Raw genomic sequence first — 141201 nt, forward strand, 5'->3', positions numbered from 1 at the left:
GTAAAACTTGTATAATTTGTCATTGTTTGATTGGGTTTTGTCCTTATTTGGGTTTCATAAACCTATGGAGTCTTATGACATTGCTTGGGGCATGTCCCTTGTAATCTGTAAAATTTCTTTTAATGCATCTTATTTACCCATAAAAAAAAGTTTATAATTAAAGTTTTATGCAATGTATTATTACAAGTGAGAAATTGATCCCATGCATGATGCGATTGGATTGCGTTGGATTACCATGAGAATGGAGAGGAATTTATTGTGCTTTAGAATTTGCTCAGAATGGAAATTTAGGTTTCCATCTCCCACTCGGGAATTCAAAATTTTAGGAAATATCATAAAAGTTACGTTAGATTTCATGTGCATAATGTGAGACATTTACGAAACTCAATAATTTACTTAGATCATGTGCCTCGAACTCAGCAGTTGAGATAAATGGAATCCCAACTTATGAGTTTTTATCATTTTCGAATTAAGGTTGAGTTTCAATAATTCAAGACCGCTAGACTAGGAAACTAGAAATTTCACTTTGTAATATAAACTGCTCGGGAGCCCACCCAATACACATGATATAGTCCTAGACAAGCATATCTAATTTTAACAGCCACCCGTGAGATACACACGGATTGGTCGGATCGTAGATGCATTAAAATATATAATCATCTATTAAAAACACATATGAGATTCACTTCACATCTAACACTCCACATTAAATGAGATCTTTTGAGGGTGTCGAGCATTATTTTTCTTGTGTGATCTTCATTGCAGCTCATAAACTCTCTTCAAGGAACCAAACACATCAATATCCAAATCTGATTAAAGCTGTGAGGGCTGGTCCTCTACAGTGGTAATTGTTTGTCCATAGATGAGTTGTCACACTCTTGGCCAAGTATCTTGGCTCCAAGCTTTCCTTCTTTGTATTCAAACACAAAAGACTCGAGTTTTTTACCAATATAGTACCCTGCATAAAAATAAATCCCAATATAACTCCCATTGTAAAATTATTACCTATATAGCTCTTAATGCCAGTCAAACTGACATGATTAGTAGTATTTTTTTACAATCACGCTAGTCAAACTGGCGTGATTGTTTTTCGACTAGTCACGCCAACGGTGTTGGCGTGACTAGTGTAATTTTATGGTCACGCCCACCGAGTGTAAATTTGTTCAATCATGTCGACTTAGTGGGCGTGACCATATAATTTGTTTAATGAACATATAATTTTGTAAGTTTGTTGCAACTGTAAAAAAAAGTGAAAAATGCATCCCAACAATACAAAACCAAAAAAATATAAAATAACCATAACAATCAAGAACCCATCAAATACTATCCATAACAAGCCTGAACCCATCAAATACAAAGCAAAAAAAAAAATATAATTTCTAACGATGCCAGCATCCTTATAACATACTGATATCATATGGTCTTGTGCCTAGTCCAAGTGGCGGGAGTAGTAGATGTACCGGCATCATCCTGTGTCAGCTTGGAAGAATGCATTGTAAAGTCATGTGCACGAGAAACTCGACCTCGTCTTTGAGATGGACCTCCTGGATACCTATGACCATGTTGGGGCGTAGCTTCCACATCAGTACCTATAACCTCCTCAATTCGATGTTCCTCACTGACCTCTTCTAGAATGTCGTGGTAATTCCCCAACCAATTACTTGTAATTACAGAAGTAGATTCATTAAATGCATCACGCAATGCACCTACAGCTCTTCTTGCTCCTGCTAAAGCCAAAGCAGCCTACATAAAAGATTTGACATGTCAATATAATTTAATTAATATAAGTAAATATGAGACTTTGTTAATAATTACCACTTGTCGTAAACTATTCCCATGAGGCGCATACTCCAAATTTGCTTCCCGTCGTACAGTTGAAGGAGCACTAATCACCCATCGTGTGATCAACAAATACCATTTCATATAGTCATCAAGGCTAGTGCGAGGGAATCGCTCCTGTGCAATATGAGTAAGGCTATCATCCCAATATGCTAACCATATCGCGTTCTGGACAGTCCAATCCATATTGCCTCGACCTCTCCTATTCATATCATGTAAATTTTCGTTCATATCCACTAGACTCGGTACATGCTGAGAAATACCAAATTGTCTCATAACTCAATCAGGGAAATGGAACTCCACTATTTCAAAGCAAATTAACGGCACCACAGCTCTCCAAATTCTACTTCCGTCAATGCATACTATGGGTGAATCTGTCAATCTGGCCACTGTATTTGGCATCCACTGGACCTGATTTTGTTCTTGTTGATCGAGCTCATCTCTAGCAAACACAAGGACTTGCCTTGGACTTCTTCTATATGTCCGATTTCCACGTCAACCATAAAACCCAAACATTAAAACAATTCAATATAAGTATAAGGATAGTTGTTGTGTATATATATATAGATTTATAATATATATTATATATACATATCATAATGAATATATGTATGTATTTACATTACCTGGGACCAAGTGGAAGGGGCGGTTAGTCCAGACCTCCCTCAGGTGGAGCCAAAGTCCGCATATGTGGTCGACATACGTGTAGCCTCTCTCACGACCATAGCTATGAAAAATGTATGTCAATAAATAATAAACTGAAATCTTTACATTATATAACTGTCTTCAACTATATATATATTTATTAATGTTACCTGAAGTAATAGGCCACGTCCACCTATCGTACGAGCACTGCTCATACATCCTTTGCACAGGTTGCGATATAAGTATGTCAGTACTGCTCCTCCCCTACTATACGAGCTAGTCTCTTGAAGGTTAGCCAAAAGAGGTAGAAAAAGTAGTAGTATCCTACATCCGTAGTGGCCGGGAATAATATGCTTCCAAACATTGCTAATATATATGCCCTGGCATACTGTTGCAATACCTCCATAGGGGCATTATCGCCTGGAGGATTATGTTCACCAAAGTGCACCGTTAACCATGTCAATGATAAACTGGCATCATCCCTCTCCTCACTAAGTGCGAATCTACCAAGCAAACGCACCATAACATCATCCCAATCATATATAGCGCTCCCAGTGACAGCTGGTCCATCGATCCTCAAACCCAATAAAACAACAATACCCTCAATTGTAATTGTCATCTCATCGACACGAAAGTGGAATGTGTGAGTCTCGCTCCTCCATCGCTAACCTAGCACAGTCAGAAGGCCATTATCAAGTTTAATGTTTCCAATTTAAGTGATACCGTAGAATCCAGCCTGTATAACATATTGCCTCACACGTCCATCCAAACGCCATAACACATGTTGCCTAAATCTTATAGGAAATCCTGTATCCTGTTGGAATAATAAAGTAGTTGACGACAATGTCAACTTGTACAAATTAATTAAATATTGACAAATCTTTGCATACCTGTCTACGCCACACGACATCAGAATGGTGGTTTTCTTGCATATAAAGAACTGATCTATCATTCAATCCAGGCCGGACCTCCCTCGTATCGCGGACAACGAGAATCCTTGCATGCCTCCATAATCCTCCACCCCATGTCTGGGTCATACGTCAACTCCTTGAACCTACACCAACAAATAAGTTAGTATTACAATAATCTTTAACAAAAATTAATAAAATTCCGATAAGATTTAACAAAAAATAACAAAATATCGAAAAACCTAAATTTAGTTACTTTGTCTCGTCGATTTGTCAAATTTTTTGTTATGTCTTCTTTGACCACATACGCTGCACTTATTTGTAGAGCGACTTTCTCTCGCATCCATCTCATTCGTAAGCCTAGTTCACTTTGAAAGACCTTTAGATGATCTGCGTCTTTCGGGATCTGCCACTATCAAAGGTCCATTGTACTCAGTCCAACTTGTCTCATTGAGTATCAGATTAAAAATTGTTCCATACGTGCGTTCATATGACCTAATTATGAAATATGACTCCATAAATTGACCCCAATCAATTTTCAATGATGAACAATAGGACAGTACGTGTGAACATGGAAAATGGTATAGATTCCACATATCTCAAGAACAAGATTGATCTTCACATTGTTCTCCAAGACTTACTACAACACGCCTTTCCCCACGTTGATTGTTGTCTGCACCCCGTGTTCTAGTAGTTACCTAAAATGTGGGAGGATTATGATTGAACATCTGAACATGTTGTCCCGTCGATTTTTTAGTCTCACGACTAATGTATCCATAAACTTTTGGTGGCCATTCGATACCTAGCAATCTCAAGTGTTCTGCATCGAACCTCCTTTTAACAAAATATTTGTTACACCTGTAAAATGTTAGTTGGACAAGTGTTGTAATAGGCAAAAATCTCCCACCCTATAATACACTATTGAAGATCTCTGACAAATTCATAATCATGTTACCGTATCTATGCCCATCATCATACGATAAACTCCACTTTTCTTTTCTGACACCATCCAAATAATTCCATGCATCAATGTTCAACTCTTTTACACGATTCATCCAGAAATCAAATTTTCTCTTAGATGATTCGTTTGTCATTGTATTAACTGCCTTCTTCAAGTCTTTATCTTTAAATTTGTCATTGAAATTACTAACAAAATGTTTCGAACAGTACATATGATATGCAAAGGGTTCGGGCCAAAAATCATGAATTGCTGCCAAAATACCGACATGTCGATCAGACGACACACAAATTCCTCGTCTATCTGTAACATAAGAACAAATGCATACTATGAACCATCCTCAATTATCAGCACTTTCTTCATCAACAATTGCAAAACATAAAGGAAATATACCATTGTCTGCATCAAAAGCAACCGTGATCAACAACTTCCCTCTGTATTTCCCATGCAAATGAGTATCGTCAATACTAATTAATGGATGACAAAATTGAAACCCAATAATAGACGGTCTGAATACCCAAAAGACACGACCAAATGTCGCCCGTCCATTAACAAGGTCCTTATAATTTATATTGACAACCGACCCTGGATTAGAAATCTGTAATGCATTCAAAAACCTAGGGAGCATATTGTATGAATCTTCAAATGTCCCAAACAATTTCTCCATAACCTTTTGTTTTGCCTTCCAAGCCTTTTGTACGACACTGGGTAGTGTAATTGAGAGCTAGCAAAGGCCTAAATTACTGCTATATTCATCCTCAAGTCTGCTTTCACAATAGATATCACTTCATCTGTAATATACTCTGAATCCAACTGGCGATGACACTGCTGCAACGACGTATTTGTGCATGTATGCCGACCTTTCATTACTATTATCATCCATATATTCAATTTTTCTTTCTTAGCAGCTCGAATACCATTTGCAAACTGGCTCTGTCACACATCTTAACTGGACAACTCCTGCATTTGAGCGTTGTGTCTTGTATTGGTAATAATTTTTAATATGCCACATCTTCACAGCGCGAATAAATTCTTTCTTGTTTTCAAAGACTTCATTTACCTCCAACGTATCAAATGTATCATGGTACTGACTATCCCAATTTCTACATACCGCATCAGTTGCTTGGCTAGCATCGCCAAATTCAGGCACCATCTCCGCTATATTAAGGTACTCATCTTCATTGTCAACAATGGAATCAATATTGACCCTAACATTACCATCATCCTCATCATCATCATCACTATCATCAGACTCAATTTCATGTTCTTCTTCAACCAATTTTGAGTCGTTATTGGCAATTGCTTGCTTAAAGTGATTGTTGTCTTCGTTACGACACATTTCAAGGATTAGATTCAAGTTGACGATGCTCGTTGATATGAACTACCAACAGCTGTTTGCGAATAATCAACCCATGGATTCGATGGATTATAATTTTGTTCATTCTCATCAAGATCATGCAATCCGCTTGTTCGATTTCCATACCAAGGTGACGTCATTGTCACCTTCAATCAACATAAATTGTGTAAATTATTATTAATAAATCAGTATTTAATATAATATTAACCTAATAATATATGTTCGGTCACCTAAATCAAGACTAAACTTAAGCTAAATCAACAAAAAAACCATGAATTTCAACACACAACAACAATATCATGCGTGTTTTGCCATTTCAACAAGTCAAGAAACCAAAAATCAACCAAGAAAACAACTACCTTACTCCGGGCTGAGTGCGGTTGGGTAACCTGCTTCGGCCTGCTGAAGTTGGCTCTCCTCACACAAGAGACGAACGGCGCCGCTGTTCTGGTGGAGGTTTGCTCCAACGAAGGGTTTGCGGCGGCGGCACAGGATGGTTTTTGGAGATGGAGATGGGTTTCGAGGTTTCGGGCAGGTGAGAGTGACAGATGGGTTTGGCTTTTAGTGAATGTGTGGTTCAAAATCGTTTGGTAAAAAGGTTATCTTTTTACTAGTCATGTCATTCCTAACGGCGGCACTAAATACTCACACCATTAGAAACGGCATCACTTGTTCATTCACAATTAGCCACGCCATCACAGACAGCGTGACTAATCAATTTCTACTAATCACGCCATCCGTGACGGCGTGATTATTTCATATATACTAGTCACGCCAACGGTGTTGGCGTAACTGGCAGAAAAACAATCGCACCAGTTTGACTGGCGTTAAGAGTTATATAGGTAATAATTTTACAATGGGAGTTATATTGAGATTTATTTTTATTCAGGGTGCTATATTGGTCAAAACCTCCAAAGGACTCCCTCTTTGTAAGAGTCAGCTCCAAGGCACCTTTCCAACTCATTTTCAATCCTCAATATCATGAAATACACGGCCAACACTGATTCCAGGCACAAAGCTTTCATATTTGCACAATTTTTGACACACACTGGTGTTGGCCTTTGATGGAATTGGTTTTTGGGCTGAAGCTTGGGCCTTAGAAGAAGAAGCTAATGGATTCAAACTGTCCAGCATAGGCCCGGACCATGACATCCTGTAAGTGTACATAACTACATATAGTCATATACTGTTTTGTAACATAAGAACGGCAAGGCCGCAACTACTAACCTATGGTGTGCACTCCATCAATTTATGGACCTATGCATTAGCTGGCAAATTGAAGTGTACATTTAACCTAAAAGATAAATGACAATCATCATATTTTTTTGAGCCTAAGTACAAATAGCCACAATTCATGAACAACAAATTTGTACGGGCTCGCGCTTAAGAGTGGACAATATTTTCAACGAATTTGGCTTGGGAATTTCAACATGATATCGGAGCAAAGTCTCGATCCACTTGGATAGACTTCTACATGTCAGCTTATTGGGCCTGACATAACTCAGCTCACAAGTGCAGGGGAGTGTCAAGACTAAAAATTTCATATCGTTATGATATAATCCAGTTGAGTAGTTTATAAGCAAAGCTCGGGGTAGAAGTTTTGAAATGGCAGCTAAACTTTCATGAATGAATCAATTTACCCCCTGAACTTCATTTAAGATCAATTTAACCCCTCAATTTTTGGTGCCATGTCAAAAAAACTACGACATTAGCTAAAATAGATGAAAATTTTGTGCAGACGCTAACAAACTACAGTCTTGAAAGTTGAGGGACTAAAATGATCCTAAATGAAGTTTAGGGGGTAAATTGATCTATTCATTAAAGTTTAGGGGTAATTTCAAAATTTCTCCCCAAAGCCCAACTCCTCCCACGCTGGAGACACATTTTTTGAGCGTAAGTACTAATGCATGTTTGGTAAAGCATTGGATTGAGCGGTTCCGCTATGCAACCTGTTGCCATCCAATGCCTCATTAAACACTCCAGAGGGACCAACGGAACCGCTGGCTAGCATTTCACAAGCTCTAAAATAGAGTTTCAAGTTTTCAATTTTCGTTAAATCACGTTAAATTAAACAAGGACTGTTTCAAGTTTAAAGTGTTCTACAAGGACGGTTTCAAGTTTTCTATTGTCTGCTATACCGACTTGGACTCTTGTTACATTAAACAAATTCAAATCTTAGACCATAAGAGATCAAACAAATATCATCATACGTATATTTAAGCATCATCACCTTTAACCTTTAGACATTATTCTTAGTATTAAGGTTGTCAAACTTCATGTGAACTTTAAGTTGTCAAGAGTCGATTCTAATGACTTGTCTTTCCTATCATTCAAAACACTACGAATAGTCACTTCCACAAACTGCCCTGTTTTCCCAATTCAATCACTGCCATCAACAATTTGAACAAACATAGAACAAATCATCCTTTTATTATGATTTAAATATATATATATTACAAGCCATACAGTATCAATCTTTAACTACAAACAAAGAACAAAAAGAATTCTATCTCCAAAATTCAATCACCCAATAGAGATTAATTGGCGGCACATTCTGCAGGAAGTCCTTGTGGAAATCGCTTAGTATCTGTGCAGTAATTGTAAATCATGTAATTCTGTTGTACCCATTTAAGCCCACCCTGTTTTGTTTCATCTAGTTCTTCAGATAACCAACCAGAGTTAGACCCAGAATTGCAAGAAGATTTACCATTGGACCAAACACAAGCATCAGCCTTAAAGTTTCTGTAAGAAGCAGTGAAGGGAGCTTTAGACCAGTCTGTCTTAACAAGTCCTCCTCTTGTTGCCCAATCATCAGCATTCCACAGACTGGAATGAATTCTCATAGCTTGATTCTTCGGGTACGCGACACCGATAGACTCCATGTTCTTAAACTCTCTAATTGGAGTACCATCTACAGAGAATATGATGCGCTGTGGATTCCAGAGAAGAGAGTAGGTGTGGAAATCAGCAGTCGGGTCGAACCAGAGATAGAATTGTTGCTCTCTGTTACCTTTCCCCTGGCTAAAAACATTTGTGTGAAGAATATAAGGATCACCACTAAGGTTGCCCAGGAACTCAAAGTCTATTTCATCCCAAGCCGACTCATCCGAGCGTAACTGCACCAAAGATTGATTGTTAAGCACAAGTGAGTTTGATGTTAACAAAGAAGTTTTTATTGGAACGGTGAAGTTGACTGTATAATTCCTTGTAAATGCGGAAGTCGTAAGTTCAACTCCCACGTTCAATTTCGACGTTATTTTCTTGAATTGGCATTGGAGGAATTTTTACGAAAAAAAGAGTTTGGTTTTAATTGTTGTAAGAATTGAAACTTACGTAGTATGCGGTGACGGTGCCAGCAGAGTTGCCCGGTACAAGCTTGAGTTGCATATCTATTTTGCCAAATAAATACTCATTCTTGGACTCGAACCCTGAACCCGACGCCTTGTCTAGCGAGAGGGTCAAGAGCTCACCACTGTTAAGCACCTTACCGCGCCCGTCACCCCAGGTGATGTCAAAATCTTGGTAAAAACTACCCGAAGCCAACACAAAAATGCTTGCCAATACAAATGCTACAAATTTTGAAGAACCCATGATTGTCAAGTGAGGGAAAACTTAATGCTTGACTAGTATTGATGAGATTAGAGTGAGGATGGTAGTATTTATATGGAGGAAGTAAGGCAGGTATGTGTGTGTGATGTGAAGGTTCCATTCATTTGCATTTGGCAATTTGGATTTGGTAGGAAAAGAAATGAGCTGGAGATAGCTGGGTAGCACATATATGTATTGATGAGATGGGTCCAATACAATATTCAGGGTCATTGGTCCATTGATTACACACGTTTTTGATAACACAACAACTATGAAGATCCAAGGTTGCTTCTAACTAGTGAAGAAAAGTTCCACCACTTGTTACTTGAAAGAAGACCTGTTTGTGCTTACTACTTGCTGCCACAGTATTTAGTATTGAGTATTTACAGTTGCAATTCTTGCTTTCCAGTTTGTCCACAGCTTTGATGTCATTTTATTTTACTTTTGTTCTATAAAGAGTGGTTGGAGTGATGGGGTCCACTCTTCCAGCTGCTCTACGTACGATTAATCAATTTCGTTCTTTAATTAAAAGAATTTCATGGTCATGCTCTCTTTTATTTTATTTTAATTTTTTTTCATTTGTAGGGAAAGTATAGGATTTATTTTCGTGGATTTTTTTATTTGTTTGGTGATGTAAAAAAATCATCAGAAAAATAAAATGAACAAAAAAATATCCAACTATTTATACAGGTATTTGGACGCAATGCACATGTAATTTTTTTTTATAAAATTTAAATTTACGAATTATATTTATATGAAATTACCTTAATATCTATCTACTTTTTACACCCATATTGTTTTCTTAATACAAGTAAGTTGAATTAAACTTTGTAATCCTAATTCTTTTGATTAAATTTATTATAATGTTCAGAGATCACGGTATATGAAACCATTGAAAATAAATGGTTGAATTATCATGCAGATGGAGTCTTAATACCATCAAAAAATATAAAACAATAGTAAAACATGGTAGATGATTCCATCCAAGCTTAGATCAAAACAAAATCAGTTTCAGATCCTAGAAAGAAAAAAACATAAGAATTTCAAACTCGTAATTTGAATCCTCCTGAATTTTCATAAGGAAGCTTCTCTGTAGCTATCCTCAAGTAAGGAAGCTTCTCTGTAACTCTTCCCTTGTCACGTGCTGTGCTGACTCAGCGTAAGATTTTTATCGACCAACAGATGAAATTCTGAAAATCATAACAGGGCTTCCGCACTCACATTTTTGTAGAGTTGTGGTGATTGACAATTACACAGAAGATAGTTTTGATTCAAAAAGGATTGTTATATTAGTATTCTCTACCCCCCATTTTTATTAGGAAAAAAAATAATAACTAAAAACTTAAAAAGTCACTACAATTAAGAGTAAATTATACTTCTATAAAAACAAGTTTGTGTTTTCCTTGTTTTGCTCTTGTTTGTTGTATTTCTCAGGTCATCTATTCCGATGCCCTGCTGTTTTCGTTGTTTGATACTTGAATATATTGTTGTTTATAAAAAAAAGAAGGGGTTATTTTCAATTTGGTCGCTTAAATTTCCTTTTATTTTCTTTTTCCCAAATTGCTTACTCAAATTTCTAAAAAATGAAATTAAATTATTCCGTCAATCGTTGTTAATTTAATCAGTTTTTTTTTTTTTACAGTTGTTATGTTAATTAACTAAGGCTAATGTAATAAGAAGATGGTACGTACCCTTGAAGCTGTAGCCATTGGCATTGGTGATCCCACCGAGTAGCATAGGTTTGGGCTTCAAATTTTTGACACACACTGGTGTTGGGCTTTAATGGAATTGGTTTTTGGGCTCAGACATTCGGCTTAGAATAATAAGCTAATGGATTCATACTGTCCAGCACAGGCCCGGACCATGATTCTGTACACATACTGTTTTGTAACATTGGAGCCCGCAAGGCTGCAATAAAATAAAAAAAAAAAAAAAGCAACTATGGGTGGCAAAACGGTCTAGATGACCAAATCCCGGGTCCAAATACAAATTTTTTATTCCGATTAAAATCGGATACGGGTCCAAACAAATAAATCTTGTCTGATTTACTTATTCGAACCCTAACCCAGATTAAATTATTGTCCTTGTCCGGATCTAAATCAATCTGAGTTTGGTCAATAAGGGTTAGAGTCCGAACACGTAAATGCGTGTTGTTGTTTGACCCAAAATCGACTCCGAAGTGATTTTTTGTCACCCTTACAACTACTAATCTTTAGGTGTACACTTGATAAATGCATGGACCTATGCAAATAGGTGCAAATGGAAGTGTAAATTTAATTTTAAAGATCAATGACAATCATATCATCCTATAATTGAAGGATCCCCTATCTATATGGATAATATACATCCCAGTTGACCGGGTCTAATTCTAATTGTTTAGTAAAGCAAAGATATTCGCGAGACGGTTCATCCTATTCATGACTAAGAAGTATGGGATTCTCTTTTGAAAAGAATAGACTGTTGTAGAGTGGCTACCGCTTCTTTAGTATCAAATGAAGGGGACTCTATCATCACTAATATTTAGTATTAAAATTAATCCATTAATGGAATAAGATTGATGTTCGTGTAATATGGTGTCATCTGCGAGTGTGTTAGGACTTATGTCCCACATCGGTTAAAAACCAGGCAAAGTGCCTGTATATAGAAGCAAACCCTCTCTCCCCTTAATAGGCCTTTTAGGGGGAGGCCCAAGGGGGCCCAGATTTATTACATGGTATCGGAGCAGGTGTGCGCTCGTCCCCGATAATAAGTCCACTCGTTGGGCCTTGGGCTTTGATACCCAGTACACGAGTGCGGGGGAGTGTTAGGACTTATGTCCCACATCGGTTAAAAACCAGGCAAAGTGCCTGTATATAGAAGCAAACCCTCTCTCCCCTTAATAGGCTTTTTAGGGGGAGGCCCAAGGGGGCCAGATTTATTACAGAGTGTCCGGTGATGACCATTTTTAGTTGTTTTTTTACCATAAAATCTCACGTGTCATGTATGTGTAATACGGTTTGCCACATGTGCAGATTCCGGTAACTTTTTGCCGGAAAGTTGGGCAAAAACAAGAAATTTTATACTTCAAGGATAGGATTGAGAAAAACAGGATACTTCAAGGGCATTTTATATGATTTAGCCTATATATATATATATATATATATATATATATATATATATATAATACAGGACATATATAGCATCAATATGTAACTACAAACAAAGGGCAAAAGAATTCTATCTCCAAAATTTAATAACCCAATAGATGTTAATTGGCAGCACATTCTGCAGGGAGTCCTTGTGGAAATCGCTTGGTATCTGTGCAGTAATTGTAAATCATGTAATTCTGTTGTACCCATTTAAGCCCACCCTGTTTTGTTTCATCTAGTTCTTCAGATAACCAACCAGAGTTAGAACCAGAATTGCAAGAAGATTTACCATTGGACCAAACACAAGCATCAGCCTTGAAGTTTCTGTAAGAAGCAGTGAAGGGAGCTTTAGACCAGTCTGTCTTAACAAGTCCTCCTCTTGTTGCCCAATCATCAGCATTCCACAGACTGGAATGAATCCTCATAGGTTGATTTTTCGGGTACGCGACACCGATGGACTCCATGTTCTTGAACTCTCTAATTGGAGTACCATCTACAGAGAATATGATGCGCTGTGGATTCCAGAGAAGAGAGTAGGTGTGGAAATCAGCAGTTGGGTCGAACCAGAGATAGAATTGCTGCTCTCTGTTACCTTTCCCCTGGCTAAAAACATTTGTGTGAAGAATATAAGGATCACCACTAAGGTTGCCCAGGAACTCAAAGTCTATTTCATCCCAAGCCGACTCGTCCGAGCGTAACTGCACCAAAGATTGATTGGTAAGCACAAGTGAGTTTGATGTTAACAAAGAAGTTTTTGATGTTATTTTCTTGCATGGGCATCGGAGGAATTTTTACCAAAAAAAAAAGGAGTTTGTTTTTAATTGTAAGAATTGAAACTTACGTAGTATGCGGTGACAGTGCCAGCAGAGTTGCCGGGCACGAGCTTGAGCTGCATATCGATTTTGCCGAATAAGTACTCATTCTTGGACTCGAACCCCGAACCCATTGCCTTGTCTAACGAGAGGGTCAGGAGCTCGCCGTTGTTAAGCACCTTACCACGCCCGTCACCCCAGGTGATGTCAAAATCTTGGTAAAAACTACCCGAAGCCAACACAAAAATGCTTGCCAATACAAATGCTACAAATTTTGAAGAACCCATGATTGTCAAGTGAGGGAAACTTAATGCTTGACTAGTATTGATGAGATTAGAGTGGCTGTGATAGTATTTATATAGAGGAAGTAAGGCAGGAATGTGTATGTGATGTGAAGGTTCCATTCATTGGCATTTTTGGCAATTTGGAATTGGTAGGAAAAAGAAAAGAGCTGGAGATAGCTGGGTGGCACATATATGTATTGATGATATCATGGGCCCAATATTTAGTGTCAATGGCCGCCTGAATCTGTCCATTGATAACACATGCTTTTTGATACACAACAACTGGGAAGCTCCAAGGTTCCACCACTTGTTGCTTGTAAGGCCTTTTTGTGCTTGCTTTCACAGTATTTTACAGTTCTCTCTTTAGTCTTTCCAGTTTTTGTCCACAGCTTTGATGTCATTATACTTTTGTCCTATACAGAGTGGTTGGAGCGATGGGGTACAATCTTCCAGCTGCTCGATTTGGTTCTTTTAATTTATAGAATCTCATGGGCCATGCATATGTCCTTTTCACATGAACTGGACACAGAAGGATTTGCCAGATTTTTATTTTCGTATGTACGGAACGTATATGATTTATTTTCATAGATTTCTTAATTATTTTGGTGATGTCAAAAAAAATAAATGAACAAAAAAAGATGTCCAATATTTACTCATGGTTTTGAACACGTACGAGCCTGCCCAATTACAACAAATCTAGCCCCATCTTCCCTTCCCCAAATCCCTCGAACAAGAAAATTAGAAGGGGACTATTTTTCTTTTCTCTTCCTTTCTCTCAAATCCTTCAATCCAAACACCTCATCTCGGAGAATTTTTCTTCCTCTCAGGGAAATTTTGTGAACTAGATACTTTTGAGAGAGAGACTTTGGTTATACATATTTTGGTGGAATTGTGATGACGGACTCATCCTATAAACAATAGTGTTGTAGTGCGAGACAATGGTAAAATGATGAGAAATAATTAATTTATCCTCTGCGTGATTGGAATGGGACACATTATTTGTCAGTCACAGGTTTAAGTTCCAAGGGTTGTCGCCTTGGATGATGTCGATGCTATTTTCTGCACGACTAACACATTGACTCTTGATCCCAGGGAGTGACATGGATGATGAACTTTCGTATCTTACTTGGTTTGGATTTGAATCCTCCTAAATTGACATGACGAAACTTCTCTGTAGCTATCCTCAGATAAGGAAGCTTCTATGTAACTCTTCCATTTCCACGTGTTGTGCTGACTCAGCATAGAATTTTTATCCATCGACAGATGAAATTTTGAACATCGTAAAAGGGCTTCTGCAAACTCACATTTTTGTGGAGTTGTGGTGATTGACTGTCAGAATATAGTTTTGATTCAAAAAGGATTGTTGTATTGGTATTCTCTACCCATCATTTTTTAAGGAAAAAAATACATCACTAAAAACCTAAAAAGGCACTACAATTGAGAGTAAATTATACTTCTAGCCATAAAAAAAGGACATTTTCAATTTGGTCAAATAAATTTCCTTTTCTAAAAAATTGATTACTCACATTTCTGGAAAAAAAAAATGAAATGAAATTATTCCGTCAATCGTTGTTAATTTAATCAGTTTTTTTTACCGTTGTTACGTTAATTAAGGCTAATGTAATAAGAAGATGACCTTGAAGATGGGTGATCCTACCGAGTAGCATAGGTTTGGGCTTCAAATTTTTGATTAAACACTGGTGTTGGGCTTTGATGGAGTTGGTTTTTGGGCTGAGGGATTGGGCTTAGAAGAATAAGCTAATGGATTCAAACTATCCAGCATAGGCCCGGACCATGACATTCTGTACACATACTGTTTTCTAGCATTGGAGCCTGCAAGGCTGCAACTATGGGTGACAAAACTTTGTTTGATCCAAATGACCGAATTTGTTCGATCCGGATTAAATCAAATTTGGACATAAGATGTTCAAAATCTGAGTCCAAACATAAATTTTTGTTTGGTTAAAAACCTGGTCCGGGTCCAAACACAAAAATCTTGTTTGATTTACTTCTCTGAACCTTAAGCCAAATTAGATTATTGTCTTATTTACGTGTCCAGGCTTAAATCGATTTGGGTTTGGTCAATAAAGTATGTCTGAAATCTAATCCGAGTTAGGGTCCGAACACATAAATATTACGTAAATATGTGTTTTTATCTTACCCGAAACCAACCAAGAAGTAATTTTTTGTCGCCCCTACAACTACTAATCTTTAGGGATAAATTCATAGACATCTGCAATAGGTGGCAAGTGGAAATGTAGATTTAATGTTAAAGATCAATGACAATCATCCTATAATTGGAGGATCCCCTATACAAATAATATACATCCCAGTTGACCGGGTCTAATTCTAATTGTTTAGTAAAATCAAAGATATTTGCAAGACGATTCATCCTATTCATGACAAAGAAGTACTGGATTCTCTTTTGAAAGGAATAGACTGTTGTAGGGCAATGATGAATACCTTAATCTTAGCATATCTAAGAAGAAGGTTGGATTAAGAGAAAATTTTCGATTTTTGTTTAATTTGTTTGATTGATTCAAATAAGTATAACTTTACCGGCTTATATAGCCAAAACCTACTTAAACTAGAAGGTCAAAACTATATAGAAAATTACTTTAACTACTAAGCTATACTAATTAAAAGCAAATATCAACAAGAATATAAATACTAAACAAATATTAATTGGAAGTAAATAATAACAATATAGGAACCTAAACTAATTAAGACGTGTCTTTCCTTGGTTCTTACCAGGCGGCTACCGCTTGTTTAATATCAAGTAAAGGGGACTCTATCGTCACTAATACTTAGTATTAAAATTAATTCGTTCATGGAATAAGACTCAAATGTATTCGACTGAGAAGGTATCGAGCCACTATAAATTTTTATCCATATATAAGTATTTATTATTATACTTAGTATTAAAATTAATCCGTTCATGGAATACGACTCAAATGTATTCGACTGAGAAGGAAACGAACCACTATAAATTTTTATCCATACATAAGCATTTATTATTAAAGATTTCAAGATTTACATCTAATAATGATGGAGATAAAGTTAGAGAAGTTTTAAAATTTGTAAAAAAAAAAATGGTATGATGTGACACAACTCTCAAAAATCATTGAATTCAAATTGTAAACTGTACAATTTCAAATGAATTATGGAGTCCCTAAATCCATTATGTAATGACTGTTTCAAATCTTCCAGTGTCTGCTATTCCAAGTCTTGGACTCTTGTTAAATTAAACAAATTCAAAGCTTAGACCATCAAGAGATCAAACAAATATCATCCCCTTAAGACATTATTCTTAGTATTATGATTGTTAAAAGTCATGAGAACTTTAAGTTGTCAGACTCGATTCAAATTTCCTTTTACTATTCAAAACCCAATTAACAGTCATTTCCACAAACTACCCTGTTTTCCCAATTCAACCACAGCCTTCAACAATTTGAACAAACATAGAACAAATAATTCTTTTATTATGATTTAAATATATATATCATACAAGACATATAGCATCAATCTGTAACTACAAACAAAGAACAAAAGAATTCGATCTCCAAAATTTAATAACCCAATAGAGATTAATTGGCAGCACATTCTGCAGGGATTCCTTGTGGAAATCGTTTAGTATCTGTGCAGTAATTGTAAATCATGTAATTCTGTTGTACCCATTTTAGCCCACCTTGCTTTGAATCATCTAGTTCTTCAGATAACCAACCAGAGTTAGACCCAGAATTGCAAGAAGATTTCCCATTGGACCAAACACAAGCATCCGCCTTGAAGTTTCTGTAAGAAGCAGTGAATGGAGCTTTAGACCAGTCTGTCTTAACAAGTCCTCCTCTTGTTGCCCAATCATCAGCATTCCACAGACTGGAATGAATCCTCATAGCTTGATTCTTCGGGTACGCGACACCGATAGACTCCATGTTCTTGAACTCTCTAATTGGAGTACCATCTACAGAGAATATGATGCGCTGTGGATTCCAGAGAAGAGAGTAGGTGTGGAAATCAGCAGTCGGGTCGAACCAGAGATAGAATTGCTGCTCTCTGTTACCTTTCCCCTGGCTAAAAACATTTGTGTGAAGAATATAAGGATCACCACTAAGGTTTCCCAGAAACTCAAAGTCTATTTCATCCCAAGCCGACTCGTCCGAGCGTAACTGCACCAAAGATTGATTGTTAAGCACAAGTGAAAGTCGAAAGTTTAACTCCGACATCCAATTTCGATGTTATTTTCAAGTCGAAAGTTTAACTCCGACGTCCAGTTTCAATGTTATTTTCTTGCATGGGCATCGGAGGAATTTTTACCACAAAAAGATTTTGGTTTTAATTGTTGTAAGAATTGAAACTTACGTAGTATGCGGTGACGGTGCCAGCAGAGTTGCCCGATACGAGCTTGAGTTGCATATCGATTTTGCCAAATAAGTACTCATTCTTGGACTCAAACCCTGAACCCGACGTCTTGTCTAGCGAGAGGGTCAGGAGCTCACCATTGTTAAGCACCTTACCACGTCCATCACCCCAGGTGATGTCAAAATCTTGGTAAAAACTACCCGAAGCCAACACAAAAATGCTTGCCAATACAAATGCTACAAATTTTGAAGAACCCATGATAAAAAAGACCTAATGCTTGACTAGTATTGATGGGTTTGGGTGTTATGAGATTAGAGTGGCTGTGATATTATTTATATAGAGGAAGCGAGGCAGGTATGTGTGTGTGACGTGAAAGTTCCTTTCATTGGCATTTTGGCAATTTGGATTTGGTAGGATTAGGAAAAGACATGAGCTGGAGATAGCTGGGTGGCACATATATGTATTGATGAGATGGGTCCAATACAATATTTAGGGTCATTGGTCCATTGATTACACACGTCTTTGATAACACAACAACTATGAAGCCCCAAGGTTGCTTCTAACTAGTGAAGAAAAGTTCCACCACTTGTTACTTGCAATAAGATATGTTTGTGCTTGCTGTCACAGTATTTAGCATTTACAGTTGCAATTCTCTCTTTCCAGTTTGTCCACAGCTTTGATGTCATTTTACTTTTGACCTATAAAGAGTGGTCGAAGTGATGGGGTCCACTGATCTTCCAGCTGCTCAATTTGGTTTCTTTAATATTTAGAATCTCATGGCCATGCATGTCCTTTTCATGGACTGGACAGTGGACAGAAGGATTTGCCAGATTTTTTTTTTCATTTGTACGGAACGTATATGATTTATTTTTATGAATCTCTTCTTTATTTTGGTGATGTCATGATGTAGAACAAGTTGCAGAAGTTTTCAGTGTTCTGAATGAATACCCATTACACGGGATGGGATTCCAAGTCTAACATTATAAGTTTGGGTCTGATGGGTATTCATCAGTTCTATGAGACTTGGGATCGAAGTGTTACAAACCTTAGTGAAATTCTGTAAACTAGATACTGTTGAGAGAGCGACTCGGTTAACTTGTACTCTGGTGGGGTTGTGATTACTGACTTGTCCTATAAACAATAGAATAGTGTGCACGGAAGGGAGCACTTGTGGTTAAATCTTACAAACATCACTTGTGGTTTAGGTTATTTCTAGATGCATCCCATATAGTTCAAAAATTTTAATTGACACCTCCTATACTTAGATTTATCTCTTGCGAGATCTTTTTGTCTATTTCTTGTTAAACTAATTAATGTCATGTTTGAGAACATTGTTGTTTTTGCATTTTCCGAAAATGGTGGTTGGAGAGGAGGTATTATTAGAAGTCAAATTTTATTTTCTTACAACAATATATAATGTTTAGACGTTTCTTTTGACAAAAAAAATTATATCAATAATGAAAAATGAATAAATGGACTTCCCAAGAGATAAAACTAAGTATAAGGGGGTGTTCCTCAAACTCTTGAAAAGACATGAGATGCACTTAAAAATGACGCAAATCACAGGTGTGTTGATACAACATGAGACGTACCTAAAAATGACGGCAAACCACAAGTGTTGGTAACATTTAGTCTTTAGTTATTCTTAGCACACAATATTTAATCAGTTTTTGACAGTTGTTATTTAATTAAAGCTAATGTAATAATGAAGAAAGTGCATGTCTTTCAATATTGCCAAAGAGTTTTGTTCCACCCCCAACTACAAGTTAGATACTAAGGGCACATGCAATGGTTTTTTATTTGTTAGGTCAACTAAAATGTTGACCCGGTCTCACCTCTATTACACAAAAAGTCAAATCAAACACGTATTTTAATACAGTCACATCAGTAAAACATATATTTCAATACAACCACATCAACAAAACACAAATTTCTATACAATTTCTCTTCCCACCCGACATGGAGGCCAACAACATTCCATTCCTCCATATTATCCACAATAAAACTACACCAAAACATCAAATATCAATACATCCATATTAGCAAAACACTTATCACAATATAGTCACATAAGCAAAACACATTTTACAATACAGTCATATCAGCAAAAGACAATATCTTTGTTGACCTAATAATACTTTACCATTGCATTTGCCCTAAGTTTGACAACATGTGATTTGCCAAGATATTTAGAGAGTAGGACGATTTAAATATCCTTAATCTTCACCAACGAGAGGTGACTCGGTTGGCAATCGACTCGGTTAGATATATATGTCCAAAGATCGATTCTAATAAGAAACATATATATTTCTCAGCTGTATTTCAAAAAAAAAAAATCCGGAATCTTCTTAGAACAAAGAGTCGTGTTTCTTTGTCATAAAGGAAAACTAACAAAATACAGTTCAACATAGGAAACAATTAATTTATCCTTGGCATAATTGGTAGATTGGAGCACATGATTTACTAAGAACATATTTTCCATTTTTATTTATTGTTACATATAAGCCTAGCAACATTTTTCTTTTCTACATTCTAGGCAACAACACGTAAATATATAAAATTAAAAAACAACTGCCCATTATATTACAAGGTAGGATTAATAGACTATACATATATACAGAGGAGTCACTGCCAGGCACATTCTTTAGGAACACCTTGAGGAAATCGCTTCAAGTCGGTACAGTAATTATAAATCATGTAATTCTGCTGCACCCATCTGAGCCTCTGCAGGTTCGTCCCGTCCACTTGGTGCGCGAACCACGCATTTCGGGATAACGAATTTGCAGGGCAAGAAGATCTACCATTAGACCAAACACAAGCATCTGCAATGAAATTCCTGTAGGAGGCAGTGAAGGGAGCTTGCGACCAGTCTGTCTTGACAAGCCCACCTCTTGTCGCCCAATCGTCCGCGTTCCACAGACTCGAGTGTATTCTCATGGCTTGGTTCTTTGGGAACGGAACGCCAATTGACTCCAAATTCTTGAACTCTCTTAAAGGAGTGCCATCTACCAAGTATCTACAAAAATCAAATGCAATGTTATTTGAATTAATTTCATGAGTCCCAGTCCATCGGGATGGTCGAGTAGACTAAGACTCAGATGGGTCTTTTAGTGTTTTAGGGGTAATTTCATAAATTTGTAATTTTTTTTCACTACATTATGATTGTGACCGACCCTAGGACATTATCATCTAGTCTTTGAAGAAATTAATTAAAACTAGAGGGTATTTTCTCTTTATTCGGTGGATTCCAATATCTGTTTTCTTGATCTTAATTTCCGCCTGCGACACATTACTCGAAATTTAGGTAGAGTTAAAAGGTGCACAGTTACCTTGTTACAGGAAAATAGTAGAGTTCAACATAATTCATAATTGGAACGACTAACTAGTAACTTACATGATGCGTTGGGGATTCCAAATAACGGAATAGGTGTGGAAATCTGCGGTTGGATCGAACCATAAGTGGAACTGCTGCTCCCTGTCACCTTTGCCTTGGCTGTAAACATTGGTGTGAACAGTGTAAGGCTGGCCAGTTACGTTTCCTAGAAATTCAAAGTCGATCTCATCCCATGTTGCTCCTTCTGATCGCATCTAATATGTGCACATTAATCAGTTGCAATACATTTTAGCCACATAAAGAAAAATGTACGTTTAACTACCGAGTTCTAATCGGATCCGACGCATTGATAAGTAAAATGAATATTACATTATACTACAACAGCTTACATAATAGGCTGTGACGGTGCCGGCAGAGTTGCCAGGAACAAGCTTAAGTTGCATGTCGATTCTGCCAAATAGATACTCGTTCTTGGATCGGAAGCCAGAACCAGAGGCCCTGTCAAGCAAAAGTGTTAAAATTTGACCATTGTTAAGTATCTTACCACGCCCGTCTCCCCAAATTATGTCAAATTCTTGGTCGAAGTTGCCAGCAACTGAAAAGTTGATGATCGAAACGCTAACTAACAAGGAAATTAGTAGGCCAAGAGAACCAGAGGAAGCCATTGTTTAATTGTCAAGTGTTGTTGTATGAAGAATTTGATAGTGGCACTGTGTGTGTGTGTGTGTATATATATAGACACGTTAATTGTAGAGGTTATAAAAAGGTGCAATGCATATGTGAAGAAAGCAGAAATGGCAGTATTTAAAAAGTCTGTTTCGGTTTCATGTTTTGGATGGACTTGTGAACAGCTGGAGTTGGGTTGTGCAAGAAAACAAGAGAGGGTCCAGAAAGGTGAGAGATATATATGGATCTCTCTCTGACTCAAACAATGGGTTCGGTGCCGCCTCAAAATGTTGTGATGATTATCTCTTGCCGCCTTTAATATCTTGTAAAATGGTTTCTAGCTTATGTTGACTGGAACATTTCAACACTTTGGGCCCAGATTATATATACACACATATATATTTGTATTGTTGAGAAAAATCACACATCGCTAAAATAATAAATATATAATGGATAAATAAGCTCATGAGTATTTAGTAAGATGCATTTTAAACACATGAGCCTTAGAATGTCTTAGAAGCCCAGTGATGCGTTGGATTTCGACTTGGATTTAGTAATGCGGACAATCTTATAATAATAGTTGAGTTTGTACAAGAGAGTTGATAAGTGTAAAAAATATACACTTTTAATAATGAATTATTAAGACATTTGTCACATAATTAGGGCTTAAAGTGATTATTACACCACTAAAATGCAAATATCATTTTTCACTCACTTTGTATTTATTTTTATATTTTCAGGCCCAATTCATACCAACCAATGTTCAACATTTGCTAGCTCATTTCATGAAGAGCCCATATGCTTGTGTCCATTACCATCTTGATCAATTTCTTGATTATCATTTGAAAGCCCACCATATGATTTGTCAAAATCATTTGACATCATTCCATGCATCACCATCATTATAGTACAAATTGGACATTCAATGGTAGTGACTACATAAGTTACCATAAATCCTAATGCATTCTTGATTGTCTTAGCCAATCCAAATGCCCATGGTTGGTTGCAATTAAGAATAGGCGTGGTAAGTCAGATGCCCATGACTATTACATAAATTAAGGGACTTGATCTTTGACATGCATGAATGAAATGATAATCGTAGGCTAAATAATTTAAATACAATAGAGTTGGTGAATTCGGATCCCTAGTGTTTGTTTATTTGTGTTAATCCTTATTTATTTTGTTTCCATTGATAATTACAAAGAGTTGGAATTGCAGATATTTTATATTCAGTCCCTGTGGGTACGACACTCGTATTTGCCACTTCTATACTACAATTGATTCGTGCACTTGCGAGTATAATTTGGGTTTGGAATCGCTATACTTTTAGCGGGTCATAAACCCCACATCAAGAGTCTATTGGTGTTTCCTAACAACGGTATCAGAGCGAGAGATTGTTTAACTTGAATGTGCGTTGTACCTATGTGACTCCTGGTTTTACTTGGTGGGCTTGACCCCCGCTCGCAAGTAAGGGAGAGATTGTCGAGAAAAATCTCACATTGCTAAAATAAATATCTAATGGACAAGTTATAAGTTCATAGGTTTTCTTGACTTAGTAAAACGCATTTTAAAACCATGAACCCTAGAAGGTCCTGCAAGCCTAGTGATGGGTTGGGCTTGGACTTGGAAAAGCGGATAATGATAATCAAGCTTCGACAGGAGAGTGTATTGGTGTTTCATAACACACATATATACAAGAGGTAAAGATTTTAATTGGACAGTATTGCAAAAGTTATTCTTTTGTTTTAATAATTTAGAATTAGTTGGCACCCTATAAGCTTTTGTAATATAGTGTGTATTGCTTGCGATATTCTATGCTCCTAATCGAAACATACAAATATGTGTTTGAATTTGTGTTCTTCTTACGTATTCGTAATCTTCCTAGCTTTAATTGTTAACTATTTTAATTATTTTAATTGGACAATATTGCAAAACCTTTTTTGTTTGGATAATTTAGAAATTTGTTGGCAGCCTAAGTTTTTGTAATATAGTGTATTTTGTTGAGAACTTAGAAATATGTGTTTGAATTTGTTTTTTTTTGTTACGTATTCACAGTTTGTACTATTCGCATAGTTTAATTTTTCAGCTTTGTTTTGTCCCAATTGCTAAAATTTAAAAATGTTATTGAAAGATAAGTCTAACGATAACCCTTTAAATAGAATTGTCTAATCATATATAGAAACAAAAAAATGTATATATAGAAACACCTTACAAGTAGCCTGTAGTAATATGATGTTTTGTGCATGTCAGCAATACAACACATCAGGTGCAGGTGTGTAAACTCCAGCGAAGAAGCTTGTACATATCCACTTAGATTGCCCTCTGGTTTATGTCTTAGCTAGTAGACGTTGGCTCTTTCTTTGCTTGCCCGTGAGAACGGGAACGGGAATGGGAATTAGTGTGAGAACAAGAATTGAAATTCTTTGAGTTCTTATGTTTGGTTGATCAATGAATTCATATGGCAATATGAGAGAATAATGGTTAAAAGATTTTGTTATTCTCTACTTTATAAAATATGAAATGCTATTATTTAACAAATATATTCACATTAAATAAATTATTTAGAAATACGTTTAAAATATTGTTAGAATCGATATGTGTTTTATTTTGAGTAATAAAAATAATTTATGAGTAAAATAATAATAAATATACATAATAGGTAAGTTTACATAGTGGTACGTAAATTGTAAATTGATATAAGGTCTATGTTTGGCTGTACGTTTTTACTACGCTCAGTTGCACCTTACCTCACAACACCATAACTTTTTACCTCACACCACCTCACTTCACCGCACTCTCAAATGTTTACAATATATGTTGAATTGTCCTACGTAATCAAATTAGGTCAATTATTTTATTTTAGATTAATGTGCAATATAAACGTTAAGTAATTTTATATTAATATTATTAGTCATCTAATATAATCGATATTTAGATACGTCAAACGCGCCTCACAGCACCACACCATAGTTTTAAAAATGATGTGTCAAACAGTTTTTGCGTTACAACTAACCTCACAGCATTACAGTTTTATAACTCATAGTATTGCACATCACTTCACAGCAGTTTAGAGCATTCCCAAACAGATTAAAGGTTTCACCAAGGAAGTTGGGAATCCTAAATTCAAGGGAGAAACTTCAATTCCGTTCCTTTAGTTTGGTGTCTAACAAACATGGGAATGGAAGTTTCTAGGGACGACAATTTGTGCCCGACCCATCCAGCCCCGACCGCACGGATTTTTCCCGATCCGAGGCTTGTGAGGGGCGGGGACGGGGCAAAGAATCTCAATCCGCATGCGGGGACGGGTTTGCCTCCCAACTCGCCCCGCTATACATGTATATATATATATATATAGAAAATAATTATATTCGTATATATATACACACTCCACGTGTAAGATAGTTTTATTTTTAGATCTCATTTTAATAGTAATGGTTTTTTTTAATACAATATATTGAATTATTGTGTTTCTTATCAAAAAAACATTAAGTAGCTTAGTTGATATGAGTACTAATCATATATGTGAGAGGTCTCAAGTTCTATTCTTGATAAAAAAATTTAAAAAAAATTCGTAGGCAGAGATTTTCGAGTGGGGCGGGGACCCCTGGATTGTAACGGGGTTGGGATTGGGGTTAAATGTTGCCCCGATATGCGGGGCGGGTGCAGGGCACACCCGTGGAGGTTCCATGCCTAAAGTTTCGGCCAAAAATCACGATTCTGTTTTGGCCGGAACTTGCATATCAAACATAGCCTAAATAAAAAAAAAAAACTCCGGAGATGTGAGTTTCCATTTCTACTTACTCTCTTCTATGTTGGACAGGAGATCAACCGCTTCTGACAATTAGAGATAGGAGTGTTGAGGTTGTGGATGGCGTATCAGGATTCTTATATGGGGATTCATTCTTGCACCAAATCTGACATTTTCACCAAACGAGCTATGTGTAGCCTAAGAATACTAGAGTTGTTGGTTCGAGATTACATTATGGAAAAATGACTTAGAATTTAATTAGTGCCAAGCAAAAAAAACAAGAGATTAAAGACTAACACCAAAATGAAAGGACTCTTAGTGAAATAAAAAAAACAACACATTATTATAATGTATAAGAAATTTCATTAACTAGGAATACATCCTGAAATGTATTGAGGGCGTGTTTTACAAGTTAAAACAAAACATAGCCGCGGAATCTTAAAATTTAAAGGGCTAAGCGAAGAATTAATTGATCGGAGTCATACTAATTGTTTGATTTTTTCTGCTTCTTATAGGATTTTCTTATGTCGTAGGTACTAGGTTCTCTTCTGGAACATATCAGGATTGTTTTGCTATTTTATGTTACTAGTGGATGGTCGAAAATGGTCATGAATCGGACCGGACAGAGGGCAAGTACACGATCAAACCGATCAGATCTGCCTGTCTGGTCCGATTTGATAACCTTGGGTGGGTGCGTAGTAATTGTAGTAATTGTTTGATTTCTCTACTTCTTATAGGATTTTCCTATGTTGTAGATTCTCTTCCGACGCATATCAAGATTGTTTTGCTATTTCATGTTGTGAGTGGATGGACGACGATGGTCATGAATTCATAAATTAGACCGGACAGAGGGCAAGTCCACAGTCAAACCGGATCGGACCAGCCCGTCCTATCCGGTTTTAATAACCTTGGGTGTGAAGTAGACGGTTGGACAGCAATAACAAAGGCCATTCTAAGTCTCTAACCAGTAAAACTTTGACAAAAAGATATTTTTCATCCCTTAATTATGGGGTGAGTTTCATTTTTCGTCTCTAAACTTTTTTCTATCATTTTCGTCACTCAACTATTGAAAAGTATCATTTTCGTCCTCCAAATGAGATTGAGGTCGGGAAATGCTTGTGTGACACCTATGTGGCATGCCTGAGAAATCTGATATGACGAACAATGGGATGTCAAGTAGGATTTTTCAGTCGTTGGATTTATTTGAAGGATAAACGGGGTACTTTCCTATAATTGGGGGACGAAAAAGGGGAGAAAAAAAAACTAAGGGATGAAAATGAAACCCAACCAATAATTTAGGGATGAAAAACACTTTTTTATAGTAAAACTTTAAAAAATTATCGGGCCGCGTCAGCCCATTTGTTCCTGCATCCCAAACCCAATTTTATTTACCCATACTCAAGTAGTTGGGCCCACGGGCCCATTTGGTATGTCTGTAATTTTATTTTTTTTGAGGAAGTATGCCGTTATTTTAGTATTTTAATATTGACACTGTTCCCATCCAAAATCACAAATAGCAAGTCCTTCCTACACAACTATATAGGGATATAGACTCGAACTATTAGTTGAGTGATAAGGATTGTATGTATTAACATGGTGAATCCTCCTTCCCGTTTCAAAAAAATTATACCGCTTTATTTAGTAACTAAATCATCACTCCCAAAGAAAATATAAACTTGAATAGAAAGAAACCAATCATCATAGAGTAGCAAATTCCAAGACCCTAAAGCAAATCTACCACTAATAGCCTTAAAGAAGCAACTAAGTAGAAACATAATCGAAACATATATCACAATACCACTGCTACATTGTTAGAGATCTATCTTATCCCTGCCTAGGATCAAATTGCCGCGGTTTCGCAGTACTGTCTGAGAACCCAGGATCCATCAACGTATCCCCAAAACCAAATCCCTCAATGTCATTATCACAATCAACCACATCATACCCTTCATTGGAAATAAATGAATTCACATCTCGATCATCTGGACCGATGAACGACAACTGCGGATTATAGGGTTGAATGAAGGAATCCGGAAGGCTCACCAGTTCATTGCTCTGAAAAATATTTCCAAAATCACTCTGATATCCAATCTGGTTTTGGTTGTAGAGGTCACCACCACCACCATCCATTTCATTGTACTGTTGTGTAGTCGGTGTAGGGAGTGCAGTCAGCATGTGAGTGTGTGAACCAAACTGTTGAGCAAACCTTGCATTGTTCAACATTTGTGGAGCAGGAGTCATCATCTGAGTCTGAATAGGAATCATTTGATTAATCATTTGTGGAGTAGTAGTTGTTGTAGTCCCAATTTGGATAGAATTAGCAGCTGTGGGAGTATTCGGATAGCTCGATTTAGGACTGTCAGTTTGAACCTCATCACTCTGTCGTCGGGTGGAAAATCGGGATGAGAACCTCTCAGATTTCTTATTGTAGATCCGACACAGAACCCAGTTATCAAGCTGCATATATATGCATATATACATAATTAGTGATAAAGAAAATGGTTAAAGAGGACTACAAGACAGAGTGGTCATTGAGATTATATTTGTTACCATCATCTTCTTGTCCTCTCCTAGTGGTTTGGGAGCATCAAGGACTCTAAATTCATGCATAATCCAATCACTTTTTTTACCATGTGGAGCTTTTCCCATGTAGAAAACCAAGGCCTTCCTTGAACCAACTTTAACGCCTTTACGTTTGATAGGTCTGTCAGCTCCAGTGGCTTTCCAGTAACCATCTCCGGCTGCTCGATTCGGCCTCTCCCCGTTCGGATACTTGCGTACTCTCGATGTAAAGAAGTACCATTCATTCTCTCCACAAGGGGGATACATTGCTGCATTAATCATTCATCAATCAAGAAATAAGCTCATGTGATGTGGTATATACATACATACATACATATATAAGTGCAATCTTTACCATTGACAACTCTCTTTTTTTGTGAAATCAGACGTTTATTAATGAGAAAGCACTAAACAAGAAAAACCAAGAAGCTCACTGCAGTTCATAAAAACCCAAGAAAACCTCTGCAACCAATCCAACCCAGATCCCAGAAGACAACAACAATATCACAAGACCCCAACCCGACTGAACAACAACTTACAGAAAGAAATATTTCTTCAACATTCAGCAAGGCAGCGGCAGAACAAAAAGAACCAGCCAAAGGAAAGAAACCAGCCACAATGAAACCATAACCCAAGAACCCGAAAAAAAACATGGGAATGCAATTAACGTGGACTAATTAAATGTGCAAGAAACAGTAGCATTGTGAAGAAGAACCTGCAAGATCCTGGGGATTGTACTTATAGAGATCGACATCGACGATCCCGCTCGGCGGCAACTGTTGGTCAAGAACCTTCTTCTGCAAGTAATCAATAATGAGCTCTACGTCTTTTGGTTTAAACCTAAAACCAGGAGGGTAAGGCTCAATCTCAGAATCATATGCAGGATCAATATTGGTTGTAGGAGTAGAATCATCCTCGTCTGTAGTTGTATACACAATTGAACCGTCATGATGAACGTTAACATAATTCCTATCAATGCCATGGCTTTGTGGGGGATTCTTGCTAGGGTTTGAAACAAACGCCCGATTCTCTTGGTCTTGATCCATGGGTTAGGACTCTAATTGACTAGAAAAAGAAAACAACTTTGAGAGCTTTCAGGCGCTGAGACTTCTAATTGATGTTACTGGATTTGAAAAAAGAAAAGAAGAAGAAGAAGATATAGTTTGTTAGGTTGACGTATCTTAGAGTTTGTATTTAAAGGGTGATTAAGAGTCCGAAATAATTGGAGATTTAATGGATAACAAGGAAAATTTTGGATAAATATATATCTATTTTCTGATTGGACTAAATAGGATGAAATATGACCTGATTGGTGCATGTGACATAATAATTATGAGGAAAACTGCTAATCTTATTTTAAATCGGATTAACTTAACATATATATAAGTATTTATCAACTTGGAAGTACAAATTCTAGATATTTATTATTTTATTCAAAATAGATATTTTACGGAAATAACTTCGCAGTCGTAACACCAGCTAGTATGAAAAAAATTTACGTGGGGATGCTCAATTATGTTTGATTAATCCAACCAATATAGCTCATTGAGGCATTTTAACAAACACCTAGCATACTCTCCAACTCCACCGGATCCTCCTGTATACCCCCAATCTTTTGACTGAATTAGCGTTAAATTCCCAAAGAGAGAGCCGTTGAAAACACCAGTTTAGTATCTGGATTCTGGATTTGCCGATGACTGGGCGTCAATAGGTCGGGTTGTGAAAACAGATTTTACACACAAGGTCTTTGTACAAACTACAGTCTCTTCTTATAGCAACCTTGGGACTATCCATGAATTAGCAGAGAAATCAAAGAATGTATGAAAGTAAAATAATAAATTTACAACGTTAACGTTTTAGGAAGCAGAGGAGGAACTGGTGTTTGGAAAAAGAGATGTGGAGAGACCGACTATACTCTATTATACCCCACCAACTTCTTCAAGATCTCTGTTTTATATTAATGGAAAACGCGTGTTTTGATTAAAAAAAAAACACAGGGAGCAATGTCGGTTTGGTTGTGCACCTTTTTGAAGCCAAACAACTGGCTACAGATGAGCTGACTGATCACTGGACCTTCCTACTCACTTCCTCACACTTCTTCACCCTGTATTGATCTCCTATAAATGCCAACTCCCGAACCCAGAGAACTTCAAATTCAGCATTCGCTTCTCCAAGAAAACCATGGCTTCATTGATGGTCCTTTCATTATTGATTGTTTCTTTTGTGGGTGCTGCCTCAGCTGGTAACTTCTATCAAGACTTTGACATTACTTGGGGAGATGGCCGTGGTAAGATACTCAACAATGGTGACCTCCTTACTCTCTCCCTTGACAAAGCCTCTGGCTCAGGCTTCCAGTCAAAGAAATGAGTTTTTATTTGGGAAAATCGATATGGAACTCAAGCTTGTCCCTGGCAACTCTGCTGGCACTGTCACTGCTTACTACGTAAGTCTCTCTTGTCTTTCTTTGTTTGTCTTTTTTCCTAATCAATTTCATAGCTCAGTGAACTATTTATGATCAAGTGCATGTGAACTGACAATTAATTCGTTCAATTTGTTTGCAGTTATCCTCAAAAGGATCGACATGGGATGAGATTGACTCTGAATTTTTGGGGAATTTGAGTGGTGATCCTTATATTCTTCACACAAATGTGTTCAGCCAAGGCAAAGGAAACAGAGAGCAACAATTCTACTTATGGTTCGACCCAACTGCGGATTTCCACACGTATTCCATTCTTTGGAATCCACAACGCATTATGTAAGTAACTAATGCAGTTGAACTGGAGATTATGCTGTAAAATTGCTCTTTTAGTGCTAATTTTGGGTTGCATTGGTGAATCATGTGCATATGAAATCTGGTTTTGGCAGTATAGCACACAAACTGTTTGATAAAAAGCCTCTTTCATTTCCATCTGCACCACCATCAATAAATCTCAAACAATTGAAGCTGAATCATTGTTGGTTCCTCTGTTTCAGATTCTCTGTAAATGGTACCCCAATTAGGGAGTTCAAGAACATGGAGTCGGATGGTGTTGCCTACCCAAAGAATCAACCAATGAGAATATACTCTAGTTTATGGAATGCTGATGATTGGGCAACAAGAGGACGACTTGTTAAAACAGATTGGTCGCAAGCTCCCTTCACTGCCTCCTACAGGAACCTCAATGCCAATGCTTGTGTTTGGTCCAATGGTGCTTCATCTTCTTGCAGTTCAACTTCCAACACTAATGATTGGCTCTTACAGGAGTTGGATTCTGCAAACCAAGAGAAGCTGCAGTGGGTGCGGAAGAACTATATGATCTATAACTACTGTAGTGATACTAAGAGATTTCCTGGAGGCCTTCCCAAAGAGTGCAACAGCAGCTCCTAGTTCATAATGTTGGATTAATTCTGTGTTTTTGTGTAATTATTTATTCTTAAATTCTTTGGTTATTTTTTCCTATTGATGTAATGCAAAAACAATACACAAATGGAAAAGATTATTCCTTGGTGATTGAATCAGTTTCAATGAATTTGAGGTGTGTATTCTTTCTATTATTGGATTAAGATCTTCTACAATTCTTTTTTTTTCTTTCCATACAATTCCACCCAATTCACCATTTGTAAGTGGCTTAAATATAAGCCATTGTAAGGAATTGTAGCTTGAGCACTCTTGCTTTGTGGGATAATAACATACTAACATGCTCAACAATAATTCTCTATTATACACCCATTAATTAGAATATTATGTTACTTATTGCACTGCATTCCACACACACACACACACACACAGAGGTTGCCTGTACAAGAAGTAAAAAAAGAAAAAACATTAAACAAGATCAAAACCAGAATTATTATTCAACAAAATCCAACAATGAGTAATTGAGAAGAAACATTTGAGTTTTGAGTGACAGCCTCAAGAACAAGTGAAGTAACAGGAAATCAAATATATAAATGGTAATAACAAATCTATAGCATGAGAATGGATCATAAGGTGGTGCCTTCTGGGTCACATTCATGTTCCGGTACTTGGAAGAATACCTGACCATGAAGAAGATATTGGGTTATTGGATTTTCCATGGGAGCTCCTTTGAGGGGTGGGCTTTCGTATCCTTCTCTTTTCCTTCATTAGGAATTTTGGAGGACTTTAGAGAACCCCCAACTCTAGTCTTCACATTACCACACCTATTTATAGTTTTTCTTTTTTGTACTAATTCATTTTTTTGACAAAATTGATTTTTGGCATCTCTTTTTCAGTCATGTAGAGATGGGCTTTCCAGGATTTTCTCACTATTTTAGGGTTTTGATTTCTTCAGCGTTTAGGGATTTGAGCTTTATCTTCTTATTTTCTTCCTCCGGCTCCTCTATTTCTGCTGCTGATGGATATATGCCATGCAATTCCAGATAAAACTTCAATCCCACCGAATAAACAAGAAAAAATGTATATGTAAATTACCTTGATATCCGTTTGGTCTGTTTTCTATTTTTTATTCTCCATAAAACAGAAAACCTCTATTTTTTTTAAAAAAAAATAAAAACAAAACATACATCAAAAACAAACATACTGTGAACATAATTTTTTAGCTTCAAGTATTTAGAAATATTACTGGGTTGAAGAGTTTAGGATTGGATGTTTTACCTAATACAAACAATGAAGATGATGAAATCCATGTGATGAAAAAAGCAAATCCACAAATGGCTTTGATTCAATGTATGGAACAATCTGAATAGCGGATCACACACCAAATGTGAGAGCCACCTATGAAAACTGTTGAAAGCATTTTCTCCAAGCCTACGAAAGCACTCCTTACAAGACACATCCAGTCTGTTTTTCCTTTTGATCTTTGCCCGTCTTCAACTCTCTCTCTCTTTTTTCTCATTAATGGAGTAAAAACACCACAGAAGTGTAAGTCCCAAGCTTCTTAGTGCCATGTTTTCTCCTGTGCTCTTTCTGGAATCCATATTGATCCAAAAAAAAGGGACTCCAAGCCACTATAATTGCTAGACTTCAATTATAATTTGCAAAAGTTGTTTAAACATTAAAAAAAGAAAGATTAATCAAATCTAAAGGCTAATGACCAAAGCAACACAGATCAAATTGAACATAATATCCTTCGAAGTGCAGAGACATCAAAACAAATCTCCTGCAGTTATGATCAAAACAAATACCCAGCAATTTTGATGGTTTAGATAGAAAACACAGCAGTAACAGAAAGATGAAACTCCCAGAGAACTAGGGAGAGATTAGAGTTCATTCTTAACACAAATAAGAAATCAATATAATATTGTGCAAATCGTACTTAAGAGATTAGAAAGGTTCCCCTAATCAGTCAAGACAAACACTGAAGGGGCCATTGGTTGAAAAGGATATTCACCCCTTACGGCCCAAAAACAAATATCATACACAAAGCAATTGTAATCAGAATGAAACATCTAGCTAAACAAGGCAACTGAATAAACTTACTGTACAGGCAGCTGTACAAGATATTGCCAATGTCTAATATGAATCCTGAACCACCCGAGGCTTTGTAGACTCCCAAAACCAATAATTTCAAGCATTCCCAAAAGCTCAGGTCATAGCTGGAATTCATGAAGCATTTTGTAAAGTTATGCTAAGATGATTTGGTGCAAATATAGGATTGATGATAACAACCCTATAGCAATTATTCATCTTCTAATTCAACAATCTGTGCCCGCCTCTCAGCTGCTTTCTTCCTGATAAAGAATCCCCACCTCATTGCCGCCTTTATCTTCAGCCACCCCACAACAGCTTTACCAGGACGGCCGCGATCCTCATCATCGAAGTTTGACATTGGTGATGGCATATAGGATGGAAATGCAAAGCCATCTTCAGGCACATTTATCGAACTATGGCCTCCCATGCTGAAGAGACGGAGCAAGTGTTGCATATCTTCATTCTCAAGCATCTCGTGACTTCGCATACGAATCTCCTCCTCCGAAAAAAAGTCCTCAACTCCCTTGTCCCGGTTGTTTGACCAGTCACCAAAAGGATTAAGCATTGATGGTTGAGAGGATCCAATGGTTGGGAATGCAGGGGCGGACGATTGTAGAGGACCAAGGGCCAGCCCAACAACACTGCTATCATTTCTAATGCCTTGTGATTGGTGAGAATTACTAATCAGCTGGTCATGCTGTGGGAATGAATTACCATCAAACTGTGTACGAGAATTAGGATTCACAACTTGAGGCTGGGTTGAGTATCTTGTTGCCAGATCGCCATACGCTGATGCTGGCAGAAAGCAAACCAAAAGACCAGTAAATGGTATGTTTTGTTAAATGTTATTCATCAAATACCAATTATACAATATAAAAATAGCCAAATGAAGATTTACACATAAATTGGCTTTAAATCAAACCATTCATATTTAATCACAAGAAAAATCATTTAAAAATCACCTCCACTTACTTCATACCTATTGTTGTGAAAATGATCTAGAAATACATAAACTGAAACCATTTTCTAGGCCCAGAGGTAAAGTTGCTTCGCTACTTTCCACGGGGTTACATGTTTAAATCCTGAAAATAGTCTTTCTTTAATGCAGGAGTAAGGTCGTAAACATATTCCCCTTTCCCTACCCCACATCCACAGCGGGAACTTTGCACTAGGTTGTTTAGCCTTTTAACTAAGAGAAACAACCAAGGATAAATTAAAGCATTAAAGCCACATCATCACTAGATACAAGCCCAGCCTCCGGAGATCTTGAAGTTGAAATTTCCATCCCATCTAATCTGAAATTTTAAATTGTGTAAGGTTCCTTTTCAAGCTTGACTTTGACAGATGTGTTTGATTAGGTAAAGCTTATAGGATTTCAACAGCTAAAAATATCAGAAATCCTTGAAAGTTGCTGAAAGCGTTACTGTTCACAACCATGGAAATGCCAGATTTTTTTCCTGAATTTTTTATCATCTTCTACCTTCAAAAAACCTAATTAATTATCAAGAAGCCTCAACAAACAATCAGTAATGCAGTCCTACGTCTCCCTCACTTTACTCAGGAGAAGGCCTAGCACAACTTTTACATACTCGAGTGATGAGGGTCTTGCACTATAAGCAAGCTTTGCCTTACACAAAAGACCACCTAGGAGATCATACATTAATCTTCGTAGAAGTCAACTTCGCATGGTCAAACAAAATATCTTAACCAAAAACAGAAAGAAAAGGGAGGTGAATGGAATCAAATGCATTGACCAGAAGTTAAATGGCAAGGAGAGACGAACTTTGGAATAAAAGCCAGTAAATCTTACCTCCTACAGGTAGGACTGAATGTGAGGAAGCCTGCTCAGTTGGAACTGCAGCTGGCCTTGGTAGTTGAAGTTGATGGTCTAGAGCATGAGAGTAATCTATCTGACCCATTTGAACCTCATTTCGTAGAGTACCAGTCCTCTTGCTTTGCTTGAAGTTCAAAAGTGACTTACCATCATACTCCACAACTTGGCTCCAATTATCATATGCCTTCTTAACTAATGCATCCACATAAACCTGCAAGTAGAATCACACAATGAGAAAATTTGTTTTCACTCGATCAAAGAAATAAATACATCAAAGAAGTTTACAAAAGCCTGAAATACAACAAAGAAAGAGAGTTCAATTCGCCTCAACCTATATCCCCATCACTAGCCTGAAAACACCAACTTCTCTTTAAATTATTAGTTGCCAAATTCTTGCCGCAAGCCAAAGCCACTAACTGAACACAAGGATGAGGGCATGACCTAACATACGCTATTACCAACATAACAACTAAGGCAGAATATTCCATACAAGTCAATAAACGTATGGTATTACTTCAATATTGTTGCATATAGAAAGAAACAACGCAAGTAGCCATATTTGAGTTTTATACATAGCATTAGTCAGGAATGAGTATATTCATATGAGTGAGAGAGTGATTAAACAATGTTTCTATTCCAAATTAAGAGGCAAAGGCCCCCGTAGGCAGGGGGAGGGAGAGGAAGAAATAGGATGAAAAAAATTGAAACAAAAGGAGGGGGATGCACATAGAAATGCTCTTTGATCTCTTAATCCACAAGTTCATTTGTCTACCCCATAAGACCATCACAAGAAAAAGCACTCAAAGAGGTAAACGAACAGTGGAGGCAGCACAGACAACCAACATCAAATGTAACGATGCAGGTATTTAAACTTTCTCCAGAAAATAGAAGTTCAAGTGATTGATTATTGAACAATTAGATTGTGATGTTACTATAGGGAAAAAATGAAATAGGATATAAGCCTAGGAATTCCAAATAAAAAAGTAAGAGACCATTTAAAATTTTCAAGTATTAACTATGGAGTGTTAAAAATCCCAAATAACAACATAAAAGAATAAAGGCTTAAGAGGCTATCAAGAATTTAAGACTCAAAAAAAAAAGGTTGCAGGAAGCCCTTAATACAACTTGGTACAAATTCAAATAACAGAAGGCCAAACCAGTACAAAATAAGACCATGATCAAACATAAGACAACAAAAGGTAGAAAATCCTTTGTGCAGAGACAATAAAAAATAAACAAGAGTAGTAATTTGATTAAGAAGAAAGAGATACATCTAAGTTCAACTAACCTTCTGATCCTCCAAAAGGGAATCGGCTGGATAATACTGTTCCCCTGAGATAAGGCCACTCAACTCATAAATGTTGTTAAAGGCAACACCAACATTTCTTGAATCATCGGGATAGTAAACGTAAAGCTTCCCACTTAGGGCACATGTCTTTGCATGCTCTAAGAGAGCATCCCACATCTTATTTGACATACCACTTCCAAGAATCTAGTAGCAAAGTAGAGATGCGTTTAAGAAGTTAACCGTAAAGAATGAATTCAAAATAGTTTGAGAAACAGATCATTCCATACATTTCGTAACTTTTGAAGATCCCGAACCAAAAGCCGCAAAAAATCTTCAACTGTGAAAATTCCTGCCTTGTTTAGCCTCTTGTGGAATGATCCGTCCTTGCCAATCTTTTCCAACCTCCATACGTCATCGTTCAGTGCAGGTGGATAGTGTTTCTTGTACACTATAAAAGAAAACGTGTGTTTTAACAACTTTACAGCAAGAAAAAAGTCGAAAGAATAATAACCTAACATAGAGCACGATCTCACATTCCCCTCTGTGATCTTTAACAGTAAAAGCTTCAGTCTTGGCCTCACGTATGCGTATGCCATCACAATATCCAGAGGCAACCTTCAAGCCAAGCCTGAACTTTCTACTCCTAATCCAACTTGAGTTATCCGTAAAAGTAAGATCGCCGAGTGTTCCTACCCCTTCCATGAGTGTCACTTGTAAGTCTCCAGTTAACAATGGTCTCTTCCCTTCACGCTCTTTCACCACATGGCTTTCAAATTCTTCTTGCGTCCAGCTTTCATCTTCATTGTTGAAATCACCTTCAAGCACCACCACATCTAGTTTAACTGAGGCTTCAGATCCAGATGTTACAACATGGCCGGTGTTCGCATCAACCAAAACAACATGGATTGCAGCACCCTGCTCCCCCTCAACCTTTCCTCCTGTGAAAAGAGGGAGGGAAAGCCTGGACCTAAAGTGCAGCTGCAAGTTTCTGCCATCTGGACCTTCAATCCTTTTTGGGGAAGACCTGAAATTACAAATACAATAGAGATTTACCACCACTGAAGAGGGAACAAAATTCTACAGCCACAGAACGAAGACAAAGTCAGGTGTATCAAAGTACAAGAGTGAAAACATTAAGAATAGGTCTACCATAAATTAATGATAATTAAGTTCCAATTGAACCAGTGACCAATAGTAGCTACAAATATCTTCAAGAAACAGAAATCAGCGAAAATTTGTTCCCAGACAGGATGTAAGTTGTCCGCAAATAACAAAGGTGATAACCAGTTCAGAAATGTCAAAATAAATCATCTAGATTTAAATGTATGGTATTATCTCTAAATCTATATCCAATTTTTTATCTAGCAATTCTTGTCACAGAAAATGTAGCATCCTTGAGATGGTGGAAACCTAAAAATTCCCCACAGATCAACAACGCCGCTAGCTAACAAAGAAAGCTCCAATTTAAGGTCTAGAAGAAAATGACAACTGCAAAAGATTGATATTTCCAGAAACTTCTATCAGTAAGTTCATATTACAATTTCTAAAAAGATGCAATGTATAAAAGAGCTAGATTGGTGCTTAGGAATATCTTAGACCTTCCATTGAGTCTTGCGGGGCCCAACCTCGCCAACGCACGTTCCACTTCCTCACTCACCTATTTAAGCATGAATGACAACAAACCATTAACAAACTAAACAAAGGAACATACATTTCAAATGAAATAATGTGCTATACAGATAAAAGAAATCAATACCAATCCTACAACATGAGCAAGCAAAATGTTGCAATTTCCATAAAAAAATCAGCAAAGCAGACACATCAGTAGTACATATACATTGGTTCCAAAAAAAGTTCATGAAAAACGCATATTCGTTAAACACCAAGAAGTTGCAAAAGACGAATTATTAGGAAGCAAGAGAGATGGCCTACAGAAAATTAATCCAAATGTCAGAACACCATAGTTGTACTATACTATGTGCAAACTAATGTAAAATTCATTGATAACATTTATTGAGGACTCCCTGTTATTGAAGATTTTATTGTTCCTTTCATAACATATCACCCACATTAGAGCCATAGGAACCATCTGTATAAACCCTGGTTAAGAGACTCCAGGCTTTCAGCTGGGCAAATTTAAGGACAACTGCTTCTCTATTGCCAGGTTTCAGTTGTTGAGGGATTACAGCAACTTAACAGAAATTCTGAGATATGATGTAAAATAATATTCTTTCCGTACTTTATTTAATTGTAATTTGTACTTTGCTTTCTGGATTGATCTCACTTGCTGCCTCTAAATAAAATTTCTTTTGCATTAAAAAAAGGCATATCATATATGATATATCATTTAAACTATTGACAGATAATAAACTAGTTGTTATGTTATATGGACTTGGGTGAAGGCCCATAAGCCTAACAAATCTTGGGTGTGGAGAATAACACGAAAGTACAAATCAAAACAACAATTGCCAACAACTTCTGGGAAATCATAGCATTGTTAAACAGATAGAAAAAGCACAAATCAAAAGTCAAATCAAACCCCATAGAAAAATTATCCATTTATACCCGAGAATACAAAGTAAAGAATAGACCTTACCACTCTACGAAGAACAGGTTCCAAAGAGGAGCATAGCTTCTGCAGACTGTCCACCTTGAGAGCTTCTACAATTACACTGCATGACACATATCTTTTTAGACCAAATAGAACCTAAAAGATCATTTCAGATTGCAAAGAATTTCAACCTAATGATGAAATAGCAATTACAAATAGAACAAGAAATGGAAATAAGCAAGTAGACGGATGAGAGAATTAACAGCCTTTTCATTCATGATTCATGAAATATTGGAAAAATATTAACTGTTCAAGGCTTCAAGAAATAAACATCACAAGGCATTTCAGCCAAATATAACCTTACATACACTCTGGTTTGAAGTCTTTTGACACTCAAAAAACATTTTAGTTAAAATGCAACGGTACAGTTACAAAACAAAGAAGTCTGAAGAGATTGCCAAATAATCCCCAGTATTTGCAACTTCTTAGAAAACAAACAGAAATATTAGAGAGTACATAAGGCCGGTCAATAAATGCCAAGTTCTTGAGGAAAAAACTCTGAAACACTGAGAATCATAAGGGGAAGACTACCTAATCGATGATTTCTTCTAGTTTCAGGCCCTTTTCCATTTACCAAAATATATTTTAATGAACCAAGTAAATTCTAACAAAACAACTAAAATTAAATGAACTTCCTAAGTTATATTTGATTGTCTCAATTTATGAATTGACTTTGGAAGACCATATTTGCAAGATAATAGTTTTCATTCATTGGAAGTTGATAATATGAAATTCTGGTCAAACAATAAATAAAAAAAACTGTTGTAGAAACTTGTTTGCAAACAGCAACACCAAAACCTTTTCTGCAAGTTTCTCTTCAATTTCTTGAGGATCCATCAAGCTTAGGATAGGTATTGGAAACTTCATAGGACAATCAAAATGGTTACAGGTTTATCAGCTTTAAAAAGGTTGGAACACCTACAGGACCAGACAGAATAGCCCGGTGGAGACCAATGGGAATTCTGGCCAGTCATCAACCCTTTTTCTTCACTACTGGACATTTACAGGGGCTTGGCATAGGTTGTAAGGGAGGGTCAAAGGGCGCAAACTCATTAAAAGACTTCAGGTTCTTGAACAAAATAAAGTAAATGGTTCACACAAAAATTTCCTCAACTTCTCCAAAATGCATCATGTTCCTCACAGAATAACAACTGATCAGTGATCCGCACTTTTTACTAGCAAAAAATTAGAAATTTGTAAGATCTATTTTCTCCTTGCTTCCTCTGCATCATTCAGGAATGGTGTATGCAAAAGAGATTCAGCTTCCCATGCGTTATTGAACAATAGTCGTAAGGCAGCTTTAGTTTCCTGTCTTAATGACCAAATGGGGCCTATGTAAGGGAATAACAGTTTTTCCACCTCAGCTACATACGTTCACAAAATAGGAAGCTGGATTAAGTCTGACAGATGGTGCAATTGTGGGTTTGTGACTTTGAGTCCATATCAGGCTATATATCATTTATTCACCATTTTACTTATTAGGATACATAAAGAAGCTCCAAATGCTTGGAAATTTCTATAAAAAATAGTTTTAATAACTTCTCCGACCAATTATGAATAGTAAAATTTCACTGATGCAGTCATTTGGATGTAACTTGGTTCCTAGGAACAATACTAGCCTTAGAGCTAAATGATGAGATACAAGTTGGGAAGAACTATACAAACAAGAAGTTGGAAAAACACCACGAAAGTGCCAAGATCAAGTAGGAGTGAATCCACTATCAAATGGACTTCAAGCACGAATATCCGGGCCTAATATAAAGTATAAACACAAGAAAAGTAGCTAAAGCAGCCACAGTGCAACTTGAAAGCTTATTCTTTGTAATAACCAAAGGGCTGTTCTAGAAGGGATATCCAATTGAAGATGATATTAGAATAAAAGGCACAAGCAGTGCACATTCCCCAAATTCACGATTTGCTTAGGGTCAGATTGGATTTTATCTTCTTGCCCTCCCGAGATATTATTAAATTAAAAGAGTATTTGACAGCTAAGACCAACGCATAAAACAGCCAATTCAACTAATCGGCCTAACACAATAAGAAAGTCGGAGAATCACCTAGCCAGAGCAGGCCGTTTCCGCTCAGGCTGCTGCTCCCCTTCTCCCTCCAAACTCCTCTTCCCTCTAGCCATACTGTTAGTCCTTTCCATATACCTGGTATGCATTGAGACTCCCTCCAAATAACCCAAGCTTCCCAGATCTGCGACAACACAAAAAAAGGAAGCGACAAAAGTAAAAGAAAAAAAAAACAAAGACAAAAGAAAACTGAACTTCAGTTGAAATTTTCCCCCAACCAAACCCTAAAAGCAACAAATTCAGACCACGCAAAAATACAATTCACCAGAGTATCCACAATCCTCAAAAAAGAAACAGTTTTAAAAAAAACCCCTAATCCACATGATACTTCAGGGTTCAAACCTGTGGCTAAAATTGTTGGGGCCCGATTTTGATTTTCCCGGTTACCAAACAGACTGCAGCCGAAAGTAGAAAGCGCGAAAGTGGAGAAAATCCAGAAAACAATCTATTGTCAGCTTGTTCAGACTTCAGAGAGACGATTAAAACAAGAAATCAAAACCATGGAAGTAAGTAACCGATTTGGATTACGACCAGGGTCGTAGAAGTCTCTTCGATCTTTATATTGATTGGTCTACTATGGCGACTCTTGGCGAACTGGAGAGAGGCATCACATGCTTCGCGGTCGAGCTGCATCCGACTCATGTTGTTGACTTTATTTACTTTGGCGGCTTTTGATTGGGAGCTCAGTTGAGATTGTCAAGTAAAGGTGGTCTTACGCAGTAGGAGATATTTGTTTGATTGGATCACGGTCGTCCAAGGAGGAGCCAAGTGTACAATCGTGGGCGTTAGTTTCTTTGGAGCTGGTGGCACTTGCCACGTCACCTTGTGGATATTATATTTGAGGATGAGGTCAGCTTTTGTCAGTCGACAGACGTCACCGGCACATACACGCAACACAAAAGATAAATGCAATTACCACTTTAGTGTTTTGACATTGTTTGATCCAAATCCAAAGTAAGAAGGCAATAAACTTAGTGTCCCCACTCCCCAACACAAAGCCTATATTTATTTATTTTATCCAAATTAGGCTTTTTTTTTATGGGAAATTAGGCTTTTTTTTATACGTTTCTCTTTTGGTATATTTTATTAATTACACTAGTTTAGATGAGAGACTTTTTATCACACACAGATTATTGCTGCAAGAGGGTTGCATTGCACTGAACAAAATTGTCGAGATTCATGATGAAAATGGAAGAATGTGGCCTGTGCATATTTATCTCAGGAAGGATGGCCGAGGAGTTTTTGGTGCCGTTTGGGACGATTTCCGAAAATCCCATGAAGTGGTATCGGAAGACAAGTTAATCATTGAGTTAATTGTTGATGGTAGAAAGAAATGCAATCAAATACGGGTGCTAGTTCTTCGTCGAAAATAGGACCTCTACTGAAGTAGATCCCAAGTCTCCAGGCAAGAAGACATGAATTTTACTCAAGTGTACCCAAAATATCGTCAAAAAGCCCAATCTTAAAATACCCCACTTTCCCTAACACATCAACACCAAATCCTTTCGAGCTTCTCTTTCTCCGTTCACCTTCGTCTATGGAAACCCCACTAGATCGACGTTAATGCACTGTTGTGGCTGTTTGAACATCCAATCTTGGGTTCTTTTGATCAATTGTTTTTTCGAAACCTTGTCCAAAACTCTTCTTTCCTCAATTTTTAAACCAAGAATGATTCTATTTCACTGTCAGGTCTCGAATTTACGATCGTGATCTTTGACAGACGAGACAACTCGCTTGAGGTCGACGGAGCTGGCGATTTTGCATGGATGGCAGAGGCGAATGATTTTATTTCACTGTCATTTGAACCCAAGGAAGCCAAAGAGAATCAAATCGAATGAGAAATGAACAAAACCCATTTGAAGAAAACAGAGGAATAAGGGATTTGAAATGAAACAGACCCATAAACAAAATCCAACTATTCTGGTTTCACTTCTTTGGCTTCTGCTAGGCTGTCATTCGAGTGAAGAAAATGGAATAAAGTTCTAGCAGAATATGGAGGGGAAAGAGAATGGATCCATGGAAGAAGAATGAAAAAGTGGTGTACTGAATGAGTTTTAAGAAAAAACGGAAAATAAATTCTACTTAGTAATGTTATATTTTTTACTGGGATTTATGAAGATTGGGGTGTACTCAATAAAATTTGGGTGAATATAATGTTCATCAATAATGTATGGTAATATTTTGAAACTTGGTGCCGACCACAAAGTCCGAAGAGAACCAGCAATTAACATCACAAAAATGTAACAAGGCAAAGTTTTACATTGTGTCAACTTATTGCATCTTAGGACAATTTGGCAACTAAATACGATGAGAACTTAGAGATTAAAGCTACCTAACCATGAACTAATTAAGAACAAAAAAAAATCCTTCAAGGCTGCCATAATGATGCCAAACGGATCCATTACAACCAGTAGTTTCTTGACTATCACAACTAATTACTCGCTTACTTGATTCAACTCTTCAAGTCTTCTACGAAGTTTGATCAGTTGTTCCCGGCAGATCTCAGGCAAGGTACAAGGTCCACACATGAGATAAATTACATTACCCAAAGGCCTCAAGTAAACGCCATCTTCTCGGAGCTTTTGAATGAGAGCGCCTGCGTAAAGCGATGCGTACCTATCCAAAGTACAAAGGCATTATTGCTGTCCAACTTGCTGGGACAGAAACTTTCATAGACAAGGCTTTCAATTGAATTATATGATCAAAGAAATGATTGAAGGAGATCTTCAAAAACAGGTCCACGTCAAAAAAATTTGATCAAGAAGAAGAAACTCATGAAAGGTGACAAAAAGATACGGATTTAAGGCATTATATCAAAACATCAGGAGCTGACCTATAAGAGGGCAGCTTAACTTAAACCAACTAGAAGAATTGCCATCACAATTTTCTTAGATGGAAATTAACATGAATCATTATTTCCTAAGCACAAGGTCCAGAGTGACAAGACATACAATACACTAAAACATAAGTATTCGACAGTAAAACCAGCCAGAAGCATTGTTTTCCATGTTGGGACTAGTGTGTGTTCATAGAATGGAGTACATTCTCAGTATTTAAGATGCAATGGCTAGCAGGAAAACACTAAAGATGCTAAGTAGACTTGATAATACTATCAGAGAGCAAATGCGAAAGGTAGAAACAGTAGAGGAAGTACCCAACATTACTGCCATCTGCTCGTAGCTCTATGGCGCAGAGAGTTCCTAATGCAACCACTCGTTTAACAGAAGGATGCGATGAAATCTGTTGAACCAGTTCCATATCCCATAACTGCAACATTTTCAAATCAAATTATAAAGGAAAACAGTGTGATATACTGGCATAAAGTTACAATATTGGAATTGGAATTATTGTCAGAAACACTAACAAGCAAAAATAAGCAGATATCTAACTCGGTATGGTAACTATATCATGCCAAATACAGGCCACTAGGCCAGGTACTCTCTCATTGCAGCAGGTGAAACCAATTACACAGAAAAAAACAAATAGTATAAAATAATTTCACATACCTCCCGGAGCAATCTTCCTTCAGAATTTACATTGGGGTTTGTCTGGGGATTTCCAAACCACTTCATGGAAGCAGCAGCCGCTGTACACCCCATAGCATGTCCAGAATACGAGTGTCCATGCAAAAGGGCCTTGAGCTGCAACCACAAGCAGATCATTCTTTATTGTTCAAAATAAATGGTTCATTTTTGTAATTTTCTATTGTGTGATTCAATTATAGCCACAAATAGGCTAGTCCAGCTCTGGCTGGACCAGTACACAGATTACTAATTTTACAAGTGTTCATAAGCATCAAAAAGAGATATACACTGGAAGTAAATTTGGGCAAGAAAAAACCAAATGGTGAAGGTGTGAAAAAATGACAATTTCCACCCAAAATTGACAAAAGGCAGTGGTTAAAATATCGTATTTTTATGTCATCTAATGGAAGGTCAAAGGTAAAACACCCAAGGTGTTACAACCACCCACAAGCTACAATGTTGGATAAGGCAATCCCATTCAAATAAAACAGCAGTTCCAGAAATGAATATTTAAAATCCACAAACAAATAATTGCATATTTTTTAGCAATCCATGAGATTATATCAGCTATTACAAAACAAAGTTAAAGAAAAAATTTCCGGCATTGAATTCATATTTGATTAGATATTTGTTATTCAAAACTTGATCGTCTGCCTCAAGTTGCCACAGTCACTAGAAACTTTTAAATATGTTTTAATAGAGGAATAGCAGATATCCTATCTACACTAAACCCCAGGGGCGGGGGATAAGGATTGGCTTAAGGCCTATTGATGGGCTTGGAATTAATGTACTCAACTGAAGCATGTACCCAATCATCTTCCAGTCATTTTCCAGTCCAGATGCAAAATAAGACAGGATGGTATAATTTATATACTATCTGGCCTCTTATCAAAACTCTCCAAAACCAAACCAAAAAAGCAAAAAATAGAGCCACAATTAGTGCAACAGCAAATATCATCAAATACTCTAAAATAATTTTCTGCTATAGAAATTTTTTGAAGTTATATCTTTCAATATTGAATTTAATGTCCCTTGTTCTATAATCTCTCATTCTGGTTTAAGGGTGTGGTGGAAACTAATTGTAATGTGAGGGAGTCTGTTCTGGACTTCATACATCTTTAGCGTACTGTTCATACCGACTTGATGCCTCACTGCCTTTGCAACTAAATTTGCTTTTCCATTCAAAAAAATATATATCTCCAACTTCAAATGTTCAAGTATCGCCATTATGTATACTAAAATATCTTCGATAGCATTTCGACCAATAATGAACTGCAGCAAGGACTAGTGGTGGCACAAACATGAGTAATATCCAACAAGTACGTCGGCGGGCAACATTCAATGCCCGAGAAAACACTATTTCTTTAATAACTTTCCCACCATAGAAAAGTACCTTTGAGTCTCCAATGAATGAATCAAACACAGTATCTGTGGCTAATGTGGCTGCCAACGGTAAAATCCCACCTGTCATCAGCTTCCCAAAGCAGGCTATATCTGGCAAACATCCTAGTAGTTTTGCTGCAGTCTGAAGAAGAAATGGGGAAAATGGACAGAAGGGAAAAGGAATGAGGTGAAAATTCAATTAAAATGAAGTAAAATAAGCAAGAACGAAATTCCGCTAAGGGCAGCTAACCTCTACCCCAAGACGCCAAAAACCTGTAAAAACTTCATCAAATATGATTGGTATTTTTAGACTACGGCACTCATTTACAAGTACACGCTGGAAAAGTGGATCAACCATATGCATTCCTCCAGCACCTTGTATAACTACAAAAAGACAAAAATAAAAATAAAAAACCCACTGCATTAGTTAGCAACCCAGTTTACAGGATTACAGAACATGATCATTATGATAAGCATACTGAGGGCTACATGATATTAAACAATCCAGAGTAATTTGTTAAAGTTATATGCGTGTATTTAACAAGCAAATCATAACTTATTTGCAAATTTTGTATGAAGTTGAACAATGGAGGTTCACCAAGCGTAGTGAAAAGCTGTGTCCAAAGGGGGATTTTCTTCTGGACGCCCTAGTATAAAGAGAAGTTCACTGCTAGTTCGGGGGACCTATGCCAACCTTATTCAACTGATGGATTCCCCCCTTGTCCACTTAAAGAAGGAACATAATTAAAGAGACAAGAGACATTAATTTCTAGAGAAAGCATATCAAATATGGTACCCAATTTTCCGGGGCCTAGAAAGACCCCCAATTCCATCACTCCATTTGCCTCAAACACAATACACGTAATTCAGGGTACTGTAAATAAAGGCCACAAGCAATGTCCCTATTCATTTCTTTCATTTTTAACGAGTTAGATATATGCATCATCAAACAAAGTCGTAGAAACAACGTTTATAAGGAATAAAGAAATGGATCTACCAGAAATGTAATAAAAACTTAAAACTTCAGCTGGGTAAAAATTGTTCTATCGCCTGCTTCTCAAAACAAAAAAAGAACAAAAAATCTCTTGCCTGGTTCTATAATCAAAGCTCCAATATAATTTAGCCCTTCCATTTCTGAATGACGCAGTAACTGTTGTTTTATATGCAATGAATAAATTCCAGCAATATCTGTCTGGTCCCTTCTTCTGTCAAAAATTTCATCACGGGACCTGAAACCTGCAAGATTTTGACACATTTCAAAAATATGCAGACATATCTGAATAAAAGAGTTGGCTGAAAGACAAATTAAAGGGAGGGAGAAGGGAACACAAAAGTTCACTTGTATCTTCAAGTTTCAGAAAATTTGAAGGCAGTCCTCTTGGTAAGGAAAGATTCCACATGCTGTCGGACATAAAGACTGTTGGAGGATCCAGAAAAAGACCTCTTCCAGTGTACCTGATAAATTCGCTCGTTCAGTAACTATATTAATGTTTAATCCCTAAACCCATTCTTGAACAGGCTTCAGAAATGCAGGTATTTAAAAGTCGACTTACTTAAGTGAACATCTAATGAATAGAGGCCATAAAAAATAGAAGCCCTAACATGTTATAAATGACCAGAAACATTTTTCCACACTTAAAAAATCCAATGAATTTCAAGCAAATAGAAAGAATTGATTCAATAATGCAAAATAACCAATGGCTTACTCGAGCATCAGAAAAATTATGAATTAATAAAAGAAATCAAAGCATAAGCCATCTCTCAAGGGAATCAAAGGAGATTTAGAAGGATTGAAATGTCAACATAAGTTTGTTGCTTAAATACCAGACACTAATTGCTCAAGCAACATTTTGGCCCTTAGATCAAATGGCAACATTTCCAAGTTTTATCTCTTCAGAAAATATCAAATAAAAAAGACGACCCAAAGCACCTTTTATAACACCAACTTGCTTTGCATCAACAATTGATGCCCCAAAGCAGGAAAAATAGAACACATAAATGAAGCCCCATCCTAAATTGCAAATAAAGCTGGAAAATGTGGTTGAAGCAAAAATACACTTCCCCTGCCGCTAAAACAAAGATATCTAAATATATATATATAAAAAAATGGTACAAGATTTCCAATGCTTGTTTTTGTTTGTTACACCCATCTCTCAACAGAGACGCACAAGACTGGGAAGTGGAATCCCTTCCTAAACTTATGGGATTTGATCGAAAGCTCAAAGATTTTTCCCTCTACAGTTGACAAAATTTGCTGGAAACTCACAAAAGGCACTGTTTTCTCTGTCAGCTCATACTATGAGGAGCTGATGAGAGCAAGGCATTGTCATGGCAACCCCAATCTTCCTTGGCTTCATATCTAGAAAACCAAAGTTCCACAAAGTAGCATTTTTAAGGGAACTGCCAGCCCGGCATCAATCACCCTATGTATGTTCAAGTCTTTGCATCTGTACAACTTGAAGCAAAACAAAAGCAAGAAACACTAAAAGACTATTAACAGAACTAGTTCTATGTTAAAACTGAGAATTAAAAATTTGGAATATATATTCCGTGCTTATATGACAATATCATACCATGGTTGCTGCAGGAACCCTGTATAAGAAGATGGAGCCTGTGCTTCCATAGCACCCAAAGTATCACCATGATAAGAACCTCTAAGCGCCAGAACCTGAAATGAACAAAACCCCATCCAAGTGAACAGCAGTTATGGACAAGATATTCCATGAAGAGTCAGAAAATAAACAGAAGACAGATTATTTAAATAATAATTATTGTGAAACAATATAGTCAATGCATCTGGCCAACACTCAAATGACTCAACTTCTTTAGACAATGTCTAGCCTTAGTGGCAGTGCCACACTTTTCCTAGACAAGAAACACACCTCAATTTTGCCACACATCTTAAAACATTTTACAACATAGTAAAAATTTGGACAAACAAACTTATCAAGGGCACAAGTGCATAAATAAACACAACATGTAGAGAGATTATAACCAGTGTTTTAAAGAAAAAATGAAAAGAAATGGCACAATTTCATTGCTTCTATAAACCAATAAAGGAATTTTCTAAAACCAAGCAATCTAGCATTAGATGTCAGAAGTATTAGAAAATTCTTGTTAGACAGATGGATGAACAAGGCCCACCATTAGCTCAATGCGTCTTTCAGTTGTGTTATTTTCGTGAAAATCTTGCAGGATTCCATGGTCACAGGAATATCTACGAAATGCCATCTTGAGAGCAATTTCAATTGCTGTGGATCCGTTATCTGAAAAATATGCCCGAGAAGCCCAACCTGCAACAAGAGCGGTCCTGATCTGCATTAGTTTACAACTTTACATCAATGGAAAAAAATGAGGTCACAAATAACAGATTAAATTCAGACCCTCATAATACTGAGCCTGTAAAGGTTTGATATTGCAACATAATATAAGAGGTATACTCCATGCAAGAATTTGAAAATTTGAGTGACTTACAACCTCTATTTCTGGAAAAAAAAAAACAAATCACAAGACAATCAACCGAGAAGATTTAATATACCAGCCACCCTTCATAATTTTCACCGCTCGTTGTAATCTCAATAAAAGAACTATATTTAGAAGAAGAAAATTATGCAGAACAAATAACTCCTATGCACAAGGCTCCCACAGTGGGTGGGGTCAAGGACAGGTAGGTGATACGCAGAGTTTACCCTGTATAACATGTGGAGAGGTTGTTTCCAAGAACTGAACACGTGACCTCTAAGTTGCACCCCTACAACTCTACGACTGGGCCACATGTTTACATAAAATTATTCAGAATACAAGTAAAAAAAATACATTATCTTTCTCAAATTTCTTCATCAACCAAACTCAGTTTTCTGCATTTAATGCACTGTCATTGAAATAAATTATCAGAGTGCATAATAGATAAGGTCTAAATAAGTAAATATGGGGGTGGAAGCAGGAACAAGGCGAAAAAAGAATAATAACCTTTCCCCACACTATCAAGCAAAATCTCAGCACATTCTAAGGCTGGCTCATAAACATTCTCAGGGAACATAACATGCCCAAATCTTGCAGCAGCATAACCCATATCTCTTGCGAGCTCGGTCTGAAAACACCTAAAAAATGACTATAATCAGATTTGAAAAAATAACCTTAAAAAGCAAGATTACAATAAGCAAATTGAGTTAAACAATGCTTCATGCTGAGGGCTATGACTCAACCCAAATGCCTATTTATGTAACTTGAGCCAATTCTTCCAGAAACCTACTAGGTACGTTTCCTTCCAAATAATCAGTCACTTCAAATTTGGTTCAAACAAAATACAGCTGTCCATTTTTTCTCCTTTAAAGCTGTGAAGCTGCTCATGTTCATTTTTAGTATGAATGGTAAACTCCAACGCACAAGGCTCCCGCAGTGGGCGGGGTCAGGGACAGGCAGGATGTAAGCAAATCTTACCCCATATAATATGTATAGAAACTATTTTTAGGAATTGAACATGTGACCCTCTAAGTTCCACCCTACAACTCTACCACTAGGCTACATGCACGCATGTCATTTTTAGTATGAATGCTAGAAATTAATTTCATCGGGTTTCTAAAGAGACTCACAAGTGAATAAACCATTCAATACCAAAAAAATGGTAAACTTAGTGTCATTGCCACGGACTCCAGGATAAGCATTATTGATCTGCACTCTGGAAAGATATCTCAATAAAAGTCGACAGGATCAATCATATATCCTAAACAGTTTTCTTGGAGATTTTTAGAGTAAGCCAATTCAATTGCATTCCACTGCTTTTCATATTTCATTATTTTATGTGGTTTCCCAATAAGCACTCACTTCAGCCAGCAAAAAAGAGTTGGAATCAAGTGTGCCAAGAAAACATATTTCTAGTTACTGAGAAACAAAATACTGAAATCCACTACTCCTAATCTTCATGACTGAAAGCTACACTTCTCTGTAAGTAATAGATGAATAGAAGCCAACATTTCAAACCTTCAAGATGGTTACTAAAGCTTCCCCCAACATATAGAGAGAGAAAAATGCGTAGATAATTTGACATATATCATGAGGATAACCTGTAAAGCGGCATCAGGTCCTTGAGTCCACCAACTGGCACATGCATCAAATTGTTGAGTTATGAACTCATTACTCTGCCCCTGTAGTAAAATATACAAAAGGTTAGTTTTCCTTGATAGAGATACAATTGTTCAATACATCATCCACAATCAATCTCAGGCAGAACATGTTCCCATAAACATAGAAGAGTAGTAAAATCAATGCCATAAGATCAGAAGAAAGAATGAAAAGGGGGGAAAACTCTGAGAGCTAAACTTTCAAATATCTAAGCAATAAAGCTAGATTGTGAATAAAAACCTTGAAGACTGCAAAGTTTTCGCCACAGCGTGAATCAATTACGGTAACAGTTTCTTCCAGTATAAGTTTGTGCTGAGTGAAAGGCCACCAGAAAATATCTCCAGCCTTCTTCGGCATGCTATTCAACTTCTTTATTCTTTCTGAATAGGCTGATAGCATTATTTCCTTTAGAGAATTGAATACATCCCCAGAGTCAACAAACCATTGAATCAGGTCGTTTGATGGATCTTGTGGAATTGTTGGCAGCACAAGCACAGGTACCCTAATTTGGCCAAACAAACATATGCAATTATGCACTATAAATACAGAATTTCATTAAACAATAGCTAAATGAGCCTAAAATTAGATATTGACGTTGAGCATCAAACAGGAGGGAGATGAAATAAATAAAAACATTCAATACATAGTCAACAAATGATTTTCAAACAAACCATGGTTATTATAACAGAGTAACAGACACAAGGATTAGGAAGCATGCTCCTTAAAGCTTCCAAGGGGTGCAAAGATCGATTCCCCTCCCTCAAAAATTTAATAACAGAAACTCATTTATCAAAAAATAGCAATAACTGAAAACCATTTATAAAAAAAAGAAGGATTTTGGCCACTCCAAAGGAAAACAAAAATATAAGAAATGTAAGAAGTTAAAAAAGAAAATACCTATCTCGCAGATATAACATCAGGGGTGTTTCATTTGCAAGTCCATGGTCTTCAAAAACAACAGCAACAACATCATAACCTCGGAGTTTTAAGCTCTCATAAGCTGAAATTGTTGCAGAAATACCACCTAGCCGTCCATCTCCAACAAGAATACCAGGCAAACGCAAAGGCCTGCAAACATGGTAAATACAAAATAATAGAAGGAAAAAGAATGTATCCCATGTTTATTCTAGTATACACAGCCAAAGTTTGGATTCTGTATCATTGCCTAGCTGCCTAATGCCTAGAAACCTGTCAGTTCTTAATCTCCTTATCTCATACATAATACTTAGTTCTTCACTTCTTATATCTTCTCAAAAGACAATTTTTTAAAAAAAATACCTGATTCCTCCACCTTTTGGCCAACAAAACCAAAATGCCTCGTAACATTTATAAACCACAGTTACAAAAGGTTTATGTCCCACTATGTAAGATGTTAGGCTTCATCGTATTTAATATGCTTGATAGCAAGAAACAGAGAAAACTAACTCACTTTCGCAAGAGCTGGTATCCGCCACACAAACACGTTTGTGGCCCCGTAACACTAAATTATAAATCTGTGAGTCTCATATGAACAAAAGAACAGTGCTGCTAAGATTCACATACCTATATAAGTCACACTGAAGAGATCCAGATGGTCCAGGACTCGCAACCCCGCCAGCAGTTTCAATTAAACCGAAAACACCCATTCTCTCTCTAGGAGCATCTCCTTCAAACCCAATGTTCAAACATTTCCCTAACATATCAACCACTGCTACATCCTCTACTAACCCTGCTTCCCTCTCTGCAGCCAAATGCGGAGAAACAGCCTCTTCCCATGCATACAAAGTCTGGCAGACCAACTCGGAAGTCTTACTTCCTTCATTCACAACCCGTTTCTCGTGGTAAAATTCCAAATCACATAACCCATACTCACACTTCTTAGGTTCGAAACCACTCCCCAATAGTGATTTCGCAGCTGATACAGACGATCGAAGCACTGAATTGGAAGCAAGTAGGGACAGCGAATGACCCTCCTCGCAGCGGCGGGAGCAGAGAGTAGAGATTTTGGAGAGAACAAAACGGGAATCGGAATCGGAAGGGAAGCCGGTTTGAAGGGGCTTTAAGTAGAGGAATTTGGAGGGTGAGGAAATCAGGAAGGAGTAGGCAAGGCCAGTGGAGACTACAGTCTTACCGAGGGAGGTATTGGCCGACCAGACAATGTAGGCCGGATGGGAGAGAGGAATGCGAAGAGCCGATGAAGCGGAGCGGGTGGTGGTGGAGAATGTGCTCCGGTGGTGGAGGAGGTACAGGAGACGACGGCGGAGGAGAAGATCGTGACGGAGGAGGGAGAGAGGGAGCATGGTGGAGGCAAATTTTGAAACGGCTTTTTTAGGGTGCGGTAAGGAGGAATTTGAATTCCGGCGCAGGTTCATTACTTGTGGTTCGGTATTTAAGGGCATGTCCAATCCGAACCCAATAATAGGAACGCACCGATACTCCAGAGTCGGTAAAAGTCTCTTTTGAGTATCATATTTTATTTTTACCCTAACCAGCACCCTATAAAATAGTCTAAAAACTTATTTTGAGTATCATATCTCATTTTTACCCCATCAAGGCATCAATGGTATCCTAAACGAGATTAGGGGAGGTCCGATACTCAAAGCAGCGGACTATTGTCCTGTATGGATTGTGAGACGTTGGATTTTAAAAAAGAATTCAACGGTCCACATTTTTGCCTCAGATTTATCTTTATTATACAATACTATTATCCTACATCCTCTTCAATCGGACTATCCCTGCACCATCTGGTCCATCTAAGGGCAACGAAAGTGTTGTTCCAATCCAAATCCTTCCATTTTATATCATGCTTGATATGTGTTTATGAAAAGAAAAGGATAGAAGGAATTCTCATGTATACAATTTCTCTGTGAATGCTTATTTATATTAGAGACCAATTGGCATGAGTTGATTTGCAATCAACTTTAGACAAACAATTGGCTAAATATAATTTTTTGTGTCTCAACTATATACGTGGTTTCATTTTTGTCTTTAAGCTATTTTTTCTCAATTTCGTCCTGCAACTAAGATAAAATGCATATTTCATCATTCAAGTGAAAAAATGATTAGAAAAATTATGTGTGGCAAATTAGAAAATTTTTATGTGGTAAACTTTCACAAACTTCAATGTTATGTCCCCTAAACTATACAAGTATAGCACTTTTCGTCTTTCAACTATGTAAAAAATAATTATTTTGTCCCTTGAATCACATTAAGACATAAAAAGTGCATAAATAAAAACAAAACATATGCAATTATGTACTCGAAGTGAGGTCCATTTTATTATGCTTTCCTTTTGTGTGTCATTTACTATGATTTACCAACCCCTCTTTTTATATGAAAAAAAAAATTGGACAATGTTTGGCTATTGAAACAATTTTTGTGAACCAATATTTGTTGTCAAAAATGGAAAAAAAAAAATTTGAGGGACGGAATTGAGAAGAAAAAAAAAAGAGTTTAAAAATGAAAATGAAACCACGTGCAATGGCAGAGTCAGGACATAAAATAACCAGTACAAGAGTCTGATCCCCTCAAGTACATAAAAGAACCAAAACCCCCACTTGCTCCGTAATAGACTCGTCTTTGGCGTAAACCTGACACAGGTGCCAGAGGAAGGTAAGAAAAACATGATAGGAGATAGATTTGATGCGTAGTTCTAAATTTACTGGAGAAGTGTACACAAAGACAGATTTGGGGCAAAAATGTGAACCGTTGGATTTGTTTTTTAAAATCCAAATGGCCCACAATCGATACAGACCCCAATCGGGGGTGGCAAAACTTTGTATGGTCCAGCTTATCAAATTTGTTCGACCCGAATTAAATTAAGTTTAGACATAGTTTATATATTCGAAATCTGGGGTCCAAATACAAATCTTTTGTCCGATTTAAAATTGGGTCCTGATCCAAACACATAAATCTTGTTCGATTTACTTGTCCGAGTACTCTAACCTGGATTAGATTATTATTTGGTTTACTTGTCTGGATTCAAAACTAATATGAGTTTGGTTAATTAAGTAAGTCTAAAACAATCTGGATTTTGTCAATTAAGTACATCCGAAATCTAATCCGGATTAGGATCCGAACATATAAACATTTCGTATACACGTGATGTTATCCGACCTGAAACCAAATTTTTGCCACCACTCATCCCCAATCCATCCTAAACGGTATGCCATTTTGAGATTTCTAGACCCCAAATTTGTTAAAAAAAAAGTGTTTTATATAGAATTTTTTTTTTTTTTTAAGGTTATGAGACCTTGCTGAGTCATGAATCTCGTCTTTTTCTTTTTGGAAAACTGGAATCAATTTGTGGGTGTTTATTCCATTATTATTACTCATAATTAATCAATTCGGTTACTTCATTATGAACAAGAAAAATTAAAATGAGAATAATCCTCCCGTTGACCTGGCAAACACAGTTACAGTTTCAAGAAAAAAAGGAAAAAACACAGCCAAACACAGAGTAGAAGAAGAATTCCGATCACTTTTCTTATCACAGTTACGATCAGATCAAGAAGAAAGAAGAAAAGATTAACCACGAAAATAGAAACTAATAAAAAGGCTTTTTGTGGATAAAGAGGGGGAAAATTATGTCAGGCAAAAGAACAGGTTGGTCCGATACGGCCCCACTTCTACGCCAACACCAACAGCAGCATCACATCTCCATCTCCAATACCCGTCGCAGTAGCAGAAGCTCTCCATTGTTCGTCGAGATGTCCGGCACGACCACCACCGCAACCGTTCCCCTTCGTTCGATCTTCCTTGGTGTTGACGTCGGCACCGGCAGCGCCCGTGCTGGTCCATTTCCAAATCCCTTCATTTCTCTCTTGCTCTATGTATAGTTTGCTATTTGCGTCTATGTATATGTACCTGTTTCATGTGATTGATTTGGTGGTGAATTGTTTAGGTTTTGACGATAATGTCTGCTTGATTATGTTGAGCGTTCACTGTTGCATTCCTTTCCCTATGATTCAAAATTGGATTCCAGTGTAACGAAACTACAATCCTCTTGCATTCGTGTTGTCCAGTTAAACTGTTTTACTTTCTTTGAATTGCGATATGATGCTGTTTAATATTTTTAATTGTAAATTTTCTTTCCTTTTTTAATCACCAACGAGGTGTCTTTGAATCTAATACGGATGATCAAACGAAGCGACAAAGCTTGAACTAGAATGTTACTGTCAGTTCCCGTTTCAAACTTGGTCTAGGGTGAAGCTGAAGCAGCCTGAACTAGATTTTTTTTGTGTGAAACTTATGTACTTAATTTTGGTGAACTGGTTCAATTGGGCACTATTATTCCTCACAGTTGGTTGTTACATATCCTTAGCTATCTTCATAATTTTGTTACAGTTTTTTTTTTTTTTTTGTTTCCTTCCCCCTGGCTTCGGCCATGTTAAATTTTCTCACACAACTATTTTAAATTGTTGATAGAGAAAGGTAGATCTTCATTCCTTGATATCTAGAGATTTTAAGTTAAAATCAAACTGCATTTGAGAAATCTTCAAGCAACAATCATCCCTTGGCTTTTCCATGCAACCTTATTTTCCTTTTGTGCCTTTTAATATATAACATACATATCTTTGCCGTTTTATCTTATATGTTGCAATGTTTCAGTATATGTGCTGAATCCATTCAATTCCAGCAGTACTTTAGTGGAATATATTGCATGCATCTGCACAACACACATTTGTTGAATGTGAGTGATATATTCTTTGTCCGCTTAATACAGGTCTCTTTGATGAGAGTGGTAAACTTCTTGGTTCTGCAAGTAGTCCAATACAAATATGGAAAGAGGGTGACTGTGTTGAGGTAATAAAAAAGAAAGTTACATTTGATTGGTAGTTGCTTATACAAAGAAGTCCTAGAGCCAAGGAAACATTACCAGTCACCATACGTACATGATCAACTATATTTCAAGAGAAGCAAATGTTGGATAAATAGGATGATCTAACTCTTTTTTTCCAATCCAGCAATCATCAACAGATATTTGGCTTGCAATTTGTGCAGCTGTGAAATCAGCATGCTCAATTGCAAATGTTGAAGGGAAAGAGGTGGCAGGTGTTGGATTTGCGGCTACTTGTTCTCTTGGTTTGTAATCTTTAAGATGTAAGCTCAATGTTCTATATATTCACTATGATGCACTGGATATTTATAGGAGTGTTTGGTATTGCAGTTGCTGTGGATGCTGATGGATCTCCTGTTTCAGTTTCTTTGAGTGGTGATTCAAGAAGGAATATAATAGTATGGATGGACCACAGAGCAGTAAAACAAGCTGAAAAAATCAATTCCTTTAATTCACCGGTCTTGCAGTATTGTGGTGGGGCTCTTTCCCCTGAAATGCAACCACCAAAGGTATCTGTAATATACTGTTTACCATTGTTTTTTGTCCTCTTGAATTTAACATGAGCATGCTGCATATCTTTTGGTTGTAAGTTCAACAATTTCACACTTTCTCCAAATTTTGGGTGTTGTTATGTGCATGTCTTCATCTCTAGATTTCAGATGATCTCCAACTGCATAGCTACAAAACTCTTAAATCTGATTTCATTCAATTGGGCATCTGTAAGTCATTGCTATTTCAGTGACTTCTTCATTGAAGACCTTAGCACTTTTGGATACTGACGCAAAACACATTTCAATATTCTGTCAAACTTGTGATCTAGGATGTGGCCCAGTGGTAGAGTTGCATGGGTGCAACCTAGACATCATAGGTTCAATTACTGGAAAATTTTTCTCCACATATTATGTGCGGGTAAGGTCTGCATACATCTTGCCTATCCCGACCCCTCCCACTGTGGGAACTTTGTGCACGAGTGTTGTTTACTTGTGATCTAGGATCAGGAAATGAGGATTTGAGAGTTGGGGTTTGGAATGCAAAAGAATTTGATTCAGGGAAAACAGTTCAAGATGAAATGCCTAACCAGTTTAGCCACTTGCAGCTGTTGCAAAGGTTGATGAGGAAACTATTAAATTGCATCAATTATGCACCATTGTTTGTGCTTATTTTATTTCATCACACTTATACGCAGTGATGATTTAAAAATGATAAATGAGAAAAAAAATATATATGTGCACACAACAAAAAAATTTATTTGCCCCAGATTTAAGTCCTAACCTGTGAGTATGCGCAAGCAATTCAATTTGTGTAAGCTAATAAAAATAGGCAATCACATAAAATAAAAAGGACACTATTTAACTTGGGAATCTGTAAAATTGGTTAAACACCATATGGGAAAAATATAGTTTTTAACAAGATTTCCTTGCCCATAGATGTCAGTCCAAAACTCCAGTCTTCCAAGAAGAAAACTTCACAAGGGGTTCTTCTGAAAAAGGTCTTTAAAATGTCTCAAAAATTGATTCATGAGTTGCACAAGTATTCTAATTATGTTCTTGTGTGGCTCAAATATAAACAGGCTTTTATGCACAGAAATTATCGATACAATACTGAACTCAAAATCCTCATGGTAAAGATTAGGGTAAAAAGCCTTCTCAACGTCTGTTTGTTATTATAGAAGATGGAACCTTTTAATTGTTCATAGTTGACATTTAATTACAAGATATGAATCTTGCGGAATGTTGCTGGGAGCAATGCAATGGGGCTTTTATAATTTGTGGAAGGTAGCATTTTGTGTAACAGCTTTGCTTTTATTTTGGATCACAGAAAATTGTTTGGAAGTTGATGCCAAACCATTGTTTTGACAAACAAGGTTTTGGTTATTGGAGGATTTGATGGTTTGATCCTTTCATTGCTAGTGATATTACTGTGATGTATGGCCCTTTGTTATCTCCATTATCAGTTTATCACTATGATTCTCCGTGGCATTTTTGTTTAGGGCTTGATACTTATTTGTCTATGGATTTGAGATGTCTTGATTTCTTGTATTGCCAACATCAAGTATGATCTATATCAATTTACTCCTATAAATTTATATCATACTAGAGTTGTATGATTATCAGTAGTTAGCATGTACTTGTTTATTGAAAAAATATATGGTGAACTTCTATATTTCAAAAAGATTAATCATCAATCTACAGCACAATCTTTAGTGTATCTGTATGCTATATTTACTGTGTTTTATGGGCACTATTCTGGCAGCTTTTGTGGGTGAAAGATAATCTGCAAGAGTCTTGGTCAATGGTTTTTAGGTGGATGGACTTGAGCGATTGGTTGTCATACAGGTATTGTGGATCTGCGGCCTCTTTATTTTACTACCTTTTTGTGCTCAGTCATTGATTCTCTTGTAGACATTAAAACTATAATTTAATTTTTTTTACTTTTCTATGACTTCTTGTGCCTTCACCTTAGAGCAACTGGAGATGATACTCGAAGTCTGTGCACCACTGTGTGCAAATGGACATATCTTGGGCATGCACACATGCAGCAGATGAATGAGCAAAATTCCAGAGACATGGAAGCTTGTGGATGGGATGACGAGTTTTGGGAGGAGATTGGCTTAGGTGATCTCATAGATGGACATCATGCTAAGATTGGTAAGATTGGAGAATTTCAATTTCCAGTTTTCTATTTGGCAACCTCTTAGCAGTATACTTTGTCTTCTACGTATTATGTAATTTGAGACTTGATCATTGTGGAATATTATTTTGTGGACCCTGATTGTTAAAATTTAACAAAGCAAGCTGAAAGTATTTGTTGGGATATTCGTTTTGTCTTTACTCTTCTTATTTCTTTATTTTGATTTATGTCAAAACATGGGTTTTTTTTTTTTTTCATTTATGCTTCACCTGAACTCAAGGATCTGGATATGCTTGTATTATGTCTTCCTTATCCAAGATGTATCGGAAAACTATTTGTTTATCCACGAAGCAAAAGTTCAAAATGTATACCCACCTTATTATTTGTCAATTAAGGAAAACTGTATTTGTCTATTTGATTGTTGGTTCCAACACCTAACTTGGTAATAATATAATATCATCAGGACGAAGTGTAGCTTTCCCTGGCCATCCTTTGGGCTCTGGTCTCACTCCTACTTCTGCAAAGGCAAGAATTTTGTACTGAAGAAATACATTGATTACAAGTGGCGCTCCCTTGAGGTCCTTTGATAAAGCAAACACATTTATTTGATAACAAACACTAATTTAATATGGGCTTTGGAGAATGGTTTTATTTGTTCTTGATGCTGATGTTGTGCTAGTTTTTTTTATTCTTCTAAATGCTGACCTACGTTTCAGGAACTGGGTCTGATGCCAGGAACTCCTGTAGGGACTTCATTGATTGATGCCCATGCAGGTGGAGTGGGAACAATGGAAAGTGTGCCTGACTTGGATTCTGAAGTTAAAGGTTATTTGTGGCTTCTTGAGTTCTCCAGTCCTCTCCTTTTTTTTTTTTAATTTATTTTTTATCACTAGTCAACTGAAAGTTAGTGTATTTACACTTGCAAATTCTGGTCTCAGAGTGTGAGAAGGATGCCATATGCCGACGTATGGTGTTAGTTTGTGGTACTTCTACCTGTCATATGGCTATATCACAGAGCAAGCTGTTTATTCCAGGGGTATGGGGACCATTTTGGTCAGGTAATGTCTGAAAACTTCCTTATCTGCAGCTTTTTGAAACTCATGTTAGGACTTCTGGGTCAGGAACTGGTTCATGTTCTCTTGGAATATTATGAAGCGATGTAATCTGATTATCGACCTGTATATTTGATTTCTTAGCAGAAGTTGTGTTATTTCCTTTTATGCTGTGACTCCGCAGCTCCCAAGTCCCCTCCCTCAAAATGTTACTTAAAATGCCATGTCTCACCATGATTATTTTCTTTCACCTCAAAGTGACAGCATATTAATTGAATGATATATGTTTTCTATAATGTGGAGTAACATGTTCTGAAGGGACATTGCATTTAAATATTACATCTAGAGCCGCTGATTTCACTGGGGGAAATATTTTTTGTGCTACCTGAACACCAAGTTTGGAAGGCTGTGAATATTTAAAATCTCAATATTGTTTTTTGTTTTTCCGAATATGTAGCAATGGTACCGGAATACTGGCTGACAGAAGGTGGGCAGAGTGCTACTGGTGCTTTGTTAGACTACATTATTGAAAATCATGTAGCCTCTCCTCATCTTGCAAATCGCGCTGCTTCTCAAAGTAAGATCTTTCTTTGGAATTCATACTGGCACTAAAACCTTTTTTTCAACATCACATTTTACCTTTCATTATTCTTTATTTTTTTCCTCAGTCTTTGAATGGTTGTTGGTGCTGGACCCTCTTTCATTTAATTTTCTGTATTTCAGAGATCTCTCTGTTTGGATTGCTGAACAATATCTTGGAATCAATGATGCGTGATCAAAAATCTCCGTTTGTTGCTGCTTTGACTAAAGATACACATGTACTTCCTGACTTTCATGGGAACAGGTGAATATTTGATGCAAAATGTTGCTAGATGTAGTACCTTTGAAATCGTTTTTGAATTAAAGATGCAATTATGTTATGGCCCAGGTCTCCCATTGCAGATCCAAAATCAAAAGGAGTTATATGTGGCTTTACGCTGGACACTAGTGAGAGACAGTTGGCCCTTTTATATCTCGCCATTGTACAGGGGATTGCATATGGTACACGACACATTGTGGAACATTGCAATGCCCATGGTCACAATGTAAGTAGGCACACCTCTTTGTCACTCAATATTCTGCAATCAGAGATGTTTTCTTCCCAATTAACACAAAAAACATTTTATATTTAGTTTTGCTGTAGATTAGTAAATAGACATGTCGTCCTTTCCAATAGATTGGCCTCACCTTATAAGGTTCCAAAAATATCAAGTCGTACTCCTAATTCCCACCTAAGGTATCACTGTGTAGCACTTACAATTTTAGTTTATCTGCATTGGTAAAGAAGGTATGAGTTTTCGGAACTTCTGAGTTCGTGGTAGCTCCCCAAATTAAGGTCCTAAAGCAGAAATAAACCTCTGTGTTCAAGAGACACCAGTGGTGGACATTCTAGCTGTTTAAATTAGGAGTTTTTTTCTTTATTTGCAAGTAGGATTTCAAGGTGTTTGGTCTCGTAGCATACATCAACTTCCATCTTGTATTAGGTTCTTATGGCTTTCCTTTTGCAGATTGACACTTTACTTGCATGTGGTGGCCTTGCAAAAAACAAGTTGTTCATTCAGGAACATGCAGATATCATTGGTACTCCTGCTATTCCTCCCACTTTCTTCCCCCGCATTCTTTGTCTTTTGTGTCTTTCTGTTTGGTGGTTATGCGTCCTTTATGTTTTCTTTCCTTTTGACATTATATAACTTTTTAGTTTACATAATCTATGGTCAAAATACAGTAGTCTGGTTCTCTTTACGCCTTTTGTTACATTAAAACTATTGAAGTGTTGCTTCTCAACAAATCCTCCTCAAATGAAGTGTGGTATATCTAAGGTAAAGTATAGTTGAGTCCAAATTCAGCTAAAAATTATTGCAGCTTATGAGTGTTCCATAATATACAAAAAACTTGGAATCGGACTCTAGAATCTTTTGCTTCCTGGGTGGTGGCATCCTATGTAGGACTGTTGAGCTAGGTTTTATGTCACAGCGCTTATTTATCATTGGTGCAGGTTGCCCTATAATACTTCCAAGAGAAAGTGAATCAGTGCTCCTGGGTGCTGCAATTCTTGGTGCTGTAGCTTCAAAGAGATATTCTAGTCTCAGAGAGGCTATGAAGGCATTAAATGCTGCTGGTCAGGTGTGCTAAACAGATTTTTTTTTGTTCTTTTATTATTTGAGTCTTATCTATTGGGACAGGTAGGGAGATTAAATAGGAAAAGAAAAATTGTTCAAGCCTGGGGGAGGATGTAAAATCCCTCAGTAAGTTGTTATCATCCATCTCACATCTGGCTTCTTGATGCAGGATAGGAAAATTTAAAATTTTGTATATTTTAATTTTATTAACTTAGGAATTAGTGTCCTACATTTTTTTTTTTGGGCTAGAGTTAGTTCTATGAGGGTTTGAGTTCTTTTCAATTTCACGTCTCTCAAACTCAATATTTATTTGAGGGTTTATTTTTATTAGTGTTGAGTTTTATTTTAAAACTTTCTCTTGCACTTATATTTTTCTAAGGCAGCAAATTAGGAGAGAGAACCACTGAGATCTCTGAATTCTCAAATTAGGGTATTGTGAAGAAATTGCTCTTATCTTAAATTAACTATCATTGCTACGTTTCTATTTTTTGTATATAGCAGCCTGGACTATTCTCTCTTTCATGTTGATACGAACTTCCCTACAGTTATCTTTTTGAGGCTGTCCTAACTAGATTTCATCTTTAACTTCAATTAAGGTGAACAAGACATTTTACCATTATTCATGATACGATTTCTAATATTTTGTGACTCCAGACACTTGAATAAAATTCTTTTGTATCCTGTGAGATAGATTTGAATTTAATGTTTGGTTCATATTTCCATTTGTCATTGCTCTCATAACAAGTCGCCCTTCATTCATTGCATTATGGATTTGCATATGCATGAATCTTTGCAGGTTATTCATCCGTCAAAAGACCCTAGAGTGAAGAAGTATCACGATGCCAAGTACAAAATCTTCCATGAGCTTTATGAGCGGCAAATATCTCAGCGTTCAATAATAGCCGAAGCTCTGAAATGGCTGACGGTGTCAGTTTCCAGACTAATGAATGCTTCATCCGGTGGAAAATTTCTTTTCCTTGTGTAGTTTCATTTTGTTCCCCCTACTCCCCTTCTGGCACAAAAATTTTGTGGGAATATCTAGGGATATTACTCTTTTAGATGGGAAGAAACAACATAGGTTGTGGGTGTAAAAAAAAACAGATAATAGGTAATTGTTAATACCTTATACCTGATCGCAAAAACTCAAGGGCAATATGAGCTACAGTATACAGAATGTAATCATGTGCTTCTGTTTTTCCTTTGCTTTTTAAGGGTTTAATGTTGATCTTTAAAAATTATAGTTTTTTTCCTGTACTAACACTCTGTCCAATTTTAAATACCTGAATAGCACTAACATTTTTTTACACTAGTAGCAACAACGTCATTTACCTTAATATTTTTTTAAATTGGATGACGCTATTGTTAACGGCGTCATTATTTAAATAGGTCAATACAGCAACGTCAGTTTTTTCATAAGCGTAATGACATTGTTGTTGTTTCTTCATAAGCATAATGACGTTGTCTACAACAACGCCAATATAATGAAGATTAGTGATGCTTTTTACAACAACGTTAATCTATTGAAAATGAGCCAACGACAGATTGTTGGTTTTAAAAACCAAAAAAACTTGTATGACTGTATGTAATCTCTCTCACAGAACAACATAATTCATATAATATCAATTAAGAAATCAAGTTTATAAGTTCAAATACAAATTACGGTAATGTGATACAATCAATGAAGTTTATATGCCAATCCTCCTCCTAGTACACGGAGGCCAAGTGGTAGGGGTAATAAATGGTGCTGGAGCTAGCTAGGTTGAAGTTTAATGTGTGTGTTCATTATTTTGCTAAGCTAGCTACGTTGAAGTTTTGAAATTTGCTGGTCCAAAAAAGTGCACAGTTCAGCAAACAGACTAAGATCAGGTTAATACAACTTTTGATCACTAAATAATTTTAGATTTTTCATTTTGACCACCGAATGTTCAATATTTCAACATGATAATCAAAAGTAGTAATATCTTTCGTTCTAGTCACTTTTGGTGACCACGTTAAAACAATTAAATATTATCACGATAATAATGAGCATATTGAGACATATTACAATTTTTGATTACCATGTTGAAACATTTGAACATTCAGTGATAAAAAAAAAATCTAAAATCTTTCAATGATCAAAAATTATATTAACCCGACTAAGACCATTGATGGTAAAATGCTTCAACATATTAATTGCTTGATAAGCCCACACATGCTACAAAAAAAAAAAAAAAAAACTGAACAGTTTTGAGTCTTTGAGAACTCCAAAGGAACTTCCTTGCCATTTACAGTAAATCTATACGGATAACTAAAGATATTGAAGAGAAATTGTTGAGACATTTTGTCTTGCTTGCGTTGAGCATGAAGAATCATTGATCCTTTGATTTTGTGTAGTGTTAAGCAAGTAATATCTGCAAATTATAGGCTAATAAGTTTAAGGCTATCCCTTTGTCCTAGTAGTGACAAAACAGTTCCTGCAATATGCTTCAAACTAAGCCCTGCCTCTTTAATCTGGTCACTCTGAGATCCATGATCAATGTATCTATCAGGAAGCATCATAGCCCTCCACTTCAATTTCCCATCCAGTAATCCATTCAATGCCAAGAAATGTGAAACATGAGAACTGAATCCTCCAATGGAGCCTTCTTCAACAGTGAGAAGGACCTCATGTTCTCCAGCCAAACGTCTGATCAAATCTCCATCGAGCGGCTTGCAGAATCGCGCATCGGCAATGGTTACTGATATGCCATGCTGTTGGAGCAGCTCTGCTGCTCCTACACAGCTTTGCACAACTGTTCCATATCCCAAGATAGCCACTCTACTTCCCTCTCTCAGCACTCTTCCTTTCCCAACCTCCAAAGGAGTTCCTTTGTTATTCTGAGGGAGAGCAGAACCAATGCCATTTCCTCTTGGATACCGAAAGCAACTAGGCCGGTCATCGATTGCAGCTGCGGTGGCTACCATGTTCATGAGTTCAGTTTCATCCGAGGGAGCCATGACCACCATGTTAGGCAAACAAGCCATGAAAGTTGTGTCAAATGACCCACAATGTGTTGGACCATCTGCACCCACAAGACCAGCCCGATCGATCGCAAACCTCACAGGAAGTCTCTGTAGGTCCACATCATGAGCTACCTGAAAATCGAATCCATATCAAGGAAAAAAAAACTGACTTAGAATTTAGAAATAGAAAACTTTAAATTGGGATAATAGTGTAGAAAAGCTCAATGAGAAATTCAATTACCTGATCAAAAGCTCTTTGTAGAAAAGAAGAGTAGATGGCACAAAATGGTTTCAGGCCTTCAGAAGCTAGACCAGCAGCAAAGGTAACAGCATGTTGTTCTGCTATACCAACATCAAAACATCTATCCGGGAATCGCTTCTGGAATGAATTAAGTCCTGTACCTCCACCCATTGCAGCATGAATCGCTACGATTTTATCGTCTCTCTCAGCTTCAGCTATCAGTGAATCTGCAAAATACTTTGTATAGGAACCTCTACCAGGCTTGGACTTCAATTGTTTCCCTGATTTGGGATCGAATGTCACAACACCATGCATCTTATCTGCTGCTACTTCTGCTGGAGCATACCCTTTTCCTTTCTCAGTGATTATGTGAATGAGAACTGGTCCGGGTGCTGGCTCAGCCTTAACCTTCTCTAGTATATGAACAAGGTCTTCCACATTATGACCATCCACAGGACCAATATAGTACAATCCCAGTTCTTCAAATAGGGATGCCTCTGGACCGGCTACCATTCCTCGCATGCATGAGTCAAATTTAGCAGCAAATTGATGTGTTGTGCCTCCAATTTGCTTGGTGATCCCCTGTTAATAATATGTCCAAATAAGGTCTTAGAGCTCTGAACTAACTACAATAGTTTTGTTGACATTAGTAATCAGCATTGGATGTTCAAAACACTAACCTTTGCGACTTCACGCAGCTGTCGAAACTTTTTACCAGATTGTAGCCTGGTTAAGGCTCTGCTTAGAGCACCAACAGGTGGTGCAGGACCATCGACTGTCGCGGTGGGCAATGAGACCTGTTCATTGTCATTCAAGATTATAATGAGATTCGAATCGAGATAGCCCGCATTGTTCATTGCCTCGTATGCTTGTCCGGCTGTCATGGCACCATCTCCTATCACTGAAATTACATGGTTTTTCTTCCCTAACAAGTCTCTACCAACCGCCATACCTGAAAAAAAGAGAGTTATAAACAATGTTGTTAAGGGAACACTGAAGAAACTAAAAAGTAATGTGGATTAAAGGATGTATATATATATATATATATACCTAAGCCAGCTGAAATGCTTGTAGAGCTATGACCAACTCCAAAGGCATCATGAACGCTCTCTTCCCTCTTGGGGAAACCTGCGAGCCCACACGTTTGTCGGATAGTGTGCATTCTTGATCTCCTGCCTGTTAAAATCTTATGTGGGTAGGCCTGCAAATATTCATTCAAATACACTAATTGAGTCATTCGTCAATCAACCAAATTCAGCAGATTTGCTTGCAAAAGAAAGTAAAAGAAAAGAAAAGCTAAAAGAAACAGTGATAAGTAACCCACCTGATGCCCAACATCCCAAATGATTTTATCATCAGGAGTGTTGAATACATGATGGAGTGAAACAGTTAGCTCTGCCACACCCAAGCTTGAACTCAAGTGACCACCTGTCTTTGACACTGTGTACACTATCTGTTCTCTTATTTCATCAGCCAATACTTTAAGTTCCTGAACCAGCAAAATCAATAGTTTCACTTTCAGTAACATTCTTCTCAATCTAAATACAAAAAAAGAAAAGAAAAGGTTTCAGCTGATCAACAGTTTAATTAAAACATCACCTGAATGGAGAGATTTTTCATGTGAATTGGGTAGTTGATGGTATCAAGAATTGGAGTGGAGGGCTTGTTCCCTGAGAAGTCAAGCAATCTCTTGAACGTCTCCTCCTTTGTTTGCTGGCTTGCATTCATCCTGGTACTGTTCTGTTCTTCACTTGTAGTAGCTTTCCTCATACTACATCTTACTACTCCAACCAACTGAAAATAAGTAGAAGACATTGTCAGTCCACAAAAATTAATCACAACCTCTATAGTCTATAGTCATTGATTGAGCTATGTCTCAATCCAATTCTAATTACATGATGAGTAGAAAATTAAATGAACCTTTGGATGGTATGAGCTGGGAAGAGGACAAGAAGTAGTAGTACTGGTTTTGGCTGCAAAAAAATGTCTATCTTGAGAAGGGGGTGATTGAAGGAAGCTTGTTGTGAGGGCTGTTGAAGCTGCCATTTCTGGTTATTGCGGAGCTTGTAGTGAAGATAAGGTAAATTTACTCACAAAGCTTAGCTTAGTCTGAACTGTGAAGGTGAAGAGGGGGTGGAAGAGGTAGTTTGGTAGTTGGTGTTGGGAATTGGGATTGGGGAGGCTGTTTTTATAGGATCGCAAGAGGGGCCATCTCTAGCTTGTCTTAGTTTTAGAATACTCGTCAAACATAGAAGGAAGATTTTGCACGTGGAAAATTGTCTGAATATGACTTCCCCGTTATCTCTCATGAGTTTCCTGTACTATTTATTTAGTGTACCTACCTATCTATAGATACACCTGTGATGTGTCTTCCATGACAGTAATTAAGCACGTGTATTTATTTATTTATTTATTTTTTGATAGGCAGCAGATAGCCTAGGAGAGGTACAGAAGAAGGAAAAGAAGACATTTAGGAAAAAATATAAAAAAAAAAAAACAGAAGGAGAAAGTAAGATAACAATAACAGATAAGCACTTGTATTTATAAACTTTGCACCATATACATGCATATATAAATATAGAGGAATTTTTCTATGTGCACCTAATTTGTCCACTTTAAATACTCACCACCTTTTAATGAATGAGTGAAATGACAAATGAGGTCCATTATTTTGGGTTTCACATGTTTCAAATTAATGATTAAAACATAGGTGCGCATTTAAAGTGCGCAAATCAGGTGCACATAGAATAATTCCTCTATAAATATATATATAAATTCTCACATAAGGTGTTAAATAAGGACCAATTCTTACATGTATATTGCCATGTCGATGATAGACAAATTAGAGTTGGGAAGGGTTCGAATTCTTAACTATAATCTACTCCCAAAAATATGTTAAATCATGTTTTTTTTTTTTTTTGAAAATGACATAATTGAATTTAGGGGTTAGTAGTTAGTGTTTACGGTTTATGGTTTAAAATTTAGTATTCAGGGTTAAGGTTTAGGGTTGAAGATTTAGGGTTTAAGTTTTGGGGTTTAAGATTTAGAGTTTAAGATATAAGGTTTGTGTTTTAGAGTTTAGAATTTAGAATTTAAGAAGCATTAGATATTGCGATAATTGGGGTATACTGCCTGTTTGGCACAGCAGAAGTGGGAGCGGATCCGCTTCCGCCTTCCGCTGTGCCAAACAGCACAGCGGTATCAACGGATCCGCTAGCGCTTTATAAGCTCCCAATGGGAGATTATAAAGCTGTTTTCACTGTCCACTTTTTATTTTTTTCCAAAAAATAACGTGGGGCTCACACTGGCCCCACAAATCATTATACTTTATTATTTTTTTTGATTAAAAACAATTGGGGCCCACAGTTATATTAATATATTACTCATATAAATTCTTTATTAATATATTATAACAGTTTATTCACATGAAATCCGTGTAATATTATAACAGTTTATTCATTTTTCTTTAAAATTTAAGTAATGAATCATATTTATTAAATTAAAATTTTAAGATTAAATTATTAACAAAATTATTTTAAAATATAAATTTTAATAAATTAATTATTTTATTAATAAAATTAATTATGCTTAAAATTATATTGATTATATTCATCTAATATTAAATTTAATAACAAATTTTAATATAAAAATAAAAAAATATAATATTATAATACTTTTATTCCACAACTTTTCCCCTAAAGTCAGTTTTTAGTTTACCAAACACCTCACAGCATATTTCATATCTTTAAACTTAACATATTTTTCACAGCATTTCCGCTAGCATTGAAAATCCAGCTTTCCGCTCTACCAAACAGAGTCATAGATTGGGGCCTCAGAGGATTGTTATTCATTTTAGTGAATGACACCTATCTTTCAGTGATGAAAAGTATAATTAACAGAAAAAATAACTATTCTTCTATTTCGTCAAGGATATTTACTCTCAGTGTTGTGTTTTTGTTGATTCTTCTTTGATCCAGTGAACAGTTGAGTGAGTTCCACATCACAAAAAATATTACGAATTTAGTGTTTCAGATTTAATTTTTTTTTAAAAAAATCTACTTTATCCTAACAATATGAACACCAAAAATACTCAATAACACATTTGAAAACATGATTTAATATACTTTCGAGTGTGAGAATTACGGCTACAATTGGAGCGCCTATCAGGACAAATTAACCTATATGTATGTACAATGATTATTCAAGTGGTGATGATCATTATTATGATAATATATATATATATATATATATATATATATAAATTTTTCAAAAAGAGTCAATTCTCGCATATAACTTTCAATCAATATTTATGATTCAACCAATTTATAAAAAAAATATATAGAAAAATTAGAAAATTGAATCTTAATAAAAAACAGGAGGCTTTGTCGATTCGAAGTACAATGATAATAGTCTGGAAGTGAAAGAGAATCCTAAAGAGTACAAATGATATGATAATGATATATTACTGCTTGGATAACCACAACCACAGCTGCATTACGAGAATGAAGGAATGAATCACGTTTGGTGTCGTTAATTAATGAATGAATTATATAAGATATTTTTCGATCTTTCTTAGAAAAAACTGTTCACGCATGTAAAACATTGGCCCAACAACCTCCATTTAGGCAATACATAGTGTCTTTTCTTTTAAAACAGTTGCTTTAGTGTGACCATATTATGATTCATGATTCACGTTATAAACAAACAGGACAAAAACATCTGTGTCTTCTTTTTTTATTGTTCCCTCGACTCCTCTCTCCAGCTCATAATCTTTTCAATATCATCTAAATCTTCCGAATCCTAAAAGATAAGATCTAATGTGCTATATATATATATATATATGTGTGTGCGCGCGCTCTAATCATATGAATAACATGATTAAATAAAATTAATTTATTTAAACCTTGTTGGGATACAATGATAGGCTCATCCTTAAAAAGAGTAACTATGACTCAAACCGAAGATTTCGCATTAGATAATACTCGTGTTCATGGGGAAAGAGGGCTGTTATTCATAATATTTAATTGTCTTTTTTTATCAATTTAGGATTTTTTATGCCTGTTTGGCAAAGTTTATTTTAAAGGCTGTGTTTGATGAGACGGTTCGCAGAACAATCCCGCTTCGCGGGACCGCCTCACCAAACATCATAAAATTGAGAGCCGTTTTGATTTTGGCGTGGGACCCATGCCAAAAAGGCATGGTCCCACGCCTAATAGTGACTTATTTGTTTTTTTTTAATTTTTATGTTCTGTGGGTCCCAGAACTTGATATTAAATATTGATAAATTAATAATTACATTTATACATTAATAATAAATTAGTAATTATACTTATAAGTTAATAATTATGCTTATTAAATGGCTATTTAAATATTAAATTAAAGTAATTATAATTTTTTCATGATAAATTATACATATAAATTAATAATAATACAAATAAAATATATTTTACACAATTTAACCACTAAGAACAGTTAACAACTTTACTAAACACCTCACAGCTTATTTCATAGCTTTTTTTTCAAAGCTTAACAGTTAATATTGAAAATCAACACGACTCTGCCAAACACTTCAAATTGAAGATTATTTTAGAACTTATGTTTGTTCTTTTCATTTTTTTTTTGTTTCTTCCTTTTTATAAAGATAATATTATAAACTTTTTTTATTTTATCTTTTAAATTAAAATTAAATAGACTTTTTTTTTTTTTAAACTTATAAGCTAGTTTATGCTACAAGTTTCGTCAAACACCTGCTTTAAATTCATCCATCAAACGATAGCAGTGTAAGAAAAGGAAAACAAAATGGAAACGTAACTTGACAGATGCATTTCATATCATAGAATAATCCACAGCCAAAATTCGTTCCAAACATTCCCAGTTGAGATGTCAAAGAAATAGATCAAAAGAAATCATAAACATCACCGCCACCAAGAATTTTAGCTATCTACGAAAAGGATAGGGAAAATATCCCACCACTCGATGCTTCAATATATGATTTAGTAAATAAAAAAAAAATCCTTAAAATTCAAGCTCGTAAGGTTCCCTTTGGCCTTAGCCCCAGTCAATGATAATGATCCCCCGTTATTCATATTTCATGCATAACCAACTCAACAGTTACTCAGGTAAGAACTTGAAGATTGCTAATAGTGGTACTCCATACACAACCCAGTTGCTTTTATTTGCAAATACATTGACACATAGATAATGGATTAAAGCCACAGATTCACCTTATAACTGCTAAGGTAAAGGAGATCCCGGTTTCTTACAGCACAATCAACTTCGGAACAGTTCAATACACTTTATCACAGCAAAGCATCAGAACAACACTATCATATGGTTTTTCATTACCTAGAATGGTGATCCCAGCTTTTGCATGGAAGCAAATGTAAGATATAGTCTTAAATCATACTTGCATCTCGACTACAAAGAGCACAGAAAGGGTAAGCAGGAATAAAGCATTTTAAATGAACGAAAATACCAGGAATGACAAAAATAATAAAAGAAAAGATGCAAAAATCATAAGGAGAAACCGGTAAAATCATTTGATGAAAATTGTAGATGCAGATCAGTTGTCTATTATCACAGAAAATCAATAAACATCAGATGACAATTGCACCCATGAAGAAATTCATTATCACCGGCCATGCCAAGTAACCCTTTCTCTTCTGTCATTTAGCCTGAACACATAAACACACCTGATGCATCTCCAGGAAACTTAGCCACCCCCAGACTTGAGTGTGTTGCTCAACCTACATTAAGAAGTTACAACCTTCACTACACGCACTTACAAAAAAAAATAAAATAAAATAAAATACAAATGTGAAGAACTTTTTGAAAGTATGTTCATTTCAAAGAAGCAATTTGGTCTTGTGCCAGAAATATCGGCAACGTGATATCCTGACAGAGAGGACTTGTGGAAAAACATAGAAAACAACATTCATTTAGTTTTTATCGATTTGGAGAAGGCATATGATAGGGTACCTAAAGAAGTGACGAAGGGGCCTGGTTCTTGAGAAGGAGGGTTGCGATCAGCTACACCAATATATTTTAGGGACATGAATGAAGCGAGCAGCTAATGTAAAAAATAGAGGAGGATCTATAGAAGAATTCCCCATTACAATAGGTTTACACCAAGGGCCCTTGAGTCCTTTCTTGTCTGTCATAGTAATGGATGAGCCAACGATGCCAATTCAAATTTTGAAACATGGAGACAAACGTCGGAATCCAAAGGTTTTATGAAGTGTAAGTTTCGTAAGGGTTATAAGAAAGGAGGCGAGGAAGCAATTAAAATAGACGAGAAAGAAATACCTAAATCAAATGATTTTAAATATCTTGGGACAGTATATTCAGAAAGGAGACGAGGAAGCAATTAAAATAGAAGAGAAAAAAAACCTAAAGCAAATAATTTTAAATATCTTGGGACAATATATTCAGAACGATGGAGGGATCAAGAGAATGTAACAAATAGGATTAAGCTGGTTGCATGAAGTGGAAAAGTGCATTGGGCATTTTGTGCAACCAAAGAATTACCTTTAAGTTAGCAACTGAACAATTCCTTTTCGAGTTAAAAGTAACTTACTAATAACTTTCATAAGTCTGTAATGTATGTTGAATAGTTACGGGATGAAAATTGTATTTCAGCCCAATAATAATTCATGACATAGTGTTTAGTTTTCTTTTATGCTTCACACTGTCGTTAAAAAGTTAAATCTCACAACTGCTTGGGTTTTCCACTCCAGTTGGTGAGCAGAGTATGTCTGACTGGTAACTAAAAGAAATATGAAGAGCAAAGACTTCACCCTAAAAGGAAAGCTCCCTCTCTCCTCTCTTAATTCCAATAGGATCCCGTGAAACTACCTCATAACCTAAGTAGTTTGCGTTCCTGGGTAAATGGCTTTACAGTTACTGAATGGAGAAAGAACATCTATGGCAGAAGACTATTGCAACCAAAAACAGCCTTGACCACAAACGTTGGATTGCAGAAAGAGCAATGGATCCTAAGACCTAAGGGTGTTCAATTGTGGAAATAAATACCGCAAGGATGGGATCAATGAAAACAATTTAGTTCTATTGTCATGGGCAATGAAAAGAGTCCATTTCTTTTGCAGTGATCATAGTTACAAGCCTCAGCACAGCAGTATTTCAAACTCAACTTTTGTCAACCTTTAGTTATTTTCCCATCAACTCAACTTTTGCCAATTTACAGCGAGTTTCAAACTCAACTTTTGTCAATCGCTGTAAATTGGAAGAAGAAATGTTGTACATGAATCTTCATACCTAAATAAGTATTGCATAAGAGAGGAATATTTTTGACCTTACAGCAAGGATTATTTAGAGAGTTGAAATCGAGAAGAATAAAAAATTGGCATCTCAACTATGACAAGAATTTTAGAGACAGAATTGGACTGGGGCTTTTCAATAATATTTGGCCATGCAACATTGCATCCAAGTGTCATGCTCCATAAGAAATCAAGTAGAATGACACTTGATGCCTAATTTTTAAATCTTTTACTACCAGATCACACACCATTAGAAAGTCTGTTTGAACAAAGATTAAAAGGAAGCATAATTTTTCACAGGAGAAATTCCTATTGACAAAATTTATACGACCAAATGCACACACACATACGGAAAGAGAAACATAACACTGACCAATAAAAAATAAGGAACAATCAGAAGGGATCGTAATCAAGAGGTTAATATACTGCTTTGAAAGTCTTCTTGATGAAATTGAGAATAGCACCTTAAAATAAGTAGTTCTAGTGTCATGCGTATAATGTATTAAGACTGCTAGTGCCAGTGGAAAGTTCTAAGCTAATAATCCGGTAAATTTGTTATTAATGTCAAACTCTTTACCAGTTTCACTTTGTTCTTGAATGGGGATTATACCACTCACAATATCAGTAATTCTTACCAATCCAAGCCCTCAAAGAGGCCTTCTCCTTTTATGGCCGAAGTTTTAAAGATAGCCCATTGGCGATTTTTAATCTTGTGCAACTCCAAGGCCTCAGTTACCGCCGCATCATCGAGTGCACCAGGAAGATCCTGTATCGTCAAAAAATGAGAAAAATGTTTAGAGACAACTAAATAACAAATTCTACCTAGTGGAACAAATTATACAGCATAAACGAGAGCTCAATGGCACTCACTTGCTTGTTTGCAAAAATTAGGACAACGGCACCTTTTAACTCTTCCTCCTGTAAAAATGCTTAACAGTGTGAGTGTAAATCATCCTCTAAAATATATAGATTCAAAAGCATAAGGTTGAAGTAATAGGAACCTCCGATCATAGTCAATACCAGCGAACACATAAATAAGGGAATAACAGGACTGCGTACAACAAATTCAAAGTATAGTCATATAGAAAGAAATTGTGTTGAGCCAAAATTTTCTTTTCGAGCTACGAATTGAGCAAAATGTTCAAAACCTCAGAACAATAAATTCCACAATAGTTTTTCCAAAATACCAAATTTAAGAACTGAAGAGAGTATGTTTCACCTTATGGTTACCTTCTAAAGTAAACACTGACGTTACAAAATGCACAACAATCTTAGAAAAGAAACTTTCTAAGGGCTACCAAAAAGACCCTGCTTCATAACTTAGACAATGGCATTATAATATTCAATTCTGACACAACCATTAAACATTGTTGGATTAGGCTTTCTCCAACAAGTATCAACAGTATTTTCAATTGATAAGCATAAACATTCTTAGAAATGTGTGCTGGGAAAAAAATACAACAAAGTAAACTTTTTTTAATAACATAAAGTTTATGTTTTTTGTTTTCTTTTATCTCTGGCATTCCCAAATTTTCACACAGCTATCTCCTCTTCCTTTCCTTTTCCACCTTAAGAATTCCATAACTTCCATGCATCTCACATTTCCCTCTTTTCACTCCATAAATAAGAACTCAAATCCAAAAAAATTGTGTCTTTATATTAGTTACTTTTCCTTATTGTATACATAGAGTGAAAGGACATCACATCAACAAAGACATAGCTGTTGGCAATGAATGGCAATGTTGATAGCATAAACTAAAGTCTACCTCCAAAATCGCATGAAACTCTTCTTTAGCAATGACGAGCCTATCTGTGTCACTTGAGTCGACAACATAAATTATGGCTTGAGTATTTGGAAAATAACATCTCCAGTAAGGCCTGAGGAACAATGACAAATAAGCTGCCAGTAAGATTTTGTGAAGGCCTTAGAGAAATTCATCATTATCAAACCGTTTATCCAGAACAATATTGAGGTCTCATACTTTCAAGAGATCTTGAAATGGTAGTGTCATGGAGATCAGAGGTCCCACTCCCACAAGAACCTCGATATTAGAAACTCACAGAATTTAATATGAAGAAATACTATTTAAATTTTAAAGCATACCTGATACTTGTCTGCCCACCTGTGTTAACAAACAACAAAATTATGATCAGAGAAAAACCCGATAGATCAACCTCATAATCTAGAAATTTGTATATGTAAATAAGTACCCATTCCAAAGAGGCTAGAGTAGACACCCATTAGACGGATTTTTTGTCTGTGCATTTTTCATGTAAGACTATCTTATCATTTGTGTTAATGAAAATTATGGGGTGGAGGGATACCAAATAAGAGTGAATAGCAGCAATGACTATGACATAAAGAAAAAGCATCCGACTAGGATTCATGTATTCCAAGTTTCATAAATAGGTTGGTTTTTTTTTTTCAATGCGAAAAAGAAATAAATAGGTGCATTTATAATCCATAATGTCAAAGCTCTGTAGAACGTCAGGAAATTTGTATATGGCTGCAAAAACCAAACAAACGGGGTTTTTTTTAATCTAAAGTAATGGTAAAATTCCAAAGACGAGGGAACCTAGCAAATGAACATTCAGAAGAAAGCGGTCCATTCATGACCTCCAATTTACACTAGAAAATACCATTGATTTGTTTGTCATTTAGAATTACTGCGAATGCACATAGGAGAATGATAATCACATGAAAACTTTGAATTGGGCCAAATATAATAACATTAATAACATTAAAAGTCATGTAACCAGAAATACACTCAAACCACTGATTTGATTCTCAGTGTGATTCCTTTTTGCCAGTAATTAAATTATTACATATAGCCATAATTATGTGATGTTACAGAAGAGTGCCAAAACTCACATAATGAACAAACTTAGTGAATTCAGTAAATATAGAAAATGGATTCAAAGATACCCATCACAATTGGTTGCGTTAATGCACTTCCAAATAGTATGTCAAGCTTTTAGTTGCAGAAATTAGCAGCAGCAATATGTACACTTACTATCCACCTAAGACATATGATACCTACAGTGAAAATTAGCTATTCTCTATTTCATCTGTAAAACTGTCAACTATATACTTTGTGGAACTAAGTAGTGCAATTATTGAAACCATAGGATGAGAGGGAGAAATACATAGAGAAAAGGATTATGAATGAGAACAAGAAGTCTCCTGCATGTCAGAGAACAGAAAATGGGTATCCTGCTGCTGAAAATATATTGCCTAGTCACAACAACGAAAATAAGTCCCTTAACTTACCTACAGTTACTCAAAGGAGGTATCACATACCCTTACTAGTCAAGTCAAGGAAGGCAGGACATAGGAACTACTAGTCAAATAGTGATCTAATTTAATGACAATAGAATTTAATAGAATGCTTTCAACCCAATGTATTTGGAATGCTCCCAACACAGTTTATTTAATCATAACACCCTTACTAACAGCAGTTAAGAAATATGTTCAATTGATAATGCCACTGATACATTAAAAAAGACCGTCAATTCAAAATATCAATAACCCAATCCACAAACCCCCCATACTCATCATCAAATTTCCTAATCTGCCCAGATTCCAATCAAATCAAAGCTACTTTTATGTTTTCTTGATAGCAAAGACCATTTAAATTTACTGTTGATAACAGAAAGAGTAGTTTTATCCACCTTTAAAGAGATTCCATAATTTCAAGCAATTAACAGGAACGTAGTAAAAATTTGGCAAAGATATTTAATGTACACATGAAGGTGGAACATTGACATACCTAGATCCCAGACTTGGAACTTAATATTGTTGTACTGCACTGTTTCCACATTGAATCCAATTGCTGCAACAAAAGATTTGCACGAGGAAATTAATCAAGCAGCATATGTGAACATTATAACACATTAAACCACAAAATCACTCATTTCAAAACATTACCGAGCCACTCTCAAACAAAATTATACGATCATGCAATAACAAAATATATTATGTCCTAACACATTATTTTGTTCCTCTCAACATATTTGGTGATCACCAAATATCTATCAGTTCCAATTTCTTCCTCAGCAACGAGACAAATAACAAAATTGAATCACTTAGAAAAGAAAGATAACCTACTTGGAATTGTGGAGACAACTTCACCCATCTGCAGCCGATCTACGTCAAATCCAAACCCACCAAGAGTCACTAAATATCAATCCGAAAAGAAAATGCTATCGGAGAGAATCAAAAACCACTTACAAAGAATCGTGGTTTTTCCGGCATTGTCGAGGCCGAGGACAAGGATCCGAGCCTCTTTATTGCCGAAGATCGAAGAGAACATTCGAGTAAACAGAATACCCATCCTTGCGAAAAAAAGAAGAAGCGGAATCTCAGTACGTGAGAGGAATCAGATTTGAACTAACACAATTCAGATCAGATCTGCAAAGCAGAGCCCCGTTCCTCCCTGCACAAGCAACATCGTTAGTGCACCGCACTCCACAGATGCATTAACACACACGTATCAACATGTATAGACGTGTTTCCGAGACCGGAGAAGTACCTGAAGAGAAAAGGAAGGCCTCTCCTTGCGAGGAGTGCCGTGAATTTGGTGGTCAAATTAGAAATTCGAGAAGTTGAGAGGAGGTCGAATATGGTGTTTATCAATTTCTCTTTAAGACTCAGAGAGCACAAAAGGACATGTAAACGCTAACAGAGGAAGCAACATCGGAGGGGAATGCGAGTCTCTCTTCTTCCCATTCCGCAATGCGTTACCTTTCGGGTTTTTCGGAAAAGTAACACTTTTTTAAACCAAATTTTAAAAACTAACCCACTTTTTTAAAAACATGAAATCTAACACTTTTTTGTTTTTTTCTGACTGAAATACCCTTATCACATACCACAATACACATCAATGCCACTCACATCCCACAGCAGACAGAGACATCCGTAACCCATCGAGAAAAACCAAAATCCGATTTACCGAAACTCCATTCCTGACATTTACCGGTGTTTATTTGCCGCACCAAATCTTCGGGTGTTTCTTCAAGAGGTCTGGGGTTTAGGCTTGGGCATTCTTCAGCCTTATCGGCGTTCCCATCGCTGCCGTCATTCTTGCTCTATATCGACATTAATAACCCCAAGTGAGTGATTTTTAAGTTCGCATGGTATATAGGCTTCGTTAGAACTCTCTTACCTTGCATTCAATCGTATACACACCATATTCATTTGATTTAGTTTATGTTCTTCTTCCAGTATTTGTTGAGATTTGTTCGAGTTTTTGTTTATTGATGTTCGAGTATTTTTGTAGATCTGTTCGAGTATGTACTGATAGATGTTCAAGTGAGATATGTTCGAGTATATACCGATATATCTGTTCGAGTATTAGTTGAGATATGTTCGAGTATTTACCGATAGATGTTCGAGTTTTTGTTTATTGATGTTCGAGTATTTTTGTAGATATGTTCGAGTGAGATCTGTTCGGGTATTTACCGATATATCTGTTCGAGTATTTGTTGAGATCTGTTCGAGTATTTACCGATATATCTGTTCGAGTATTAGTTGATATCTGTTCGAGTATTTATCGATATATCTGTTCGAGTTTTTGTTTATTGATGTTCGAGTATTTGTTGACTTCACAGAATGATAAAGGAAATATTTGATAAAAATTGACATTAGGTGAAATAAACTCTAACGTGCCCATGTAAGGATTACATCGTTTATGTCATTCATTGCAGTTCCAACATGGGCTGCAAGGTCCAAAAGGGACTCTTGTAGCCGATAAGCATTTTGGCCTCGAGCGTGACCCCATGCATTGTCACGAATTCCGATCAATGCATCCCTCACTGAACGGAGCACGTCCGTGTAGGACTGGTTACGTTCATATTCGTTCTGAAGGTTGCTTTCGGCTTCCTTCAGTAGTTCTTTCAACCCTTCAATGGAGTTCTCAGGATTTTCTCTATATAACTCCTCAGATACAGTGAATATGTCGACGATAGGGTCTTGAGGCTCCTCGGTGTTCGTCGAAGTGGAACCTTTCTCTTGGACCCCTGTCTTCTTTGAAGAAGACGGGTCTTCAGTCTTTGCTCTCTTTGGAGGAATGGGGTCTTCCTCTTCATTTATTGCTCTCTTTGAAGAAGTTCGATGAGAAGAACTCATTTTAGATCGAGATGGGTGATCTTTGATTTAAGAGGATAAAGGATGACCTTAAACAGTTTCTTCCTATGTCCTATTTATAGTTGAAGGAACAACGTTCTAATAAGTGGGCAGTTATTTTAAAAGAACGTGGGGAAGCTAAAACGGTTACTACTCGAACTCTTCAAATTCTATGAATTAAATTTGAACCTAAATGATTCGAGTAATATGTGATATGTGTTCGAGTATTTTGTTACACATGTTCGAGTAATATGTGTATGTGTTCGAGTATATTGTTACACATATTCGAGTATCTTTCATATGTGTTCGAGTATTTTGTTACACATGTTCGAGTAATATGTGATATGTGTTCGAGTATATTGTTACACATGTTCGAGTATATTGTTACACATATTCGAGTATCTTTCATATGTGTTCGAGTATTTTGTTACACATGTTCGAGTAATATGTGATATGTGTTCGAGTATATTGTTACACATGTTCGAGTATCTTTCATATGTGTTCGAGTATATTGTTACACATGTTCGAGTATCTTTCATATGTGTTCGAGTATTTTGTTACATATGTTCGTCTATTATTGGATATATGTTCGAGTATTTACTTATATCTGTTCGAATATTATTTGATATATGTTCGAGTAATATGTGATATGTGTTCGAGTATTTTGTTACACATGTTCGAGTAATATGTGATGTGTTCGAGTATTTTGTTACACATGTTCGAGTAATATGTGATATGTGTTCGAGTATTTTGTTACACATGTTCGAGTAATATGTGATATATGTTCGAGTATATTGTTACACATGTTCGAGTATCTTTCATATGTGTTTGAGTATTTTGTTACATATGTTCGAGTATTATTTGATATATGTTCGAGTTTTATGTGATATATGCTCGAGTATTATGGATGTGTGTTCGAGTAAATATTTCAACAGGTTAAATATTACAACAGATATTAAATGAAACAAATAATGTAACGGAAATATAAATTTTATTTATAAAATTTTTTATTACAACCTAACTCCAGATGTTCAATTTTTCACTTATTTTATCTAAAACCTCGTTGATCAAAACAGATAGATCAAGGAGGGAGTCCTGGAGTTTATGGGTGTCCTGCTCCATAGCTCGCTTCTCAGCTAGCTCATGGAGCTGGGACAATGAACTCCCAGCAGATTGGAGAGCTTTAGTAAGCTCTGCAATCTTAGCTTCGTGATCTTCTAGGTCTTCATATGCCTCCTCCAGTTCCTTCCTCAAGGTGTTGACAGCAGTCCGAGAGGATGTCATATTATACAAAAAGAAGATTTCTCTTTTCGGTTGATGTATATCTTTCCCGTAGATAGTGCTATATATATAGGAATAATCCTAAGTATTAACTCAACTGTATTTAATGCTTATCAAAAATCGAAACGTCATAATTAATATTAAACATTAAATCTCAACTAATCCCACGCGTTTTGAAAAGATAAACATAGAAAATTGGAAAACGTACCACTAATAACCATTAAAGATAAGGGTAATATCACTTTTATCCGGATAATAGTATTTAAAAATATGGCTTATTTTTTATTATATATGTTCGAGTGTTTTATGATATCTGTTCGAGTATTATATTACATATGTTCGAGTGTTTTAGGATAACTGTTCGAGTGTTTATGATATGTGTTCGAGTATTATATTACATATGTTCGAGTGTTTTAGTATAACTGTTTGAGTATTTTAGGATATCTGTTCAAGTGTTGTATTACATATGTTCGAGTATTATAGGATATCTGTTCGAGTGTGTATGATATCTGTCCGAGTGTTTATTGTTTGATAGTGCTATGTATATAGGAATAATCCTAAGTATTAACTCCACTGTATTTAATGCTTATCAAAAATCGAAACGTCATAATTAATATTAAACATTAAATCTCAACTAATAACCAATAAAGATAAACATAGAAATCAAATGTCTCGCACGCGTTTTGAAAAGACAAACATAGAAAATCAAATGTCCCCCAAGCGTTTTGAAAAGATAAACATAGAAAATCGGAAAACGTACAACTAATAACCATTAAAGAGAAGGGTAATATCACTTTTATCCAAATAATATTATTTAAAAATATGGCTTATTTTTTATTATATATGTTCGAGTATTTTAGGATATCTGTTCGAGTGTTTAGGATATCTGTTCGAGTGTTTAGGAGACCTGTTCGAGTGTTTTAGGAGATTTGTTCGAGTGTTTAGGATATCTGTTCGAGTGTTTTAGGATAACTGTTCGAGTGTTTATGATATCTGTCAGAGTGTTAATGATATCTGTTCGAGTGTTTTAGGAGATCTGTTCGAGTGTTTAGGATATCTGTTCGAGTGTTTTAGGATAACTGTCCGAGTGTTAATGATATCTGTTCAAGTGTTTTCTTTGATATGTTCGAGTATTTAAGGATATCTGTTCGAGTGTTTTGTTTGATATGTTCGAGTGTTTGAAGGGATATGTTCGAGTATTTTATGATATCTGTTCGAGTATTAGATGCCATCTGTTCGAGTGTTTTTTTGATACGTTCGAGTGTTTGAAGATATCTGTTCGAGTATTCTATTATATATGTTCGAGTTGTTTATGATGTTTGTTCGAGTTTTCAAGTTCTTGCAATTTTGTTTTTCAGGAATGGGTGTGGTTGACCTTGTTGTTATATACGGCGGAGATTGGGAATTTTCAGGAGGAATTTACAAATTCATTGGTGGTACTGGGAAAGGTTTTGTTGTGAATGAGTCCATTTCCTATGAGGATTTTTTGGAGAAGATATACAAGATTACGGGAATTGATCGAACTTCAAATGAGTTGCTCATGAAATTTGTATATAACACACATTTCCATATGGAACCGTTGGTTGTTAGCAATGAAGATGACTTGCAATTCTTCTTACGACAGAATGATGATGCACGGCGACCTGACGCTTCACGGAAACCGGGTACCCCACTATGTATAACAGTAAGACCAAAAGAACATCAACAGTTTCATTCGCAGGATGCAAGTTATGTTCCAGAAACTCAACCTTTTGTTGGACGTGCCAGAAATCGGATTGATGATTTTCCTAGTTTAAGCCAATTCGAAGAAGATTTTGATGCTGTTAGAGATGGCCAGGGTCGAGAAGATAATATTAATGATGAATACGATGATGACATTCCTTTTGTTGGAGGTGCAAGTTATGTTCCAGAAACTCAACCTTTTGTTGTTGATGATGTTGCTGCAACTAATGATCCTAATACGCAGACGGGTGAGAACATTCAGGTTGGGCAATATAGTGGGAGCAATACTATTGACCTCAACAGCGAATCATCTGATACGTTTGATGTGGGGGTGATTTTTACAAACAAGAAAGAGTTGCATAAGCATATATCCCTCTATGCTATTAAGAAGAATTTTCAATTCAGGGTGACGAGGTCGACGAAGTCTTTGCTTGTGGTCGAGTGTCTTGCAAGTGGATGCCAATGGCGTATGAGAGGTATAAAGCTAAAAGAAACTGAACTTTTTCTTGTGAAAAAATTCAATGATACTCACACATGTTCGTTGGAATTTGTGAATCATGGGCACAAGCAAGCATCAGGAAGGGTGATTGGTGATTGCATCAGGGCCAGATATGAAGGTGTTGGGCGTGTTTACAGACCAAATGACATAATTCAGGATATTAGAAGAGAATATGGCATTAATATTACCTATGATAAGGCATGGAGGGCTAGAGAATGTGCGCTTTATTCTCTTCGTGGTTCACCGGAAGAATCATTTGCTTACTTACCCCATTATTGTGCTGTATTGGAGAATAATAACCCTGGTACAATTACTCATATTGAGTCTGATGATGATAATCGATTCAAGTATTTTTTCATGGCAATTGGTGCAAGCTTACGTGGATTTCATAGTTCAATGCGCCCTGTTATCGTCGTTGATGGCACCCATTTGAAGGGTAAGTATTTGGGTACACTTTTTGTGGCAACTGCTTTGGATGGAAATGAGCAAATTTATCCGGTTGCTTTTGGCATTGGTGATTCTGAGAATAATGCATCTTGGCAATGGTTTTTTGAAAAATTACGGGATGCCATTACAGTTGAAGACTTCTCACGGTTATGTATCATTTCAGACAGAAATCCTAGCATTGATAGGGCAGTTTCACTTGTATTGCCTGGTTCATTTCATGGCGCATGTATCGTCCATATCCAACGAAACATGAAGGCGAAAGGGTTCAACGAATCTATCATCCCTATATATCTTAAAGCTGCTAAGGTGTATCGAACATCTGAATTCGAGCATTTAATGAATCAGTTGCGTAATGTCGACGGAGGTAGACCTTATGCTTATTTAGTTGAAGCTGGTTTCCATAGGTGGTCTAGAGCACTGTCTTCTGGTAAGAGATATAGTATCATGACGACGAACATTGCAGAGTGCTTGAATGCTATACTACGAGATGCTCGAAGTTTGCCGATTACAATGCTAGTTGAACAATTGCGTGCCAAATTGCAGGAATGGTTCAGTGCTCGTCGTAATAACGCAGCATCTGTCACGTCTTACCTATGTTGCGAGTGTGACAAGGAAGTTAGAAAGAGAAGCAATAGGTCACAACGACTAAATGTTCAACCGATAAGCCATAGTGAGTACTATGTACGAGATGGTGATCAAGATGGACAGGTTGATCTGCAAAACAAGACATGTTCATGCCGTGTGTTTGATCTTGACCAACTTCCTTGTGTACACGCATTGGCTGCATGTCGAGTTCGGAACATATCTTTTAATTCCTTGTGTTCTCCGTACTATACGAATGAGGCCCTAATGTTAGCTTATGCTGAAGCTATATACCCAGTAACTATTGAGGATCAACGCAAAGTTAGCGAGGACAACGTATTGCTCCCACCGGCGACTAGACGTCAAGGGGGGAGGCCAAGACAACGAAGGATCCCATCATCTGGTGAAACTATAGCAGTGAGGATATGTTCCCGGTGTCGACAGCGAGGTCATAATCGTCAAACATGCAAAGAGCCAATCGCATTGACTCCAACATCATAGATGTAACATGCATTGACTCCAACATCATAGATGTAACATGCTTTGACTCCAACATCATTAATGTTATGATTTTTGATAAATTCATTAATCAGTTAACTGTATTACTCGAACAGAATCAATGTATTACTCCAACAGTTAAATGTTTTACTCGAATAGCCTGGACAATTACTCGAAATGGGCCATCATTTACTCGAATAGACTCAACAAATACTCGAACATGTGCCACCAATTACTCGAATAGACCCAAGAAATACGCTAAATGGTACACCTATATACTCGAATATACTCAACAAATGCTCGAACATGTGAATTACTCGATCATTTAATAGGTTACTCGAACATGTGAATATTATATTACTCGATCAAATAAGAAAAGTACTCGAACAAATATACATTATAGTATATTACTCGATGATAATAGGTAATTACTCGAACAAATGTACCTTGCATTACTCGAACCAATATTTGTATTACACTGAGTTATATACAATTTAATAGGATGAAAATAAATATTTACAAAAGTAAGTTAAAAATGTTGTCCGTATGACTCGATTGCGAATTTCCTCCTGTAAAACATCATGTCTGTCTGATTAATAAGTTGTATTGGCATTCCTGCACTCAATACCTCTATAAATTTTATTGTGAACATCCCACAATCTCCCCTGTAAAACATAAGATAGCATATATGTTACAAAAATATATAAACGTTAACCACCATGAAAAATTTATCTAACACTGGAAACATTTACCCGGTCTCTTGCTGAGGAACAACTTGCAATCTATGAGCAGGCCGTGGGGCGACTCCTGCATCAATCCCACCCAAACGAAGGATGTATGGCAACATAGTCCTCAACGGTTTCATATGATTATTGCAATCCTCCTTGCTGGTGATTGAAATTTTGGGATCATATACATTGATCCATTTGTTGCCAACTTCAACCTCAATTGCAACCCAATGGATATTTCTCCAGTTCATGGGAAAGTAAATGTAATCTACACCATTCAATGGTATGGACCCTTCAGGGTTTTTTCCAGAAATATAGTGCTCAAAGACTTCATGTTTGTCCCATTCTCCAACATTATGAGGATCTTTAGTGAACTCATTAAAGTGGGATTCAACTGATACCTGTAAAATGTACTATATTATTTTTTCTCAAATACTCGAACATCCGACTAAACTACTCGAACATGTGAAATAAAATACTCGAACATATGAAATAAAAATACTTGAACATCCGACTAGAATACTCGAACATGTGAATTAAAATACTCGAACAACTGACTAAAAAACTCGATCATGTATCTTAAAAAACTCGAACATGTGAAATAAAATACTCGAACATCCGACTAAACTACTCGAACATGTGAATTAAAATACTCGAACAACTGACTAAAAAACTCGATCATGTATCTTAAAAAACTCGAACATGTGAAATAAAATACTCGAACATCCGACTAAACTACTCGAACATGTGAATTAAAATACTCGAACAACTGACTAAAAAACTCGATCATGTATCTTAAAAAACTCGAACATGTGAAATAAAATACTCGAACATATGAAATAAAAATACTCGAACATCCGACTAAACTACTCGAACATGTGAATTAAAATACTCGAACAACTGACTAAAAAACTCGATCATGTATCTTAAAAAACTCGAACATGTGAAATAAAATACTCGAACATATGAAATAAAAATACTCGAACATCCGACTAAAATACTCGAACATATGAAATAAAATACTCAAACATCCGACTAAAATACTCGAACATGTGAACTAATATACTCGAACATCAAGTTCAACAACTCGAACATCTAACAAACATACTCGAACACATATATAAAATACTTACAGTGAATATAGTGTCCAACATCACAACCTTCTTCTTGAATATGGCAGGGTATTGCTTGATCCTCTTCATGAGGAGGTACATTGCGACGTCCATATGCTACAAAATCAAAGATAACTATAAGTAACTATTACGAATAATTTTTTTTTTAAATATGGTTATATATATGTTACCTGGTCTGTCAACCAGTAATCGGGTGTCATTGCGTTGATAAACCAATTTTTGTATAACTTCTTTCCACCAACAACCAAATAAGATGTATCCTCAGCCCTGTTTCTTACCCATGCTTCAAATCCTTGTCTCCAAAGAGTCGAATACGACCTCTTTAAATTGATTGGCCAAGGACCATCAATATTTTGGTTGGTGCTTCTTTCTTGTGATTGACACTCTGTTCGCATTGGATTATATATATTTACACGTCTCGATGTGGAACCTCTTTTTCTTCCCCGTGTAAATGTGTACTTGGCTTTTGGAATCTCTTCAACTCCAATTGAACTTTTGTCTGTCATTGGCTGTTCAAACACTTGTTCTGTGAGATCCATCAATCCAGCAACTACGGCTGCATCCTCAACATCATCGGCATGTCTAACAGGGGAAACTGTCTTTCCCTCATTGTCCTCCTCCTCTTTATCCGCATCATACGTTTCCTCCTGGTCCTCTTTTTTATCCTCATCATGCGTTCCCTCATCATTCTTTTCACCCTCATCATCCTTTTCACCCTCATCCTTTCCCTCGTCATCCTTTTCACCCTCATCATCCTTTCCCTCGTCATCCTTTCCCTCGTCATCCTTTTCACCCTCATCATCCTTTCCCTCATCCTCATTCTCATCCTTTTCATCCTGATTTCCATCCTTATCCTCCTTTTTCTCCCAATTTCCTTTTAACACTGGCAGACCTTCGTAAATTGCCTTGGTAGTCTAAAAAAAACCAGTAATGCTTTCAACAATTTCCTTTTTCATGTCCAAAAGTTGACCACCATGCTCTCCCAACTTCTGCTCTATGGCATCGAACTTGGCCTTCAATATCAAATTCCCTCCAGCTTTATGTGCATGTGCATGCTCGATGTGATCATCCCTTCTCTTTGTTCTTTTCTCTTTTCTCATTTTTTCTTCAACATTAACATTGTAATCCCTCCTTCTCTTAGTTCTTCTCTCTTTTCTCTGTTTCTCTTCTTCATCTTCTTCAGACTTATCTCTGCTTCTTTTAATTTCTCTTTTCTTAATTCTCTTCATAACCTCCCTAACATAATCCTTCTCCAGCTCAGCCTCCGTTGGCACTAGAGCATCATGAACCTCAATCTGTGAAGATTAAAACAAAGTGATGAGTGAAATTAGAACACCAAAATACAAATACTCGAACATCAACCTACAACTACTCGAACATGTTACTATAAATACTCAACTATAAAACTACAAATACTCGAACATAAGACTAAAACTACCCGAACAACAAATTTTATTAAACATTTTAACTTCACTAACCTTTATCAGTTCAAATACATCTGACACGATGTCATCTGAAGTAGGGGTTTGATTCCCTGAGTACTTGAGTATTCTGGGGTGTGTTTCACCACATTTGGTGGCATACCTCTGGGCTATAATGGGTACAATTTCATACGCCCAAATCTTCAAATAATCAAAAAAAATATTGGTAAACTATTATTACAATAAATAATAAACAGAACACAAATAGAATGATCTTTTTTTTTTTACCTGGAGTACTATTGGCATTCCATAAAGGCTGTATGTCTCCTTTGCCTTACCCTTACTCAAGTATTTTTCAGCCCTTCCAATCATGGCACATGCAAGAGAGGTAGCAGTACGTTCGTAGCAAACGCTTCCCCATGGATATTGGTTGAAGGCATCCAAATCATCCACAAGTTGGAGCCACTTAATATTAATGGCATTTCTTCTCTCTCTAGGCATCAATACAGACTCAACAAAATACACCAAAGCTAACTTCAAAGCATCATGAGCATTATCACATTTATCGAATGCCTCTTCCAGCTCAGCTCAGCTTACATTGGTCCCCTTCCCCTTACCCTTGCCCTTTCCACATTTTTCTTCAAAATAAAGGGATTTTAGCCTATTAACAGATGTATCAACCAGACTTGACACATCGGGCACAGATTCTGTACATAATAGTCCGGTGATAATCGCAAAATCTTCAATACCAAATGTGCACTTCTTTCCACCAATATTGAAATGCAATCTTTCTCCAAAATCACCCTGGGGAGAAACAATTTGACGTAGTAGAAGCTGGTGTATCAGTTGTGAAGAACAACTGATGTCATGTACATCCAGCATCATGCCAAAGCATGATTGCCTAAAAACCTCAAGTTGCTCCTCATTCAACTTCAATTTAATTGAAGTGGTAACAACTGATATGTTTGAAAATGTGGTTACCCGGGCGGGGAAATGTTGCTCCTCACTTATCAGATAGTCTACATGGGACAATTAATTAAAACACAAAATTAATAATACTCGAACAGCCAAACTAAAATACTCGAACAATAAATCATATATACTCGAATAGTCAAACTAAAATACTCGAACAGTAAATCATATTTACTCGAACAATCAAACTCAAATACTCGAACAACAAACCATATTTACCCGAACAATCAAACCAATATTTACTCGAACAATCAAACCATATTTACCCGAACAATCAAACCAATATTTACCCGAACAATCAAACAAATATTTACTCGAACAATCAAACCATATTTACCCGAACAATCAAACCAATATTTACTCGAACAATCAAACCAATATTTACTCGAACAGTCAGTCAAATAAAAATACTCGAACAGTAAACCATATTTACTCGAACAGAACCGCCAAATACTCGAACAGTCAACCATATTTACTCGAACAGAGCAGCCAAATACTCGAACAGTCAACCATATTTACTCGAACAGAACAGTCAAACCCAAATCCCCAAACAGGATAATCTATTTACCCGAACAGTCAACCCAGAAAACTTGAACATCAACCAGAAAACTCGAATAGTAAACCATATTTACTCGAACAGAACAGCCAAATACTCGAACAGTCAACCATATTTACTCGAACAGAACAGTCAAACCCAAATCCTCAAACAGGATAATCTATTTACCCGAACAGTCAACCCAGAAAACTCGAACATCAACCAGAAAACTCGAACAGTAAACCATATTTACTCGAACAGATCATTCAAATCCAAATATATAAACAGGATAATCTATTTACCCGAACAGTCAACCCAGAAAACTCGAACATCAACCAATAAAACTCGAACAGTAAACCATATTTACTCGAACAGAACAGTCAAACCCAAATCCTCAAACAGGATAATCTATTTACCCGAACATCAAATCATAAAACTCGAACACCAACCTATCATACCCAAATCCACTAACAACATACTGGAAACCTAAACCCATAAACGCTAATGAAATATGGAAACCCTATAGCAGGAAAAACTAAAACCCTAAGCACCCACCACTGATAAAATCAAAAACACAAACCGTGATCACTGCTTACTGGAACGAAACACAAATACAACACTAAATAATACATAACATACCCATGCTGTACCAGGTCGAATGTCACAGAAATCGTATATGACAGTGTATTCGAGAATGGAGACTATCGGAAATCGTCGAAAAAGAACGTTAAAGAAGAAAGAAGAAGGTGAAGGATGTCGCGGGAAGTGGAGGCCGGCCTTTGAACCAAAACTATGTCGTTCCAATGTGGAATAAGGGTATTTGGGACAATTCCTTTCAAAAAAGTGTTAGATTTCATGTTTTTAAAAAAGTGGGTTAGTTTTCAAAATTTGGTTTAAAAAAGTGTTACTTTTCCGAAAAACCCTTACCTTCCGTGTTTATTTTTCCACGTCATTTTAGCAAACCCCGAAAATTATTTTTTCTCTTAAATACAGCTCCATAAAAAAAAATTAACTTTTTGGACAATAATATTTTATTAGAAAATGACTAAAATGTATAAAATAATAAAACAATGCTAGAGAACCCCAAAATTTGACCCCCAAAAGTCTTCTAAATCTATCTGACATTAAAATAACTATTGATTAAAAATACATATATAGGGTTCATTTCACATCCAACACTCCATATTAAATGAGAGTTTTTTGAAATATTTTTTGAGAATCTCAAACATTATCCAAAATAATATTTAATATCTATCTATCTATCTATCTATACATATATAATTACGGAATCCTTGCTAGCGGTATAGGCTGGCACCTTAGATTGGAGGAATTCTAAAAACATGACACATAAACAATGTATATGTCTCGCAACATGAAAAAAGAAACTGAAATCCGAATTAAAAATTAAATTTAATGTTAAATTTATTCAAAAGAATTTGGAAAGTCATAATTATGAATTGAATTCCATGTTCATCTTCGTCGATTCATCTGTTGTTTATCTACTCTCGGCTGTTGATTTTTGGGAAAATGAGGAGCCAAAGATTAGGTTCGTGTATTTCGTCTTCTTATAAATACATATATTTCAAAGGAACACAAAAACCTATAATTCTTCCATCCTCTCTCTTCTCTATCATTATTCTATCTTGAACCAGATCTCCCATTAACACGCGTATATTTATGTTCTTTCGTTGTCGGTCATTGTGTTATTTCGTGCATCCGGTTGTCTGCTTTTGATGGGTAATTGGGTAAGATTTATTTTGTTCTTCTGCTTATTTTGGGTTTGTTTGCTGTCTACGCGATCTATTCTCCGTCTATGTTCTTCTTACTAAAAGCAGAGCGACTATCGGTTTGGTCCATCATTGGGTACGGCTTTCAAATTTTATGTCTTCATTGGATTTGAAGCATAAAGTCTAAGAGACGATCTGTTCGGCTCCATGGTCGATACGATACCAGGTATGACTTTCCATTTTTTAAACCGTTCTTTCTTCAATTGATTTCAAGCACTTAAATCTAAACCAAGCATTTTAACATTATTTCTTCAATTGATTTCGAGAACTAACGTCCAAAACAAGCTCAGAAGAAACCCAAACACAATTCACCCAAAGAGTTTTGATTCTGTTCGTGACTCCAAGACCTGGATACTGGAATATTGGGTTTAGTATTATTTTTTTGGCTCTTTTCTCGTCTTTTTTTTTTTTTAAAAAAGGAAGAGTATGAGTTGACTTTATTATGTTGTGAGCTTCTACTTTCAAATTTGGGATGTTTTGGAACTTTAAATCTTAGATTTTCTTTTCGAGTTCATTTTATTATATCAGGAAAGATGGGAAGAATACTATTGCAAAGCATATTTCTCCAAGGACCAACCCATACATAACCAGGTTAGTCATTGATTTTAATGATATTATCCTCGACAATTCACTGGATCTCTTGCATTAATATTGATGAAAAAGTTTGTATACACTAACGAGATTATGTCATTCATGCCAATCATATATTATTATAACTTTAATGTCGGGGAAAGTTGTCGTTGAGAGTTGCTCGTGGAGGGGTGGTGTTTCCTACAGATTTTGTTCCACAATTTAGTTTTACGATATGTTCAATTAAGTTTCAGATGATCTATGGGCTAAATCCATGATCTGAGATTTCTTACAGTTACGGGTTCTGGTGTTGCTCTATTTACAGGGTTGGACCAGTACCTGGGATTCAAAATTGTAGTTACACTGCAAGTGTCAATTTGATCAGTGCTTAGTTTTTTGGTTTACATAATGTTTAAAGTTCATATGGTCATAGATTTATTGGATATTCACTTATGATTAGGCAGTAGTCTCTAGAAATTATTTTCTTCCTGTTAAGGAGGAGGTTCTTATCAGGCATTCCTTCATAATTTTATCATTAAATTAGTACTGCAAGTGCAATGTGGTCTCCATTAAGAAACCTTTATTTCAGGTTTAACAAATTGTTGTTCTTTTTCACCAACATAGCATGGTGGTCCTAATGGCATTTCAAATGCCATTGCTAGAAGTCTTAGGCTTGACAACAATATTTGGTAATGTGATAACAGAAGATGCCACTCTTAATGCCTTGCTTTTGGTGTGTATTCGTGTCCGTTGACATTCATATGCTGTGAATTTTCCAGTTCACCATGTTGTTTGGACCTTTTCATGATCAATAATATGATCGCAGGGCATCCGGGTGTTCCTATGGCAGAGGGCAGCTCTGAGCCGCTGAAGGTAACTTTTTAAATAAGTCCTTTACTCCTCTTACCCTGTTACGCTTTCCTCACTGAATTATATTATTCTGAACTACTCATTTCCTGTATTGCACTTGGCACACTTCATTTCTGTCTCTTGAACCCCCTTGATGCCCTTTAATACAATTATATTATTTAAAAAAAACACCCTGGGATGTTCATGTGAATGAGTAAATGATACGATTCTGCTTGGCTGAAATTTTGAAAAGTTCATGCTTCAGCTTTAGACAATTAAATACCATCTCAAAAGTAACAGAATTCCTTATTTGAACTATTATTATTACAATTGTCTTTATTTTTTCTGAAAATGTTCATGCATGGCAGTTTATTCTTTTCTAACTCAGTAGCTCTTATTTAATATGCTTAATTTTGGCATATGGTGTTCATTTTCAAACTTGGTACATAATTTACCTCTCGATTGAGAAATATGGATGGTCAATCTAACACAAATACCTATTCTTTGATTCTATTCCAGATTGAAGGACGGTCATGGCTATTCTTCATAACTTTCTGTACTTTGATACAGGTGAAATCCATGGGGTGTCTAGCATGTCATTTAAAACCCTCAAAAGATATTGGCAAGTACTTCAAAGTAAATGTCTATGGTTTAAGTTGAAACTGTATCGTGATGTTATTGTTGGGGTAAATATGGAAGTCTGCTGCTGCATCAAACATCTTTTGTTTATCTGAAATTGTTTTGGAATATCTGCCATGACATTTGGAACCTTTTGTCTTGCAAATGAACTTAACACTATGAATTGTAATTTGTATATTTTCGATTAATCTGTAACTTGAAAGTCCACTTTGAAACTACGTTGTGTTATTGTCAATTCTATTAGTGTGATATCTGCTTGGCAGCTTAGAGGCCATTTTTGTGTTTAGCTTTCATTTATCCCGATTTGGAACATATTATTGGCTCTCTAGCTGTGTGGTTGTGGAGGAAGGACTGGTTATTGCATCAAGAAGAAATCGAACTACCAAGTCACGGAATGTAATTTCATGATCACTTTTTAAAATTGCTTCAATTTTCTTTATTCTTTGATTAGTTTTGCTGTTTCAAGCACATTGAAACATAATTGACACTGAACTTTGATATTTGAGTCTTGGTAATATTTTCATTCTAAGTTGTGCTATTGATAAACATTTTTCTATTTCTGGAGACTATTGTGGTTTAAGAGAATACTTGATTCATAGTTTCAATAGAAGTCTTAGGGCTAGATTTACAAGCTGGAGATTAGTGCGGGGACAGGTTTAATAGACAATGGCATAGTTTCGTCCCTGTGTTAGAACAACAATTCAGTGTTGGATATGTTGGAGATAGTAAAGTAGGTAGCCACAATTATGAGGTGCTTGAAGGGGTAATCATTGTTTTTAGTTGAAACTGAAAATTGCATAATAATTTCCTTCTTCTATAAGTTAATTTACTTTCTTTTCGTATAACGTGCTAATCTTTATCGCTCGAGGGCTGAACATTGGTTTTTCAAAGTGAGAAAAGAAGTGGCACTTTCCAATCCTTTTTTAGTTTCCGTTCTTTTGTTATTTTACTTTATTTTTCATTACCTTCTTCACTGCTGTTTGAGATAGAATTATGATACCTGCACTTAAGGAGAAATGTTTAACCTGAAGGCGTTTGTGTTTTTATTTCAGGCTTAATATTGTGTACAAAAACATCTGTTAATGATTTTCAAGGTAAATTGAAGCAGGACTCTCTTTCTAGACTGCCAGTTTCGTCTCTCCGTCTCTCTCCTATACAACTTTGTTTACCTATTATTTGTTCTGTTTGAAAAGGAGAATGAAGTGAACCACTTCATGAAATTTATAACTTTGCGTCTACGATTTGCTCAAAAACATTTGTCTTCCAAGTTTTGTTTGTTACATTGTGTTTAATTGGTTTCATCTGTCCTCCATTTCTCTGTTTATTTCCTAATTTTAATATTGTTTATTACATCATTTTATGACTTTGAAAATATATTTGATTTGTGTTATGGTTTTGTGTCATATATCTTTATTTTTCAAATTAAATTCATGCCGCGCGAAGCGCGGGTGTGTAAAAATAATACGACATAGTTAAATATAATCTTAAAGAATCCCACACACTCCCGTTAAAATTGTCTAACACGGAATTCAATTTCGTCTTGCCGAAAGAAAACTGAAATGAGGAAAAAAAAATTGTTGATTCTTTTTCTTTTAATCATGAAAGTCAGTCAATGTTGATAAACATTGTAATCACAACATACAATTGTTACCCTTTTTTGATTCACTTCAAAGCAAATTAAAAAGTAGAAAAGAATACGTTTTGATTGCTTCTTTGATGTGCACGAACTTATTAGGTCTCAGTTTGAACGATTATGCTTGAAAAGTTTTTTATTAGTTTATAATCCTGTAATCGAGGTCAAGTTTTGCATCTGTTTGACAATTTAGGAGTGATCGAGTTAGTTAAGATGAATCATTCAAATTGAAACTCAAATACAACTCTCCACATTAATATCCACGGATTACTCCGATGTATTTTATTAATATGTAATGGTGCAAGAGAAAATGTGTGTGGTCATCTTTTTGGAAAGAAATAAATATAACAAACTAGACCATTAGCGAAGTTCTCATTATTCACAAATTTAAATAAATTAATGCAAAATTTCCTATTTTTGTCCTTTGTTGAACAAATGACTTTTAATCCTTTTTTTCCACAACAAAGAAAATTTGTACTATCATGTATTAAAAGGTTAGGCCAAATATGCAATACATGTGCGCTTCTATAATTGTTGACTAAATAGTATACACACCAAGTCAACTCAAGAACAATTACTTCACCTTTCAAATTTCAAAGAAAATTTATTATGTACCAAGTCGCTGCAAATTTCCTCTATTTTCTTTTAGAGAAAGCAAATTTCCTCTATTTAAATTTATTATGTACCATTCACTGTCTGGACTGCACTGCAGCTGTACCTGGTGGAGGTCGCCAACTAAACCAAGGCCAGACATGGACCATACATGTCAGCCCGGGCACCAAACAAGCTCGTAATTTGGGGTCGAACCGAGTGCACCTCCAACAGGGCAGGCTGAGGCCGGTGTGAGACCGGAGACTAATGGGCAAGTACAATGCCAATTGCCAAAGCTTCCGGGGTCTTTTAAACTAAAATAAAGATATGGATGCATAACTATCAACATGTAATGATACATATCAAAGAATAATACAGATTAGTACGGTTATATATACGCATCAACGACACCATCAAATCAATCGCCTATATATCACAAGGTTAAGATTCGATATAGCAGATGCACCACAAGCACAATTAGATGTTCTGTAGAAATTAGAATGGCTCGAAGGAGTAAGCATAGCATATTAGCATGAATCTTTCACAAGGTTTGGTAGTGTGAAGTGGTACAATCAATCATCAGGCATCAAGCATACCTAAATGGATGGAACCCCCCATCTTCAGTCTTCACATTTAACATCAACGAGCTTGTATTATTATTAGTAAAATGTTGTAATGTACTCTTTATGGGAAGATAAGCAGGTAAAGGGAAAAAAAAGTCATTAGTTGAGCGCTACATGATACTAATTCTCTATAGGGAAGACTGGAAAAACATCTCCGCTAGTTCCTGCAAAAATCACAAAAAAAAGTCATGTCAGATTATAAAAAATTGGCAGAGAATAAGAAGCAATCTAGTGGATTTCGTAAGTTGAAATGTTTTAAAATGCAGTAGTATCATCAACAAAAAGTACGATAAAAGAACTTATTCATATAGACACAAACAAACATGTATTATTGAGAAGTACAACTAAGTAGAATCAACACCAGCAGATTTCGACAAACAATTTCTAAGGATACTTCCACCAGTTGATTTGATATGCAATATGTGCATCGACGAAATGAAGAAAGAATACAAGTTTGTTAATAATGATGATCAGTAGTGAGAAACTTTCTGCATCTAATGTGTGATGAGAACCTCCATGCACCTAAATCTGGAGTAAGGGTATAATGCGGTGATAACCAGTGATTGCTAGGAGCTCCTAAGTTTTAGAATATATTATGGACGTACCTGCTTGGCAGAAGGAACCTTGGGTTCTCCCCACTCCATGGCTTTCTTCTCAAGGAAGTCAAAATCAGCCTTACCCGCCTGCCAGCAATCCCATTATTTGCGTCAGCAAAATCCATAACTCAAACAAAAGAGGAGCACGTTTATCAAAAGAGACATTACCTCAATTTGTTGCCCAATTTCAGAATCAAAGCTCTGATATCGCTTCTTAACAAGCTCGCCCAACGAACCATCCTATATATATATATCCATTATGAGAAGACAACATCTACTGTTAGAATCAATAAATTGATAGAAACTTCCACAATATTTATCTTCCGATACTTGAAAGAAAATAAAGCAAAATCATGACATATTACGTCACCTCAATCAACTTTGCAGCATTTCGGAGACCACGGGCCAGAGTATCCATCCCAGAAATATGAGCAATGAACAAGTCTTCAACATCTGTGCTCTCTCTCCGTCTGAAATATCAGAAAGTAAATATGGACATATGGTCAACATATAAAAAGAAAAGGAAAAAAAAAACCCAAAAAGGCAGCAGAAGAAAATTTCGAAGTATGATGCATGATGAAAAATTTCATGCTGTGCATTGAGCATAAGCTAATGTTGTAACAAAATCAACAAGAAAGAGAGAAACTGACAATTTCGCATCAAAGTTGAATCCCCCGGGAGCCAACCCTCCCTGTGACAAGAAAAAGTCAAAGTAGTCAATGAATATCATCTGCTAGCACAAAACAACAACTTCCGTGCACAAGGCCCCTGCAGTGGGTGGGGTCGGAGACAAACAGGATGTACACCGACTTTACCCCCACATAATATATGGATAGGCTGTTTCCAGGAATTAAACCTGTGACCTCTATAGGTTGCACCATTGCAAGCAGAGGCGGAGCCACATATGGGCTTGGGTGGGCTGCAGCCCGGGTGAAATTTTTGACAAATATTTAGTACTTAGATATATTTAATAGCCCAGCCCAATATTTAAACATAATACCCAAATAACTTAGTAACCCAACAAACAAAAGCCCAAATTCCATGATCCACCTAGGCCCTAGCCCCAATTGTTACAACTTACACTCTTGCAGCGTGCCCTCCATTCCAGCTCCAACTTTTGCAGACTTGCAGGTCCTCCAGCCATCCAAGCTCCAGCCTCCAGCGGACCAGCTCAGCAGGCGACAGCTACAAGTCTTGGAAGTCGGAAGTTGGAAGCAAGGCTTGTTGACGACATTGAGAGTGAATCATTTGAATTTTGAAGGTAATTTCTAAACTTTACTTTACTTTACTTTTAGGTTTTGAGAATTTCAATTTGAAGGTAATTTATGAACTTTTAGGTTTTGGGGATTTCAATTTGAATAAGTCACAATGGAAAGTCAAGGAAGCAAGAGAGAAAAAACTTTGTTTTCATTCTTTAAACCAAGAGAAAGTGCATCAACCAGTGAAGGGCATTCTCCATCTAATGTTGATATCTCAAATCACCAACCACCCCTTTCCAAATCTCGAAGAGTTGAAATTGATCTTAGTACTCTTGAACGGGATCCTGGGATTCGGATCCCTATATGGCAACATCCCGTTAATCAACGAGATGAAATTAGGAGAGCTTATATCAAAATGGGTCCGTATCAACCTAAGTTGGCAGAGTACCGAAGGACTAAATCAGGGTCACAAAACCGTAAATTTCAATATTCGTGGTTTGAATGCTTTCCTTGGTTAGAGTACTCTCCATCAAAGGATGCAGCATTTTGTTTTCCATGCTTTGTTTTTCAAAATAAAGTGCCTCTCCATCCTGCATTCATTACTGAAGGATTTAATAGTTGGAAAAGGGTTAATGATGGAGTTAGATGTGCATTTTTGATGCATGTGGGAGGTCCTACTTCACCACATAGGACTGCAGTGAAATGTGTTGAAGACTTAATGAAAGTAACTGGACATATTGACAAAGTGTTGAATGCACAAACTGTAGAAGAAGTTCAGAAGAATCGGTTGCGACTTACGGCAACAATTGAGAGTATAAAGTGGCTTAGCTTGCAAGCTTGTGCATTTAGAGGTCATGATGAATCTCAAACTTCTAGCAATCGTGGTAATTTTATAGAGATGATAAGACTTATGGGCCGATTGAATGTTAACATCGGTGATGTAGTCTTAGATAAAGCTCCAAAAAATGCTAAATATACTTCACCGACTATTCAGAAAGAAATTTTGCATATTCTTGCAAACAAAGTTAGAAGAAAAATTCGTGAAGAAGTTGGAGATGCAAAGTTCTGTATTTTGGTTGATGAAGCCAAAGATGCATCAAATAAAGAGCAGATGGCTATTGTTTTGAGATTTGTTGACAGTCATGGTTTCTTACGAGAGCGTTTTTTTGACATTGTGCATGTTTCAGACACTAATGTCCTTCAACAAAAGAGATTTCTGTTTGGCTATTTTTTTCAAAACTAACAGTCATTATCAATCTTATTGGTGCTTCTCCCAAATGGCATACTGAGTTACATTCTGCTCAAGCTATTGAAATTGCACGTATGGTAGCTTCTGGTGAACGTGATAGTGGTAGAGGCATTAATCAGATTGGTAATCTACATCGAAGTGGAGCTACTCGGTGGAGCTCTCATTTTGATTCTATTTGCAGCTTAATTGATATGTATGGTGCAACTATTTCAGTGCTTGAAAGTATTATTGAAGAAGGATCCTCAAACTCTATGCGTGGAGAAGCTGGTGGTTGCTTGATGATAATGAGGTCTTTTGAGTTTATTTTCACTTTATATATGATGCATAAAATTATGGGGATTACTGATTTGCTTTGTAAAGCTTTGCAGCACAAATCTCTTGACATCGTAAATGCCATGGATCTAGTCTCAACTACTAAAGCACTGCTTTTCACTTTGAGAGAAGAGGGATTTGATCATCTCCTTGTGCATGTGCAATCAGTTTGCAGACAAAATGACATTGACATACCAGATATGAATGCTTCATACAAAAGAGCTACAGGTCGTTCATGCCAACAAAAAGACTCGATGACAGTTTGCCAACACTATCATTTTGATGTGTTTAATTCAGCAATAGATTTTCAGCATGAAGAGTTGAATTCCAAATTTAGTGATGGAGCAGTGGAACTCCTTATACTTAGCTCTGCTTTAGAGCCGAAGGACAATTTTAAATCATTCAAAGTTGATGATATTTGCAAGCTTGCTGAGAAATTTTATCCAGAAGATTTCAGTGAGCAGGAAATGCATTATTTGAGATGTCAGCTTAATCATTATAAAATTGATGTGCTCCATCATAAGAGCTTTCAAAATATGTCTACCATGACTGAATTGTGTCGCGGATTAGTTGAAACAAGTAAGTTGCAGCATTATAATTTGATTGACAGATTGATTCGTCTTGTTTTGACTCTACCTGTTTCCATTGTCACGACAGAACGAGCATTTTCAGCTATGAAACATGTTAAAACTGCTCTTCGCAATAAAATGGAAGAGGAGTTTTTAGCAGATTCTACGATGATTTACATCGAACGAGAGCTTGTTGAAGATATCGATTCAGATTCGATAATAGACGAATTCTATTCTACAAAGCATCGAAGGCTGCAGCTTAAATAGTGTGTTTTGTTTTCATTTTTTCTTATATGTTTATGTACCTTTGAACATTGCTACTATGTATGATTTTGAATTGATGATTGATCTTGGTGGAACAACTTTTAGTGTATATGATTGATACTTGGTAGCCCAGGATGGAAAAAATTCCTGCCTCCGCCCTTGATTGCAAGCCAACTTTAATTTCACAGCCAATTTATGATATCATTTACATACATTTCTGATCACGCTAATCATAACCATTGTTCCCTCTCCAATATCTGTCAGAAACTGGTCTGTATCCCAGCCTGTGGTAGTTACAAAAGCTCCGTATCACAACTTAATAGCCCACGGAATTTTAATATTAGACCACAAACTACAATAGAAAAATTGGAAAAAATTCCAAAAGTCAAGGTCGTCATTCTATCATTACCAATCTGTGGGTCTCCAGTGTTTGCATCAATGTTTCCAAGTAAACCGTTGATTCTTGCAGTTTCAAGCTCATGATGACAACTGCAATGAAACATGAGTTGCACGTAGTCAGAAGAAATTCATAAACTTAAACTGTTTTGGGAGAATGTTCATTTCATTTTACATTGAAATATTATATTAGAAGAGCTTGAACTACAGACATTTTTGTTCCCTCAAAAAAAGGGCCATACCTGTGTCCTGACAGGGTGGCATGGTTGCACTCGATGTTAAGTTTAAATTCATCTACAAAAAAATGAAGCGATGTCATTTTTTATGCTCAAATGAGACCCTTCACAAGTGCGCTATTCAGATGGAAATAGTTTCATACTTTCATTAGTTGCACTACACAATAGACATCAAGGAATGCAAAGTATACGTCAAGGAATGCAAAGTATGCAACAGTATGAGAAGCTGTCCATACAATAAGGGCAACAAGGGGTCTGTGGCAACTGGCAACCCTTTACCCAAGCAATGAGATTCCAAATCAAGCACAGAGTTTGAGGGAGGGTAGCTCTGACATATTCACTTTGGGGCAGAGGACTCAAAACTCAAGATTTATAGGGTCCAAGCCCTTTGCCACAAGGATATCCAAGGCAGTGATAGATTTGTACAAAATATCTGAGATCTTAAACAAAACATGGAGATAGTAGGGTATTATGGTATTTATTACAACTTTTCTGGTAGAAAGAAAAATGCCATGGACGAGTCAAAAGAAAGCAGATATTGTACTTTGAATGCATGAAAAGAAATTAGTATCACCCTTAAAAACTTACGCATTATTACAACGCATAATTGCACCAGTATACTTTAAGTAAACTTGAAAAAAATTTAAGCTATTCCAGTTCAAAACTCGGATTATTTTGGAACAAGTTTTGGTAAGAGGTTCAAATTTTCAGACAGCTGCTTTGGTGAATAAAAGTCTGTCTCGATAACTAAAGTTTAAGTGCTTGGTCATATTATACAACTGCTGCGAGTACTTTTAGAAAAGCAGAAGATAAATATAAACAAACCTATAACAGTAGACAAGACATATAAACATACCTAGAAGGTCGTACTTTCTCAAGAAATTAGCTGATGTTGCAGGATCCCAGTCATACCTGATAAGAAGTCATTCTACATAAGCGCATATGCGATTTTACACCGTATCAGTAATTAGATAAAAATAGGTTAAGAAGCATACTGATGTTTGGTGGGTTCTTGAGGTTTGGGCTCAATTAGCAGAGTTCCTAGCAGACAGCAAAAAATAGTATATCAACCTTGTGAACAATATTGAAGAAAATATGTGCGACTTAGGTACGGATTCGTTATGTGCGCTAAGACCGACTTAGCTACGGATTCGTTATGCCCGAATTAACAAATATGTGTGTGAATTTGTCTCCTTACAAGTCATTTCCCAAGGGGGATTCCGAAGCCTTGGTGTTCATCTCATATTCATTAACTCATCTCATTCATGTTAGTTGCATTAGTGATAGTTTGCATTAGCGTAATTTGCATCCTTATTCCAAGAAAATACCAAAAATACTTTACTGTTTGCTTGTCATTAGTTTAATTACTGAACCAAACAAACTTGAGTTTATCTTTACTTTGTTTGCATTGTCCATACATACATACAAGTATACATTTGGATTAGACATAACTCCGTCCCTGTGGATTCGACCCTTGCTTATCTTTGTACTGTAGTCGCCGACTAATACACTTGCTAGTAAGGTTAATTTAGACCCAACAGGGTACGTACCCGATCTATATATATTATCCATCATAAATCCATATCCAATAGATTGGGCTCCTATATGGGCCCCACAGTCTACATCAACCACCTCCATTCACCCCACTCCTAAAAACATACCAACAATGATAATCAACAGGGAATATAAATAAAACATGCAGACAGATCCACCCCCGAAAATCGACAAAACCATAATATAATAAGAGTCCGTGAAACCAGAACTCTAGAATCACAAACAAGAGACAGAGAAACTCCTACCTGAAAATCGAAACGCAAATACCAAGCACGCGTCCTTGACAAACCCCCGACTCCGAAAGTCAACTCGCTCCGAATCTCAACCGGGATCACCATCTATATCGGAAAACACGATATACGTAGGGCTTGGCATCGGGCCGGGCCGGGCCGACCCTACTTTTTTAGGCCCAAGCCCGGTTTAGATCTTCGGGCCTCGGGCTGGGCCATTTTGGGAATGTGAGGCCCAGGCCCATAAAGCTCGGGGCGACTTTTTTTGACTTTTTTTACAATTGATTAATGCCATAATTGTATTTTAATTTTTATAAAATTGAACAATATTTTACAGAGGATGAAATATATACGTATTATGTATATATATACACATACATTGCAACAATATATATATATATATATACACACACACACATATATATTATATATACGTATATATATATGTATGTATGTAACGGCCCATCCCGCAGGATCCAGCCGGACCCATGGACCGCTACTCCCAACCCATCACCTGCACCACGTGCCAGACCCAGACACGGCTTGGTTGGTAGCATAAGTTGCCTTGTATAGGAACTTATGTTGAAAGGGTGGGAGGTCGAAGGTTCGACTTCTATCAACAACCTACCTGTATCGGCGTGTGCAGGTGTGCTCGTGTCTGGGTCTGGCACGTGGTGCAGGTGATGGGTTGGGGGTAGCGGTCCATGGGCCCGGCTGGATCCTGCGGGATGGGCCGTTACATAAAAACTGCCATTTTATAAATTTCCCCGGCCGACACACATGCCCCAGGTACTCTCTAGGATCCATGGTCCAGACAGCCCAACCCATCCCGTCCACGCATGGCACGGAGGTTGTTGCGAGAATCGATCCATTGACCTCGCCTTTAACATAGCCCCCTAAGGCAAACTATGCTACCAGCCAAGCCATGTTAAAGGCGAGGTCAATGGATCAATCTCTCGCAACAACCTCCGTGCCATGCGTGGACGGGATGGGTTGGGTTGTCTGGACCATGGATCCTGGAGAGTACTTGGGGCATGGGTGTCGGCCGGGGAAATTTATAAAAAGACAGTTTTTATGTAACGGCTCATCCCGTAGGATCCAGCCGGGCCCATGGACCGCTACCCCCAACCCATCACCTGCACCACGTGCCAGACCCAGACACGGGAACGCCTGCACACGCCCATACAGGTAGGTTGTTGATAGGAGTCGAACCTTCGACCTCCCACCCTTTCAACATAAGTTCCTATACAAGGCAACTTATGCTACCAACCAAGTGGATCCAGCGGGATGGGCCGTTACACGTATGTATGTATGTGTGTATGTGTGTGTATATATATATTTATATGTATGTGTATATATATATGTATGGATATATATAATATATATATATATATACATATTATATATATATATATATAAATAAATAATTTCGGGCTTGGGTAGGGCTCGGGCTCGGGTAGGAAACCATCAACGGTCAAACAGTGTCAAACCGGGTCAAACAGTGTTAAACCTGGTCAAACAGTGTCAGACCTGGTCAGACTGTTCAACACACCTGTCAACTAGCCTAGACTTGGTCAACTTGGGTTAACTCAACTCGATGGTGTCACCGACGATCCGACCACCAAAACCGACCAAGCCACACACCAAATTGAAGAGCTCGAAGAGACGAACTCATAGGTACCTGAATCAAGTCAAACCGTCGCCGGAATCGGCCGGATTGACCATGGAAAGCTCACGATGGCCGCGAACTTCAATCTCCGATTTCTCCTCCACTGCAGCTTCGATCAATGTATTTTCACCTGGGTTATGCTTGTCTCACTCCTACGCTTCTTTCGGTACCATCCTTGACCACCACTATCGCCGGAATCACAAAGTCATAATGAGAGAGAAACATTCACGGGAGAGAGAAAACCATGTGAGGAAGAGGGTATTTTTACAAATAGTGAAAAATTCTGGGTATTTAGCTTATTAATTTAAAACTTCACTGTAGTCCCTGCAGTTTTACGAAAATGCCACTCACAAAATGTAAAAATCCAATTAACTTTAAAAATTCGTAATAAATTCAATTTAAATCCGATTTGAGTAATTCTTGAGTCAAAAATTTTCTTCTTAAATCCCCCATTTATGAAAAATATTTTCATATTTTTATTTTATATTAATTTTTATTCTCCCCAAATCCCGATTCACAATCACCGAGATTCACTCCATCTCGATTAACTTGTCAAAATATTATGAACAGTGTATACTCGGGTCAGGATATTACATAGGCTATGCTATCGGGATATCCGATCCTCATCTAGTTTCGGTGTGGACCTAGACTGGGAGACACCCTACCGGAATTAGGGTGGGTCTAGGGGTGGATTGTGGATTATGGTGTACGAATTATGGATTACTGGAGATTGGTGTTTGTGGTTACGGTACGTTGTATAGCCTTATCGGCTACCATGTTCCTTGGTTGGATTACTGATGACGATGTTTATATATTTATGGTACTTCGTATTTTGCATCATATTCCTTGATTTCTTTATTATGGATATTGATGTTCTCTTTCTATGCCCTACTGAGCTTCATGGCTCACCCCTCTTCTTATTTCCCTTTCAGGTGAGTTTGATATAGGTGACGACGGTCAGCGACGGGACGCATGAGTTGGTGTGTAGCCTCGAGCTGACTCTTTAGTGAGCGTGGGGACTTTGGGTGTAGTACTTTGTATATGTTACTTATATTACTCGGTCTGGCATTGGGTAGATATGTTTTACTATTCCGCTGTTGTATATGTTACTCGGGTTGGTTTTGGTGGTTGTATATTTAGTATTTTGGATTCAATACTGTTTTCACATCGTGTTTCAAGAGTCATTACTATTTTATATATTCTATTCGGTTAATGTATTGGATTAAGGGTTGGTTTGGGGGATAGGGCCCCCTGCCAGTCACATCTTTGAGGGTATAGATACACTTCGATATACCTTAGGAGAGAGGGGCGTGACAGATAGGGTAGCCATTGTTGGTAAGGAGCTGGTGTTGAAAACCGATTGGGTAGACCGACCATAGGGAGGAGTTGGTGTTGAAGGAGTGAGGGGTAGATAGAGGGGTTTCAAAGGAGGAGGTAAGGTTGCAAAGAAAGACTGATGATGGTGGTGGTTGGTGGTGATAGTGGTGGTTGTTGGTGGAGATTGAAGAAGAGAGAGGGAAGGAGAGAGAAAAATGAAATAGATGGTTTTTGTTTTCAATTTAAGTGTTTTGTTTTTTAAATCCATGTCATATTATACACATATTCTATTTTTGAACAAAACGAAGTCATGGCACATATTACTATCCACATCAGTAACTTTTTATGGAAATTAGACGGAGGGGTTAACGTGGACCGTTGTTTGAAGTTGAGGGGCTCATTTGGCACTGGAAAAAAAAACTTGAGAGTTGAATTGATCATTTTTGACAAGTTTAAGGGCTTCTGTGATACTTATCCCTCTAGATAATTTAACTCCCTCTTTCTTTCCCTCCAAATAACTCTATTTTGAGGAGGAAATTGTACGGAAATCTCATTTATATTATCTTTTCTTCCCCAAATATCTCAATCAAAACACACTCTAAAATTGTTTGGAATTGGAAATTTTTATTTTTACTTATTTATTTAATGTATTTTAAGGGATTTTAACTCTTCATTATCATCAATTAATTGTTAATGTGATTTGGAATCAATCCCGATGAAATTCGTAGAATGAATTAATGGAAGTGCCATCAAAATATTTTTAAAAATAGAAAATGAGAAATATATAAGATTTCGAGGGTTGGAATGTTGGATTGATTTGATGAGAATCTCACATCGAAATACGGTGGATGGCGGATATTCAACATGACTATTTGACATTTGAACGTCAACAAATAGACTTCGTTTGGTGTACCATATTTGGTGGCATATATGTTATTGGTGCACCAAACAACTATATTTCCAATTTAAAAACAATTTTATGGCAAAAGTAAAATGGTTCTAAAAGGAAATTTGTATAGAAGAAAGTAAAAATCAAAGAGGAAGCTCTCAAAAGACATGACTTGAAATAGTAAGAAAATATATGAATTAAGTAATAATTGATGAATATATGATCCTAGATGGAAATGATATGATCGTAGAAATGCGTATATGTAATGAATTCTCATAAATTTTTTCATAAACTCATGTACCCCACCTCTAACTTTTAGCATAAAGTCTCGGATTACGGTGAATAGAAAGGCTCGAAAATCAAGAGCTTTTGATCGTACTACTAACAATCGTCAACCACAATTTTATTAATGTCATGCAGCATTTACTTTGATGAAGCAAGTAACAGATAATCTGTCAATATAGAAACAAAGAACCAAACAAGTGTACAATTAAGAGCTCTCGCCATTAAAAAAAAAAAAAACAGAGAGAGAGAAAAAAAGTGTACAACTAAGAAAATTCATGATCAATCATGATTTGTCCTAATTAATTAGTCTGGTGACCTGAATTATCTTGTCAGATCAAACCCGACAGTTAATTAGCCAAGACCAATACGAAACCTCCCCCTACAGAAACAATTATCCATTCATATATGCATTTATGCATATTTGTTCGATGAGTCTTGTCAAGTTATAATAGCGACCCAAAATGAAAAGGTCAGACTCATTGATGAGCACGATATGCAGTCCAAAATTAATTAAATACACTCTAATTTTAATAAATCTCAATAAAAACATAACATTATCAAGTATACCTTTTTTATGTTCTTGTCAAAAAAATACCATCCGCACCCCAATCTCCTTACCATAAATATGCAACTCTCCAACTCTGCCATGGCAGCAGCACCACCTGCGGCTCCAGTCCAACGGTTGGAGAGCTTTGATGATGATGGTGTTGGTGTTGGTGTTGTTATAGCCCTGCCACCTTCAACACATCCCTTTTATTAATTAATACGTACGTTCGTGGACCCAAAGACAATAGATTTTTTGGTCACCAAAGATATATGATTTTCCTATTTGATCATCAGAAGATATTTTTTTTCCCAAACTAGTCACTCAATGAACAAAAATGTATTACAGAGGTCAGTCACCGAAATTGATGACGTGGACACCGGAGTAAAGATACTTCCATTTTAGTCATCAAAAGTTACATTGTTTCCATTTTGATTATCCAAAGAAATACTTTTTCTATTTTGGTCACCGAAATTTAAAAATAAATAAATTATGACATGGATTTACCAAGTCATATATAAACCCACCCAGTAGTGTACCCTAAATCTTACTTACACGATTTTTTTCATCACATTTCAAAGCAAGACACATTTCAACCCTCTAACTTCTATTGCTGATGTTAACTTTGAGCTGGGAATGGATTTTACTACTCTAAAGGAGTTTAAACAAGCTATCAAAGACTACTCCATCAGAGAGGGTTACCGAGTAAGGTTTGATAAGAAGAGGTGTCAGGTAGTATGTAAACATGGATATGATGTCCATGGACACAATGTGCAAGCCATTAATGGTCAGAGTTTATGGCCCAAAACTGAAAACTCTGTAATCCCACCTCCAGAGTATATAAAGACTACAGGTAGGCCAAAAAAGAAGAGGAGACGAGAAGCGGATGAAGCCAAGACTAAGTGTCTGTTTGGCAGGGAGGCTCCACGGTGCCAAACAGGCCATCCGCTGCCTCCTTTATTTTTTTTTTATTTTTCTTTTGTGGGACCCACCCAACATGATTTTTTTGACTTTTTACATTATTTAATGTGGATCCCACCACTTAATCATATATATTTAATATATTATTTAGTTTTATAAATATTTTTGCCAATAAATTTAATATTTATAATTAATATTATAAAAATTAATTTAATATTTATAAAACAAATAAAATACACATTAATGATCTTCATATAAAAACTTATTATTTTATTTATTTGACTAATTAAAATTTTCAATTTTGATAAAAAATTTCTAATATACTTAAATTAATTTTAATAATAAATTATATTTATTAAATTAACTTTAATAACAAATTGATTATTAAATTCAAAATAATACTTTTAATCAACAGTTTTTCCGCTAGCGTCAGTTTTTAATTCACCAAACACCTCACAGTATATTTCACAGCTTTAAGCTCAGCATATTTTTCACAACATTTCCGCTAGCATTGAAAATCAATTTTTCCACCGTGTCAAACGGAGCCTAAGTCGAAGATGAAAAGGAGATATCCAATTGTTAAATGCACAAAGTGTGGCAAACCAAGTCACAACAAAAGGACATGTGGGAGGCAAAAAAAATGTCTGAGTTATAAATCATGCACATATTATTATGTCCATTTGTAAAATGTCAATGTATACATTTATTTATGTAGGGTGCTGGTGTTGCATTTGAGGTAGGAGGTGATAGTGCAGGGTCAAATGGGGCTACCAAGAGGAATTCTGATACCTCTAATGCTGAGACAAGTCATGTTAAGAGACAAAGAAAGATGGTATTGGAAATCGTGTGACAACAACTACTGGGAGACAATCAACAATGACAGGCCCAAGCACGAATAGGGTGGGATCAAGAACTGTGGGAAAGGCTAGGTATGCAGCTATGCTGACCTCCACCCAAGAATCTGTTAATCAGTGGGTCCAAGAAGTGGGGCTTCAATGCATTGAAGATCAGATTTTGATATCTCTCTGAATGGTATTTTGGATAATATGCATAGTATATGGACTGATGTTTAAATGGAGTTATTATGTAACTTATTTTGGATGCCATGCAACTTCAATTATATAAGTATAATTTACAGCTACGTTTCTTGTGTTTTTTGTTTTATTTGCATTGATGTAACTGGCGCAATTTTCTTTGGGTGACCAAAACAGAAAAAGTATTTCTTTAGGTGACCAAAATGGAAACAATGTATCTTTACTCTGGTATCCATGTCATCAATTCCGATGACTGAGTGACCTCTGTAATAAATTTTGTTCATTGAGTGATTAGTTTGGGAAAAAAAACCTTCTGGTGATCAAATTGGAAAATGATATATCTTTGGGTGATTAAAATGATAGTTTACTCGAAGAGATGCAATTAGCATGCTACAAGATGTAGACCTGAACTATATCCATACAAGTACAGTTATATATGCAAATCACTATGGTATTAAAAAATGAATTAACATGACCAAAAAAAAATTCACATGATTTCTTTATAAAATGCATTATGAAATGGACTGTATATAAATCGGCAGAGCAAGTAGACAACAATTAACAAAAGAAGGCGCAGGCAGGTGATGTGTTAGGTTTGACAAAAAAGAACTCGAGCGTATCAACACCTACCACTTCAAGCGCCATCTTTTGGGGCAACTAGTATTGTAATTATTAATTAAACACATATGGTACAATGCTTGAACTTCAGCGTTGTTGGACTGGACATATGTATGTTACTTCGAAACCCTATTTTCGATCATAATTAAAAGGGTCTAGGCATGAATCCGTACGTATTTATGATCTCTTGGTGATGGGAGAGTGAGTACCCAAATTAATATCTAGGCTGTCTCGGTCTCACGTGGCCGTTCACGATTCAAGTGTTTGAAACAATATTTGGAAACCAGAGATGATCAGTTGACCACTAGTTTAAACTACTCGTAGTTGACAAGCAAAAGCTAACTCCCATTCAAACACACGTTCCCCAGCTACACCAACTAGCCAAACCAGTCGCCCTCCCTTCCATGCAAAAAAAAGAAAAAAAAAAGCCACAAATTTGACAACTATTCCAAGCCTCTCAAAATTAATTACACATGTCTAAAATCTCTCTTTAAATTTCACATCATTTCTTACCTGAAAAAGATGAGAACCACAAGGATAAGGATAGAGGTTGTCGGAAAGAAGCATGAGTTACAATCAAAATCGAGTCGCTACACTGATGTTAGTACTCACCAATATGTGGAGCAAAGAGGTATAAGTAAAATTTGTGAAGGAGATATTACCTGCGTTGAAGAATAGAGGGAAGGAGTAATGAGGATCATAAATGCAGCAAGGATATAAGAAACGTTCTGCAAAAACTACAGACAGACAAACAAGCTGAGCGTTAGCGCAAACCACAAAAAGGACATTCAGAATCAACAGCTCTTTTTTCATTACAGAATGGGATTTGAAAACAATATAGGGAAGTACCGTTTGGGACAAACCATCGGAGAAGGTACCTTTGCCAAGGTTAAGCTGGCCGTGGATACTACAAATGGCAGTAAGGTTGCAGTCAAGATCATTGACAAGCAGATGGTTGTGGAAAGCAATCTCAAGTATCAGGCAAATCTTCCCAACACATCTTTCACCCTGTAGATTCAGAATGTAGCAGAGTTAAATAACAATCCCAGTTCTGCTGCTTACTAACACAAGGTAACATACAAATTTCAGGTGAAAAGAGAGATAAGAAACATGAAACTGCTGCATCACCCCAACATCGTACGGATATACGAGGTCAGATGGCTTCTCTTAAAACCATTTTAAGGGGCAATAATAAGTACTTTCAAGATAGAAGTTTTAGAAGTTTCTCTCTTCATCTTTTTGCATTAAATTTGATTGCAGGTGATTGGTACAAAGACAAAAATTTATCTTGTAATGGAATATGTACCTGGAGGACAACTTTCAGATAAATTGGTAAATCTCAACTATGCCACATCTGCAATTCAAAAATGTTGCTTCAACAAGCTTTTCTATTGCTATTTCTAATTCTGCAACTATTCCCAGTCTTACATCAAGAAATTAGGTGAATCCGAAGCTAGGAAAATTTTCCATCAACTAATTGATGCTGTAGATTATTGTCATAGCAGAGGAGTATATCACAGAGATCTAAAGGTACTCAATATAAACACCTTACTCTTTGCATTATTTTAAAGGACTACATAACTTAATTTGTAAAGTCCTGTTTGCAGCCAGAAAATGTGCTATTAGATAGCAAGGGAAATATAAAAGTATCCGATTTTGGACTAAGCACATTGAGGAAGGTAGCAACTCCTTTAGATTACCTTCAATTTTCTATTTGTGAATAAAAAAAATCGGCTGAACTTTCAAATACTTGACAGCCAGGAGATATACTAACTACAACATGCGGATCTCCATGCTATGTAGCACCTGAGGTAGAAGCTACCTTTTTACAACTTGAGTACTAATAATAGATTTTCATATTCTAATTTGTTATTTTTCTAATGCAAAAGACATAATTTTATTAAGTACTAGTAAGATACCAAAACTAAAAAACATCTCATTACAATTATCTAGCAAAAGCTCTTAACTAGTTGCCTTAGAAATTTGGTTTCACAAGTCTGTACTGTGGCATACAGCTTCTTGCTAATAAGGGCTATGATGGAGCCGCAGCAGATGTTTGGTCTTGTGGAGTAATCCTTTATGAACTACTAGCATGTTATCTACCATTTGATGACAATAACCTTATGATATTGTACAAGAAGGTATGCATCAACAGATAGGATTACTACAACTAATTCATAGAATAATTGATTCCCCTTAATTGGTAACTACGTCTGTGTAAAGATATCTGGAGCAGAATATGCATTTCCACAATGGTTTACGGAAAGTGAAAAGAGGCTAATCTCCAGGATACTTTGCCCAAATCCTAAAAAGGTACTTCTTCAAAACATTTTTTTGCCAAACAAAGTTTGAATTAGTGCAAGTTCCATAATTATATCTTGTCATTCATTGTTACAGCGGGTAACTATTCCAGAAATCATTGATGATAAATGGTTTCAGAAAGATTACGTACCTTCTTGCGGATATGAATGCACTGAGAAAGTCCAGTTGGATGATGTGAATGCTGCTTTAGATTCAATAGAGGTAAGCACTTAATATAAAAAAAAAGAGAGAAAAATTCATAATTTCAGCTGAACATCTGAATTCTGAAATTATAAGCAGGAGAATGGAAAGGAGACAAACATGACCAAGTCCTCATATTTCATCAACGCTTTCCAATTGATTGCAATGTCACAAGTCCTTGATTTATCCGGTCTTTTCGAAGAGCAGGCAAGCCTACAAATCAAAATCTAATTTTTCCATTTTATGTATTTCTCTGGTTCATTATTAAATGTAACCAATTGCTTTTTATTGCTCAGGATAAGAAGCAACTGACAAGACTAGGCTCCAAGCATACAGTCAATGAGACCATCAAGAAAATAGAAGCTGCAGCAATGGATGTGAGTTTAGCAGTTGAACGGATGAATAATTTCAAGGTAAGAACCCCACACACCTGACACTTCAACAAGTGATCCCCCTTCCCAAACCCAACCCCACCCCTTTTTCTCCTGCACAGGCTAATAGATTATCAGCATCATATCAGATGAAAATGCTTCCAAAACAAAGAATGACTAGATGTTCCAGATCATATTTTGACCTATCAGCGAAGGTAATCTATTGTCATGTACACTTCCCGCAAGTCGCAACACACGATAGCATCTGATCTGATCACCATTATGCAAAATGTTAGGTAATTGAGGTTTCTCCCAATAATTGTGTCGTGGAAATATCAAAATCAGCAGGGGAGCTAAGAGTGTACAAAGAGGTATGGTATGCCTTCCATTCAAATGATTACACATGCAAACTAATGGTATGTATATTACTTACTTGACGACATTGATCATTAGTTCTGCTCAAGCCTATCAAGTTTACTGAAAGACATATAGAAGTTTCATTGCACATTAAGGAGTCCAATGAAATCAGCATAGAGGACAAAAGTATACAAGAAAGTGTCAGGTAAATAGGTAATATAAAATCTCGTTTGAAAGATCAACATATATTGCACGGTACCTAACTGGTTTTTTCGGGTTTTTTTTTTCCACATTATGCAGCCCAGAAGATAAATGCAAAAAAATAGCAAGGATAGAGGCTATTTGTCCTCTTGATCATTGCCGTAGCCTGGCTTTATCTCAATATTCCTCACCTGCGGTTCCCCGGTGGAATCTGAAGGAATGTTAAAAGCACATTTAATCAACAAGTACAGGAACAAAGTGAATCATGAAAATGATTGCTGATTGCTGGACTAATGTACCATTAGTTCATAGATATACGTTTGGTTCAGATGCAATTATTGGTTTAAGGTTTTTTGCTTCCTTTCATTTTTCACCTCCCTTTTAACTCTATGCCATCTTCAACATGTACATTGAGGTTAGGCTTTTATATTAATTTTCACTGCAGAATCAATAGCTCAGAAGCAAGTTTCCTCAGGTGCCTCATTATGCACCGTTTCATTCTGGCTTTTCTTTTTTGTCAACTTCATAGATTTGTATTTAAGCAAGACTACCGAACAGCTATATTTTATGATCATTTGAAATCACTCACAAAAAAGTTTAGTAGCATTTGAGTGGGAAGGTAAGATCTTTAAGAGGTTCCAGGTAGAAATAAAATTGCTTTCTGAAATCACATTAAAAACCAAATCCCATTCCTAACCCCCTAAGTAAATTCTCTGCATTAGGGTTTAGGGATGACAGAATGAACCCTCTAACATGAATCCAGTAAGAAAGTAATGTGGGAACATTTAACCGTCTATGTCTAAACAGCAAATAGAAACATGCCTCCAATTTGATCTAAAATATTATTTTAGTTAATTCAAAATAACAGGTAAAAACTCAACAGTGAGGCGCAAACAATGAAATAACCATGCGAGCATCAGCATTTTAATAGTGGTTGGTTGCACTTTGATGCATTCGTAAACATGTTAAGCAGATGAAGTTTTGGGAACTTGTTTAACAATCAAAGATGACCACTTTTGTGCTGCATGGTCCAATTCTCTTCTCTATGCATTATCCTCAACTTTCTTTTTTCCATTTTGCACTTTGATAGGTGTATGTTTCTACTCATTGGTCTCTTTGACTTCAAGCTCTCATAAACTAGGCCCCCTAAAGCTGTCAAATGCAGACTTGTTGAATAGTCTCAAACTTAAAGGGATGCATGTGTTGTAATCCTCAATCTGTCAAGTATAAACTGTATAGTGTTAGAGCTGGTGTTCCATTTAGTAAGGGATCTCTTCTTCATTTTCTTAAGGGGTCTTTTAGATACTGCTACACAATTTCTAAATAGAATTGCCTTTGAGTTTTACGTAGGAGTATACAGAGTAACGACCACTGTAATGTTGCTCAAGGTAGTCACCGGCCGATACCCTCCATGCTGAGCTACTGGTGATGACAATAACCACCCCCAGAAAAAAAAAAAAACAGAGAAAGAAGCCCAAACAATGCTGGACAGTTGTGTTTGAGACTTGTTCGTTTGATTCTATGTATATACATCCTAGAGGAGCTATAATGGTGTTTCTATAAAAATGCTCTAACCTCATTTTTGTGTTATCCTAAGAGTAAAGGATAATGCAATAGGTGTCGTAAAGCAACAACTAACAAATGTGTTTCACAAGCCAAAATTTATGCTGCAAAAGTTCTAAAACATCCTAGTATGGATATGTATTATAGACAATTATTCATCCTTGGAAACATTCAAAAAGCATATTCATAGAAAATATAGAAGATGCCAGATGCTAATTGAAGCATCACTATAAAGGTAATTGAGCACATTAATCGTCAAGTCACATCAAGTGCAATGTTAAATGCATAACATAAACATTGCATGTGAAATGTGGTTGATAAGGATAAAAAGAAAACAAATGCCAATACTGTGAAGAATGGATAAGCATGTCCTTAGATGTAGGGAATCCACAGACCACAGATCATTAACAAAAGCAATAACATGAACCGAAACGCTTAATTCAACATTTTTCGTGCCCAGCCAAAACATATATCTAACAAAAAAAGTTAGGGGAAGTCCCCAAGAAAAGTTTCCATATATGTCTAACCTAAGATGATATGATAAGCAACCACACAAATGAAATTGGACTTCTTTACCGTATCTGTGAGAGAATATGGCCCCTTTGGTCCACCACAAAGTTGAATCTTGGTCCTCCAAACTTGTGGATCTCCAATTCTCCATCAGATGATTTCCTTTCTATTAGTCAGAAAAATAGCAGGGGGCATGAAGATAAAGCTGATACTGTGTCTTTCAGAGCCAATAAAAATTCAAAAGCTGTAACATAATTGTAGTGCAGGCTAATATTGAAGCAAAAACTTGTCCTCACCAATCATTAAATCTTTGATACTCTTTCTAACTCTACATATGGTGAAGGTATCTGGAGATTGTCACCATTTTGAGCGCAGTGATTTTTAGATACAGTGAAAAAATGCTACCTTTAGTGCAATAATATAAGTCATTGGAAATTCTAAAAAAAATTATTCAAACAACCAACAAAGTACAATACGCTTCAATCTTCTACAAAGAGTTTGAAGGTGAAGTTTATCAACACTTATACAAAATATTCCCAAGAGAAATCAAAGTATTCCAAGTCACTCCTAAGGTTCATAAAAGAAGGATTGTACAAGTACATCAAAATACTATCTGTAAGAAGAACACTCAATGAAAGTATTCATTAGTGCTATTAGAAGTATGATTACAAAAATTTGAAGAAAAAAAAAAAGAAACCTAGTAGGATACAGATTGCAGTAATTCTGCACTCCTATATCTCCACTTTGTGACCGAAAAATACACAGCCATCTTCACATGTGGCAATGTACATAACTATTAAAAACAAAAATGCAGTCAAATGCATTTGCATATCCCATCACGGCAGCACCAAAATAGTGGACTAAAGAAGGAAGTTATCTATCATATGAAAAACGACATCAGCACCATCAGAGTTAAGCCAATAGCTCTTCACCTGAACAAGAAAAGAAAAGAAGAGAGAAATGGAAAAGGAAGAAAAACATCAAACACTAATTAATAAAACCTACTGCTTTGTATAAATTATTACAATGAAACATGAAAATAAAAATTACCAATCAAGAAATCATGCACATGCACTCAGCTACTAGAACAATGAATGATACAAAAAGCATCTAATTGTGAATATTAGATTTTACCTTAACAAACCATCAAGTGCTTATCAATTATCATATCATTCGAAGAGTGGTTTACTTGTCCACAATGATAAATTTTCTGAATGATTTAATTTATCCTAAGGCATAATAATATTCAACCTTAGAATATTAAGTGAAAGAGCCCAAAACTTGTAGCTCAAGCTTGGGTCAATGTTCTACTACGGTACCCATTTTAAACAACATGATAGTTAAGCTTCTACACCCTCCCATGTTATCCTTGATTTGATTAGCTGGTCTTTGAGAAGAAAGAAAACCATAGGCATGTAAGCATGTTATCCTTAACGACTTCGAAACCATGAGGTCAAGGCTACGAGGCTTTGAGGCTACAAAAGATTAGCTGGGGGCAAAACAGATTGGAATTGGGCATGTCAAGATGCACACACAAGGAACAGGAAAAAAAGAAGAAGAAGAAGAATAAATTAGCATAGGCTATGTTTCAGAATTCTAAAAGTATAATGCCTTGCATTTTCTGTTGGGCCTCAGAAAACTTACTTTCTCAAGGTGCCACCCTTCCCGTTAGACCCTTTCCACCTAGGAATAATTACAGAAGAAAAAGAAGACAAAAAGTTTGTCCTCTGCCAGCTAAGACAGCAAAAGAGCCCACAAGACGATCACCTTCTAAGCTCTAAATTAAGATGTATATCTTCAGAAAAGTAATAAGCTAGCACTGAATCTGCTTACGCATTTTTATTTCCACAAAGTTATAACACATTAGTAAACGTGCTGGGTACTCAAAAACTTTTAGGAAGTTGCTGAATCCCTATAGCCTATAGAGTCAAATCACATGACAATTAGCAGTATTAGCTACTAACTGCAATAGAGGGACAGAAAAAGAAAAATGCCATCAATCTAAAAATGCAGGCCAGAAAACATGCAGGTATATATACATACATAAATATAACTATGAATGTATTTCTTTTTGAATGGCATAGCAATGTATATTGTTATACAAAGAATGTGATGAAATACAGGTTCAAAAAATTTGTACTAGGCTGTAATACTTGCCTGGATAGTAGTGTGAGCAACATATCGTTGCCTGCTTTTGTGAAAGCTAACATCAACGCGCTCCCAAGGTACTTGTGTCAGGCCTCTAATCATCTCCTCTATAGTTTGAAAAGAAAAGTCACATAAAAAATACAAGATCTAAAAATGATAAAGGTAAACAACACCCGTGCACAAGGCTCCGCAGATCTAAAGATGATATTAATAGAAAAAATGGAGTGGTCATGAAGATAAAACATCATAATGATGCAACTTCATGAAAAATGCATTGTCTCCATATTCACAAAAGGCAAAAAATCTGCGTATGCAATAAGTGTCAATCATTGAATAATGTTTTATTTCATCACCTTCTAATATAAGTGCCTTCTAATGTCAACAAGTTACAAGTTACAAGTTTTCCAGCTGGAGGGCAGTATTGCAATTGCCTTGATGATTACGCTAACATAAATCTCCAGGTGTAGTGTGCAATACCGTTACAACTTCTCTCTTCATTCTTCCTATATATCATTACCTTCAAACCTCAAAATCACCATCATAACACGAAAAAGAATTCAAGTTTGAGTGGAATAATGTTTAAAACGGAAACTCTCAGAGAAATGTTTTCCTTATCCAATTTCTCTGTCCAAGCGGCTGACGTGCGGTCTATAAGGATAGCATTGACCAGGCAACTAGAGGTCCTGGCCTGCATCACCTAAATCTTCAATGAGTTTTGGTTAAAATATTTTTTTGATTGTGGGAGTAATGGTTCAACAGTTGGGCCTGCTAGTTGAACCACACAATCACAAAAGATGATTCAGTCGTTGACATAGAGAAGAAAAGAAGCTCTGATCCTTTTTATGTCTCTTTCTTAACTTACACCCCACAAAATGAAGAGTAGATAAATGATCTCTCCTTCACAAATTCATCTAGAGGAACAAGGAACCATGTCAAAAACAACACAAGGGATGGGAAGCATGAAGCAGATGCACTTTTAATCAATTTAAACTGGAGAGCATCAAAGCCCATCTTTCCAAAGACATAAAAGATAAAATCTCAACAAACTTGATAAAATGCCATTTCATTTCAACTGATATCAATCCACCTCACTGTCTGCATCAACAAATATCTTCTAGAATATGCGGAGCATGGTTCTGTCTTCTTCTAACAAAAGCATTTGGATACAACCCAGTTGTTTGCCACCCACCTTCTTTGGTCTCCTTAGCATCAATTTAGAGATCGGCTATGCATAAAACCAGCTATAAATTTCTAAGAATCTCCCTTAATACTTCCCAATTTGATTAAAGAAAGATCATATGAGCCCAGCTAGTTATCGAGCTTTATTCCCATAGCAATAAGTTTATTCTTTCACGATCTTTTCTCCATCAAACATTATCTTAGCAGTTATTGCACTTCATGTCATGCACACAGCACTTGGTATGGGATTCCTGGTTATCAGTTACATTTTCTTTGGTCGAACGTAAACAAGGTTACCCTTACTCTTATACCATCATGAATTGTTGCACTTGTAGGATATTGGTCCCTTTCCTCACGATTTTAAAATTTGACAGACCATGATACTCACAGTCACACATCACCACCCCATGTAAGCTCCGGTTCAAACCTCTAGTTGGCTAGCTTGTGATGAAGTATGGGACATTGTTCTCCCTCCTAAAAAAGACAAAGCCCCAAAAGGTGGCCCACTTGTCACCTTATTATTAAACTGCAAAGCTTCCTCAACCTGGTACTGCCATTCATAGCCTATCGTACTAGTGTGTTGCTTTCCACTTTTCCACTACTCAGGGTGCAAAGTGCCAAATTTTGCCCCTGATAGACAAAGCATATGAGGGGATCTAGGCTTATAATTGATGAGATATGAGTACTTAGAATAATGTATTTTAAAACTATGAGTATTATATTGTCCATGTTTTGATACCATCTATCATGACCCTTGGCACTGTTTCGGGCTCTGAAGAGTGCAAAGTACCATTCTTCTTATATTGACAAAGCAGATTTCAGTCCCTAGACTATGAGGAGTCATCTATCACAAAGTGAAACCAATTCTAACACTTAAAGAGATTATTCAAAAATTGGAGAATAAATACCTCACTCAAAGAGAAAATTAGAAAAGTTCATAACAACTTTCACGGATTATGAGCATGTCAAGCTTCATTGATTTCCAGCTAAAATTTTTTCACAGAAATTAGCACAATTCCTTCACCTCTCAACCTACCTCTAATCTAATTTTATTAATCTTTACCTCATTCATTTAGTTGAATATTATATAAACATTTACTACCGCATGGAAGAAATTTGATTCAATCCCAATCTCCTAAAATACAAATTGTATCTAAAATGATCCCCTTTTTAGAATCACATTCCTCTCCCTTCCTTCCCTGGAAACTGCAGCTGCAACCTCCTCATTGATCCTACAAATATTATGGACTCTGTATGGCTTCCGAAAGTTCATACGAACAAACTTTCCATGTGCCACCTTTCACATCATTCTTTCTTACACCTTGGTAGTCACCCCAAAGAAAAGGACATTGGAACCCATTACCTGACTCCCATATCAAACGAATTACTTGATGATCCTAAGTAGTCTTTGGAGAGAGCTTTTAATTGACAAGAGGAAAGTTTTTTTTTTCCCAATTGGCTGACATAAAGAAACATCCAATTATAAAGAGAAAGATCCCCCTCCACATCCAGATCACGTAAAAGCCCACTGCCATCAAGAACTCAAAAACTCCCTTTAGCAAGCATTCTTGAAAGAGTACCCAATCCTTTTGTGCTGAAAAGGCACCATATTGAAATCAACCCTCCAAACCCAAGCACATCCCCTCTATGCCACACATGGCACAGTGGCACACCACAAGTCCATCCACAATCATCATCATTATCATTATCATTTATATTATTGACAAACACCTGATGATGAAATACAAACATTTAGATTTAATCACAAGTTAAAAGCAGTTCGACCAAAATGTGAAATTTAGCCCTTTTACTCCACGATTTTCATTGACCATCATTGTCTCAACTTCTCAGATAAGTCTATGCTCTTTTAAGATATATAGGAGTATGGATGTGTTTCTCTTTAAAGTACTCCTAAAGATTGCTAACAGCTGAACGCAACAACTTCTCCATTGCAAGCTATGCCTATTTGCAAGTAGCTAAAAGCAATGAGAGAACAGGACACGAGAGAAACATTGGCATTGCATCTGTCCAGTGTTTTTCTTTTCCTTTCTTGTATAACCCTGCTGTTGCATCTATCAAGCATTAAATAATTTATGAAACAGATGTATAGCCATCTGACCCCACGGATGGACCTGCTTCAGTTTCTACAAATAAAATTATGTACCCTCTGACAACAAGGTTCAACAAATCTGCTAAATTCATGAGTAGTATACAAGCGTGTAAAAGTAAACAAACCTTCCAAGTCAATTGTTTGGTCTTCAACAACACATCCTGAGTTGTAAGTGATGCATTTAGTTTCTCGCTCAACATAGACAATATGTGGATATTTATCATCTGCTACAAGAAGATTGGACTAAAAACAAAAGGAAATAATTAGGTTTAATTTACAATAATAAATAATTATATTTCTAAGAGATGGAGGAAAAAGTAATCTAACCTTTGGAAGCTCATGTTGGCGCCTGATTGACGAAGTTCTCCACCCAACCATATCTTAAGAGTGAGTGAAGGTCAACTTATGAAAGTTGTTTTTTTCTGTGACGATACTTATGAATATACAAAATATCAGGTCGAAAGACAACTGAGAAAAAGGATACGATCATAGTTTGCATTGGCATATGCCACACGACGCTTAAATGCCCACAATGCTGATCTACACAAGCCATTAAGGATGATTTTACAAAATAAAGCCATTAATACAATGTTCAGACAATTAAAGAAAGTTTTTTAGAAAGATTCATACTGACATGAACTTCAGGTTATCGGAATCCTTAACCATTCGAAGGAGAAGGGGTGGCTTTCCATCGTCTTTATCTGTGAGAAATAGATGCTTCCCTGTTCTCCCAGCAATCATGTGCGCAGTCTGAGATGCTCTCCTCTCGAGAAAAGGAAGGCCACAAAGTAATGGGAGCTGCATCCAGGCAGATAACAAAAGAACAGAACCATTTCATAAATCACGTATATATGTTTCTAATGCACCATCCATGCATAAATAAAACATGATAAAGAGCATAGAACATCATTAAAATTGAATTCTCTTATGGATTCATGCAGAAAATCGTAAATTGTTTGGGACAAAGGCTTTGATCATATGATGAAAGAGAGTATAACTGTATAAGGATAAGCACTTACACAATCCGTCTAAGTGTACACAAGAATAAAATACTTTCAACTTCCTAATGACTGTCCAACTTGTATTCTCAAAGTTTTTAAACTTTTAACATGCCATCATACCAGAAGGCATATCAAGCTTATGAACTTCAATCAGATTAAGATGTTAAAAGAAGCTGGCTCATATTAAAAAGATTGAGCAACACTTATATTTAAAGGCAATTCATACAGCATTACTGTCATTGTTAACTACAGAATAAGCAGAATTTGGAGACCACAGGGCTTTTATTTTTAATAAAAGAAGGCAGAGGTTAAATTTTTATGGACATGGGCAGATTGTCGAACGAGAATATTAATGTATTTTGTAGGAGTTTTGAAGGATAACTTTGATATTTTTTTACTACAGCCTAGAAGGAACTAAACGTGGAAACACAACTGGTCCAGCGTGATTAATGATGAGGTTGCAGTTGGGAGGCAACAAAGTAAAACTTTGCCAAACCTTAAGAACATGAATCTGAAAGAGAATTTCATTTGGGCATTCCCTACTAGCGACATGGTCATCAAAACACAGGTTCAGTGATAAATGAGGGAGGCCTAACTAAGTCAAGTATGAGATACTAAAAAATTAAGCTATTCAATTTCGGCCACCAGTAACCAATTGAAGGCAAGATGCGAGAAAATCATCCAAGATAGTTTGGACATGTACAACATAGAGAATTAATGCGACAGAACGAATAGTTCAAAAAATTCAAGTATGAGATATTAAAAAGAGAAGAGGAAGAACAAGAAAACATGGATGGGTATGCTTAAGAAGGATATGAATTATATAGGAATAGGTGAGAAATTGAGAATGCAGATTTAAAAGGAAAAGATGGCAGAGAATAATTCATATGGTGGACTATAACTCCAACTAATTTCTCTAATGGATTCATGTAGCCGACAACAATTTATTTGTTGAACTTTGATGATGATGACTACGGACGACTATTGCCTAGAACTTTAATCAAAATAAAAAATTGATACGACAATACTCGTAAGGCATCTTAAACAAATAACCGTAATAAATAGATTATTATCAGTTAACACATTTACATTATTTATCTTTTTCCACTTATCACATAGTCAACACACAAACTACTACTTAATTGAGCATTTCTTTTATAGTTATTCCAAATGTGATAAAATAGAAGGTAAAATGTACACTACCACTCAAAAAGCTAGACCATGTGAAACTGTTTTCAAGTACCTGCTTATTTCCCCTTGAGCCAAGATGTGGTGTTGCGAATGTTATAAAGTTTATGGGTTCCAATCCAGAAATTCTAGCTTCATAAGGCTGGTCGAAGTGTTGCAATGAACTTTTTGGTCGATCAGTCAAGGGTTTTCCAGAAAGACTTGAGGGATATTTATTGGGAGAATGTTCATGCAACACCCCAATAGCATACCTCGCAACCAGGCCACCTAACGAGTGAGCCACAAAGGAGATCTTCTTCAGCTCAGGCCTACGTCTAACAACAGCCAATACCTGCATCAGATAAAAATCAGTAAGAGTCTAAAAATTAATATGAAAGCGTTACTTATTGGTTCTCTGTAAAATTAATGGTTGCCGTAATGAAATTAATTATATTATGCCTTGAAACATAAAGGATGAAAGTGTCATCATCGATGTACCTCTTCAGCTAGCCTTTGCCCCATCAAATCAACGCCATCAAAGGTTAGTTTTGAAGAGTTGCATTCACTTCCTGCATGAAGAAATAAAGTCAAAAACAGGCAAGATCATCACACACATAAAAGAAGTTATAGATGATTTGAAGGCATGTGCGGAGGCAATATATTATAGCATCCAAAGTTATCAAAGACAAAAGCTTACACACCATTTTCACTACAAAGTATAAAAATATTAATTTACAATTAGGATTAGCAACAATGACAAGGCCAAGAAGGACAAAAGTCAAAGAGCAAAGAAATTTAGAGACAAGGTTTATTTGGGAACATATAAAATCTTTACAACATAGTTTTAAGTACTATTTTATGGTTTCTTAAATAAGAAAATGTTGTGCAAGTTTACATTAAGTTTTCTTTTGATTTGATGCATAGGAGTACAGTCAGAACTTCCAGGCCCGCTGTAATTTCAAGTTCATTAAGAAGAGGACAGGACTGGTTGTTAGTTATTTACTACTATTTTGTTACACTTAAGATTACCAGTAGTCTATGAATAAGCATGTAAACTCTCACATAATGATGATGACTCAATAAATTCTCAGACATTTTTTATAAAACTCTCCAGCATGAGATTCTCTTTGATTGTGGGATTACAGTCATCGTTGAGTGTGATGCCAAGGAACCTACGCGTGATGCCTGGATTTATATAAAGCGTCTCCTCTCTTTCCTTTTTTTTATTTTTATTTGAAGTCTTAAACTCTTGTCTTTTAGAGATCAAACCATCCCCGATCATTGTGTCAACTGTAATGGCCAAAAATCTCCAATTTATTCATAATTAATAGTTTCCTCATAATTAATCATTCTTGGGTACTGTTAACTGCATGAGAAGTTGAGAACACAGCCTTAAATTTCATATTTTTTCACTTCATTCCACCACCGCTCTTTGCCTAACTCAACCTCAATAGAAACCATACTATTTATACTTATTTTGCCACTGAAAACACCCCAATTCAACCATCAAAGAGGCTCATTACTGTTGTCCCCCGTCAACTGGGCTTTAATTGAGCAGCAACAAACAGGTGATCTACGCAACAAACAAATTAGCAATCATGCATTCATGCAGCCTCCAGCTTTGATCAACCTGAATTCTTTGTTAAGAAAATGCACCGAGCTTTAACATATAAGTTTACTCTCAGATTAAAAAATAATAATTCATGCAGCAAAACAATATTAGAATTATCAGCGGCTTTAAAGAACCATGATCACCTCGTTTTTTAATTCTTTTTCAGTTTTAATAGCATCATTTGGTTATCAAGAAATCTTCCGATGCATGTATGGACAAAACTTTGAGTTAAAGCACTCACGGTGCACAATTACTTTGTCAGGAAGCATCTTCACAAACTGTTCAGCAGCAAATTTCCAATCTGCAGCACTGAACACAAGAGAAAAGCACATTAGAGTTTTCAGTTCTCCTTTCAGCAACCATCATTATGAAGAAGCCATGTATGGAACCACCAAAATAATTTTGTATTCCTGCTATGCGAGTTTTAGTACATGCTGAATGACATCCATTCAGAAAAACTAGATTTCATTGATAAGTACTTAAGAAGATTGATTAAATCTTAAGAATTTAAGCAACTCAAAAAATTCTAAAGAAGTCCTAGGTGAACATTTTCATTAAGAAGTCTGTTTTTGGCCAGAAGATCAAGGCAATGTTCTTCTCTTGCAGTGTATTTGTACTCTCCAAATTTCTTTTATTCTTTTCAGTAGCATCAAAAAAGACAATCAGGATTGACTCAATATCCTGGTTCACATCATCTGATGCAACATTATAAATGATTAAAAAACGACACGAAGGAATTATACAGAAAATATGACATGTGCAGCAGGCGATTAATTATTGTCTACTGATAGACATTCAATTTGTATCTTCTTCTTTTTTGATTGGAAGATAATTTTATTCATAAGGCACCAAGTAGGTGCACCAAAGTTACAAGGAGGCAATACATATAGCATCAAAAAGATTGTTACAAGAGCGCCAAAGCTTTAAATTAGAACAAATATTCTAAACAAAAGATTCTATATTGTCAAAGGTTCTCCTATTCCTTTCCTTCCATAAGCATCAAAGATAGCCATAGGAACCAGCTGCAAATTTATTTTTTTTTGTGTTAAAGGTGGAAAGATTATTCTATGCCACGAGCTCAGCCTTAACACTGCTCTGACTTCTGAGGAGCCCAAACCAGACCAACAAAATTACAAAAAATGCAGGACAGAGGAAACCTTTTTACTTTAATCAGTATGCAGGATAGATGAAAAAATAAGATGGAAAAGGATGGATGAGGAAGCACTTTTCCTCCATTTTGAAGGAGGAAAAAGTGAGGGGGAAAAAAAGGCAAAGAGCTGATGGATTTTCCGCCCTAGCTAATAAATTCATTAAATTTGAACACAAATCAGGGTAAAAATAAGAGGGTACCGTTCCATTCATTTAAATATTAATACCTTGCAAATCAGCACATCACATAATTTAAATAATAATTTAGATCTATAGTAAAAGAAAGTATTAATGGCAAAATCAGTATTCCCCATTGTATCTTACAAAATGAGGCCTTAGTGTTGGGTAGTCAGGTAGTTACTTGCTTCAACATAATAGCATAGGTTGTCACACATGTTGATCTCTTGTTGCTGACTGTAAATATCTGTTGAAGTGGTCCCAGGAGTTTAAGTGGAGGTTTGTCTTTTGAGAGCCACATCAGATCATAGTCACTTGCTATTTGTTAAGATTGCTCATTCTAAAACTACGAATGCTGTTAAAATGTCAGCTGTCTAATACTTTGAAGGCTGTAAGTTTTTGATGAAGATTAATGGGGACTTTTTTACCTACAGAAACTACAGCCACTTAATGCTATATTATCCCTTTTGTGATTTAATAAATATATCTTTCCACCAAAGAACCTAAGGAAACAAGTTATTTCAACTCTAAACAAGAACAATGCGATAAACCATTAGTCCGTATTTCCTTGAATTCCTTAATTTTTTACTGAAGTATATCAAACGTTCAGATAGAATAATCTAAAAGAATAACAAAAATTCAGTTTCACGACTGCCACCAGCCACCAGCCACTCATGTACTATTGTCTATTGTAACCCTATTTTAACTAAATAACCATGAGTTTCCTTCTACTGGCCATTTGTAGAAGTACGGAGGTAAGCTTCCAATGTCAGCAAAAACTTACCGCATTGTGTTTCATCAAGCAAGTCACAAAGCAGAGTATGAATTGGCCAAAGCAAATAATGCCTTCACAAAAATCACAAAACCTAACAAACCGCAGGTCCTAATTAAGGAACCATGAACGTAGTAATAAATACCTGCCAATGAGCCCATTGACCATAACGACAAGATGCTCCGGATGAAGTTTGGCCTGGGCAGCACCCGCATCAAGGACGTCCTCACCAGGGCCGTCGACCTCCACTATCGGCCGTTTGGTCTCCCTCTTCCTCGTCCTCATCCTAAAGCATCCACCGCTCATCTTCCAACGATCTGACTGCAACACCGAGAAATCCGCAGCAAAATTGAACTTCAGTTGAAGCCCTAAATCACGACAAGAAGGGGGCAATTGTAAGAAATGCCTGTTGATGGTAGCAGGTACTGGACTAAGGGTTCGTCTGTGGACTAAGTTTGCGATTCGAAGATGCGAATCGGCGGCGATCATGAAAAACAGCTTGTGATGATGAATTTTATGTGGGAAAAGAAGAGTGAATGCTAAGAAAAGAATCTGTAAAGGTACAGCGAAAGTATTCTTGTTTACTACAAATCGATCGAAGTGGAAATGGATGATGTTCTTTTAACTTTCTGATCGTCCGTTGAAAAAATATTCAATGACGAATTTACAGAAGCATCAAGCCACAATTACGGCGCGACAAGAGGCGTTGGTCTCATTTTATTGGACTTCCAAGGTGCCTGTTTGGCACAGCCGGGCTGCAAAGCGGGTCCATACCGGTTCCCTTTTATGGAATTACTGTGCCAAACGGTACAGTCGGACCAGTGGAACCGCTGGTCCAATGACAGCGGTTCCGCTGAGCTTCATAAGCTCCAATCGGAGCTTATTAAGCGAATCCGCCTATGATTTTTTAAAAAAAAATTTCTTGAGGCCCACATAATGATGGGTCTGCCTTCTTAATTTTTATTTAAAAAAACGGACAATTGTCACTAAGAGCATTTTGGACAATTTAGTTGTAAAAAGGTCATGGACGTTTTTAAAATTGTAAAAAAGTGAAATTTAAAGGTAATTTTATCGTCTCGCTTAAGACATTTTTTGATTTATACCTATAATACCCTTCTTCTTCTCTCCTCTCTTCTTCTCCTCCTCCTCCTCCTCTCCTCTTCTCTCCTCTCTTCTTCTTTTTCTCCTCCTCCCCTCCTCTCTTCTTCTTCTCTCCTCTCAAATTCCATTTGGCTTTTTATGAATCTTTGTCATTGATACTGTCACAAGAACCATCTTATCCATAACAATTCCTGCTTTGTATAGCAAGTATGAGGAGCATGTCAATAAATATTACGGTATGATTCATAGGAAATTTTCTCAGCACTATAAAATACAGAGAGTGAGAACTAATGAGGTGATCCTCATCAAATTGATCGGAATGACTTTTGTTTGGTCTTGTTTTATATTTTTTATCTTTTATTCTTCTCGTATAATAAGCAGAAGAAAATTTAGGGAAATTGATACTGTACAACTACAGAGATGTATCACTATAGTATCAATAACACCAAAAATCTACTAAAAAGATACAATTGAACCAATATGCATACTTCCTCGTCCTAATTATTTTTCCTTTCTTGATTTTATTTTCTTGGTTTGTACCTCTCTTGCTTGTTCTGAAAAAAACATTCACATCTGTAGAGATGTATCACTATAGTATCACTAACACCAAAAATCCACTAAAATGATACAATTGAAGCAGAAAGACATGTAATGCAATCAAATTTACATTTCAACATTTGTATCATCATTTTATGAGGAAAATATATAAATTGAATACTAAATTGGACATTCTAATTAAAAGTATCACTATTATATCGCAGTTCGTGGAGAGAGAAAAACAAATTTGAGGTTATTAAAAATCCACTAAAATGATACAATAGATTCATAAATACATGTAATGCAATCAAATTTACATTCCAACATTTCTATCATCATTTTATGAGGAAAAAATATTAATTGAACACTAAATTAGGCCTTTTAATTAAAAGTATCACTATTGTATAACAGTTCGTGGAGAGAGAAAATCAAATTTGAGGTTATTAAAAATCCACTAAAATGATACAATTGAACCAGAAAGACATGTAATGTAATCAAATTTACATTCCAACATTTGTATCATCGTTTTATGAGGAAAATATATAAACTGAACACTATATTGGACTTTCTGTTTAAAAGTATCACTATTGTATCGCAGTTCATGGAGAGAGAAAATCAAATTTGAGGTTATTTTGGTAAAAGCTGATCCCAGTGTACTTTTTTAAAATGATGTTTTAGTAGTTGTACCTTTTTACAATTAAGTACAATCTAGTGTATCGGCTTACAAAATCCCTTAAAAAAACTAATATGGGCCCACAAGAAATGTGGTTTTATATGTGGACCCCGCTTTTTGATAATATATATTCAATAATATTTTTATTTTATAAAAAAACAAAAGTGAAACATATATATTATTTTACGTAATATATATTTAATTTTTTATGAAAATATTTATAATAAAATAAGTAAAATATTTATAGGGCCCATTTGTAGTATAAATGTTATGACTCATCCAAACAAGATACTTGGTAACATAAATGTTATGACCCATCCAAACAAGGTTTTTTGTGCACTTAGTTCGAGACAATTTCTGCAACATTTTTTTGACTTTTGGAGATGCTACAAAAGTGAAGCATTTTGAGGTCCAAAGTCTATTTTGTTCCCATGACATTGCTTTATTGCAATTATATCCTCACCTGCCTATTTGCACCGAGATTGAAATTAGGGTTATTCCGATTATACTCTCACCTCTCCTGCCTATTTTCGATTATACCCTCACATTGCTTTATTAAAATACTTCTCATTTAATAAATTAAGTCTTAAATAAAGTGATTGTTACAACAACTTTTATTTATTTATTTATTTATTTATAATAAATTAAGTATCTTTAATTTATTTTGTATTCATTATATTAATTTTATAAATTAATTTATATTTCTCTATTACAACTGAAATGTATAATACATCTGCTCGTAATTTATCACAATATACTACACATAATAAATGTTACCAGTAAAAGTTCAACCAAACACTACCAACACTACCAAGCATTCAAGCAGCATATCTGCTATTAAAATTGTCCAACATTTCTGCTAGTATATCTGCTACTACTTTCAAAAGGTTTTACCAAACTATGCCATAATAAATTTATAGATACAAAATAATTACAATAATAATATATTAGTTAAATTTAATAACAAAATATATTATAAAACCATAAAATATAGTATTATAAAATTTAAATAGTATTTTTATACAATAGCATTTCCGCTAGCATCAGTTTTTACTTCATCAAACACCTCTCATAGCATATTTCACAGCTTTTTTCCAACAACTTTTCCGTTAACACTGAAAATCAATCCAACTGCTCTATTAGGTTGTAAAAGTAAATAAATATGACAAATGTTAATGAGTGCCCTAACGATGAAAAAATTGATTGGAACTTGAAAAAGACGGACCTAGGGGTGTCCGAACAATATTCCTGTTTCATTTAAGAATCATAAAATCTTTTATAGGTGGGGTTAGTTGCACCCCTCATTTTCTCATCTACACCTAAAAAAACACAAAAAAAAAATAAAATATTCTGGTCTAAAAAACACCCCAACGCACCAACCTCTTCTCATTCCTTCCTTCACCTTACCGCCGACTTTGCCCTTTGCATTGGCTCCGTTGACTCTGTCCTTGCCGTTGACTCTGCCCTTTTCCTTGGATTGCTCTGCACACACCTACTCTCACGCCAGACACTTTCATGTATATCTGCTTCTGAAATTCGCAATTCTTGCATTGACTTTAAAACATCCAAACTTCTTCTAGTTTCCCATAAAGACATAGAGACATTGAGGGATTGGAGAACTGCTAGAGATATGGGGAAGTATCATTAATGGTTTTCCTGTCCCATTGAGAGAATAGCACAAACTATTCTTGATGAGAGTCGTAATTGCTCTACACGTGACCACTGGTATGCAAATTTACCATGGATAGTTACCTTATTGTGTTTCTCAATTTGTGCAGAAGGAGCTTGTGCTTCGGGGTGTCTTGAGTTTTTTTTTTGAAAAAACAATGGGAATGGGGTGTACTCAGAGTCATGTTATTTTCAATAGGATTTTCTAGCGAGAGGTACGAATGAGAAAAATGAAGGGTGCAATTAGCCCCCACCATCTGACGATCACGGAGGCCTACATTCACAAAACACTAACAATGTCATCACTCCATCCTCTAAACCAATGTAGACTCAACATTCGCAGCAGCCATTGTTAATGTTGATTATGCAAAATTTTCTCTATAAACCACTGCCTCAACTCCTTCTCCAACTGTACCTATCGCATCCAATCTACATCCCTCATGTGCTTCTACAAATTTTGCTTGAAACCCCTAGATTTAGGGCAGTTTAGATCTACTAGGGTTTCGGATACTCAATTTTTTTGTTAATATGTCGGTCCTATAAATCGATTCAAACCCACCTTCGCCAAAAGAAACAGAGAAAGAATCCCCTTTAATCAAAAGAGCAAATTTAACGTCAAAATTTGAAATCTAGAAACAATCCAATAGCATACACATAGGTACAAAAATGTGTATATAGATAAAAAGCGAGAATCGCTTAGGGAGAGAGGTCAGTGTTGTCTGGTCAGTCAATCCTTAACAAGTGCTCTTAGGTCACCCGTTAACACTACACAGTAACTAAATATGCTCTTTATTTTTCTAAGGATTGTAATGAAAATTTGTATATTTTTCTATGTGAACTTTTCAAATTGTCCAAGTTAATAATCTCCGTAAAAGAAGTTCAAGTCCATCTCTCTGGCATGTACAAAATAAAATGTTGATTTTGGTTTTACAGTAAACACAAAAATCCGTGCTAGGCCTGAATCAAGTGGTGCACGACCTAGACTGTACAATTGAGTCCAACAGGCTCATGGCTTGGGCTATCGTCTTAGCAATATGGCCCACGGCCTATACAATCGAGTCCAACACACCCACAACCTTGGCTACCGTCTTCTCAACAAGGCGCATAGCCTATACAGTCGAGCCCAACAAACCTACGGCCCAGGTTACACTCAACTCAACAAAGGCTCAAGACCCATACAATCCACCTACAGCATAACAGGCCTATGGCCCGGGCTACAGCCAACTCAGCAAATGCTCAAAGCCTCCAAAGTTAATCCAAAAGCCAATTGCCTTCCAAAAAAGCTTAACATGCGCAAGTCCCAAGAATCAACCAATCCAACACAGGTTGATAGCCAGGAAACTCCCTCACAAGCCTTCGGTCTAACTGGCCCAAGGCGCCAGCTTGGCGCACACGTGTTAATGGTGGGTCACATCTCTATTTTTCATTTTCTAGATATTTTTGAATGTTTAAACTTTATGTAAAAAAATTATTGTAATCTATTTTCTCAATTCTTCATGAAAAAAAAATCAAAATATATAATATACAGTATTATATTATATTTGATGCCCAAAAAATGAGCTGATCAACTGGACATATCCTCAACTTTTCTTTTTTTTCATTCTTAGCTTTATGTAGCACCTTCCTTTTTTTTTCCTGTACGTAATTGTTGGCAATGAAATGAAAGTCCTGGCATACTAATAATTTTAGTTACGCTACTGTTACAAGATTAATTAGTCGCAAATTATATACTATGACTGATTAGTTAGAATTAATGTTTGTTTGAGAGATTGAAGATGATAAAGACATGACCAAAAACAAACAAATAATAAAAATATATCTCGAGAATGATCATTTGGGAGGTCTTGATTTCAATTTTTACCGAGTGATTATGTTATAATATAGGTGCACTTCCCAAGTGATTCACTATATCGTTTTTATGATTGTTCGGGAATATATATTCCTGAGCTATATGAACAGTACAACCAACACACTAATATAGTAATATGATATTTGACCAATTAAGGATTTTTATTCAATTTTAATGGAAAAAAAAAATTAGAAACAGAAGATCATTGAAATCAAGGTCTCTCGGGAGGACATGCATAATGTTACACATGTAATGAACTCATGGTAAAAAAACTGTTGAAACAGAGACATTCAATAAGGCTTTTCTCCAATGTAATTTCCCGGAGGATCATAGTTGCAAGTCATGAAGACACCCTTACCTTCAAAACACACCACTCTAGCACAACCCACTCTACTTGTACTTCTCCAAACGATCTGAGTATAGTGTCCACAATCCTGATCACCAACACAAGAATTAGACCAATAATCGTACCATCTACGCTCCGAGACCCAACTCATCACGGCCTGTGCAGGCGTCCAGTCATCGCCGCTACCCCAGAAAATGTTCTCCCCATAACGACCATTAGAGTGCTTCAAATCGCAATTGAAACGTCTTTCATTGGCGTAGCTTTGCGCGTAACTGGCTAATTCTTTATCCCACACCAACGGTGGCATCCCCAGCACAGCGCGAGCAGCATTTTGCGGTGCTAAGAATTGGTTTACAAGGGTAATGTAATGGTAATCTGATGCTCTTGTAGCATCGTTTGTCCCTGAAATCAACAGAAGAATAAAGAAATATGTGATTGTATATTCTGTACTCTTCATGGTGTGGAACTTTGGGTTGTTCATTACACATATGATGAAAGACTACTACACATATATAAGATGAATAGTAGTAGTAGTAGTAGTAGTAATTGAATTGAAGAGGGGGTGTGGAATAAATTGCCAACAATTAATTGGGTGGCATCCATGTTCGATAATGGTTGCCACATTTGTTTTTGTCAATTGTATTCAATGATTTATAAATTAGTTTCTAAGATATCATAATTAGTTAATCAATCACAGGGAGGCCATTGTTGAAGTCCACTTTTTGATGTATCATCCACTCTGTAATGCATTAAAAAAAAGGGAGGAAACTGACCAACCTCAATCTTATAGAACAAATATTCCCTAATGAAAGATTAGATTATAAGACAAAGAACTGATCAAAGACCAAAAAAACCGTGCACAAAAAATACGTTGTTCTATTCTTTTTGTTGAGAATTCCATCATACAAGTTTGTCCTTTGAACATCCTACATGAGCTTAAATTCATGTCGTCTAGCCCACACGCATAGGAACTTTTCACCCGACGACAGGGTAAATTAATGGATACTCCAGGGATTACTATTCTTACTATTTTTTGACTTCTTATTTATTAGGAATGTTCGTGGTCGGTTTTGTTCGATTTTTTGGATATTAAGGCTTGAGTTGGGGAACTAGAATTATAAGAGATACTTAAACGGAAAAATAAAATTACATAACAAAAAAAAACAAACACCGAGAATGGACAATATTTTCTTTTCAAAGGTGAATATGGTGGGAAGCATCATGCTAATTCTCAAACAGCATTACAACCTCATCAGACACTTTCATTAAAACATTTTCAGCCGAAGAGAAACAAACAGTGCCTATAAGACTAGGTTACTTTCAATGCTATAGGAGTGAGACCAACTAGTTCAACATCTTTTTCCAATTGGCATGTCGGCTGGTCGACTGGTCGTATTCCTAACATTATAAAGGTCATCCGCATACATATATTCACATCAAATTTTTGTTCCATTCATGTATTAAAAGAAATTTATTATAATTACAATTTACAGGTCCTAATCTAATAAGATTATTAATGTAAAAACAGATTGAAAGTTTATATTAGTTACTTTTTGACTTATCTTCTGTTTTGGTTCTTTGAACTTCACCTATAAAATCAACAAACAAATACAATTAATAAAGCTCCTTCAATTTGTTTATTCCAATAGCTCCAATTCATTGATGTATTGATTTAAATGCATTGATTGATTTACAAGAAAAGTGAAAAGAAAAAAAATGTCCTTGATGTGATTGATGCAGTTGAGAAGTCGAAGTGTAACTCTTAATCTTCGAAATTATCTACATATTTCTTAGTTTTTTTTGAATAATGGAATTTGTAGACTCAAAAGTCTGCAATCAATCAAATGTCGAACAATGCCTTCGACCACTCTGCATGATCACACTAGATGCAGACCGTGAAGCTTGGATGCTGATCTAGGTTCCAATTGATATGGGCCTTGGGTCTATCAAGTTCAAGTTAGACTCTCTTAGGTCTAGTATCGATTGGATATTACGCCTTGGACCTATCGAGTTCGACTTAGCCTCTCATAGATTTAATGTCGACTAGATCTTGGGCCTATCGAGCTTGACTTGGACTCTTGTGGATCTAGTGTCGATTGGATCCTAGGCCCGCTTGACTTAGACTCTCATGAGTCTAATAATATCATCGAAATTGTAGTGGACTTTGTAGCATGAATTTGCATGTAAACGGTTTTTGACCCATACATAATTATGAAGTGTAAATGTAGCTCTTCAGGCTTTCAATTATGAAGGACCTTTACAAATGACATAATTTGAAGCATTTGAAGTCTGACGTGGCCCAACAAAAAGAAATGTTAGCCATCTCTATTAATTAGTTTTTTAATTAATATGTTGTTAATATATATACTTTCGTCTGTCTATAATGTGTATATATTAATTAATTTTTTAATGTTAATTTATGATCTTTATTTTATTTTATTACATATAATTATATTGTGATAAAAAGATGAAAAAAGGAATATTTTGTACAAATTCTAAACAATTTTAACAAATATGTTTATTATTCCTTAATATTTTTATACCAGTATTTCTTATTAAATCTTCTAAAATATAATAAAATGAGTCATTTGAAAATTTTACTTAATCACAATTTAACAACACTCTACATCAACTATTCTAAACTCTAAAAAAAAAAACTATTCTAAACTTTCTTAAGGTTGGGACTGGATCGGTATTATCGATCAATCGATATTTTATCTTCAACCGACCCACAGGACCTGACTGATAATGACAACCGACCCATACATGTGTGGGTCGATCGATGGATCCTATAATACCCAAATATCGGTTGGCCGATATTATCGGCCATCGAACTTTTTTATGAAATTGGACCAAAAGCTCATAAATAGTTAAATACTTAAATGGTCCAATTGAATTAATGATTGTTTATTAATATAAAACTCAAACTCAATTATCTCGACGGTTCACATCATCCCAATTATCCCGCAACTGCAACAATGAACCTGAATTCACTCTACTAAAAACCGTTTCGGGAAGTTGAATGGACACTACAAGGCCCATACTGGAAGACGTGTAGAAGACGCTGGCCCACTAACACATGGACTTGATAAGTCCAAAATACCCCTCGAAACTGCCCGTAAATACCACACGTCGCTCTAACCAAAATGCATCCAAGATCCTCTCTCGGTCTCTCGTTCCATCTGTTCGTTTCTCTAGACATAAACAACGCCAGTCATGCCGAAGGCTAAGAATTCGTCGAACGTCGTCGCCCGTTGTGGTTATATTGAGGTGGTGTCAGGAGATTATGCTCCTTTGGTGTCGACAGGCCAGAAGCAAAAAGCGATGACCAAATCGAGCGAGATGCAGACTGGATCCCGTGCAATCTACAAGGACAAGTACAGTGGTTGTTCAAGTGGTTTCTCTGTGAAGGAAAAATCAGGTGAGTTCGTGGACAAAAAGTCTGGACGCGTCGGGTACAAGGAAGAGACAACGTACACTGACTCTCTCAAGGTTGCTGATAAGGTGAGTGGATCGTCTACTGAGTACCAGACTCAGGTCAAGTTCAAGCAGGTCTACACCCCAGGCCCAGGCTCTGCTAAGTCCAACAAATACAAGAGCTCTGGATCGAAGAGCGGCATCAAGAGTTATTGTCCTTATAGCTATTACTAGCTTCTCTTACGTATTTAATGCTTGTTTGTGGTTTTCTGCATTTCGTTGTTCATGATCTTTCTTTTTTTTCTTTCGGAAATTTTATGTTTTTTAGGTCCTGACCTGATTGATGTATTTGGATACTTGTTCTAATATATTGAGATGGTTTTTAAATTTGTGTTGAGATTCTGATAGCTTAGCTAATCGTTGCCATTACAATGTTAGCGTTCTTTGCAGTGAAGTAAGTAGAACGGAACGACAGAAAAAAAAATTAAATCGGGAGCAGATGTGACGGATAACTGCGACTGAAAGCAAATTTGAACTGACAGGGAAAGGTGCTGACGTGACCAAGGTCCAGTGTAACAGTAAATGAATTCTTCTTCTAAAATGACGGTTCTGGTTCACTGTAGAGATAGAAAAATTGAACTGACGGGGCTTGGTTGTGATGGGAAAGGTTGACCTTGCTCATACCAAGGTAACAGTAAATGAAAGCCAAATGACGGACCTGATTCACTTTAAAAAGATAAGGAATCGGTTTTGTTAAACGGTGGTGATTGAGGTGAAATAACCAAGGTTGGGTATGTGCGATGAATGAGGCTTCTCCTGTAAGGAAGCTAGAATTCTCGTGCATGGAAACGTGTCGCACACGTAAGGCAGCATGGGGATTAATGATGGGCCTCACATATTGGCCTAATTTTAGGAAAACTTTAGTCACACCCCACCTTTTACTAAAAACACCCCAATTTGAGTTGACCATCCCTTGTAAAATTCAGTTGACGGGGTGTCTTTAGTAAAAAGTGGGGTGTGACTAAAGTTTTCCCTAATTTTATTGTAGACTAATGTATGGGCCCATGGGCTACCTTCCCAATTATGATGGTGGCTAGAATTAGCTTGAAGCAGGCCCAATAAAATGCCAAGCCCTTTAACATGGCTAGCGGCCTAGCGCCTAGCAGAAGACTTACCTTTTTCAATAATGGTTAATGTTTCTTGGAAAGTCCCTGTACTTAGGTTACGTTTGATTGTTGTAGGGAATCATATATAATGATAATGTTAATGAGAATGAGAACAAGGATGACCATTATAATGATATGTTCGGTTGCACGTGAAATAGTAACAATAACAATGAATTACAACATTTGGTATTCAAAATATTTGTTGGAATGAAATGATATAATAGAGTATTTATTGATTGAAATACTCTTTTATTTTTTTTGTCTTTATCTTTTCGTAAACAACAAGTAATGATAATCTGTCAAATAAAATCAAGTAATATATTAGTGAATTATGTAATTAATATATTTATTTTTTAAGACATTTTTAAAAAATATTTGGATCATTATTTTACAATATAAGACCTTTAAAAAATGTTTATAACAATGTATAATAGTAAAAAAGAACAATATTTGACCATTCTCATTCCCATGGGATGAGACGGAAATAGTCATTATAGGAAATGACCATCTCATTACCAATGCTTATGAAACCAACTAAATATTGATCATTGTCATTCTTTGGCCAAAGGGTATACCAAGCGTGGTATTAGGAGTGGTTATATAAACAATCAACAAGAATAGAAAATCTCTACCCTTAACAGAGTGGCGGGGATCTGCTGTAATGTTATTATGGGGCACCAAGAACTTTTTTTTTAATTTTTAAAAATTATAAATATATAGTATTTATCGTTACAAAATCCAACGATATATTTTTTGTTCGAAACAAAAATCAAATTCAACATAAAAAAGACATGACAATTCTAGATCGTCGGACATAAACTCAAAATATTCAATGTGTTTGATCGAGATGAATTTAATTTTTGTTTCGAACAAAAGATATATCATTGGATTCGTTATGATGAATACTGTAATGACAAAAAATAACACGAACCCAGCATCATTAGATACCCAATTCAGAATCGATCGGAGCAACGCTGTCGAAGATCTGGAGGAACGTCGAAGATCTGGAGGAACGTCAAAGCTGATGATGACATTGCTTTCTCTTCGACCTGAGATTGCCACGGTCTCATCCTCTTACTCTCATATACGTGTGTGTGTGTATATATATATATATATATGTATACATATTTGAAGTGTTGCAGGAAACGATCGGGCCAATTTGATTATGACACAAGAAGATATCCGGAACCTGCAAGCTGACACAACTGGTGTAGCCTCTTACACTTAGAGTCATCCCACATCCCATCATAGAGTAACATCAAAAAGGTCAGAGCATAGTCATGAGAAAAGTATGGTTTGTCTCTAACAATAACTTGGAAAGGATTGAACGATTATCATCCAGACACGTGTCTCCAACATCGCAGTATAAATAGCAAAGTCCTGCCAAGAGGAAGGGACTTCTTCTTCTTCTTCTTCTGCTTCTTTCTCGGATTCTTCTGCGGCTTCCTCTTCTGGCCTCCATTTTCTCATCAACATTTTGTCTTCGACACGATCTTTATCCCAATCTTTGAACCACATTTTGGACTGGTTTATATTCATTGCTTTTATATTTGATTACTGGTTCAAAAGGACCTTGGATTATAATTCTAACTTGAGTGTCTGAGTGTCTGAGTGTCTTTGGCAGGTACTACACCGGTGTAATATTCTTATCCTGATTCTTCTGTTCATGATACAGGTTGCTGGTGGCTCAGCGATACAAATCTTTGGTCCCCGACACCTGAGCTACCCTCTTTAACATGGACTACTTCCAAGATCCAAAATGTTAATAGTATTTTTATTGGGTATGATACCAAAATAATTCATCCAAATAAGGCACAGGTGAAGCCAACTTCGAAGACCAAAGAGGCACCTCAAAATGGAGCCGAGAACGTGCCTTGGCAATTGACTGAGGAGACACCTTGGCACAACCAAGAATTAGCATCTAGAAGACATAAACTCTAAAGGAGTCTAGTTCCCACTAGAAAATGAATCTAGATGTGATTTACTCTTCGAAAAATCTTTCTAGAGATTGTAAAGCGAGAAACCTACTCTTTCTACAATTAAAAATCTTCAATGTATATAAAAAATAGATCTGAAGCGCCAGAAAAATACCCTTTGAATCTTGCGCTTTTAATTGTTAGATTTGAGGAGACCTCCGAATACCAAGCAATCATCTGAAGCAGAGTTCCATACTGACTTAAGTATCGAAGATGATCCCTGAGCACACCCTCGAGATCCTATCGTAACTTACATTTTTCCTTTTGTAGGCAGGGCATTATTCATCTGAAAGAGCTGGTCTGACCAACTGATTTGTCAATTAGGGTTAGTCATGTTTTCGACATCATTAGGATAAAAACTAGAAAGACATAAATGCATACACTTTTTTGTAGATAAGTAATTACATTAAAAGGGAAAAATGTGTACAAAGTACGAGGAACATACCCTAGTCAAATGACAAGCAAGAAAAACCTCAATAGGAGTTATATTCCAACAAATGGTCGCAAAATAATCCAAGT

General features: G+C 36.3%; 15 protein-coding genes, 1 long non-coding RNA gene and 1 pseudogene across 26 annotated transcripts; 5 read left to right on the forward strand and 12 right to left on the reverse strand.

Annotated features, from left to right (window-relative positions):
* Positions 1 to 8114: 8114 nt before the first annotated feature.
* LOC119996623 (probable xyloglucan endotransglucosylase/hydrolase protein 23) lies at positions 8115 to 9340 on the reverse strand. Its single transcript, XM_038843319.1, has 2 exons — positions 9041 to 9340; positions 8115 to 8823 (listed from the first exon to the last, which is right to left on the reverse strand). Exons 1-2 carry the CDS (start codon positions 9296 to 9298, stop codon positions 8245 to 8247), a joined length of 837 nt encoding a protein of 278 aa, XP_038699247.1. The 5' UTR covers positions 9299 to 9340; the 3' UTR covers positions 8115 to 8244.
* A 3169-nt stretch (positions 9341 to 12509) lies between these two features.
* LOC119996622 (probable xyloglucan endotransglucosylase/hydrolase protein 23) lies at positions 12510 to 13570 on the reverse strand. Its single transcript, XM_038843318.1, has 2 exons — positions 13265 to 13570; positions 12510 to 13121 (listed from the first exon to the last, which is right to left on the reverse strand). The coding sequence occupies exons 1-2, from the start codon at positions 13520 to 13522 to the stop codon at positions 12543 to 12545; spliced, it is 837 nt and encodes a 278-aa protein (XP_038699246.1). The 5' UTR covers positions 13523 to 13570; the 3' UTR covers positions 12510 to 12542.
* Positions 13571 to 16977: 3407 nt separating this feature from the next.
* LOC119996624 (probable xyloglucan endotransglucosylase/hydrolase protein 23) lies at positions 16978 to 18189 on the reverse strand. The gene is made up of 2 exons (XM_038843320.1): positions 17879 to 18189; positions 16978 to 17685 (listed from the first exon to the last, which is right to left on the reverse strand). The coding sequence occupies exons 1-2, from the start codon at positions 18134 to 18136 to the stop codon at positions 17107 to 17109; spliced, it is 837 nt and encodes a 278-aa protein (XP_038699248.1). The 5' UTR covers positions 18137 to 18189; the 3' UTR covers positions 16978 to 17106.
* Positions 18190 to 20337: 2148 nt separating this feature from the next.
* LOC119996048 (xyloglucan endotransglucosylase/hydrolase protein 22-like) lies at positions 20338 to 21986 on the reverse strand. The gene is made up of 3 exons (XM_038842548.1): positions 21602 to 21986; positions 21273 to 21466; positions 20338 to 20894 (listed from the first exon to the last, which is right to left on the reverse strand). The coding sequence occupies exons 1-3, from the start codon at positions 21875 to 21877 to the stop codon at positions 20504 to 20506; spliced, it is 861 nt and encodes a 286-aa protein (XP_038698476.1). The 5' UTR covers positions 21878 to 21986; the 3' UTR covers positions 20338 to 20503.
* A 5464-nt stretch (positions 21987 to 27450) lies between these two features.
* On the reverse strand, positions 27451 to 29234 carry LOC119996997 (NAC domain-containing protein 2-like). The gene is made up of 3 exons (XM_038843771.1): positions 28904 to 29234; positions 28177 to 28457; positions 27451 to 28083 (listed from the first exon to the last, which is right to left on the reverse strand). Exons 1-3 carry the CDS (start codon positions 29232 to 29234, stop codon positions 27451 to 27453), a joined length of 1245 nt encoding a protein of 414 aa, XP_038699699.1.
* Positions 29235 to 30268: 1034 nt separating this feature from the next.
* LOC119996245 lies at positions 30269 to 31724 on the forward strand (annotated as a pseudogene).
* Positions 31725 to 33370: 1646 nt separating this feature from the next.
* Positions 33371 to 41980, reverse strand: LOC119997234 (calmodulin-binding protein 60 B). Its single transcript, XM_038844113.1, has 9 exons — positions 41770 to 41980; positions 41410 to 41551; positions 39338 to 39413; positions 38340 to 38398; positions 37275 to 37765; positions 37029 to 37189; positions 36742 to 36945; positions 35430 to 35664; positions 33371 to 34414 (listed from the first exon to the last, which is right to left on the reverse strand). The coding sequence occupies exons 2-9, from the start codon at positions 41514 to 41516 to the stop codon at positions 33828 to 33830; spliced, it is 1920 nt and encodes a 639-aa protein (XP_038700041.1). The 5' UTR covers positions 41517 to 41551; positions 41770 to 41980; the 3' UTR covers positions 33371 to 33827.
* Positions 41981 to 43630: 1650 nt separating this feature from the next.
* On the reverse strand, positions 43631 to 53814 carry LOC119996041 (bifunctional dethiobiotin synthetase/7,8-diamino-pelargonic acid aminotransferase, mitochondrial). Its single transcript, XM_038842540.1, has 14 exons — positions 52998 to 53814; positions 52353 to 52523; positions 51696 to 51957; positions 51398 to 51478; positions 50304 to 50424; positions 49479 to 49627; positions 48908 to 49002; positions 47674 to 47789; positions 47424 to 47570; positions 46585 to 46718; positions 46345 to 46476; positions 44934 to 45068; positions 44582 to 44694; positions 43631 to 44043 (listed from the first exon to the last, which is right to left on the reverse strand). The coding sequence occupies exons 1-14, from the start codon at positions 53804 to 53806 to the stop codon at positions 43863 to 43865; spliced, it is 2646 nt and encodes an 881-aa protein (XP_038698468.1). The 5' UTR covers positions 53807 to 53814; the 3' UTR covers positions 43631 to 43862.
* Positions 53815 to 55836: 2022 nt separating this feature from the next.
* On the forward strand, positions 55837 to 64313 carry LOC119995995 (FGGY carbohydrate kinase domain-containing protein). 3 transcript variants are annotated; one of them, XM_038842483.1, is made up of 15 exons: positions 55837 to 56228; positions 57160 to 57239; positions 57401 to 57518; positions 57604 to 57782; positions 59527 to 59609; positions 59737 to 59921; positions 60368 to 60429; positions 60621 to 60729; positions 60843 to 60962; positions 61414 to 61533; positions 61680 to 61800; positions 61885 to 62041; positions 62504 to 62576; positions 62992 to 63119; positions 63912 to 64313. In XM_038842483.1, exons 1-15 carry the CDS (start codon positions 56021 to 56023, stop codon positions 64098 to 64100), a joined length of 1932 nt encoding a protein of 643 aa, XP_038698411.1. In that variant the 5' UTR covers positions 55837 to 56020; the 3' UTR covers positions 64101 to 64313. The 3 variants fall into 3 exon arrangements, with proteins under 3 accessions (XP_038698411.1, XP_038698412.1, XP_038698413.1); XM_038842484.1 differs by lacking the exon at positions 60368 to 60429 and having other exon boundaries at positions 55838 to 56228; positions 59737 to 59926; XM_038842485.1 differs by lacking the exons at positions 55837 to 56228; positions 57160 to 57239 and having other exon boundaries at positions 57401 to 57536.
* Positions 64314 to 65348: 1035 nt separating this feature from the next.
* On the reverse strand, positions 65349 to 68480 carry LOC119996432 (probable 1-deoxy-D-xylulose-5-phosphate synthase 2, chloroplastic). Its single transcript, XM_038843065.1, has 7 exons — positions 68259 to 68480; positions 67938 to 68132; positions 67663 to 67827; positions 67389 to 67539; positions 67019 to 67290; positions 66339 to 66920; positions 65349 to 66229 (listed from the first exon to the last, which is right to left on the reverse strand). The coding sequence occupies exons 1-7, from the start codon at positions 68382 to 68384 to the stop codon at positions 65513 to 65515; spliced, it is 2208 nt and encodes a 735-aa protein (XP_038698993.1). The 5' UTR covers positions 68385 to 68480; the 3' UTR covers positions 65349 to 65512.
* A 4296-nt stretch (positions 68481 to 72776) lies between these two features.
* Positions 72777 to 79357, reverse strand: LOC119997811 (ADP-ribosylation factor 1). 2 transcript variants are annotated; one of them, XM_038845012.1, is made up of 9 exons: positions 79147 to 79357; positions 78846 to 78949; positions 78723 to 78761; positions 78385 to 78447; positions 76719 to 76737; positions 76381 to 76492; positions 75485 to 75532; positions 75250 to 75380; positions 72777 to 73084 (listed from the first exon to the last, which is right to left on the reverse strand). In XM_038845012.1, exons 2-9 carry the CDS (start codon positions 78946 to 78948, stop codon positions 73051 to 73053), a joined length of 549 nt encoding a protein of 182 aa, XP_038700940.1. In that variant the 5' UTR covers position 78949; positions 79147 to 79357; the 3' UTR covers positions 72777 to 73050. The 2 variants fall into 2 exon arrangements, with proteins under 2 accessions (XP_038700940.1, XP_038700939.1); XM_038845011.1 differs by having other exon boundaries at positions 78846 to 79050; positions 79147 to 79354.
* A 12752-nt stretch (positions 79358 to 92109) lies between these two features.
* On the forward strand, positions 92110 to 95681 carry LOC119995906. 5 transcript variants are annotated; one of them, XR_005467741.1, is made up of 5 exons: positions 92110 to 92709; positions 92872 to 92934; positions 93740 to 93786; positions 94282 to 94797; positions 95454 to 95681. It is a non-coding gene; the product is annotated as an uncharacterized LOC119995906 (long non-coding RNA). The 5 variants fall into 5 exon arrangements; XR_005467743.1 differs by lacking the exon at positions 95454 to 95681 and adding an exon at positions 93503 to 93646 and having other exon boundaries at positions 94282 to 94619; XR_005467745.1 differs by lacking the exon at positions 95454 to 95681 and adding an exon at positions 93538 to 93646 and having other exon boundaries at positions 94282 to 94619.
* A 1584-nt stretch (positions 95682 to 97265) lies between these two features.
* LOC119996998 (xylose isomerase) lies at positions 97266 to 108957 on the reverse strand. The gene is made up of 14 exons (XM_038843772.1): positions 108952 to 108957; positions 108632 to 108763; positions 108115 to 108180; positions 104990 to 105080; positions 103065 to 103110; positions 102926 to 102981; positions 102076 to 102127; positions 101847 to 101926; positions 101651 to 101721; positions 98495 to 98535; positions 98215 to 98314; positions 98013 to 98084; positions 97854 to 97931; positions 97266 to 97412 (listed from the first exon to the last, which is right to left on the reverse strand). Exons 1-14 carry the CDS (start codon positions 108955 to 108957, stop codon positions 97377 to 97379), a joined length of 927 nt encoding a protein of 308 aa, XP_038699700.1. The 3' UTR covers positions 97266 to 97376.
* Positions 98871 to 101599, forward strand: LOC119996606 (zinc finger MYM-type protein 1-like). Of its 2 annotated transcripts, XM_038843294.1 has the most exons (4): positions 98902 to 99105; positions 99182 to 99995; positions 100850 to 101183; positions 101262 to 101599. In XM_038843294.1, exons 2-4 carry the CDS (start codon positions 99213 to 99215, stop codon positions 101438 to 101440), a joined length of 1296 nt encoding a protein of 431 aa, XP_038699222.1. In that variant the 5' UTR covers positions 98902 to 99105; positions 99182 to 99212; the 3' UTR covers positions 101441 to 101599. The 2 variants fall into 2 exon arrangements, with proteins under 2 accessions (XP_038699224.1, XP_038699222.1); XM_038843296.1 differs by lacking the exon at positions 99182 to 99995 and having other exon boundaries at positions 98871 to 99105; positions 100653 to 101183.
* A 2903-nt stretch (positions 108958 to 111860) lies between the features above and the next one.
* On the forward strand, positions 111861 to 115068 carry LOC119996605 (CBL-interacting serine/threonine-protein kinase 21-like). Of its 3 annotated transcripts, none has more exons than XM_038843292.1 (15): positions 111861 to 112111; positions 112220 to 112282; positions 112391 to 112462; positions 112553 to 112660; positions 112738 to 112809; positions 112888 to 112941; positions 113146 to 113271; positions 113354 to 113443; positions 113528 to 113653; positions 113732 to 113839; positions 113929 to 114045; positions 114126 to 114218; positions 114300 to 114374; positions 114457 to 114573; positions 114661 to 115068. In XM_038843292.1, exons 1-14 carry the CDS (start codon positions 111950 to 111952, stop codon positions 114493 to 114495), a joined length of 1305 nt encoding a protein of 434 aa, XP_038699220.1. In that variant the 5' UTR covers positions 111861 to 111949; the 3' UTR covers positions 114496 to 114573; positions 114661 to 115068. The 3 variants fall into 3 exon arrangements, with proteins under 3 accessions (XP_038699220.1, XP_038699219.1, XP_038699221.1); XM_038843291.1 differs by having other exon boundaries at positions 114457 to 114565; XM_038843293.1 differs by having other exon boundaries at positions 114153 to 114218; positions 114457 to 114565.
* Positions 115069 to 117081: 2013 nt separating this feature from the next.
* LOC119996603 lies at positions 117082 to 128635 on the reverse strand. Its single transcript, XM_038843290.1, has 10 exons — positions 128095 to 128635; positions 126093 to 126160; positions 124738 to 124808; positions 124316 to 124591; positions 122706 to 122869; positions 122556 to 122611; positions 122399 to 122451; positions 122197 to 122314; positions 118792 to 118889; positions 117082 to 117566 (listed from the first exon to the last, which is right to left on the reverse strand). Exons 1-10 carry the CDS (start codon positions 128436 to 128438, stop codon positions 117495 to 117497), a joined length of 1320 nt encoding a protein of 439 aa, XP_038699218.1. The 5' UTR covers positions 128439 to 128635; the 3' UTR covers positions 117082 to 117494.
* Positions 128636 to 133919: 5284 nt separating this feature from the next.
* LOC119997686 (pathogenesis-related protein PR-1-like) lies at positions 133920 to 134695 on the reverse strand. The gene has a single exon (XM_038844851.1). The coding sequence runs from the start codon at positions 134602 to 134604 to the stop codon at positions 134068 to 134070; it is 537 nt and encodes a 178-aa protein (XP_038700779.1). The 5' UTR covers positions 134605 to 134695; the 3' UTR covers positions 133920 to 134067.
* Positions 134696 to 141201: the final 6506 nt, after the last annotated feature.

This window comes from Tripterygium wilfordii, chromosome 4 (genome assembly GCF_013401445.1).
Source record: "Tripterygium wilfordii isolate XIE 37 chromosome 4, ASM1340144v1, whole genome shotgun sequence".
Classification (NCBI taxonomy): domain Eukaryota; kingdom Viridiplantae; phylum Streptophyta; class Magnoliopsida; order Celastrales; family Celastraceae; genus Tripterygium; species Tripterygium wilfordii.

Excerpts from the sequence above, each read along its gene's own strand:
- LOC119996623 (XM_038843319.1), bottom strand. The coding sequence starts at position 9,298 with ATGGGTTCTTCAAAATTTGTAGCATTTGTATTGGCAAGCATTTTTGTG. Across the intron at positions 8,824-9,040 it reads GCACCGTCACCGCATACTAC|TTACGCTCGGATGAGTCGGC; the intron begins GTAAGTTTCAAT and ends TCTTTGGTGCAG.
- LOC119996622 (XM_038843318.1), bottom strand. The coding sequence starts at position 13,522 with ATGGGTTCTTCAAAATTTGTAGCATTTGTATTGGCAAGCATTTTTGTG. Across the intron at positions 13,122-13,264 it reads GCACTGTCACCGCATACTAC|TTACGCTCGGACGAGTCGGC; the intron begins GTAAGTTTCAAT and ends TCTTTGGTGCAG.
- LOC119996624 (XM_038843320.1), bottom strand. The coding sequence starts at position 18,136 with ATGGGTTCTTCAAAATTTGTAGCATTTGTATTGGCAAGCATTTTTGTG. Across the intron at positions 17,686-17,878 it reads GCACCGTCACCGCATACTAC|TTACGCTCGGACGAGTCGGC; the intron begins GTAAGTTTCAAT and ends TCTTTGGTGCAG.
- LOC119996048 (XM_038842548.1), bottom strand. The coding sequence starts at position 21,877 with ATGGCTTCCTCTGGTTCTCTTGGCCTACTAATTTCCTTGTTAGTTAGC. Across the intron at positions 21,467-21,601 it reads GCACCGTCACAGCCTATTAT|ATGCGATCAGAAGGAGCAAC; the intron begins GTAAGCTGTTGT and ends TGCACATATTAG. Across the intron at positions 20,895-21,272 it reads TGGAATCCCCAACGCATCAT|ATACTTGGTAGATGGCACTC; the intron begins GTAAGTTACTAG and ends TGATTTTTGTAG.
- LOC119996997 (XM_038843771.1), bottom strand. The coding sequence starts at position 29,234 with ATGGATCAAGACCAAGAGAATCGGGCGTTTGTTTCAAACCCTAGCAAG. Across the intron at positions 28,458-28,903 it reads CAATCCCCAGGATCTTGCAG|CAATGTATCCCCCTTGTGGA; the intron begins GTTCTTCTTCAC and ends TGATTAATGCAG. Across the intron at positions 28,084-28,176 it reads GAGAGGACAAGAAGATGATG|CTTGATAACTGGGTTCTGTG; the intron begins GTAACAAATATA and ends ATATATATGCAG.
- LOC119997234 (XM_038844113.1), bottom strand. The coding sequence starts at position 41,516 with ATGCATACCAGGTATATGGAAAGGACTAACAGTATGGCTAGAGGGAAG. Across the intron at positions 39,414-41,409 it reads AAACGGCCTGCTCTGGCTAG|TGTAATTGTAGAAGCTCTCA; the intron begins GTGATTCTCCGA and ends TGTGTCATGCAG. Across the intron at positions 37,766-38,339 it reads CCCGCAAGACTCAATGGAAG|GTCTTCCCCAAAAAGGATTG; the intron begins GTCTAAGATATT and ends TTGTAATTTCAG.
- LOC119996041 (XM_038842540.1), bottom strand. The coding sequence starts at position 53,806 with ATGAACCTGCGCCGGAATTCAAATTCCTCCTTACCGCACCCTAAAAAA. Across the intron at positions 49,628-50,303 it reads GCTTGATAGTGTGGGGAAAG|GTTGGGCTTCTCGGGCATAT; the intron begins GTTATTATTCTT and ends CTCTTGTTGCAG. Across the intron at positions 44,044-44,581 it reads GCAGATGGCAGTAATGTTGG|GTACGCATCGCTTTACGCAG; the intron begins GTACTTCCTCTA and ends TACTTTGGATAG.
- LOC119995995 (XM_038842483.1), top strand. The coding sequence starts at position 56,021 with ATGTCAGGCAAAAGAACAGGTTGGTCCGATACGGCCCCACTTCTACGC. Across the intron at positions 56,229-57,159 it reads CACCGGCAGCGCCCGTGCTG|GTCTCTTTGATGAGAGTGGT; the intron begins GTCCATTTCCAA and ends CGCTTAATACAG. Across the intron at positions 60,430-60,620 it reads TCACTCCTACTTCTGCAAAG|GAACTGGGTCTGATGCCAGG; the intron begins GCAAGAATTTTG and ends CCTACGTTTCAG.
- LOC119996432 (XM_038843065.1), bottom strand. The coding sequence starts at position 68,384 with ATGGCAGCTTCAACAGCCCTCACAACAAGCTTCCTTCAATCACCCCCT. Across the intron at positions 68,133-68,258 it reads CCAGCTCATACCATCCAAAG|TTGGTTGGAGTAGTAAGATG; the intron begins GTTCATTTAATT and ends ACTTATTTTCAG. Across the intron at positions 67,291-67,388 it reads AAGCATTTCAGCTGGCTTAG|GTATGGCGGTTGGTAGAGAC; the intron begins GTATATATATAT and ends TCTTTTTTTCAG.
- LOC119997811 (XM_038845012.1), bottom strand. The coding sequence starts at position 78,948 with ATGGGTATTCTGTTTACTCGAATGTTCTCTTCGATCTTCGGCAATAAA. Across the intron at positions 78,762-78,845 it reads CGGAAAAACCACGATTCTTT|ATCGGCTGCAGATGGGTGAA; the intron begins GTAAGTGGTTTT and ends GATTTGACGTAG. Across the intron at positions 78,448-78,722 it reads AGTTGTCTCCACAATTCCAA|CAATTGGATTCAATGTGGAA; the intron begins GTAGGTTATCTT and ends CTTTTGTTGCAG.
- LOC119996606 (XM_038843294.1), top strand. The coding sequence starts at position 99,213 with ATGGAAAGTCAAGGAAGCAAGAGAGAAAAAACTTTGTTTTCATTCTTT. Across the intron at positions 99,996-100,849 it reads TCGGTGATGTAGTCTTAGAT|AAAGACTCGATGACAGTTTG; the intron begins AAAGCTCCAAAA and ends TCATGCCAACAA. Across the intron at positions 101,184-101,261 it reads TCGCGGATTAGTTGAAACAA|AACGAGCATTTTCAGCTATG; the intron begins GTAAGTTGCAGC and ends TTGTCACGACAG.
- LOC119996998 (XM_038843772.1), bottom strand. Across the intron at positions 98,315-98,494 it reads TTCAACTTTGATGCGAAATT|ACGGAGAGAGAGCACAGATG; the intron begins GTCAGTTTCTCT and ends CTGATATTTCAG. Across the intron at positions 98,085-98,214 it reads ATGCTGCAAAGTTGATTGAG|GATGGTTCGTTGGGCGAGCT; the intron begins GTGACGTAATAT and ends ATATATATATAG.
- LOC119996605 (XM_038843292.1), top strand. The coding sequence starts at position 111,950 with ATGGGATTTGAAAACAATATAGGGAAGTACCGTTTGGGACAAACCATC. Across the intron at positions 113,272-113,353 it reads TTATGATATTGTACAAGAAG|ATATCTGGAGCAGAATATGC; the intron begins GTATGCATCAAC and ends GTCTGTGTAAAG. Across the intron at positions 114,046-114,125 it reads AACGGATGAATAATTTCAAG|GCTAATAGATTATCAGCATC; the intron begins GTAAGAACCCCA and ends TCTCCTGCACAG.
- LOC119996603 (XM_038843290.1), bottom strand. The coding sequence starts at position 128,438 with ATGATCGCCGCCGATTCGCATCTTCGAATCGCAAACTTAGTCCACAGA. Across the intron at positions 124,592-124,737 it reads GGCAAAGGCTAGCTGAAGAG|GTATTGGCTGTTGTTAGACG; the intron begins GTACATCGATGA and ends TATCTGATGCAG. Across the intron at positions 122,612-122,705 it reads TCCGATAACCTGAAGTTCAT|ATCAGCATTGTGGGCATTTA; the intron begins GTCAGTATGAAT and ends TGGCTTGTGTAG.
- LOC119997686 (XM_038844851.1), bottom strand. The coding sequence starts at position 134,604 with ATGAACAACCCAAAGTTCCACACCATGAAGAGTACAGAATATACAATC.